The following is a 144,179-nucleotide window of genomic DNA, read 5'->3' as shown; positions in this document are numbered from 1 at the left end:
TAATCAAAGAACAGATGTATGAACTCTCAGCGGTGGAAACAGGCCACGGAATCGAGATTTTACCTTAAAAAGCGAATTAAGTAACAGACGACTAAATTAAAACGGCACTGTTGAAAAGGAAGGTGAAAGGGCACTCGGTCTAGCCTTGAAAGCATCTACACCAATGCTAGCGAGTAGCTAGTAGCTAGAACTGGTGTAGACTACTATCTCACTATGTTATTGTGTGTTTACAGTTGGTTAAATGACAGTGTTTGCATGAATGCTTTGCTAAATGGTAAGCAGTTGGCAGCGGTCAGTGTGTTGTTTAAGGCCAAAGAGTGACTTGAAGGTGTCATTGTAAATCAGGGTTAATTGAGATCAAAGGAGGTCACCCACATGCATGGAGCGAGTTGTTGTGTCTTCTATGGTGTTCATTTTACTGATTAAATCCTGTTCTAATGCATACTGGTGCTTATAAGAGGAGAAGCTTTGCCTACATATAATGTAGCCATTGAGTAACGTTACCATTCACTGTGTGTATCATATTAGCTACCAGTCTGGGTTTGGGGAGTCCCCTCAGACCTGGTTGATAGGGGCCTCATGTCCTATAAGGTGTGCACTGCAGGGATGTAGAAAGACTACATTTATACCTTGCTGCAATATTGAATAATTCCTATTTGTTGCTATAATACGATTGGAAATGTATAACGCTAGATATTTTAGGTGTGTGGGCAGACATTACCGCCTACCTGCATTGATGAGTAGAGCCGTATATACTGTAGTAGTATTTGACTGTGCTCAGTATGGCCATGATCTTTTCAGATCTCACTAATTTGGCCTTCGGGCAAATTACGTGTAAGTCAGACCTTTTCCAGCTTGTTGTATTTCTGCCATAAGAGGCTTTTCAGTGTCAATTATACCTTTATTAAAACCCCATTAAAGGTCAATGCTGACAACTATTGGAGGAACATGGTGTTTAGACTTGTCTGTCTGAGACTAGATGACTCACACTGTATACAGATGAAGGAAAAGAGGCTGTGGAAAGCCAACAAAACATCTGTAGTGGAGACAATAGTGTCTCTTTTAGTTAAGTCTGAAATACTAAAAGCAGTGAAATTGATCATATAATAACAATCACATACTTTGGAGGAGTTATGCTGTTATTATTTGAGGCAGGCTTCTCATGCTACATCTCACTCTTGCTATTGTACTTACAGTAGAAAACATTGACATGTGCCATTGGAAATGCATTGTTTGCTGCTCCAGCCCCCTCATCTCTAATTATAAAATGCCAAACTTCATTCTGTCTGGTTCTCTTTCTTGTAGGTCGACAGCTAGTCTGTTCATGCTTCATAGCACTTCCCCCTCTCAAGCTATTTCTCCCTTAGCATAACCTAATATTGACTGGAATAGGAAATTCAAAGTTGCTGTAAACATTCAAATGTCTGGCAAGCCCACTTCCAATTTCACAGATACAGGCCTGGGAGTTATTATCGAAAAAAACAAACCGCAATCTTGATGCACATTAAAGAGAAAAAGACAATACTGTTTTGCTTTCTGTGCAAGGTCTTCCAATCTTTTACCACCAAAGAGGCAATATTTTATGGCGAGAGCTAAATCAAACAATCTCGTTGATTTGTTTTTTCTCAATAACACACCATTTTACAGGTTAATTTGCTGCCTCTGCAGAGAGTTTGTTGAAAATGATGGCAATAATTGGCATTTAAGGAGCCAATGTTTACCTCTAAGGCTTATCTCAGCTGAGGTCAACCCCTTTCCTCGCTACAACTTGAGTGATTTCGTACTAGCAGGCCTTGGAAGGGTCAGAAAACCATGTCAATGTGTCTCTCCGTTTAATTCTATTAAGCGCAGGTTCAAGCTCCAAATTAAAATGCAAATTACCTCTGTAATAAAAGCGAGCGAGAGTACAGGCAGAGATAAGGTACATCCTTCCCTTTTATTGCCTGCGCTTATGAAGTACAAACCTCTTTTTAATGTAAAACTTAATTTAATTCTGAAGAACAAAGTCACTCAAAACGCATTGTCTCACAACAGGTTCTGTCCAGCTTGTGTCATGTTTGAAACAAAAAGGAGTGATGGCTTCAAAGCGTGTTTTGTGTCTTCTCTCATTTTTTTTCACTAGATTTAGTTTTTGAACTACTTGAACAGCTTCTATGCAATTGTTTTGTTGGAATTAGGTTTAACTGCGTCTTTCATTCAGATGACTATGTTGTTGTCATTTGGAGTTATAAAAAATATATAACTAAATCTATCTCATTCAAGGTTTTGAACAGCACATCGTTGCAGAGCGAAATGTAGTTTGTAGTCCCATTTTTTTGCATAAGAAAAGCACACAAAAAGGCAAAACTATATTATATGTGGAGGGTGAAGGACACATTTAGGAGACTCATGGCCTGAGGAAATATACTTCTTTGTTGGTATTGCAGCTGATACTTCTGTATCACTTGCCAGACGGCAGCAGGGTGAACAGAAAGTTGCTTAGGTGGGTATCTGAATATGTAATGTGACCTTAAACAACCAGCAGTAACCTGATGAACCTGAGTTTAGGCAACTCTCTTATAAATAACGACAATCAAACTGCTTCCTTGGCCTTCCCTGTTGCTTTTTGACAAAGATTAAACATAATGGTGCTAATATAAAAATGGATTAGCCAAAATTGTCAGTCTGTGTTTCAGTAAGTGGATGTAGTCTGTCTATTTGTGACCGTGTTTAGTTTAGAAATAGTGAGTAGTCTGCTGTCACTGTATTTGGTCTCCTCGGTTCCCTGCAGCTCTCTCAGTGAGAGCACTGTACCTTCTGGACACATGTTACCAAGTATGTGAGGTGAATGTCAGCATCAAGGAGATAACAGCATGACGTCTCGCTGGTCTGTTATCACTGCGCACCGCTCCAGAGCAGCACAGAGCAGAACAGCTGCAGGAGCAGAAGTCTTATCAATCCCAGAGTTGAGGTGAGAGAGCTGCGTGAGGATGAGGCTTGAAAACGTAGCATGAGCCCTTCAGGCTCCCCCCCCCCAGCGACACCCTCTGACTCCCCACACGCAGATAGTACGACTAATATTCTGCAGGCCCGACCTCTTGCATTACTATAAGGAAAAAAAGGAGGGAAAACAGTGTCATAAATCGAGCTCTTTAGTCATCCAAGGACGATTAGCATGGTGCCCTACGCCACAGAAGGTGATGCAGACTCTTTGACAGCTCAGTGCATACAAATTAGGGCTTTTACTGTGCTAGGTTGACAAACTGTACACTGCAATTATAGGTCACCTCAAATCCGTGGGCTGAAAATAATTAAAGTAATTTAAAAAACAGAAAAACATGCCCCGCATAAACAGAGAAGAACACTGTGAAAAGATGCAGAAAGCATTTCATGGACTGTGATGCAGACATGCATCAGTGTTTTGATACCATCACCTTGGTTATCTTACATATACAAGACAGCATTGTATATTATTCACAGTCACAGTAAGTTGTTAAATAAATCCAGTGTAGGTGCGCTGATACGAGCGGGGCATTTAAAATGAATATATTTTGTTTTATGAATGAACATGTGATAAAAGCCCATAGGCTATTCTTCACCTTTCCTCGTAGATACATTACTTTAGCTGAGCGGTAAACAATGCATAATAAATGGATACTGCTTGTACTCTGAAGTGTTTTAGCCTATATCAAGGCCTTGTGTACTTGCAGTTGTTGCACGTCACAAGCTATGTGAAATGACAGTGATGTATTTCTGCATTACTTGGTGCTGCAATGCCTTGCTCCTTTTCAGATAGGGCTGTGTGTACTGTGCACCAGTGAATTAGAAAATACCCACAGTGTCATTTTCTGGGAGGAAAAAATGCAAAGTACACACTTTAGAGTGATGATGATTTGTCTTCCATCAGATATTTTGCCTGGAGCAGAGATGAGGTGGGGGGGTGACAGAGGTCTGGAAACCTCTGACTCCACACCCCCAGATTTTTTTCTTCATTTTGAAACTTGTAGTCTTTGACCACGACAATATGCTGACTCACATGACTTTTCTTTTGCACAACCTGCTTTTTTCATATGCAGTTGTATTCTATCTGTAAGAATATCCTTTTTTAGAGGTTTGATTATTTCTTTTAATGGCCTTGCAATTATATTTAACAAATTAGCCAAATGCCACACAAGTGCTTACTGTAATATAGTAAAAGGCTTTGTCCTTTTAGCTTCATTAAAATAAGTGAAATACGTGACTTATTATCAGAAACTCAAATAGTTTTCTTCTAACATATAATCAAATCAAATTATGGGGGGGGGGGTATGATAACATATTTCCATATTTCATTATTTTAATGTTATGAATTGAGCTGTATAAAATGCTTGGTCTGAACTGAATCACCATTTTGTTTCTGAATGAGATCAAGCTCTCTTCTGCAGTGTTAACCTTGCCACCACATGACCTCCTGTTCATTTTTTTAGCATTCATCATGAAAGGCTTGGGGAAGTGCTTGCTCATGGGGTTCTGGTATTACATAAGTGACTGTGCAGACATTGGGGGCGAGCCAAAAATTAATCGGTACAATTAATTACAAGAGCCATATGGTCAGCAGTGTCTCAGTGCCATTTACAGTTAGACTGCTTGGGAGGTGCTGAGAGGCCTGCTGACATTTGCACAAAGTCCCTGAATCCAACAGGATCTCTCTCTCTCTCTCTCACACACACACACACACACACACACACACACACACACACACACACACACACACACACACACACACACACACACACACACACACACACACACACACACACACACACACACAATGCACAGTCACACACACACATACAAATATAGTGTTTTAATATCATGATAGGTCAGATACACTATATCTTTTAACTGCCAGTGTTACTATATGCCATTGTTTTTTTTCATTTTTTTTCAGTAAATATCCTCCAACACTCATTCATCATTCAGATGTGAAAGTCTATGATGTTGGATGCAATATTTAAAACAGTGCTGTGCACCTAGACAAGTCATTAGAGACCAGACCTCAAAAGAGGTCACATGATTGTTCCTCTCCTACATCTAGCCACAGCATTTGAGTATGTATGGGGAAAAAATGGAAATTGAAGTCAATAACACAAGAGAAGATTCAAGAGCTTACTTAATCAAAATGACAGGTGATCCTGCACCGTTAAAAACGACAAAGCAGAAGGATGGCACCAACACACTCCTCAGAAATTAGATGGATATTGTCCCACCTGCCAAGGGCTGTATAAGTCACGGCAGACACTGGTTACATGGTGAGTGCACTTCATGCACACAAGCTCTATTAATCATGCATACGTTGCCACGGGGAGTGTATGGAGTTTTAAGCTGAACTCAGTATCTTCGTGCTGATAAACACTTTGCTTGGCCAGAGGTGCAACATGTAGGAAATTCAGAATAAACATAGCCGCGGAGTTGTTCAAGTATCGAGCATGCATTTGCAAACACTTACTGAATGTGCTGTGCAGTGTTGCATAATGGGTAATCAGGGGTATTATGTCTGCGATGATGTTTTTTTCCAGAATCACACACATTTTATGATTAACAACTATGACCATTTTATTTACCAAGCAAGAGAGACTTTGAAATAATAACAAAAAATGATGTGTTACGGTTAAATGTGATATTGATTTTGTAGATTAAAATTTAATGATCTTAGCCATTTTATGGCTGAAGTACAAACATCCATAATGATAATCATAATAAATATACAGAAGGTGTCATCATTGTTTACATTTTATTTTATTTTTAACTGTGAGAAAGCCACTCTCTGAGTCGATACGTGACGACATCCTCGTGTTCAGTGTTGACACAGTTTGCTCTCATTCATCAGTTAGATATTGTGGAGCACTTAACATTGAAATGAATGTGGCTTATATTGTCTGTTAACATGAACTTTACATTTTCCCTGCTAAAATAGTTTTCGTATTCATGCCCATACTCTGTTGACTGTTGTTACCTTAGGATGAATGTTGCCCATTGTTTACAGCGACAGAGGCAGAGTGAAGGCGCTGAGGGAACGTGAATCATTGCGATATGAAATATGACATCCAGCAACCAGTTCTGACACACTGCCTCTCTGTGATGATGTTTTGCCATTGTATCTTTTGTGGTAAGCATGTTTTAATGAACCGTAACACTAACTTTATGTAAAGTCTAGCTGACACTGTAGCCTTTCATTTGTACATTTGATTTCAATCATTCAGGGGCTTTGTTAACGCACACAATACATGTGTGCCCATGTGTGCAAAAGATGAGTGAATGCTAGGAACACGTTTAATTAATCTATGTGAGATTTTAGACTGACATGTTAGACAGCATTCTCCACAACCATCATTCAAACAACTGATAGAAAAACTGTGAGGAAAACAGCATTTAATCTGCTCCAGTAGAGCTCCAGAAACCTATGAGAATCTATGACAAGGAGCAGTGAAGACACTTTATGTGCTTCGTATAGTACCAACTAGCTGCGATCAAACGCTTGAGGGAAGTTCACTGAAGGTGTTTTATATACCTGACCCCCTTGGTAGACGATCGAGGGAGGTTGCTCATTTGTCAAAGAGATCACACTGTCATCACGCTCTGGTCGTACTGGGCAGCTTCCAGGTGTGTGAGTGCTGAGTAACGGCTGCTGAGTGTGCTGGAAAATAAAATGCAACCCCCATCTCTGTCCAACATGTTTTACAAGAATCTGCAGTTTGTTCAGTGAGCATCCATTGCCAACATTTGCACTGATTGGCTAACATCAAGACAGCATGTACAAACTCAGGTAGGGTTGTAGTGTTCGGCGCCTAGTCTTTGATTGTCCAGCGCAAACAAGTATTTGGATTAATTGTTTGCTAGTTGTTGGTAATTGTGCTGCCCGTGTTGAACAATATTTGAATGGTCTGACCATCTGTATAGTCTCCAACATGGCGCCATTGGTAAAAAAGAGGTGTATCTGAGGTTGAAGTCATAAGCTTTCATTTTTAATTCATTATTATATATCTTACTAACACAAGGGAAGGAATAGTGTATTGCATATTTTCAGAACATTTTTGCACACATACATTTTTATTTATCTGCAGTGCGGTTAAATTAACTTCCAGTGATGCTCAATTTACCTATGATCATTTTTAGCAAAATGCAATACAATATTGTGAAGGGGACCTCCTGGCCCCACAGCTCACAAGGTTAAATAGAAACTGAACCCACGTTCTAGCCAGATCACTTCTCAGATGAACTAGTGGCTTATTATTAAACCAATTAACTAATTCCACACATCAAGTTAATTTACCATCAAAGATTAAATAAAAGAGGAAAAAATAAATCCCTGCAAAATATGGTCTCTGTGATTGCAGCACTGGTGTGCTGATCATAGTTACTACCAGCCCTTATATCTTATTCTAGCTAGCTGTGGAAATAGTCAAACCAGATGAGGACTTGTCAGACCAGATCCAAATATGCTTGATTTTCCGTGCAGTGATTGACAACAGCTCCTAATGCCCCAGGATATTCTGTCTTCCTACCGTTCCACAGAGATAGGATTGAATGACGGCTTTTCTCTCTCTTCAACAGCATTTTACTTATTAATCACATTGAGAGTATGAACCGTGAAATGAAAGCCATCCCGCTAAACTACTCCGGCCTTGACTAAATAAATGGTCCTCCAAGGGAAATAACTTTTCATGGGATTGGTTTGGTGGCAATATTCCGAGACTATGCAAAATACCCCAAATATGCTGTAAATCAAACGCTGATATAAACCACGAAGAGAATTAAACAAGCTGCTTCTTATGCACTGAGAAACTTTTGATTACTGGAGATATCTTGCAAAGTTACCAAACATAATCAAAATAAGCTTAAAGTATTACTCATGCTATGCACATTTAATTAATGATTTTTAAACTTGTTTTATACATATAATAAATAAAAATGTTTTATTACTGTTTAATACTGTTGGAAACAGCAAGGTCATAGAAGGTTACAAAAGCAGGCTTGTGAGAGGAGGATGTCGGTTCAAACCTGGACCCAAAAGCAGCTCTTGTCCCTCATTTACACCACTGAGCTGCCCTTGAGCAAGGCCCTTAGCCCTCAACTCCATTGGAGCTGCTTAGTGGCCAGCAGATCAGACTGGTTTTATTGGGCATCTTCTAGGTCTGAATGTGTGTAACTGTGTGAATGTGCTCAGGGCTTTCCTGAAATAGAAAGTCTACCTCTCAGTGAAACTTCACTTACACACTAAATAAAGGTAACAGTATCTTCACAAGGGGGAATTCATAATGTACGATGGGTATCAAAGCAGCTTGCCCAACTCCCTTTGAAAACCACATTTTTCTCTCCAATGTAAACACAGTAAGTCCTAATACTGAGCAGAGTTTGGCATCAGCTTTGCCATGCTATATGAAAATGAAGTCAGTTGCATCTTTGATTCATTTAAATGAGCTCAATGAACTGTGAAAAATGTTAATTTTCCTCACGGGAGCCTTTTGTGTTCCACATCCCTAAGGAGATGGCAAGAATACATTGCAAAAGTTGGACCAACTCGAACTTGGTTCAAATTCAAAAGTGATGCCACTCTCCGGGCACGGTAAAGCATTTCCTTATTTTAGGTTAGCTTCGCTTCAGTGATCTTTAATGGCTCCCTGGGTTCCAACATAAAGGCAGACATTGGGCACATGGTGAGGTTTGGACTCTAACAACAATAGAGAAATAAATACTCTTCCATTTAACAAAGACAGCACTTGTGTAAACTATTTACACATACATAGTACCTATTTGTCCTGCCCCTTGAAGGCTGGAATGAGGTTGGAAGGAGATATATGTTTCTAAAACATTACTTTTCTACTTAAAAACCTGAGGAATAAACAGTAGCAGAGTAAGTTAGCACATCATTAACTAGTGTCAGTGTTATATGCTACGATAGCTACTGAAGGTATACCGTATGTATACACATGCTGCTTTTGCTTTTACTGATTGTAACAGTGAATAAAGACCTACCTAGCTTTACATTACATTACATTACATTACAGTCATTTAGCAGACGCTTTTATCCAAAGCGACTTACAGGAAGTGTATTCAACATAGGTATTCAAGAGAACTACTAGTCACCAGAAGTCATAAGTGATCTCCTTTCTTAAACAAGCATCTAAGAGCATAAACCAGAGCAAAAGTATAGTGCAGAAGCAAATTACTACGAAAACAATAATTGCAACAGACTAATCCGAATATAGTAAGTGCTACAAACTACTATGAATAGGATAAGTGCAGTAAACAAATACAAATTCAATAAGTGCAGCGAACTGATACGAATACAGTAAGTGCAACAACTAATACGAGTGCAATAAGTGCTACGAGGAAGGCTCAGGGTAGTACTTCTTGAAGAGGTGAGTTTTCAGCCTGCGCCTAAAGATGGGCAGCGACTCTGCTTACAGGAACAGTGTTGCTCCTTAATCAATTTGTCTTCTGTCTCGATCACCAGATGATGCAGTGGTTCACTTTTACACTGATCTGTAGGCTTTATCATCCTGAATATATTCTTCAAAGCCATATTATAGACCCTTCTGTCTGTTTCTATCTGAAATCACTCTTTTGGTTTACTGTAAATGCATTTAATTATGTTGATACAGGGAGTGCAGTTAGTGACAGTGTGGGCTCCAGGTAGCTCTGACAGCTTGACGGAGTAGCGGGGGGCTTAACAAAGGATCAATTGGGGTGCTATATCTGAAGCTAAAAAAAGCCCTAGCCGTGAAGTATGTCACAATGTGTTGTGCATGTAAGTTTATCTAACTGTACATTAAGCTTCATAAACACCAAACAATCACTGTTAGTTTAATAATGTTACAGGCCCATAGTATAGGGCTTTATTCGCGTTTTCCTCCCACTCTATAATTGTATGCAACATGGCGCAGAGTTTTACAGAGGATCAAAGACTTATCTCCTGACATGAGATACAAAGTGCCATAGTCACCCCCTGGTATTCGTGGACATTGTTATTCGCAAATTGTTTAAGCTGTGATTATAAACTATGCAAGTTCACGATCAACTCTGACATCTATAATTATCATTATATAATCCATCAAAGAAAGTGTGACTCTTCTAAGACCTTTCATCATTTAGTTCAAAGAAATCATGTCAGCCATATTTATACGTCTTCCACTTTATCTGATGGCTCCGTTCTTAAGAAGCTTTAAAGCTATGTAAAACTCACTTGAGTGATAATGACTGCTTCTCACTTCTGGTTCTTTTCTCATCACAGTCCCCTGTCGAAACTGTTGTTTAAGACAAATAACACTCCTCCCTTTTACAAGGACAGTGAAGTAGTTAAAGCTGCAAAGTGCAACAAATTGAGTTTAGGTTAAACACAAGCTTTTTTTTTTTACTGATATATATGGGTGAGCATTGTGTTAGTTACAGTGATTGATGATCCCCATTTCTGAGCTCATATAAAAGCCACTATAAATATGAAATGAGTTTGATAACAGTTACCAGGTACACCCAAGACATGCTACTCTCTGTTTTGGTCACTTTAAAATCCCTTTAAGAGTCTCACTAATTAAAGTCATTGACAAAAAGAAGGGACATAGATAAAATAGGAGCTATTTGGTGTTGTGAAGTATTTTTCTATACTACCCCCTGATCAAGCGGGGGACTGAATAAATATGCTTCCTACTCGGCATTGCATGTCCCACTTGCACACATGACACACACTGATGCAGACCATTGCCGCAGAAAGAAATAGAGAGACAACATCATTTCTGTATTTGAAGATAATCAAACCTGACCAGACCCGAGACCAGATCCAAACCCTTTGATACTGTGTCGTGATACTGTCTCAGGATACGTCAGACTCAGGTAGGGAACCAAAACTCTCTTTATTGCAAGTGTTGTGACGATTGAATAAAAGGTCAGGAAGTTTGGCCATGTATGTCAAAGGCCACAGAGAGTTTCCAAGTATAGTTATATGGTGCTCTCAAATTCTAGCGCAAGTAGATCTGTAGTAGAACTACATAGGCATTTTAGTTTTTTACTCTGACATGTCCATAAAGATAAGATTTATGGTACTCATCTGTGTAAAATATGGCCTTATGAATGACTTTTGAAAAAATCCCATGTTTGAAATGCTCTCAGACTACTGTAGACTTTCAAATTCATATCCGAATACCTCATTTAGCATGAAACAATTTCGTTATGGCTCTTAAATTTTGAACTGAGAGTATGGCATAACGTGGCACATTATATCATACTTTTCCATTTATAATGATTTTAATTCTCTATGACTTACAGGCTGCCCTGCAGGCTTAAAATCTTCATGAGGACAATATGATTATAATGCTTGTTGTCTTACATTCTGAACTCTATAACGTGGCCAAAATGAATCTTTTCACCAACAATTCTGAAAACAAAACTGTGCATCAGTGCTTTTCATTGCACCAAAACAGCTGGAAATAATTGTAAGTCATTAATTTTTTTGAGGACAGTTTCCTTTAATGGAAAAAAGACAAATGACCTTCCCCCGTCTGTCAGAATATTAATTGATATTTATACCTTTAGGTTACTTTGACTGCAGCAGTCCTGATGAATGTACATCAGAAAGCAATTCAGGAGGCCGTTATAAAAAGTCTCAGGTTTTTGCTCTCTCAGACTCCTGTCGCTGCAGATGAGAGCGGATCCATGCGGTGCGGTCTTTGACAAAGCAGGGCATTGATGAAGGAAACAGCAGGGGCCACACACTCTGCGTCCCATCTCCATGGTGCAACATATTAAACTCTCATTTACTGACAAAAGACATTCAGCCCTGCTGTTAGTCACACTAGTGCTACAACAAGTAGTGGCAGAATGAGAGATGGCCTCTCTTTGTCTTAATCACCGTTCAACATATCTGTTCTCTACTTTAAGCCGTTTTAGTGGCTTGAAACCTCAAATATTAGATACTTCAAAGACACAGCATATTTCAAAATTCTTACTTAACATATACTACAATTTGAGTTGTTGTGATACTGATATAAGCATGGGAAATGCCTTCTTTACAATCTTACATCCTGGATTGGGTATCTGTGAGTACTTGAGTCTATACACTGATCCAATAGAAAGTAATCATATAATTCAACAGCTCATTTAAGCTACACAGGTACAAACATTGCACATGTCACTGGCTACTTGATCTGTGTGCCTGCATGGTACTGACATGGTACAAACTAGTACTACACACATGGTTAAACAATATTGTGCATCCTTCTTTTCCCTGATGGTGCTGCATTGTGAACAACAAATCAGTGTTGAAATTGGCAGGAGGAGAGCTAGGTAATGTTAGCTGCTGTGTACAACTGAGCTAACAGCTGACATTAACAGAGGTTGCACTGAGTTACATTATGATGCATTCAGGCACTTATCAATAAAAATTGTATTGTGCAGAAGGTAAATTATAACTATCATGACGTGTTCAAATGCTATATTGAAAAATGTAGTTTTTTGCAAGAAACTTAAATATATATATATATGTATATATTGGAGAGGGACATATTTAACTTCCTACCACTAGTTCTAAGTAGCTTATAATACATAATTAAAACCACTAATGACAAGTTATTTCTTTTTATCAAAGTAAATATTTAGGTAAAAAATACCATCATGTTTTTCCAATGTATTTTAATTGTATGTTTTTATTCAAACAACCAGTATAGATGTCAATAACAAAGTAAAAGGTTTAAACTGACTCTTACTACAATAACCAGTAGGAAGGTACAGTTTATGCTGCTGAGCTCTGTGATTTTGTTTTTGCATGTTTCACATCCAGGAAATGTAAATTTGCTCCACACATTTTGGTTCCTATGTTGATAGAGTTGCTATTTTCCATATCAAACAGGAATTATAGGGAGAATCCTTTTAACAGAGCAGTCTAAATTCTTACAGTACTGTAAGTGGTTTAAAAGCTGTGGACGGGGATAAAAAAGTGACTGGCTGTTTAATGGCTGGATTTTGACACAGAAACACCCTAATCTGCTGTTACTTCTGCTGTAAACAGAAGTGTTCAAGACAGCTTTGTCAAAGGAAGCACCATCATTTTATAGTGCCGCTTCCATCACTGATAAAAATGCTGTCTGGTATTATCCAAAAAATGGATTTTTTCAGTGTGAAAATATTTCAACGGCAGAGGTTGCTTGTATATTCTGGCAAATTCAAAGCTCTGTTTTGTTATTATCTCTGAAAGGGCCATGTCTTTTTTTTGTCAAAAACCACAAACCATTTTCACTCCACATTTTACCAAATTCAAAACACATACTGTGGATGGTGTGCCTGTCAAAAAGCTCTGCCTTCAGAGGAGAGCTCCTGCTGTATTGTTGCATATTTGAACACAGAGTGAATGTGCAATGTAAGAACAAGAAAAAAAAGAAACTGGAACACGATGTAGGGGAGGTCTGATTCTTAAATCTTTAGAAAAATACATGTGCCATTATTAACAATGAATAGAGTTTCACAAGATAATATGAATGCAAGTTTCTGGTTTGTGTTGTGTATATAATTCTCTGTTCATTGATTTAGCCATACAATTACTTTAGCATATTGAATACTATAAATCACACTGTGCTTTTCCAACTATTTTCTAACTAGTTTCACTCCCACAAGGGCACATGATTTTTATATTACATACATTCGTCTGGTGGAGGAGGGATGCAGTAGAGGAGAAGTAAAGGTCCTCATTATTTCAGCAGAATGGACCCTGTCTGTGTTATAATAACTATGTATTATAATAGTGGATTATTATTACCGATGCATTAATGTGTGAGCAGCATTTACATTACATCGGGTTAAGGTATAGCTCCTTTTAATCACTTTATATTCTGTTTGGTAGTTTACTCAATCGCAGTTAATCATACTTAATTAACTATAAAGATAATTTAAGCCATAAAGGTAAAGTTTTATTTTGCATCACTGGAAGTTATTCAGTGTCTCCGCTGATACAACTAGGGCTTTAGTCCATATTTGTACCCAGTTGTAGATTTAAAATTGTGTTTGATAAAATGCTTCAATAGTCAATTTTTATTGAGGAAAAAAAGAGGTCAGTGTCGGTGAACAAGAAACCGCAGTGGCACATGTCACAAGTACGTCTCCCAGGAAAAGTCTTGTATGGAGGAAATTGGTTTCCTTATTGATTATGATGTCCCTTTTGTTAGGTAATTGCTGAAGTAGCAAACACTAAAAGCTGTTGCCACACTTGCCACAAACAGGTGTAGTTTAGCTAATGAAATCATATCAGAAAACATCGCCTGGTAAAAACCAACACCATCTAGGCATCAGCCTAACATTACATTAATTGATTGTTTGATAATTGATCCGATATTTGCTCCTGACTATTCTACCCCGGGACCACTCCCAATGCTCCCACAAGCGGGAACATTTTGACTGCGTATTAATGTAATGTTACAGCAGCTCATCACTTTCTGTGTGTGTGAGTTGGCATAGAGGGGAATTTATCCGGATAATAGAGCTTAGTGGTTCTTTCCATGAAGGCAAAAAGGGATGAAAGTGATTGATCTACCTTTTATCTTTTCCGCGTTGGCCCGACATCTTTGCCTAACTTTATTTATGGTAAGTAGGTAGAGAGACCGGCAGGGGAGCCTTCGTTGCAAACTGTGTTTTTGAACAACTGTTAACCAATATCAGACTGCTAAACGGTGGAGATGTCTAAGGGTTCATTTCATTTATAATCTTTCCTCCTCCTCAGATCTAGCTGCTTCATGTATCTAATGATATAAAGTTTATTGCTTTTGGGAAAAATGTTATACTCTAGAAGCACAGTAACCATTTAGCAGTGGCACTGCAATGCTGTTGAAATGCATATAGGGGAAACTCTCAATATACCTCTAATGAAATGTTGACAAAACTATGAGTATTGCATTCAGCAGCTTTATCAAATTATGCTTCCACTGAATCGCAATAAAGCTGTCATAGCTTCCTTTTTCTTAAATAATGACAGCACATATAATCAAGCCCTATATATATAATAACATTAAATCTGTTAAAACAATATCCACAACACACCCATAGGCTCCCATATGTCCAGCTTGTAACCAGCATATGCTGAGCTGTTGGAAGACAAACTGCCTTACTACTTTAATCAAACCACCAGTGTTACAATTCTCCCAAGGTCCATAAACTCCAGCAAACTTTTTACTTTCCTTGGGAAATCTATCTTTCAACCTACTATATATATATATATATATATATATATATATATATATATATATATATATATATATATATATATGCTGAGACAAGCAGCATGCAAATAGATTGTATAGAAAATTGTTCGGTTGTATGGACTCTGAGATAAAAAATTGCAGTGTAAATGTGCACATTTTAAAAAGATAAAAACTAAAGAAACAAAAAAATGCAACAACAAAAACAAAATGCTGCTTCTTCTGTTGTTTGTTTGGACCACTCATATACACCACAGAGGAGACTGTGATCATTCAATCTTATCTCTCCACATGCAGGCTTGAGTCGGCAAGGTCTCTAATTTTGCCGAATAGTGCAGCAGCAGTATTTTAAGGCCGCCTTGATTCAACTGGGTGAAATGTTTTTCTTACGACATGACCAGAAACTTTTGCAGAAACATTTGTTTCTTCAAGATAAACAGACACAATAGTCAAGTTCAACAATAACTGGCACCGTTTCTTTACTATGCCAAATCACTACTCCTGCCTAATCAGGACGGAGGAATAAAAAAATGTAAATGAAAAAAATTGAGACAAAGGAGGACAAAGCTGTAAGAAAGTGAAGACAATTTTAACACACATTTCTCAGCTAGCGATAATGTAAAGGTTAGCCCTCGGGTTGAAAAAGCAAAAGCTGTGCTGTACACAAACTGTCCCTTTCCTCACTCAGTCACATTATGTTTATGTAACATAGCGCATTACAAAACAGAGTAGTAGAAAATAGTGATGAGGCTGTCTTTATTGCCAAATATTAAATGTGATTTCAACATTTCCTTGACTCAAAGCCCAGTGTAATCTGTATTGCGGGCTGGAATGGCTCTCTGCTATTGCCTTGTCTTTAGTCATTCACCTTGTTCACAGCAGCTTTGGGTGACAAACCCGAACAGAGCATAACACACTGAGGAGTATTGCGGGGAAGAGGGATCAGTGCCCAGGGAATGAATGCTGTTCGCTCCAGACACGCTCATGTCAATGAACTGTGTTATCTTAAAGACACCCAGGCCCAACTGGACACAGTTTAAACGGTGTGAAACCTCAGGGGGAAGTCGGCCTCGATGGTGAGTGTGCCACACTGCCAATCGTCATTCACAGGTTCATGTAAAATGCATAGACATGGATCGTTTTCATGGAATGAGCCCTAACTTAGATTACCCAATTCATTAAATGAACATGCCTGGCAATATGTGACCAGACAATTCATTTTGACCTGTTTGCCAAATAATTGATGAGGCTCGGTGAGTTAACATCTTTCATTAAGGTTAGGATCGGGGTTACAAAACTAAAGTGTTCATGGGGTCCATGCAGGGAGGAGGTCTGGGTGGATGGGTGGGTCAACAGAACATCAGGCTTTCCAACCTCCTAGCAACATTGTTGTTTTGTTGTTGTTTTTATTTTTTTAAAGCATGACCCCATAATCTTAACCACGTCTTTGTTTTTGTAACCATGAGGACTAAGGTCTGCTAACCTTCAAGTAGGGCTGTAGCAATAACCGCAAAAATAGAATATCAAGCTATTGACAAGTCAACCGCAGGAGAACAACCGCTATGTTCACAATGTTTTTAAATTCTTTGCAATTGCCGCGTATTCACACCATGCTACAAACGGTGGCAGCGGGATGAGGCGTTTAGAGTCTATTCTTCACTGAGCTTTGGACTTTGTTGTTTTTTTTTCTGGTCCATGAGAGTTGAAACAAGCTTTGGGTAAACTGCTGCATTCATCACTGTCACTTTTTACCCAGCCGTCAAATCACAATGTCGGAGGAGCGGGGCAAATAGCACAATGACCTCCAATCACATTCTACATGTAGTGCCAAACAACAGCAAAAATGGAGGAGAAAACATTTTTGTTTTTCCTTTCTCCCTACGTGTTTTAGCCTTCCCTTCATCCAGAAGAAGTACTCTTCCTTGTGCCAACATCATAGCAACCAGACGCAACCAAAGAGTCTCCGCGGGAAAAAAACAACGTTGCATCTCATTGCGCCTCTGCGTTCAGCATTACAAGTATCAGTTACTTTTAATACCGTCTTTTCTGTCATTTGAAAAGCTACCTAAAGACAGCCTAAGAATAAAGCTTATTTATATAGCAGTCAAATCAAGATAAATGAACTTATTTGCAATAAAAATAAAAAGTGGCAATAATACTGCATATCGGGCAATCGAGCCAATCATTATCACAGCAGGATACATTTCTTCACCACTACCACCTCCATACTTATTTTGATGCAAACAACGACAAATCAACGTTCCCTAAATCTATCCTTAACCTTAAACATATGTTTATTTGTCAGTGGTTTGGACGGGTAAAGGGAAATTACATGTTTTGTTATTTGACTTGGAGGAACATAATGCCACGAGTTTTCACCTTGTTTCAATATCGTATTTATCAACATTTGTAGCCCTGTTTGCTTCACACTTCCATATTTAATTATTCTTGTTGTACTGAGAGAAATTACCTTATTTCATTTTTGAGAATGCTTATAATGTGACACTTTTTTCCTGCCATTATGCAAACACAGTGTGTATTTTTCACTTTTGGGATCCAACTTTGTGCATTATATTATTAGATGGGATTACATTTATTTCTTAGCTTTGGGCGACAACATTTGTCTCTTTTTAAATAAGCACAAAGCCACCACAGTGGTAATTTAAAACATGACTTGGGAGTTCATTTAAAAAGACTACAATTTGAGTTTTTTTGTACACCTACTGATCTAATCACCTTGAATCTGCTTATATAGAATCATATACCATTTCAGTGCACAGCTGTGGGTTGGCTTGTATCATACAGTTTGTGTTGAGGTAATTATTTGGAATAACAAAGGTGTTGCATTGGGGCCCATGTAGAAATAAATCATTTTATAGTACATTAGTGTTTTGACTCCGCCTTGAGAGCTCAGTGAAAATCCCATTACCAATTATTGTTGCTGCCTGACAGGTTACCACATGAGAGTAAAGCTTTTATTATAATGCAGGTTCATTTTTTAGACTAAACATTCTGTAGCAACAACTAGAGGCAGTGGCAACTATTTATACAAATGATATTACATATTAGCTTTGTCGAAGCAAGAACCACGTAAACAACAGCAACATTTCAGCAACAAATAGAAACCTATTTGTGACACTGTGTTGGTTGGATTTGTTGCTGTAGAGCTTATGTAGCCTCTCAACCACTGGAAGCTCTGAAGTAGCTTTTAGTGTAAAGGGGCAAATAAAACACACAGTATTGTTCTCAAGTACATGTTTGAGGTACTTCACTTGACTATTTCCACTTCCTGTACTTTAACTTCTACTCTTTTACATTTTAGAGGAAAAAGACGTACTTTTTACATCTCTCTATTTATAACTATAGCTTGAACAGCTTAACAAATAAAGTAGTTCAAATGATCAGCTACAACATTAAAATGCTGCTTTCATGTTATTGCGTCAACAATAACAATTACTTACTTAACTATTGATTAACCAACCAATTATTTCCTCAGTGAATCATTTAGTCTATAAAACATTAGAAAACAAAATATTAGTAAACATATAAACAATGTAAACAATATCCTAGAACACAAGTTGACTTCATCAGATGCCTTGCTCTGTCCGACCAACAGTGCAAAACTAAAAAAAATATTAAATTGAATATAATGTATGACAGAGAAAATACCTACACATCAAACAAGGGAAAACTGAGACACAGTTTGTTAGTCTGACTATGATGTAGGCCTTAGAGGCCCTTTCAGAGTTGTCTCTGCAAAGTTTCATGCAGGTCCAGGTTCATCTCTGGAAAGACTTTAGAAAGTCTGTGACTGTCACCTGTACAGCTATTCTGCTCTACCTTTTTTAGATTTCATCTAGATAGACAGATGTTCCATGGTAAGCTGTTTATTTATAGCAAAGAGAAAAAAATAAGAGCTTAGTCAGGACTCAGAAGCAAAAGCATAGAGGAAAATATCCACATATTTAACTGTCCTTGCCTACAAAGGTAGATCACAGACTTTTTATATATATATATGTCTGTATGGCCTAGGTTGGCATCAGTGACAGTGATTCATTTCTTCCCAGACAGGTAGGAAACCCCATTGATTCAGAGATTCCCAAATGACATCTGTGATTCTGTGAAATATAGCAAAAGGTTCACAACAACACTTTGGTAACTAGAGCTGTGAATCTTCACTGACCTCATGGTTCAATGCGATTATGATTCACCTGTCAACAATTTGAAGGCACAATGACTCATTATGCATTTCAATTTGTTACATCCTAAATGTTCTATATTACGGCACACTTTTTCATCAATTATTCCATGCAGTCAGATTAATCTGAACATCCTTTTTATTTAGAAGGTACTTTCAAAAATCAAACCACAACAGTCTAATATAGAGGCTGCATCTTTTCAATACCAGTATCTGTGTGAGCCGCCTCAGTTCATAAACAGAATGAAAGACCTCACAGTATAATCAAAATGTATTCTTGTAGAAGTTTGTGATCCAGTTATAACCTTGATAATCTTCATATACACATTTCTATTACAATATTACATTGCTGTGCCACTTTCTTTCACAGCTTAATAGCACCTGTGTTTTGCTGTGTCTTTATTTAACAAAGTGCATTGATGCAGATTTGATCCCTTTTCACAGCAGACTTTTATTACTCGTCATAGAAGCACAGATGTCACTAATAACTTATAACGGTGTCCCAGTAAGCCTTTACAGTAACACAGCATGCACAATACCAGGACCCTGGAACTGAAGCAGCTGAATTGAATTCGGCCATTATTCATTTTGTGATAGACAATTGTGCTTCTCCTCCTGTGACATCCCAAATGTCTTCCATAGAAATGATCTCTATGCGGATGCAGGGCATTCATTAGTTTTGTATTTGTCGCATTGTAACTTTAGAAATCTCAGTAAAAAATGTACTGATCATTGATCACTGAAATTTGCTATGCAATCATAGTACATATTACATATATCTGTCTGAAAGGGACCTTTTTTTAAAGAGAGGGGCTGTCACATCTCAGTAGAGTCTGTACTCCTCTTTGACAGCAGTGATCTGCTGAAGTGCTTCGCAGCAGAGTGGGAATACACAGGAAACCCATCTCCTGATGAAGTGGAAAACTTATTGTGTACGGGAAGATAAATATTAAAAAGCTGAGGAAGTAAAAACTACACACCAGGAGAAGATACTTGTTTATTTCTCCAGAAAAGTTTCTGACACACATAAACATGAACATGTCTTTCCTGATCACAGCTACCATTCACTGAGCCCGCAGGCTTCCCGCTGTCACTCGACAACATCGGAAGGCTAAGCTGAGCAACGACTGTCTGCATTTCAGTTTCAGGATGTTTTCCACAGACAGGTGCCCACTCTGAAGTTGCAACAGCAGCCTCGATGGTGCTCAGGGCCACCACATGGGCAGATTACATAATGTCTTAATACCGTACAAGCAGACAGATGAAGTTAAGATAAGGATAACGCCTGCAGTGCATGCAGTAATATTATGTTAAACATATGTGATTCTTGTCAGTCAGCAACTGAATTTAATGAATTGTAAAATGACAGACAATTTCATATTTACTATTGTCTCTGCAAAGTTTCATGCAGGTCCAGGTTCATCTCTGGAAAGACTTTAGAAAGTCTGTGACTGAGAGTCACCTGTACAGCTATTCTGCTCTACCTTTTTTAGATTTCATCTAGATAGACCGATGTTCCATGGTAAGCTGTTTATTTATAGCAAAGAGAAAAAAATAAGAGCTTAGTCAGGACTCAGAAGCAAAAGCATAGAGGAAAATATCCACATATTTAACTGTCCTTGCCTACAAAGGTAGATCACAGACTACAAAGGTAGATCACACATATTTAACTGTATATATATATATATATATATATATATATGTCTGTATGGCCTAGGTTGACATCATTGACAGTGATTCATATTTACTATAGGTGGCTGCATGTCAGGGCCACTGCTAAAAGCATCCGATTCTTTATTTCCATTCACTGAGTGCTGCTGCAGAAAAGGGTTTTTGTTCGTATCCGACCACCAGCTTTTTTGCCTGGAAACACACACAAAGCACACACACGCAACTACACATTACCTCTACTCCTGTGCTCTAAAAAATCAACCCCCAGCAGTTTACAAGGTGACAAATGAATACTGTCACTTGGCTAAACTCCTACTTGCACTTTTATTACAGTTATGTACCATTGTTCACTGTTTTGTTTTGGTTTTTTGTGTGTCTGTGTGTTTGTGTGTGTGTGAAATGCTCAAAATATCACACTGCAATTTTTCTTTCACATCTGAAACCCTAACCTTCCTTCCAAAGTCTCACACACACACCAAACAAGCAAGATAAAAATACAAACTTTGCCTTTAGCTACATGAAGAATGGGTGTATTTTTGAATGACAGAAGGAACAATGGCACCTAAATGTGAACACCACTAGAACAGAATACATTTGACTAGATAGAGGGGTGGTTGAACAAACCTGTAACCCTGTGTCCTTCACGCCACCCAGCTTTGCACTTCTATCTAAGGGGCCATTAGAGTAGTCGCTGAGAGAGCGAGTGTCACTCTGCATTAGTCCACCGGTCTCGTCCGTCCGTTCCATTCTGTCTGATAGGACACAGTCTTATATCATAACCCGCTGTGGCAAATCTAAAAATCACATAGGCTGCACCGAGCATTATCACCGCTGCACTGATCCTAATCACGCTAATGCATTCTTTTATGCAAAAGGCAAGGACATAATGTCTCGGTGAAAGCATCAACATGACGTCCGTACCTGAGGATCCTGGTATATCACTATATCTGCAGCCGGTCAGTGTTGCTCATGTCCCAGACAGCAACATGAGTCCACGGTGCGGAAATCATAGTTTATCTTAAATTGAGCAGAAGTTGAGAGGTCTGACCAAGAAAGAAACAACATGAAAATATTTGCTGTAGTAATTCTGCATTTATGTCGGTGGCTTGCAGGTCATGATTATTGGGAGGGTTATTTGTGTCTGTGTAGAGAACACTAGGGCACATTGTTACATGTGATGAGATCCTTTTTCATTTTGTCGGGAACTAATGTCTAATATGAGAGCAATCAGCTGAACACACCTCTTGAACCTGTCACTTCACTGCATTATGGGGGCGTCTTTTATCAGTGATGTGATTATTATGTAAGATCCTACCGCTCCGATTAGATCCTCTGGAGCTGGAGGAGTGATGTGCAGTATCTGGAAGCCTGGGACTTTGTGCTACTGGTGTTTAAGAAGACTATCAGGGTATCTGCATCAGGAGTGGGAGACAAAGAGATTCTTATCTTCTAGGATTCTGAATTGAATTGATTAAAAAAGGGTTGTTTTTTTTCTGCAAAAGAGCAGATCTTGCATTCGAATATAAAAAATAATATTCTATTGTGTAAAAAAAAAGCAGCAATAGTGTGGCTGTCTGCTCGCTTGCAATGGATGCACTACATGAGAATGTTTAATGACACGGTAGAAAGAAAAGAAAACATCATCCAAACGTTTTACTTTTACTACCACCACATGCACAATGCTTCATGTGGGGAAATTTAAGCTCGACTGGCCAGCTTTGCCCAGTTACAGTTAATAAGTTAAGAACGGACACGTAGTGTTTCAGGGAGGGCTTCAGTTAGTTTTGGAACCCTAAACTTAAGTCATTGTCAATTCTTGAGTTGTAAAAAACAACACCTATTGATTTGGTTTTCTAGTATGACAGTTAGTAATAGCTGTGGCTAATATAACAGTATTTCCTCCCTCTACTGCTGTATCTTCAACCTGACTTGTGGCCTCTGCTTCCTCTAAAGAGCCTGTAAATGATGATCCAATATTTGCGAGACACAGTAATTACCTGAGATTTTTCCTCTTTGAGGAGAAATTATTTGATTAGCTTGACCTTTTCAGGGAGCTTAACCTTTTAAAATGTCAGGTGAAAAGGTTTTAAAATAAGTGTGCCACATTCTCAGAAAATTCCTGTTTTTAGGGGCTCGTGATGACCTATAGAAGAGCGGCAAAAAAGAAAATCTGACGATGATGAATCTTACAGCTCAGAGCAATTTGTTATAGTTCAGATATGTTTCTGGAAACTCCCTTACAAAGCAGAACTCCCACTGAGGCGGGCTGAGCTGTGTGTGGGAACCTGTCCGGACTTCTTAAGAACTTAGGGGATGGATCATATTAGGTTTGTGTTCACTAGGGTGTTTTATATCTACATAACATTAAAGAAAAAAATGTGTTTGCTAGATGGGCAACAGTGGATGAAGTATAACTATTCCCCTCTGTGACAGGGCCATTTGTCTGCTCTGGGGCAGATCAATCCAGCTCCATCTTCTCTGGATTTCCTTCTGCCTTTGTTTTCACCACTCTAGATGTCTTTAGTAATAATCAGCTTTCATGCCAAATAAATGAGCTGTTTTATTGTCGGTGTTGCCGCGGCTCCAGCGCTGGTCAAAGTAAATGGAAGCTGATTAAGGTTATTTTGCAAAGGACGTACGCACATGCAGAGTGAAACGTGGCCGAGCAATAAAGTCTTCTGTCAGAGTGAATTGGATCACATTGGATGACACATCTGGTGCACTTTACCTCTAGAAGAAGAAAAAAAGACAGGAAATATGTTAAATTTTAATGACTCTAAGAGGAATGTGGTGTTCAGGAGAAGTGACGTTAGAAATGCGATAAACTGCAGGATGTCAAAGAAATGTCCCAGACACAGGATTTTAAAAATACAACTGAAATCCTGCCAAAAGAAATCTTATTTTAGCACAATAAGTGTTGCGATTATGATTTCAGTTTTATTATTGTAATCTTTATTTACAGTTCAATATTGTAAGTAGATGATTTTTGTAGCAACAAATAAACCACAGCATGCAGAGTAGTAGACCATGACAGCTCTGTGGTGATCGTCTGAACTGCAAGCAGCATCCTTAATCTTTATTAACACTTGAAGTGACAAAACTGCTTCTAGAATAACCCCATCCAGCTGTCCGGTGTACACTGTATGTTCCAGACATACAGATGAGCATCTGCGTCTCCTGGCATCAGTAAATAATGCACTCCTGTGCATCTGCAGCACGACTCGATATATAATTCACAAAACGTAGGCAGTGAGGCAACCCTTATGCCATTCACACTACACTGCTTAAACTCACCGCAATATGTTGCTGCTGACTTTTATTTGCTCCTTAAAACGCATTGTGCCCAGTTAGTTTTTTGGGTTTTGTCAATAGGACCATTATTATCAGCTCTACCGCTCAACTAGATTACCCATGGCTGATATATCTTTACATAAAATCTTAATACAGAGAGTACTGTAAAACATTTAAGGGTAACGTTGATATAGAGACTAATGCACATTGTTGATGTTTTATAGCTATTTTTTCTGTTTTGATTGTCACTGTCTAGTCTCTTTCTTTCTTTCACACTATTATATCTCCTACTCACTTCTGATGAAAACTTCTCTGAGATGGCTCCTTTGCTACTATATTTTACAGAGTCACCCACACATGCAGCGAAGGCGTCAAAGGTCTGCAGGTGATGTTTATAGGCCGGCGGTGGCCTTGCAGATATTCTAATATCACAATAGTAATAGTTGTCTTCTGAACTGCACAAGCACGTGGCGTCTCAGCCGTTGACAGCCCGCTACATGAGAATATGCAAATGTGCGTCAAAAGGGGGGAAATTTTCCATTAAGCTTCATATTCCAAGGTGAGGTTTCCAGGGTGATTTGTATTTGAAAAACGCTTCTTTCTCATTCACGTGTAGACGAGCCGCCTGGTCTCGGCCTTGTCAAGCACTCGTCACTATCATACATGAGAAATGCTGCAGTTGAGACTTGCTGTTTTAGTAGGCGGGCAAAATAGAAAAAGTGGCTTCATTTCAACTTTCACTGCTAAACTGTTGTGTTGAGAGCATTGCATTAGCTAGATTACAGTTTTATCTGTCAAATGAATGCGCAGAAATAGCTGACATAACATTATGTTACAAAATCCAATTTCGTATTGATTGACAGTGGGAGATTCACCCAGCCCACGTTACGGCTTCCTGCACTATTAGAGCGTATTGCGGTGTTATTTGCATTTGGAAAAGAGGGGCCATTTGCTGGGAGTAATTAGTTAAGCTCCTCTGACTTTGGAAATTTAATTGCAGGTACAGTAGAACCGGCTTACAATGGGATAACTGAAGCATTACGGTCTGTGAGGGACTAACAAACAGAAGGAGCCTCCCTCCTGACAAACGGCACTGGAACACACATTAAGACAAATACACACAAAAAAAACACACCAGCTCTGGTACACACATACCATTAAAAAAAAAGAAGAAGCACACATCGTCTCCTGACCTCTTGGTTCTTTGATCCATTAATAAAATGCAATATTCATACTCCCAGCTACTGAATGTTTCATTACAGAGATCTGGAGTGCATTATTAAGAAGTATGGCACAGACTATCTACAGAATGTTTATCATTTATCATCTGCTGTTAGCTTAGTGTGTTGCTCCGCCGAAATGCTTGACCTTGAATGCTGCTTTCATCCATCCCTGTATGTTGGAAATCAAAGCATAAGGGACCATCATTAGGTCCATATCATGCTCCGAATGCCTGAAACCCCTCTGTCTGTTATATAAAGATAAATATTTTCTTTGTTTTCTCTAATATGCCTATGGTTATCATAATTCGACGCTCTTTATGAACGTGTACATTTAGTGTTGCTCATCATGTTTGCTGTTCAGCAGCCTACACAAAACCTTATGTAAGAGTGTTGTTAAATCCCCTCAAACTGCAGTGTTTACTCACAGAGAATATCTATCATTCATTATTATATGTAAGATTGATTTATGAGCTGGTTTATCTTTACACCCTTAATAGCTGGAACATAAATCACAGGACCAGTGCTGTTAGACTGACAAGGTGGACACTGTTAATTATTTAAAAGGATCACTGACTATTAATGGTATTTTTTCCTCACCTTTCCCATTATCTGTAGCAACCAGTTTGTTTTCCTCTCAATTAGGCACGCTGGCAGTGAGCAACACCCATCTCCTATTACTGGGATATGGCAACAGAGGCCATGGGGGAAGGGAAATAACAGGCTGCTGTTGTTGTTATCACTGCTGCTACCACTGCTGCGGCTGCTGAGGGATTGTTTTAAGCATTTTCTTGGCTGCATTTCATTTCTTTCTTCTTGCCACCATAACTCGCCTCTGCTATTAAACCTCTGTCACTCCCTTTTGGAGGTCTAAAGTGATGGGGTCACTGAAACCAAACCAAGTCAGAGCGCAGTGTGGTGCGCTTGTTTTCTTATACCTCTTAGATGTGCAGGTGATATGAATGCTAAAGAAAAGAAAAAAACAAGCCTTGGATATAATGAATGCATCTGAAAACCAGCCAGCAGCTTTAGCTAAAGCTTTTAGAGGTAGCTCAGGAAAGTGGGACAAGATTCAGTTCTTATCCTATTTCATATATATTGATCTATCTATCTATCTATCTATCTATCTATCTATCTATCTATCTATCTATCTATCTATCTATCTATCTATCTATCTATCTATCTATCTATCTATCTATCTATCTATCTATCTATCTATCTATCTATCTATCTATCTATCTATCTATCTATCTACCTTAGTCAGTGTTGAAATAATTATCATTTTTTGGTCCCATTTTTTTCGTTGACAATGGCAACTTTATTTTTAATTTTCCAATGCCATTTTTATATTTTCTTGTTAAAGGTGCTATACGCAAAATTGGGAGCATCTTTATTGTCTCCACACAGCTTGCCACATGGCTCTCAACATGGCGAAAGCTGAGCTGGCCTCTAATAGAGCTAACAGTGCAAACAACAACAACAACAACAACAACAACAACAACAAGAAGTCCTGTCAGAGAGTGAGGCGGCCGAGAGCTAGCCAGTGGGGCACGAGAGGCCGGCCCGGCTTTGTCAACAAAGAACAGAAATGCTAGGATAAGACAGGGCACTTAAACATTTCCCCCAAACTCTCTTGCAAAACTATTTCTAGGTTCTGGGTTATTGGTTAAGCTGCCTCCTGCCGATGGTTGCCTGCCCTGCACTGCCAAACTAAAAAAGCACTGCTGGCTTGGATAACCCAAAAATGCCCCGTGGTTGGGTTTGTGCACATGTGCGTGAACATTTACATCGAGTACATATTTGGGTGTTAACTGTAGGATAACCCATTCTGCGTGCAGACGGCCTGTTCCACGTAGCTTAAAACCCTCATGCGGTGAAGATGTCTTCCTGCCACGCTGCGCTCACTGCTGCGGCCGCACCGATCTGACTGTGCGACGCCAGAGGCAAGAGAATGAAATGTGTCAGCCTGTGCAGCTGATAACGCCGCCTCTGTCACACTCAGGCCAAAGAGTGTTTGCTGGGGAGCCAAAGCGCATGATGGGTTTGCGATGCAGCACGCAGTGTGATCCAAATAGGGGAACTGGGGTAGAGCACTTTCTCCTCATCCCTCCGAACTATGTCACGTCATTTATCCTGTGCCACACGATGCGTTTCCATTTTCCTCGTGTGCCGTTCACAGCGTTTCCTCCCAGGCGTCTTTTCCATCGGAGTGTTCTGCCACTTGACATACTCCGAGTTTTATCCCAGTGGATATTTTTATTTTTTTAACTTTCATTACCCAAATGTGATTTCCCCATTGTACAATGTTTGCACAGAATGTTTTTATTCACCTAGATTTGTTGTTTCTTTACATCTGTGTGACAGTGACACAATGGCAAGTGCTTCATATCTCCTTAGGCCATTGCTTTCCCGGAGTCTCTTTCATGGGGAAGAGGCACTGACGGAATAAAGAAGAGCTCCTTGAGAGCAGAGTCTCTTATCAGCCTCCAACATCTGGCCAAGACTGATAGGCTCTCGGAATAGCTCTCCAAATATCATTGAGTTTGAGCTGCATAATGCTTGTTTAACTGCATCCTTCCTACAATACTAATTTACCCCCTTTCAATATGTGTCTTTCACCAGAGGAACCCATTTCTATGATTACTGAATTTAGTTTCTCAGCAGGGAGGGAGTAATGTGAGACGCTGCACTAAATGGTAGGAAAGAGAAAATTTGAAAGTTGAGCCGAGTCGTACGTGTGTACAAAGGAACTGAAACATAACGTGACGAGTCCTGATCACACAGAAAAATATTGAGTTTTTCAAGATGTTAAGTGTTTAAATGTTTGACATGAGAAGCAATTTTCTTTGATATGCCCAATTTTATCTGCAGGAAAATTAGCCATGTTAAATCCAAGTCATCACTCTAGATTTTGAATGCTCTGAGGTAATCTGCAGCTGATTTAAGAATGTATCCCAACACCTGGCTCTGTATCTGAGCCTTTGAGCAGATGTGTGATAAGTTTGGGATGGACAAGTCAATTATGCTCATATTTTATCTTGGTCAAGATGTTGTTATTCCTACACAACACGTTTTCTTTTGATCATAACATTTTAAAGCCTAATATAAACTTTAGATAAAAAGGTGAAGTGATTAACAGCCTTCATGTCTAATCTATGGTCACTTTACTGTGACTGTGATAGGAGCTTAATAGTGTTATCTACTGGTGTTTGTTTTTTTATTTATGGGTTTTCTTTTTGGCATTTCTCCCTATTTGTAAAGGGTAAATCCCCACGCAGTGCAGAACCCGCTGTGGTTACTACCACCCACTGCTCTCCCAGGGAGGGTGTAGACGGCCATGTGCTCCCTCCGATGCACATGGGGCCACCAGGTGTTTCTTTTAACCTTACAGCGAGGAGCTTCTCCAGGAGGGTGCAGCACATGCAGAGGTTCAAAGCATCTCCTGCAGATCTTAATCCAACTGCGCACAGCCTTCCCGACCAACCAGTAGGCGTCACCAATGCGGCTACAAGGAACGCTGCCAATCGGGTTTTATGGAGCTGGAAAGACTGGAGCCACGGATTAAAGCTGGAGGCAGCAGCGGTGGATGGAAGAGTGATTTCACTCTGCAGTTCCTGGTTGCCCACCAATGTATGTACCAATCGGAATTGTTTGATTGGTACTCTAGCACGGAAATGTACTTTCTCTGTATTTAATGAAGTCAAAGATTTTAAAGGAACCACTCTACTTTTTTTGTGATTCCTTTCAAATGAGAAATCACTGTATAGCTCTTTGACTCATCACCTGAACAAGATAGTTGTGTTTTGCTTGCTGCTTGATTCAATAACATGAGCTCCCAAGATGAATCTGAGATCACAAGATGATTCAATGAATGAGTCAAAAATATGTCTGTTACACAAAACTATGTTTATTTCGTACAATATTTCTCCAATTTTTGTTTATTTTCTTGAGAAATACTGGACATTTTTACCTCCTGAGGCCAATAATGATTCTTATTTTCATGTATTTACCTTTATTTGACAGTCACATAGAGAGATACTGGAAACATGAGGATGTTGCAGTCATGTGCTATGTGTTGTAACCATTAGGCCACTGAGGACACAGTAGAACATACATTCACGTGAACAACAATAATCTCTAATGTTAGGCAACAATTAAACATTGCTTCATTTAAAAGAGTCAACGCCACACCATTACTTTATCTGTTCAACAGAAAGGACCGACCAGTTTAATTTGCAACTGTAAAATGTCCCAACCAGTACAGAGACTGTGGTCTCAAATCTCAATTATCAACTTCTATATTGGCCTTAGATACCCAGTCACAAGCCATAAAGTTTGGGAATCACTGTCATTTTGATGAGTATAGCTGATTACTCACTGTTTGTGTTAAATCATTAATTTCGTGATCACAAGAAAACGCAAGCTTGTTATGTCAAGTTGACCGCATAATTATCCAGTAATCATGAGCAAATCAACCCTAAAAATAATCACACCCACGGCCCCTGGACTCCCATGGAGACAATTTCATTTTTAATAAACGTTAGAGTTTCTAACTTATTTGCTCGTGCATCCGCAAAGAGGCAAAGATGAAGATTTCACTCTGTTGTGTTTGGAAGAGAAGGCAGGGAGCAGATGAATAATTCTTGCTGGTGAGCCTTGCAGTGCTCAGAGCTATAGCCCGTGAATCATCATCATCATCATCATCATTGTATTGAGATAAAAGGCAACATCTTTTCATCTATCTTTCAGTCTTTTTCACTTTGCCTGCTCGGGTAACACTCCTGTGAGAGTTATTTCAAATCCAGAAAGGCATATCATGAAATTATTTGTTTTCATATAGATCATATCTGCAAATTTCTCCCAGAAATTGAATTCCTGCAGAGGTTGAGCTTCGAGGATAATGCGGCATGGCCAAAATGTTCTAATTGCAAATACGGCGGCGCAATCATCACCATTTAATTTCAATTATATCGAGGCCTTATCTCAAATGCTCTGGATCCCCTTGTAGCGAATGTTTTTTCTTTATGCGTTTTGTTTGAAATGCTGCATGATTAACCAGATTCACACTGAGCAACCAGCATGCACTGCAAATTATCATTAAATGGCTCCTTTGGAATGAAGTATATTAATTGTTCTACACAACGTTTGAACCAGCCAACATCACAGGTGGCCTCTTATTAATAACATAAAACAACTGTCAACATTTCAGACCAGGGTGTGATGTGGTGACAGCCTGTGGGAGGGTGCAGTGGGTCCCAGTTTGACATTGGTCATTATGACTTCAGCCACTGAGACTCTGACACTGAGGCTGTGGGGACCAGAGAATCAATGGGATGCCATCTCAGATTCATCCCCAGTGGACCAAGATCAATGTTGCCCCCCCCCCCCCCCCACACACACACACCAGATCATACATATCATTACTTTGAAACACATGATGCCAGTTACACAAATCATCATCCCGATCTCTGAGATCTTAAAACACCGAGGTTTTTTTTTTTTTCTTTTCCATTAAACACAACACACGTGGATATACGCCCCCTGTATTTGTCATTGACCCATAATCCGATGCAATTTTTTTTTTAGCAGAGGTGAATTTCTCCTTGGGTTCCGGCTGCTGCACACTTATTTGACATGCTTAAAACATGGCACAGCCCGGCATACGTTAAAAGGCACTCGGTGCACTGCAGTATCAATAGCAGGAGCCTCAGCCATTTCCAATGCAATTAAAAACTCAATTTTCAAAGCGCTTTGCCGAGGGTGATAAATGGGCCAGTAATCCCTTAATTGTTCTCTCTCAGGCAGAATCACGGGAATGATAGATGTTCCATTAGAGACAGAGTTAAACTTGAAGTAAATAAAATAAGACTTAGAGATATTGGTTTGTTTATTACGGTCAAACCCCCCACAGGAGGCCGAATGCGTTTCCGGTGAGGTTAAATAACTGAACACAATGAGCCGGGATGTTTTCAGGACCACGGACAGTTCCCCCCCCCACGTCCACTCTGTGTCTGCGTGTGTTAGTCCGGCATCATGTGTGTTGAACTTATCCACTTAACGTCAGTTATTGATTGTTATTCACCTCTTTCCAACCTTAAACATAGCATTGCTTCACTGCTCGCAGAATGAACGGGGGGGGGGGACAACACGGACACAAACTTTCTCTCTGTGGGTCAAATAACCCGCAGCTCTCGTTGTTCTGCTCTCTGGAGACGGGACGGGCTGCCCGGGTCCATTGGCCGCCTGAGGTTTGCAGTGTCTCTGTTGACTCGACCAGCAGAAAGGCTAATGTCGACAAGTGCCAAGCTTATTCCCAAACCTACGTAATCCAGCCGGATGAAGCTTTTATTTTTTAATTTTTTTATTTTTTAATTTAACGTCAGATCAAGTTTGACTAACATCGGCCCCAGCCGCGACGGGTCCAATCGGAGTTCAGATCAGCTCCGTCTTCCCCCCACCACCACCACCACCACCAGCCCACCCCTCCTCCTCCTCCTCTCTCCCTCCCTCTCTCTCTCTCTCTCTCTCTCTCTCTCTCTCTCTCTCTCTCTTTCCCTCTCTCTGCCTCTCTTAGTTGCAAAAAAACCTGCTCTGCAGCTGGGCTGCACCTCAACGAACCTAATTGGTGCACTGTGAGCGACCATCATCTATCCAGTGGATTTCCATCGCGCCCGGCTCCATCCAGAACATATGAATCTGCTCGGACAGACGCTTCTGAGGAGTTGAACAGATCGTTCGGAGAAAAAAAAAATGGCACAGCGAGTGGTTTTGTTTCTACTGTGGCTCTGTGACAGGTCGTTTGCGGGATTTCCCAATCAGATAAATATCGGTAAGTGTCTCTCTCTCTCTCTGTGTGTGTGTGTGTGTGTGTGTGTGTGTGTGTGTGTGTGTGTGTGTGTGTGTGTGTGTGTGTGTGTGTGTTCAAATAGGAGGCTGCATACATGTGGTTTGTGTGGACAAAAGGTTGCAGTGTTAATAACGGGAGAGATGTGCACGGAGCGCGGAGCTCTGCGCAGTGATAGAGACTAACTTGATGTTACGTATGCTGCGATCTTAAAACCGCTGATTCTGTAAAAAAAAAACAAAAAAAACTGCTGATTAAAGCCTGCTATAGTTGTGTATCTATGTCATTGTAAGCGTTATATTCATAAGAAGGAGGACGGGAGACGAGCAGTGAAGAGTTGCAGACAGGCGCACTGGTCAACACACATGGTAGTTATTGTACCAGATAGCAGCCAGCCTTCTCTGAGTTCCTCCTCACTGGATGAAATGAGCTCTAACACTGACACGGCTCTTAGAAAGGCACACATGATTCTGATGTGTTTCTGTCTCTCTGTCATCTCTTTAAGGGGGACTGTTCATGCGCTCCACGGTGCAGGAGCACAGCGCCTTCAGGTTCGCTGTCCAACTCTACAACACCAACCAAAACACCACTGAGAAGCCTTTCCACCTCAACTACAATGTCGACAACCTCGAGTCGTCCAACAGCTTTTCAGTCACCCATGCGTGTAAGTGTGCTTCTATTTCAGTCATGTCCAGATCCCCCCCCTCACACACACACACACTTATGTCCACAGCGGAGCGAGCAGAATCATTTATGTCAAACTCATCCATATGGAGCCTTTATGGGCTACATCTCAATCCAGGAGAGGCAGCCAAGTTCGTCTCACTTCACTCTCTCTCTCATAAAGTCCCAGTGGGAATTTACAAATACAGATTTGTCTAATGTACACAGTGTTCTTCTCATATTTGTCCTACGCTTTCTTGGCTTTTATTTTTTTTTACCACAAAATGGTAATATACTTTCTTTTTTATTTCTTTTTTTAAGGAATGTATATTTACTTTTAGACATAGTAACATGTTACAGTCGGGAGCTGTGGTTTGGAGCCACATTCACAGCCTTTGTGCCTGTCTTTGTACAGAAGTTACATATTATATATATTACATATTACATATACATGAATTACACATTGTAAAATAAGTTCCTTCGGCATATACATGCTGGCCTTGAGAATGCAGCCAATGACACACACCATTTGTCAAGGACTCAGTGCTGGAGGATTTGTGTGGTATATGGTAAAGTTGGATTTTAATTTCATAACTTGACAAGTGTTTCATAAATATCCTTATTTTTCATCACATAAATGATCCACTATTCATAAGGAAAGGATATAAACTGGGAAAGGATCTATTATATACAACACATGTTTTTTTTTTTTCCTCTCAATGGGTGCTATTATGTGGTTATGGTCCAGCCCATGATGCAACTTGTGCAGTGGCGGTTTCCAACAAATCACCCTTTTCTTTCCACACCCCCAATGGCTGCAGTTTCCCGAAATCAGCAGAAACAAATTGGACATAAAGGGGAAGAGATAGAGCCGAGAAAGCCATTTTGCGATGTCATTTTAAATGGTAGGTTCAGTTTGACCCTGAAGAAACGCGGCTCTGTCTGACCGAGTCCCTGCAACCCGTGTGTGGCACGGTCATAATGGCCCCTCTGACTCTCCATGTGCCAGAGCATCTCCTCCTGCGCCGTCCTCTGACTTCCCCCTGTGTTACAGAGCATCTCCCCCAGCATTGCAGAGTCAGCTCATTAGCACCCAGCCCTCATAGCACCTCACCATGCTGTCATTGGGCGAAAGGGGGGGGGAGAAAAAATCCATAGCTCCCCAACCAATGCCAGCAAATGAGTTGGGCTCAGACCTGCAGAGGAGGTGGGTCTGAGCAGCGAGGGAGATAAAGCAGAGCGTCATATCACAGGCAGCAGAGAGCTGCGAGGGGCCTAACGAAGGCATCCATAAGAAACAATAAGCAAATGAGAGTGAATAAATAATAGATAGTGCCGTGCAATTTCACGCATGTTGAAGAGGAAGGGAAGCATAGTGGAAAAAGGCTTGATATCAGAATCTAATTAAATTCAGGGGCAGACAGAGCTTTAGTGAGAGGAAGGGGCTCCTGTGGGAACCGTGGCCCCGTTTCTAGTTTCTTGCTGCCACGTCTTAGCGTCTCCATCAAGAGCTCTGTCTCAGGACTGCCTTGAACTTCCAATACAAGAAAACTATGAGCTTTTTTTATGACGCAAAGTAACCAATGCTGAAAGGAAATGTATCGCTCAGTGTTGCTAAAATTGGAGAGTGATTGTCAAATGTCATTATAATGTTTTAGTGAGGGCATCTATTTTGCTTTGATGTGCATATGAATAATCTGCGCTGCTTGAAATTTCTCTTTAGTGTTGAATGTTCAGTCTGGTAACATTATAAAGGAAGACGTTTTTATTATTAACAAACTAAAGCCCCTCTACTTATTGTAATTGTAAAATAATCAACAAACTCAAGCAAAGACAGCTCTTTAAACAGTCTGATATGCAGTTTTCTTTCCAATCTGATTTGTGTAATGTGTGATCAGAGACTTCTTTCAAGGTAGTGCCCCGAGACTCTTGTCAAGCTGAGCTCGCAAACCGCAGACAGCTCCTGCTGAGCTCACAACAGTCCATGAGCACCTCAGATTGTCTCTACCAATGTAGTGAACAAAATAGATATGACGGTTATTAGAAATCACTTATCTGCTGACTTCCAGCTCTTTGAGGCTTTGCCTCTGGTGAGTTCTGAATTTCAAATTGGTCAGCGCCGTTGTTTGTTCTGCAAGCTGTCACAATTAGTTTAGTGGACATTCAAATTTACTTTGTCATCAATAACCTCCTGTGGTTGACTCAGACCTTTGTCAGCAGTAGCACACAGCTACTTTATGATCTAGCAATCTGAACCAAGTTCTTTTTTTTTTTTTTTTTTTTTTTTACCAAAGTGGCATGGATGGAGGTTTTGGGGAATAAATCTATTTTGAGGCAAGCTTCATTGCTTTGATCAAGAGGAGTTGTGGCTGCCTAAGGCCTTGCAGAGTGGTTGAAATGACAGCATTTGTTTCGTCTTGTCCGGACTCTTTTCCTGAAGCTGATGCTCTGCTTTAGTGTGCATTCTCTCCTTACTCCGGGAATGGATTCTGCCACAGCCCTGTTCTCTGACTCATCATGTAGATCACTCCTCTTGATGTGCCGAACATCCTTTAAAAGTAATAAAACTGAGGCAGAGGTACAAGAGGACAGGCATACAGGGATTCAAATGAAACCGGCTGGACTTTATTTTTCTTTTTAGAAACAAAATATGGAAAAACCTTAGGTGTGATGAAGGCACAGTCTCGTGTCAGAACCGCTTCCTTTCAAGTCAGTTTAAAACATTATGCCATTAATTGAATTATTGGCCGGCAGCAAGACAATGTGTGGCTTCAGTAATCCTCAAGGCTCGGCTTTGTACCGCAGAGCATGGTGTGTGCTTTGGTGGCAACACTGTTGTTGCTTTGAAGTGACATCAGAAATTGTGAAATGTGTAATTACCAGTGCCGGGTCCATAATAGCTGTGGAAACCAGGAGTCAGGTACGCTCGTAGAGAAGACAGGAGTAGTTCAAAGCAAAGGGTACCAGTTTGAAGAAAGCAGAGTCGACAGCATTAATGTTCCTGATGGTCACGGCTAGCCAACTTAATGACACCGCCATCCTTTTCTCTCCTGTTTACCCTTCTTCTTCTTCTTCTTCTTCTTCTTCTTCTTCTTCTTCTTCTTCTTCTTCTTCTTCTTCTTCTTCTTCTTCTTCTTCTTCTTCTTCTTCTTCTTCTTCTTCTTCTCCTCTTTACCTGAGGCGAAGAAAACATCAAGCCCCCTCCTCCGCCTCTCCTCTCCACACTATTTATTAGATTATTCGCCTTGATTCCTGTTAAAGGCAAATTTTGCAATGCTTGGCTTTTGAATCTCATCTCCCCATTCCTCATTCCTCATTCTGTCATTAAGCTAATGGTCTGTGTCCCCTCTGCCAGCCTTTTTACATGTACCTACCCCTCTTTTATCGAGTCCTCCAGGTCCTTAAACCCTGGCAGTAGCAGATGCTTCTTTGGCAGCACAGTTCAGCCACCGTCTCCCACCGCTGTTAGCTACTGTAGGCGAAACCGCTTTGCTGAAAAGAGCATGGAGAAGATAGTCAATGTGATTTGTGTTTGTCATTACTTAAGACGGGAAAGAGGAGGGACAAGAAGGGAAACAGAGTGACTCTAAGGTGTGATGCATTTTATTGTAATTAGAGACTGCAGCTAAAGGAATGGTATGGCATTTTGGGAGATACGCATAATCGCTTTCTTACCAAGAGGTAGATTTCATAAACTGATACCAGTCTCATGTCGGCATGGTAAATATAAAGCTGGAACCAGCATCCTGTTAGCCTAGCTTAGCATAAAGACTGGGAACAGGGAGAAACAGCTAGCCTGTTAGCTAGAAAGGTGACAGAATCTGCCAACACAGCTAAGGCTCACTAATTAACATGCTTTATATCATTTCTTTAATCCATACAAAAAACAGAAGTGTCATTTTTTTTCCCCAAACAACTCAACCAATCGAGACATCAGGAAGTTAGTGGTCCCAGTCAAGAACTAGTCCAGTGTATAACCCCCAGTACAGCAGCAAATTGTTGTTTTTACACTTTGGTTTTTCGATTAAATTAATAAATGATAGCATGTTAAATAAAGACCTTTTAGAGGTGCTGGTAGGTGTATTAGAGCCAGGCTAGTGGTTTCCCCCTGTTTCCAGTCTTTATGCTAAGCTAAACTTACCTGCTGCTGGTTGTAGCTTCATACTTACCTTACCTACAGAAAAAAGATAGAGGTATCAATCTTCTCTTCTATCTCTTGGCAAGAAAGCAGACAAGTGTATTGCCTAAAATGTCGAAATATTCCTAAAACATTGCTTCAAGTTAATAGCAGTGGACTTACCGACTTATCTTTGGGAGACGTTCATGCTGCCTTATAATCAGTGTGAAGCAGTGTGCAGAAATATGAATGATCAAACCTGTGTTTCTCACAAATTCCACGTGATGCAGGATGATCAATGGTGAAAATCTGTGAGCAATATCAGGACAGTATCAGGATCAGTGAGTGTGTGGAGCCCATTGGATTTAATTTAACACTCAGGAATACAACTCCAGCAGATGTTTGGATTTGGATTTGGGATATCAACATCATTGATGAGGATTATCATAAACTCTCAACAGTGCACAAGCCTATTTTTTTCTTTTTGTCTAGACAGCACTCATTCTTAGAAGCATCTTCTTTCCTGACCTTTACGCCTACCCAGAGACTGCTAGCTCGGCACATGTGGCCCAGAAACACCAACAGCCTCTTTACACCGGCGGCCCCGCACTATGACTGAGCACATGTGGCAAATGGCATATGTTGTGAAGCACAAACGTGAGGGCCCTTACCAAATCTTCGCGTGTATTGTTCTGTGTATAGCTTTTGGGGCTGTTGTTGTTGTTGTCGGTGGTTGCGGTGGTGTGTGATTGGACGGTAAACAAAGCGACAGGCAGGCATATTTTTTTGCAGCGCATGGCCTGACAGATACAGGCTCTGGTCGACAGAAGCTCCTCAGGTGATTGTAGTAGTTCTACACTTCTTGTCCTTGCAGGCTGTAACTCAGCTTGAGAGGTGTGACCGGGCAAACATGGCAAGGGAAGCTGGGAAAGAAACGAGGGAGTGGGAGGATAGAGAAAAAGACTGCAGTAGGAGAAAGCAAAAGGGGGGAAAAAAAGAATTTGAATAAAGGATGTTTTAGATGTTGCTTTTATAGAGAGTATGTGTGTGTGCACAAGTGTATGACTGTGTGTGTGTGTGTGTGTGTGTGTGTGTGTGTGTGTGTGTGTGTGTGTGTGTGAGTGTGAGTAAGAGAGGGAGAAAGAGAGAGAGTTCTCCAGGCTATGGGGGGTTGAGCCGGGACATGCCATCACAGTCCAGCTGTGTTGGAGGCACAGATGGAGGTTTGTTTATGGCCGCATAGGCATGTGCATATGCATGTGTGTGTGTGCGCACATATGCACAGAGCCACGCACACAGACACTGTAGGCGGATGCAGAGTCACACATGCGTGGACAGACGAATCTCTTCTCCCTCTTCACATTTCTTACTGAGTTGAATTCAGTATTTTGTACCGAAGCTCCCGTGACACACTTCATCATTCATCCAAAATAAAGGTCAGTTTAAAAATATTGCCGGTCCCCCCCCCCCAAGTCTCTTTGTGCAAACACAATTTTTAGGAAATACTGTTTTTTGAAAGGCTAGGATTTGTGTGAAATGCGAAGACTAGACGAGCATATTTGATAAGCACCATGACTGTGCAAAAGCCTCTAAGAGAAACACGAGTCACCGTAGTGTAATGTAATGATTTGATATGGAGGCCAGCAGGCCAGGCGGTCTCTGCGGGAGCTGGATCTGGGGCCTCGGTCAGATGAGTGGTACAGTAACGGCCCCTGGATGAGGTTACATGCTCTGGGAAGAGCAATGCCTCTGAGAGGGGAGCGGGACGTCAGCAGAAAGTGGTGACAGACAGTGTAGCTCTGATTAAAGAAAAAAGAAAAAAGGATGAGGCAGAGAAGGGTGGAGTTCCTGCCAGATGCAGTCACGTGTTATAATCTGTCTGTTAGAGTTATTATCATTATTTTTTTAAGGAACATTATGACTAAATATTAAAATATAATTTTACTTGTTATCAGTGCTACAGCAGTTGCTTCTACATCAGAGAAAAATACTTCATGTCCTGCTGAAACTTAGCACTGATAAAGTACCAGTGATTTATCCTTAATTTTCTTGAAGTCTTGCTGGCTTAATTACAAACACTGGTCCTTTTTGTTGTGGAAAAGCTTTTTTTTCATACAGCAAACACATAAAAGGCTGGAAGAACTCCAAAGGCCAAATCTCTGAAATGGAACATTATTTTGACCTAATTTTCTGGCCATGAGATGCCCTCCTCTGTATTTTTTTTATATATTTATTTATTTATTCTAAAGTCAGGCTGAAGCCATAATGAGATTCAGTCTAGAAAACATAGAACACACTCCGAGGCAGATTCAACACAATGAATTTTTAATCAGAATATCAAAAGATCCTCTTAAACCCAACCTGAGGAGAAGTGTTGCTGTCGGAGTGCTATTTGTCTTGGAATCAATGACGCTGGCAGATGTTGTTTGATAAAACAACAGCTTTCCTCCCTCGCTGCTGTGGTAGCTTCAAATCTCCATATATCTTTCACAAACACTGAGCTAAAGCAAGCTATGGAATATAAAAAAGGAATCTGGTGTAGGGACGAGATTTTCTGATTTGGAAGCTGAGTAAATCACATCACAGATGTACATTGGTAGATATCTCCAGCCCTGACAGTAATCAATCTTTTGTTTTGTGTTCAGACCTACTTTGGGAAAGTTGCGTTTTTTGGATATCTTATTGATATCCTTTATCTATTTGCTTAATTTCCACGGGTGAATGTGATTAATTGCGAGCGAGAAGAGGAATTAAGGTGAAATGATTATAAATGATCTGTCATGGCACCATAAAAACAATATCATCACCCTGCAGCCTGTGGTTATTTCAAACAAACAGCCAACACAGGGTTTAAGTACATAGTGCTGTATTCACATGGCAACTGATGCTTTTGATGTATAATACATGAATACTACAGTAGTTCTAGGACTTCCAGAAAGGCTTTACATGTATCAGGGATGTTACATGATTGCTCGTAAAGCTTTAACACTTCAATAGATTTGGTTGACAATAACATTTCCAGAACTATAAAAACAATTCACGCCACAGCAGAGCCATAAAAACCTGGATGTACCATTAACCAACCGACCGACCAAGAATGTATAAGAATAATTTGCGCACCGCTGACCCATATGTGAGCTTTATGAAGACTTGGACCATGCCCCCCCCTTTTTTTCCTGAGAGCAGACATGATGCAACATGACAGCCCATCTATGCTCCGCACATCTGTTCACCACTGTTCAAATAATAGGGTGGTTTCTGAACTATAAGTCAACAATGACAGGCGAAGTCTGTGTTCCCTTATTGAAGATGATATCATCGCTGCGTTGTGATGAACAGGAGGAGCTGACCGACCACACAAAGAGCGAACGATAAACACACACCATGAAGGGCCGGCGGAGACACACTCAGTCCTAGTGGCGTATTAGACACATTCGCTGCCGTGCACTGTGTGAGGAAAAAACTGTATCTTTTTAGTAAAAAATCCTGCATATGTGGTGCACTTTAAGTCAAATGAACAGGGGCAAGCTGCCATTGTGAACTATTCATCTCAGGTGCATCAGGGATATGTCTGCCAGCAACTCGGCTCCATGTGATGGCTGCTTTTCCATTTTGTTTTCTCAATGAGCAAAACCTCTCAAGGAGAGTGGAGCACGTCGTTCGTGGCAAAGATTATTATTCATTTGAAAATGTCATTAACCCTTATGCGCCAGATGTGAAAAAGGCAGGGATGGAGTAAAAAAGAAGAAAAAAGGAAGAGAAAAAAAACTTGTCTCCTGTAAAGATCTCTCACATTGCAGTCAGCATTTTTGTTTTTGCATTTACTCCCCCTCTCTGTCTTTCCCCTTTCTATATTCCTCCTTTTATATGTATTTAATCTCTCCCACAAAGCCCATTACAGTGATGTTCCCCACAGCCGTTGCAGTCACACTCAGCCAGCTATTGGCCATTCACTAGACTCCCCTACAATATCCGTAATCACTGAATCAGTAATCCCCTACTTGAGCTGGAATAGCACATCCGCATCGTGCCTCATCGGAAGTTTGCTGCATTGGCCTGGCTTCACTGGGTCCAAAAGAAACTCTGAAGTCGTGTTCAATAGGAGATGCTGACTGCATTGTCCTATCCAAGGTCAGACAGCTTATGAAAGAAAATAGTTTTGAGCCTTTTATTATGTCGGAGGAGCTCAGAGAAAAGCATTAATTGGCACCTATGTGCTGTCTAATCTTGTCTGTCCACTTGGACTGCATTATCAGCTGTTTATTGTTTGGTTCCCTTCTGTGTGTGTGTGTGTGTGTGTGTGTGTGTGTGTGTGTGTGTGTGTGTGTGTGTGTGTGTGTGTGTGTGTGTGTGTGTGTGTGTGTGTGTGTGTGTGTGTGTGTGTGGCGTAGCATGATTTCGGTGCTAAAGACAGTCAAAAAAAAAGTCAGGACATTGGGGCGTTGTTGTGATGAATACCAAACATCAACAGGGAGCGTCACGATGTACTCCCCCAACTAGTAAATATTGGATCACAGTGCGACGGGGCTTCCAGCATTCCAGCTCTCCTCCGTCTGCCGACTGAGCAGATTGATCCGCACGTTTCTGGCCTGCTTCAGAAGAGGCAGTCGCTAGCAGAGCCCTGCCAAAGCTGCATGTCTGTGCAGGAAACAAGGGGGCTCCATCATAACTGATTGCTTGTGACAGTTCACAGTCGCCGGGCCACTGGAGCATCATAACCTTGTGAAACTAGTGTATGGGCACTCTAGCATACAGGCTGAAGGAGAGGAGGAAGAAAAGGAGGATATTAGCATATTCCTCGCAGTGATACAGAGATGCAAATAAGACACGGCGTGCCATGAATAGCCTCTGTGGTTAATATTAAACAGGTCTTATGCAATGACAGACATAATAATGCAGACCAACACATCTGGAAACAAGTGAGGTTTATAGACCATTACTGCAACTGTGATTGCAGTTGCAGAATGAAGACCCGAGCAATGTCAGAGGAGGAACTGTTGATGTGTTGGAATAAACTACTGATGACACCGAGGCAGAAATATCTCCTGGCGCGCCTGAGGAGCCAACCCCGAGCCACTCAAATCATTTTAGCTGTGTTGTCACCATAACAAGCGCCAATGCATTTGAGATTGCTCACTGATTCACATTGAACGCACGAGTTTAATTGAATCTGCATGAATGCCGTAAAGAGCAAAATGAGAGTCAAATGGCCGTGAGTAATAGGCGTGGAACTATTTGGTTGTCGTCGGCAACAAAGCTCCGAGGTGATTTGACTCATCCACCCACTCGGTCATCAAGGAGGTGGAAGCTATCTCTTTTTTTCCAACTTAGATCAAGAAGACGTTTTAGTAGGTGTGTGCAAGAAAAACATTTGATTGTGACGCAGTGGGGTTGTCTTAATCAACACACGTCTTACCGCGGGTTTTACCTGTCTTTAGTGCTCACTATCCCCATTAGTGAGAATTAAGCGAACATGATGTGCTCGCTCAACCATGACCCTCCTCTGTTTCTCCCTCCAATGGTTAATTCTGAGAGAGTGCTGTTGTGTGGCTCTTGCCATTTCACACATGGCTACGTAAAACCTGTGGGCGGTTGCTCCCAGGCCACTGTCCGTGTTTGTGTGTCCATGCATGACCGTGTGATGAAATATTGAAGCGCTCTATCATCGACCATTGGGTAGCCGCCGGCGAGATTCCTGTCACTTAATTTTATTTTTCCTCCCGTCTTTATCTTCGGCAGCGTGGATTTATTTTTCTACGCCGCGGCGGCGTGCAGATCAGGCAGGCAAACCTCATCTGGACCCGTGACAGAGCTAATCCATCGCAGCTGCAGAATGAAAAGGCCGTTTGGAGTGAATCCGTTCCAAACGGCCTCAATGGAAAGCTTCTCTCAGATGCTGCTGCCCTTTGCAGCCTTGACAGTGCTCGAATATGATGAAAAAGGACTTGGGAGAGTTCAGTGGCTTAGCTATGTTTATGAGAGGAGGGAATAGTGGAGGAGAGAGGCCCAGTGCTGTAGATGGAGAGATGAAGTGACCAACCACTGTGTTTGTGTATGCCTGTGTGTGATGTGAACTGGATTGTAAGTACATAGCACAGCAGCTCATCCCTCATCTCTCCGACTACCTGGCTTTTATAGTGAGCCGAAGCAAGCTGGATGTCCAGAATAATCTGTCAGGGGTTTAACTACACCTCTGTATGAGCTGCACGCATGCAATAGCAGACCCACAAGGTATGTGAGGTGGACAGTGGCCAGAAGTAGCAAGATGTCCAGTTTGAAATTAATTTACTAGAAAGGAGCGTACAATATGTGTGAAAAAGCCCCTTGCTCTGTCTAGTGGAAATGGGCAGCAAGACTGAATAACATACCTTTCTTAAGTATGCCAAGGTGACAGGGCACAGAGAAGTCTCATCTTGTTTTCTTCTCAACACTTTGTGTATTGTTTTTTCCTCCTGTACAAGTCCCATTCCTGAGCTGTAAGGGGATAGACTTTGGGTCTTTTATGCATAAAGAAGCTTAAATTTGGAAATTACTCTCAAGTGGCTGAAGTTTGTGAAACATCAGTGAACATTTCACTCCCAATTTCAGGGGTTTGTCTCAGAGTTAAGCTTTTTAGCCCTAGGACTCCCTGTAACTGAATGAAATATTTAGGTGTAATGAAGAGGAGTTTCCCTTTTGTGCGTAGTAGCCATGTTATGGGGGAAGAATGGGATTGGCACAAGATGCAGGTTTAATTTATGAAAAAAAACTTGTATAACACCATCTTTAAGTGTCAGTGAACCCTCTCACTTTCCACCAGAGGTTCCGAGCCTCCTCCTGCCTCCACCCAAATACAATGGACATAAATTAATGATTATTATAGTATGAATAACGCAGAAAACATGCTCTTAAAGGGAAACAACTGTTACATTTTTAGTTTTGGACTTCACTTTTGGAAAGCTATTGGCTTGTTTACAACTCTATGATTGTCTGACACAAAAGCAACCATAACCCATTGAACCAAAGGCCCAGAGCTACAAAAACATAAAAACTGAGTTGTGATCAGCCGTAGTTTCCTCCCCAAAAAGGACTATTTCTTTGGATGTTCCACTGAAGACAGTTTAAAGTGAAGCCTGTGGATTATCCTGAGTAATCAACACATTGTAAATATGGGATTTTAGTGCGACCGTTAAATGAAAAATCATTATTTTATGGCAACTTCATCACTCAAGCCTAGAAGTTAATTTACTTTGAAGTATTTTGCTTCTGATCAGTCTGCCACGCAGATCCCATCCATTTCAGTGTACATCTTAATCATGCTGTCATGAGACTGATACTGTTAAACCTGGGACTAATTCTGTCTTAACTACATAGCATTATACAGTGATCATATCAGACAAGATATCATACAGGCACCAAATTAGACTGTTTTTTTTGTTATTATTGCAGTTAGTGCCCAGCACATGTCCAGACAATCTAAGGTCCACGGAGAATCCATCTTTTTATCTAATAAGAAAAAAACATCTTGTTCTCTTCTCTCTCTAAGCGGCTATTTAAAATGGCTCCAAATCCCCTAGCTGAGAATCTTTATTGCTTTTTGTGGGGAAAATTTGCTTTAGAAAAGTAAGGTGAGGAAGGCATATTCAAGGGTTTCTATCCCAGGGCCCTGTCACATATAGGATTGCATCTCACTCACTGTCATCCACTCTGTTTTCCATCTCTCGCTCTCTCTCTTTACCCACCACCTCCAGCATTATCATTCAGGGACATGGCGTCATCTCAGCAAGGGCACTAATAAGATGAAAAGTGGTGCTGGACTCCAAATACTTAACCAAGCCTGGATTGAGGCTGAGAATGAGAGGGAATTCTTTAGGTGAAGTCTTCAAGGTTAAACAACTGGTCCCATACCCCGTCCTCGTTGACTTATTCTATTATTCTTCAAAGAAAGGCGAAGAGCTGGGAGAGACCGGTTCCTGGAGAGGTAATAAACAAGCTCTACAGTGCAAACGGCTCGGCTCGGCTCGTTTCATCGACATAGGATACGAAATGTGACATGTAATTTGATTAGCGACACCGGGGGCAAAGGCTTAGTTTACATGTGCAGGAAGTGGAACTCGTGAGAGTGGCAGATTGTCATCCCCCTCTCGGTGGCCCTGTGCGGCACACTCTTAGCATTGCATGTGTATACAATCCACACATGAGACACACGGATCAGAAATCCCCCTAAAGGATATGAACAACCAGTCAGGAAGCATTACACTCAGATGGTTTGCACCCTAACTGGAATATAGACATTTTTAAGACTCCTCGCCGCCCCGTCTTGCAGATTAGGAAAAGAGAAAATGACAAACAGAAACTAGTTTAGCAAGCAAGACTGCAGAATAGATAGAGTTGATGTAGGGCAGGGAAACAATCCAGCCTTTTGACAGTGATGGAAAAAGATATGCCCCTGCCAGACATCCACAAAGTTTACTCTGCTTGTTTTATTTTTTTTGGTCTCAATCATCCAAAATAAGAACCACAGAGGATATAAGCTGCCAGTTATTTCTCCTGCTGTGTGTACAATTTGATTCAAAACAAGTCAGTCGGGTCTATACCTGAAATATCACCACAAATCTCCACCCAGGCGAGCCGAGCTCTGCTGTAGTCATGTCCAATCATTTAGAGGCGTCGTCTTAAACTATTCCTCTAATCTCTTTGATATGGCTGAGAGTGTCCTCCGTGTGTCCTCCTTTTTTCTTGAAGGCATCTGTCATGGAGTCCAAAAGTGAACTGTTTCCTGTGATTCAGCAAAGCTAATCTCCCCTGTTTGTTGTGAAGGCAGAGCCCCTGACCACTTCTGACAGCAACAGTTTGAATGTTTGCTGTGTCGGTTCCGACACGTTGAACTCTCTCAACGCCGCCCCGTGCGCCCTACCTCCTCTAACTCGACTCACTCCAAGCACGGAGACGCTGATTAGACACGTCGGGGCGCCTTCAGAGGTGCATCCACGATCCCCGTGTTCCTCCTCACTTCATGCTCCATCCTCTTCCCTTCCCTTTCCCCTTCCTCCATATTCATCTGCGAAGAAGAGCACGCTTTAGGCCCGCAGCGCTGATCGGGAGGATTAGTGGTGTGTGAGGGACTTTGTCACCAGCTTTCTTGGAAATCCAATTACAGAATATCATAAGCCTTACATGTTTCATACTCTGCTGAATCCTCCCTAAAAAAAATGCACTCAGACACACTCAAAGGGGTCAGCGTTCAGCAGCTGCCCTGGCCGTGTGCTGTGGGGACATCTTCCTGAAGGTGAGAGGAGTGATCATCTTTGAAAGGATAAGACAAGTCCTCTAGCACTCCTCTCGCCTCTGCATTGCAGCAAATGGTGGACTGCAAGAGCCTGTCAGAGAAGGGGATTGTTATTTGTTCAACAAGATGGCCAGGGATGCCGGAGAACGGCTCTCGAGGTGAAGCGAGGGCCAAGGGTTTAGGTCTGTTTTCTGCTCGCATTGACGGTCCTTAATTGCGTGAGTCGGGGAAATAAAATGCAGCGGACGAGGGCCGAGTGAGACTTCTGCATGTACACATGGAGTCCACATTTGAAATGCATTGAAGGGAGGTTTACAGTCGCATGTAGGTCTGTTTGACCCGCAGAGTGCTTTCAGCCCTGTGTATGTGCTCGTTGTTCAAACAAAAGCATGAGGGTAAGACCTTGAAGATGAAAATATCTGTCAGGAGGAGATGGAGTTGAGAGTCATTGACTCACTTGAGGATTGCTCACCAGCCACTCTCAGAAATACAGGACTATATCATCAAGATGGCAGGTGGAGAGGAGATGGAGCTGTCGGTCATAGGGCTGTGGAGAAAAACAAGAGAGGGAAGTGGAAATCTGGTGAACTACAGTGATGGGGAAGTACATGCTTGTAGGCCACACATGACATCAGTGACTCCGGATCAGTTTCTCGTCTTCAAGGCATTATATGCATAGTTATTTGCAGCAGTAGAACCTTCGACGTGTCAAGGCTTTGAATGGAGGCCAGCAATAATACTTTAAATGTTTAACCATGTTCATAGTAAGCAATAAAATCACTTTATATGATACTCATGTCTATAATGCATAATAAACCTACTTGCAATGCGTTATAATCTTCTCATTGCACTGTATAATACTAGTTATATGCACTCATAAATAACCATAATGCTTATAACAACAATCACAACGCATGATGAAGCATTTTATGATGACTTATAAGGTCAAGTCTCATAATACTTCATAATTGCTGGTCACTCACTGTAATGCTTATAGCTATAATGACAGAATAACATCTCATAATTCATATGTGATATCTCAGTCTTTCTTGCTTACAGAGCAGAAGTCCGCTCACATCTCATTAGGACTGACTGGGGTTTCAGGTTGTATATGAGCCTTCCAGGCGCAGCATTGTATGGGAAACATTTTTTTCCCCTATGGATGCCTTTTCGGCCCAATTCTTGAGGCTTCAAAGAGAAAGTAAATCATGCAAACCAGAGTTTGAATTTTACGCTTTGACACAGATTTCCATAATGTCCTTCTCAGTTGGATTCACCACTCTGCAATAAGCTAAGAGAGGAGAGAGGAAAAAAACCCAAATGGACATTTTAATTTATTCTTTCATACAAAGTTTCCATTAATTCCTTCTCAGAAGATATTCGACTAGTTACCTGGTAACCATACAGCTCTGTGAACATGTTTTCTTTGGGAATATACTATGATCAGTTTAACACAAACCAAAGTAAATCATCACTGTGCCATGCTAATAAATACTTAACTAATATAGTCTTACTCAGTGGATACAATTTGGGTTTGCTTGTTCTCAGAAATGACTCCTGTCATATTTTACTACTACTCTTCATGTGTTATTCTAAACATAAGAGCAGCACTGGTGCCAAACAATGACTTACCCTTGTTTTTGACTTACCCTTGTTTTTGACAGTTCCATATATATATATATATATATATATATATATATATATATATATATATATATTTTAAATAAGCTTGTTATTTCTCACAGTGCATTTGGATCAAAATTGTAACTGTGAGCAAAAAAACTTGACAAATCTCTCACATACGACTGCCATGTTGGAATAAGATCATGTTTCTTCTAATAGCTGACCTGCTCTCCTTGTATCCAGGCAGTGGAGAAACAGAACATTTATATGGGTCTCCTTTGTGTAAAGTCCGCCAGCATTACAGGCAGCACCCTCTTTCATAGAGACACACTAATTTGAGCCATTAAAAGTTACTGGCCAGTAACCTTTTTTGTGACTTTTACTAATGTTTCTAGCAGAGAAGGATGTGTCACACTGCAGTTGTATACACCAGATAGATACAATAAAACGTACACATCCATTTGTTGTTATTTAATCTATGCATGCTCTATTGCGGCTTTACATAACCACAGCATAATACACACCGCATTTTTATATGAGTTTATTCAGTTACCAAATTCAAATGTTAAAATAATAGCTAGAAAATATGAGAGGAGGAAAATTGTCTGCAGGAGCAGAGGAAGCTAGAAACCTGCCCTCAATATGTGGAGAAGCTTGTCTCTTACTGGGTGAGCTCCATGCTGACCAGCCCAAGTGACAGAGAATTCCCCAGGTCGAACTCCTCACCCCCTATCATCCATCATGCACTCAGACAGACACACATTAATGAAAACTCATACACAGTTGCACCTCTGAACTCACCAGTGGATTGCTTGTACAGCAGCTGAGGTTGTTAGCAGAGTGGCTTCTTAAACTGGCACAGGACAGGAGAGCACCTACATCCCCATTTATTGTCCTCTTCCCTGGATTGTGCTTGCGCATCTCAGGCCTCTTTCTTGGCCCACTACTGCCACCAGGGATCAGTGTGAAACCACTTGCAAGACTGTGTACTCGAGTGCAAATGTGCACTACTAGTTGTCAAAAATTGATGAAAGAGTGCAGTCAATGAGGAAAATATTTTGTTTCTTATCCTACTACATTTAGTGCTATGACACAGCTTTTACAATAAGTTGTAAAGAAGCTGACCATAAACCACATCTTCCCTGGTTTAAGTCCAGCTGGAGACCTTTGTAGCTCTCTCTCTCCTGTCATACTACAACTATCTGATTAAGGCATAATATGCTCCAAAAATTACATTTTAATGAGGATATTTGCAAATATCAATATATACTGTATCAAAATATGACAGATTTAGGCAAAAATTCACCAACAAAATTGTGAAATTGGTGTATTGCAATGAAATATGTTCCACTGTTTACATCCGAAAATCATGTTACACTGTATGTGTATTATGTAAAACAACACCCAGTTCAATTACAATCTGTATGAAACCTGATTTGTTTTAACTATAACATGATTTCATTGAACATGGATTAACAATAATAAGAAAATACACAGTGGCCCTGCTCTAATGTCAAACACTGGATACATTTACTGTAAGTAGTAAAAGCGTGTTATCGTCTGCTCTCTTTCCACAATGTGTGTGTTGCTGTCGTTCAACCCAGCAGGTGATTTAAAGTGGATGTTGATGGAGCGGGACTAGTAACAGCTTCCTTTTAACGTCTCACGGCACCATTGCAGTTGAGTCGTTCTTGAATCTAGGTCTGCCATTTGAGTTAACAGTTTAAAGCGCTTCACATCTCTATATGACAAGAGCTGATGCAATCCCCCCGGGGCACGTATGAGCTATCTCCCCATGACAGCATCCCTTCTTCAGAGCAGGACAGGCTGGTCCTGTTGTAGGCTGGTGAAACTGGGAAGGGGGAGGGAAGGAGAGAGGGAGTGAGGGGGGAGAAGGAGACCAAGACTCTGGAAAAATGGAGGACAGATGGGACTGAGAGGAGAAAACAACTGAGCCAAAAAGAGAATGTGGGTTTTTGCGGGAAAAAAAGACAAGGAAAATGGCTAAAGAGATACAATTATCGTTGACATTTACTGTTCGCAGCCCCTTTCCCAAGGCTGTGCAAAGCTCTGGCTCATGGGCTGCGAAAGAGCATGGGATCCCAAATACTTTGAGTGCATGAAAAGGTTTTTTATTTTTTTATTTTATGAATTAGCTCAGCATGCCCACAGGAAACCACATATCCCTCTGAACTAGCATTCCAGGCCAGCCATCTCAAGTGATGCATCAGAAATGTAACATCCCCATAGCACCGCCGAGTGTCCTGATTATAGAAGGGAATGAGGGCGGCACACTGTGTGTGTTTGACCAGTGAACTGGAGATGGGATGCATGGTCCCCTGCAGCAGGAAGGGGGAGGAGGAGGAGGAGGAGGCACGGTTAGCTGCAGAGGAAGAAAAAAAAAGGGAATGAATCGGAGGAGAGGGAAAAGAGAAGGAGCAGATGAGAGAGAATTTTCGTTGTGTTGTTTACCACTCAGTCCCCAAGCAAGCTCCTCTAATGGCTCTGTGTAGATGCACATGGCTGTCTGAGGACCTGTGAGTAAAATTAGCATCATTGAAATTCAAGGTGACGCTCTTAGAAGCATTGAATTATATGAACTGATGTGTTATTTTGTCAGAGTTGGAGACACGTTCATTCGCCTTATTTCCACCTACAGGACATTTATTTCACTTTTATTTAATTACTGAGAGAGATGACGAACGATGCATTTCTCCACAGAAGCTCTCTCTCTCCCGGCTCTACTGTGAGCTTTTTTTCTTCTTTTTTTTAACCAAAGTCCATCACCAATCTCTGCTCGGCTGATGGAGCGGGGCTATATTATGTGGGAAACAATGTGAGAGGGGAAAGAGAGAGTCACTCAGGTGGAGAGAGATACTGCCACGCTTGAAGAGGATGTATGCTTTAGGGGATGACCAGATGGCTGAGGCAAAGGGAGAGGTCAAATAGAGTGGTGAGGAGAGTGGAGAGAGACAGTGAGGCGTTGAAGAAAGAGGGGTGAGGGGGATCAGTATTGCATGGACACACATCTCTGGGAGAGTGAGTGAAGTGTATCAATACATACATACACAGCTCTTTTTTAACTTTCCATACAGTCTGTGGACTCTTTCTAAAAACAGTTTAAATTCCGAGTTTGGCTCAGAAATAAAGCAACCAGCCCTTTTGTGTTAAAATCAGAGCATTTATTTTTCTTTCATCAACTTATTCTTGGTGTAATTCATTCTCCTTTTCACTGCAATGAAACATTTAATTCCTCCAGGTCAATACATTTCTACTGATTGCTTTTTTTTCTTTTTGCTTTATCCTATTCATAAACTTCCCAGAGTACATAGTCTGTTCATTTGTTCTGCTGTCTTGTTATTCACCCTTGACTGAAATAATTAGAAATTACTTAAATATAAATGAGTAAGAAATATACATGCGCCACAAATTATCGAGGCAGCAAATTGGTCCAGCTTGTTACTTAAATGTAGATCAATTAGAAAGTTACAATGTGACGCAGAAGTATTTGATTTAAAAGACAGAATGGAAAAAAAAGTCTAGCTCGTAGCTGTTGGTGATAAGAGCCAACACTACTTTTGTTTTTCTCCACCAGCTCTGGGTGAAACAGCAAATTGTTTTCTGTTATTTTCCCACAGCAGTTTGTGAAAGTGATGGCTGTGGCCTGCCAAATGAAGGGTCATTTTTACCGATGAGGGGGGAGACATTTGCTTAATCAATCACGATGGATAGCGCTGTTTGCTCTCACCTGAAGGTTCCTGGTGCTCAGATTTACTATCACGTACATGCTACAGTATATAAACCCCTTATGAAAGCCACGGCGTCTCAACATGTGGCCTCTGACCATGGAAATGTGCCAGTAGTGATTAACAGTGAGAAAACGAGGGTTCTTGCACGCCGCAGCTTACGGCTCTCCATTGAAAATAAATTACGCTGCCTCCATCGATTGTATGTAGCGCAACACTCACTGTGGTTGGGTCTATTTACAGCAATGCATGCACGTGGATGTGAATGCCAGTCCTGTAGAGCCACAGATGATCGTGAGGACAAACTCTGCAGAAGTTGGAGGTGCCGTTGGTGTACGGTTATGTGTCAAGATACCTTGTTTTCTCAGCGACAGAGCTGCAGGATGCTGGCAGATCTGGTGCAGTGAGACCGGCTAGTGTTTGCCCCCAAAACAGAACAGGTCATCCTCAGTCTAGAACATCCTCGTAAAGCTCACCGCCATGGGAGAACATACCTGAAGCTCAAATCACTCTAGATGATATAGCTCACAGGATCCCTGCAACACGCCAACCTTTCCACTACAATTAGGTGGCGACCCCGAAAAAACGGCGCAGCATCAAGACGCTGTACATCTAACGGGGCCACGGTGGGAGGGATACGGGGACAGATCTGCTTCCTGTAACTCGGGCTCGCTCTAAGCTCAACCTAATAAGCAGAGGACAGCTGAGCAGAAAGAAAGAGGCTGCCAGACCCGGTCCCCTAGGATAGGTTGTATGTCAGAACTGGCCCAAATTAAGAGAGAGTGCAGAGAAAACTGGGGCCACAACGAGGACTGCAGCTCCCACTGCCTCCCATTCAGTGCGGGAGATTGCACCAGTCACCCTGCAGCACTTGCCCACAATACCGCTGTCCATCTGTTGATTCACTTATCAAGAAGCAGTGTTGTGTGTGTGCGTGTTTGAATGGCTGCATCCTGGCGTGCGTGTGGGCTTGCTTCTGTGTGTGTTTGTGTGTTGCATAGAATGGATGCCTATACCATGGGGGAGGTGTCTGTAACAGGACTGATAGGGAGGGAATAGAATTAAAGAGGATGAGGCAAATCCCACCAGTGACCAGATCTCTCATTCACACAACAATTGTGCTTAATAGCCAAAATACGTGAGCGCTGCCATGTTGTCCTCTTGGGTGTCTGAAAGGTTTGCATATACTGAATTAATGTTTTTAACGAAGACTTATAAAAGAAAAAAAAAAGGTTATTGTGTGCATGCATGTGTGGTTTCATCTCCCGCTTGATTAGGATGGCGGCCCAGAGTGTCATGACGGTGATAAACTGTTTCCAGTTCAGCATGGATAGCCTTGATGAGTGCTAGAACTCGTCATTCAGAGCAGTATTTAAACAAGAGCCCATAAGCTACGTCTGATGCATCGCGTCCTTAACAATTGAATGAATGCCCGTCAGCCAATTGGAAACAAATATTTAACACTGCCATTACATAAGATTGGATAGCGCCTGCCTTCCCTCCTGTCATCTAACCGTCGTGCTGGAATATTCAAAGTGTTTACGGATGTTAAGAATACTTGATTACCCAGCGGGAGCACTTGAGAGTCAATCAGAATAAGTGAGCAGCCATTCATGATGGGGTGGGAAAGCGGAACGCACCTGTAGCTCTGAATGTTAGTTTACACATTAATGGCTTCTGACTGACTGGAAGACGATTTTACGCCGTCCCACTAGAGCGCATGGTGAATACACAAACAAATGGAAACGTTTTTGCCTCTCGAGAAAATAAAAAAACAATAAAAAAAAAGATAGAAAAACATTCTTGTATTAGTGAGATGTTTATCCCCGAAGTGGTTGTTATAGATTTGTTCAAGTGAAAACATTAAAATGATGGTGTAACTGTTTATTTTCCTCCACCTTTGGTCGCCTCGGATACTCATTTTCAGTCTGTAGCTTGCCGACACGGTTGTTTTCTTCCTTTAAAAGTGGGATCAATCTCGTCTTAAAATGTGATCTCTATTTGTATACCTTGTAACTATGCGATGCCACCGCTCAACAGACGTCGTGGGTTCAAGGTCACGGAATGTGATACTGTATTCACTTTTCACTGGAGGCAGAGCTCTTTCGTAGGAGGCAACAGAAGCGGTGACAGGCAGCTCACAGATGCTGCAAATGCTGCAGTGAGTCGTTCCCTGTGGATGAGAGGGAACAGAGCGATCACTGGCGGGAGCTCCTGGTGGGAGCCCGAGACCTTCGGTGAAACCAAGTTACTTTTTCTATCCATTGGTTGCCACTTTCCTACCAAAACAAACAAACATACACTGTACCTGCTTTGCATTTACAACTGGGGATTTTTTTGCTGACATCCGGTCACAGTGCAGTTCTCTATTACCAGTTCTGCTCACCTTCTGATAAAATGCATGCTGTCTCGTTGTGCAATGTGTAGAAACATGCATGTCTCATATTCAGATAGATTATCCATATGCGGATAATTACGTTAATACCAGGTGTAAATTGGATTTTATACTGTGAACACTAGCATTGGGTTTCTTTTAGGGCTGCAGCACAAAATTATTTTCATTATTGGTGACTCAAATTGATTATTTTCTCAATTTAACGGGCACTCCAGTGATTTGGTGATAATACAAAGTAGTACTAAGTAGAGGGACTCAAAAAGGTAATGGTCGAAGTCAAAGCAGCAGAGGCAGAGATATCTTCACTGACTGACACCAACTCTGGATCTTACATTTCCCACAATGCAACTTGTTAATGTCTTTCATTACCCTTCCTACCTGGTAAATACCTACATCTTTCAAACTCCTCAACCCCAATTTGTAACACAGGATTTCTCCCCATAGTCCATAACCAAATCCAGATAACCCTGATGACATCATTAGGATTATTTTAAAGGCTGAGTACTCCTAATGACAATGACCATTAATTTAAATCAGAAACTCTCTGATCAAAGAATAATAGAAGATCAATAAGTAAGTAAATTAATTGGCAACTATTTTGTTTTAGTGATCTTGTAAAGTTATTTTTTATTTCAATTTAATACATCATCTTGGGCTGTGAGTATTTAAATATATTTCACTATTTTCTTCCTCTTTGTAAACAAAATAATGAATGCATTAATCGAGGACATTATTGTCAGAATAATCAATAATGGCAATAATAAAGACCACCTGTCCAGAAATAATATTTTACTGACACTATATACTTATATACTGTTGTGATTATAAACAGAATTCGTGTTATTATTCATATTTTTACTGGACTTTGTCAAATGTCCTGGAGGTTGTTTAGAGTGACATATACCCTTAATTGGCCTTTAGTGGTGGATCAAACAACCCAATCGATCTTTTGCGGCCTAAAGTGATGAGGCACACATTTGTGAATGTGCATATTCTGCTGAATGATGTCCTAACTCGTGTGTCTTCTTGTCCTCTGCTGGCCCCCCTGCAGTTTGCTCCCAGTTCTCCCGCGGAGTGTACGCCATCTTTGGATTCTACGACAAGAAGTCCATGAACACCTTGACTTCGTTCTGCGGCGCCCTGCACACCTCCTTCGTCACGCCCAGTTACCCCACCGACAACGAGGTGCAGTTTGTCATCCAGATGCGCCCCGCCCTCCGCGGCGCCGTCCTCAGCCTGCTCTCCCACTACAAGTGGCAGAAGTTCGTCTACCTCTACGACACCGACCGAGGTAAGTGACAGCGTGGGCCTTGAGTCAGGGCTTCCAGCTTGAATTACAGCGTTGAACCACAGGAAATGATACCGAGGCTCAGAATAGCAGCTGCACACCGGGGTTAGCAGGGGATAGATTTCCCTTGTAATACTTCATGAAAGCCCTGTAAATGCTTGAACTGTTAACACTGCACTATTTTATACATTAGCTTGGTTTCATGCAAATGTGAAAAATACTGCATTCGCTAGCAGCTCTTAACTCTTGTAATAACACATTCCACTTTAAGAAACGACACATCTTAAGAGCCATAACCTTTGAATTTTTAACAGTTGGCTGGTTGGTTTCAGTTAATCTTCTGTTTAATCATGTTGTTGATATTCTCTTTTCTTTCCTCTGAAATGAGGTATGTCACAGCTGCTACTAAAATGTTTTCTACAGAAGTCAGAGTCTCTGGCTGCCTGTGGGGGCTGCTCATTGTTTTGCGTCAATGAGGTTTTTTTGTGCAGTTCCCAGATTGCTTTGCCTAGTTGACAATAGACACTGGTTTAACGCAGTGTCTCTAGACCTGTAAACATGGCAAAGTGTTCATTTCTGGGTGTTCTAATGTCGAACGGGAAAATGGGCTCATTATCTCCCAATGGAATAATGATCCCCTCCTCCCACAAAAACTTCAATTTGCTCAAGCAGCACCTGTGCAGGAGGGACGGATATATATTCAGGAATTGACAGACAAAGCCACAATATGTCCTCCTCTTTGCGAGGGTGCCAAAAAAAGGGTGGTTGTGTATTCCTCCTGCACTGCACATAGCAGTTTGGATGCCTGTGTTTATTTGCTCATTATAGAAAGGTCCAGATATGCTCCAAGCTATCCGCTCTCTTCATGGTTGGGTTTTTTCCTGGCCCAGCCTCACGCCCCCTCCTCTTCCTGTCTTGCTTTGAGGCAGAATGTGAAGTGTGCTTTTGCGCACAATCCTCTCTGTCTTTGGGTCTCCGGGCCTGCAGGGTCCAGAGCTGAGGGCCTTAATCCTCCGCACAGCCTGCAGATAATATGTGGTTAATTAGGGTCACTCCGACTAGAACACTCATCGGATCTTCCCCTGCGGATGCTAGCAACCCACACGTCCTTCAGCAGAGCCGATACCGCCCAGCTACCGCCGCCCATCCCTCTGCTTCTCCTCTTCTGTCTGGCAAGTGAGACAGTCTGGGGCAGGGTTGGATACATAGCGGAGGTGGGGGAAAAGAGGCTGAAATACAAAAACAGAAGAGGTGTTGGAGAGAGAAGGAGTGATGACAAATAGCAATATACTTTGGAGAGAAAGTAGAGGGACAGAGGGCAACAGTGGCAGGGAAAGTGAGAAGAAGGAGGAAACCAAACACGGATACAATCCAGCAATTAAGGCAACAGCAGGTTCGTGTGATTTACAGGCTGTTACCTGTGTACAGACTATTCCCTGTGTAGTGTACGTACTCGTGCTGAGGCCCATGCCAAGCCACTTTTACCTCTGTCCCCGCTGCCAGTGGTGTAAGACGATCCCTTATTAGTCGGAGGACATTGGCCCCAGGAGGGGATTAAAGTCGTTTATTGATGCACTCCATCCAGCACTTTGGGGGGCTTTGACACTTGGCTCATCAAGCAGACAGATGTGTCAGGGAGCCTCTACCTTCGCTTATCAGGTAGTGCAGCTCCCCAGGCAATATGGACACTGACTGCTGGCTAAACCAGGAGGAGTGACAAGGGAAAATAGACTTTAAGGGTGTTTTTATTCTTTTTTTTTTACCCGCTGGCTCTGAGGCAAAAGTAAAATTGTCAGACAACTGCTTTCGTCTGTATCATTGTCTGGATTATTTGAGTTATTTCTTTATTTTTGTGGTTCCCAACTTTTTTTTTGTCTGATGTAGCTTGACAAGTACCCCTTCATCGACCACATCCGTCATGTGCCACATGCGTTGTCTATTAAAGTGTATGTTAAGTTACACCACAAAATCATTTATACTGTTGCAAAATTGAATTGTTAATGTCGGTTTTAGCCATTTATCTATGATCTTTAGCTAATTATTTCAGATATTTATCAATCCATTTTAGCTAATTATTTCAGATATTTATCCATTACTTTTATTTACTTATTTGAGTTATTTACCAATTCATTTTAGGCTTACTGTTCACTCACTGTTGACTCAAATATTTAGCCATAACTTTTAGCAAATGATTCAAATAATATTGATGCCTTTTAACTAACGATTTCAAATCCTTATAAGTTCAATTTGGCTTATTATTTAAACTGTTCATCAATTAATAACTAACTACTATGATCTTTCTGTATGTTTGATTGCTACACTCTCAACACGTAATTACTGACTCATGATGGTGGGTGCAGTTAGCTAACAGTAGCTGGTAGGTTACTGGTTATTGTGAACATACATTTGCTAAAAATCAGCATCAAACTACTTTATATTTAGTTTAATGCTAGGATTTTTTATTTCCTCCTTAAAACAAATATACGAATATGTATTTTAGATCAACTCAGAATTTCTTTTGTTTTTAAAATGAGCTACTCCGCAATTTTTCCATGTACTCTCTTACAATTACAGAAGTATACCCTGGGGTACAAGTATCTGGTCGGGTGTGACTGATGTCTTTAATGCCTCGTACGCGCTCAGTAATGCTGCTTTGGGTCACTAAATTAGGAGTTAATGAAAGATCATTGTGTTATTGCATTGTCTCGAAAAAGAGGTTTGACACGTTGACAAACACCATTAAGTAATCTCTGACCTTAAATGTGCCCTAAATAATCTTTACACAAGTAAACATAGCAAGCTCATTTAACAATACGACCTTATAAGGTGACAGATTTCTAATTTTGCGAGATAAACTCTGCTCATGATGTGCGACACAAAGCACAAGTACAGGATTATAATTTTAAGAGCTTTTTTGCCTTTTCAATTTGTGTTTGATAAAAACATTGATCATCCATAATAGTGGAAGCAAGTTTTCAATTATTCTCCCAAACTATTCTATTCAGGAGAGAAAACGCAGCGCATTCACTATCTGAGTTCCACCAAGAGATTTTATTCAGTCAATAGAAAAGATTAATTACAGCCACACTATTCATTTGGCTCTTATATTAGGCTGGCAAAAAAAAAATGCTTTTAGTCCTTAGTGTAGTGCTTTCAGTCAGAGAGTGATGGTCCATATGCTTCAGGCTCAGATGCATTGGAGGGAAATGAAGGTAAATTTGTACCCTAAATGCCATTATGAGACAGCTGTATGAAAGCAGATGTTATGATGAAGGAACTGCACTAGAAGCAAATGGAGCTTCCGCAGGCAGTGATATTAATGATTGGCTCCTCTTCTTTTATACAATGTAATAGATTGACTGGGAACTGTGTGTGTGTGTGTGTGTGTGTGTGTGTGTGTGTGTGTGTGTGTGTGTGTGTGTGTGTGTGTGTGTGTGTGTGTGTGTGTGTGTGTGTGTGTGTGTTTTTAACACATCTATGGGTAGACCGAGATGAAAGGTCCAAACAGATATTACCGTTGGTTCTTTTGAATCACTCCCAAACATCACATACGGCTCACCGGGAAGAACTGACAATTCCTGCAGCACTGCTTCAACCTAATACTGTGTTTTTCCCAATTCTTAGCTCTCCTAGAATGAATATTTTGCTTATTCTGTCCTTCCAGTTTGCATCAGCAGACAAATGTCCCCTTAAAAAATCTCGAGTTGTATAGGGTGAAGGTAGATGGACCTTGCCCTTTCTGTTCTGGCGGTCAGGTATGGGCAGATAATTGCCAGGTCTGTGCAGCAGAGACAGATGATTACAGGCTTTATTGTCTCTCCCAGGCACAATCAACCCTGATTCAGCAATCTCACCTCTACTTGATTTATGAGTCACTCTCTCTCTCTCTCTCTCTCTCTCTCTCTCTCTCTCTCTCTCTCTCCTTTTCTCTACACTGTGTCATTTGCTTTTAGCTTTATCTTATTTCCCTTCTTCTTGAGAGTCTTGTGAGAGTCAGCTAGCTGTGACTGTGGTAGAACAATAGTCAAAACCTTTCCCTCCTTAAATGCTGCAAAGTGGTCAAGAAAGAGACAAATTATGAAACAAACCACAAGTGCACAGTGTCATGTTTAAAATGAACAAAGTGGCAGATTTAACACTGGAAATTCATACAATTTTTTTTAAAAACAGTTCAAACAGAGGTAGACAAAAGCGTGCTTCTCATTTCTACCCGTCATTTGTCGGATGAAATGCTACTGTCTCTGTCAGTTTTTATCTGCTAAAGTTTATTAGAACGCTTTTTTAAGCTGACCTCTTCTTTCTTCAAATGACAATCCTGTTAGCTACATACATGATATTGTGCTCAAAGACTGAGGCTGCAGCTAAAATGTCCCAGTGTAAATCCAGTTAGTAGCAAAAGTATAGGATAGGATAAATCAGGGTTAGACATCCCTCAAGGTTGGAAGACAAGGCGTGACAATGAAAACTGAGTCTACCTGTCAATAGGGGGGAACCATCATAGTTTGAAGCATAGGGCCACTGACCACGCTGCCGTATTTGACGACATGGGAGCGAGAAGGTTTTGTTGGGACAGATACTATAAATTATTTACTTGTTTGCTCTTTTGGTTTTGGTTCCGGAAAGGCTATCAAAGGACATTGTATTGTTACAAATCTTAAGCTTGTCAAGCCTGCTGTGCCTAGTTACCGTTGCTAAGCCATGATTGGACCATCGCTGCATGGGGGAGGGGTTAAGAAAAAGGATCAATTGTATTATTGTCCCTCCCTCATGGCTGCTGTTTCACTCTGATCCATCAGCGTCTACATCGCTCCCCTGCCCTCTCTGTGTTATTTTTATTTTTTTTCTTGAGAAAATCCTGTTCACCTTCAACTGAGCAGCTAGACAAAAAAATAAAACAATGTGAATGAAGATGTAAGTATGAGTGATGGAGTCATCTGACGGTGGGAAAGCTCTTATACTTTCCATTGACATTTAATGAATACCAATTTGCAGTGCTATTTGGTGCTAAGACCTGGAGCTGCCACCTCTTTATATCCATGATGATGTTTTGAGACACAGGATTTCAGCCCGTCTCACAATATCCGTCGCCACACTAAGGCGTTGATGACATATGAATAACAATGGCGGGCCTCATGTCGTCGTTTTCCATTATTTCCTCTCCAATCGATATTCTGAATGTGATATAGTTAGGAAGAAAGCGATCCAACACAATGCCGCTGCACTCAAAGGCACAGAGCTATTTACTTTTATCATTTAACTGCTGACAGTTGAAATAGCTTTCGATGTCAAAGCCTCATTATAGCACCAGGAAGTCAAATGTTCTTAGAACAAAAACCTGCCAGGTGGAAGCTGTATTCCAGCATTCAGTCCAAAATATCTGCAGGGCACTTCTTCATTCTCTCTGTCAATATTTCCAGTGACCCCCAGCTGCTGAGGAGTCAATTCAGCAAACTTAACTTGAACAATAAGTCACATAAAAGTATTGATCATTAGAGGCTGCTGCAGTATTTGTAAACACAAAGGGAACAGCTTATTATGAAACATGCAAATATGTGCAAATTCTGACCTACACTATATTACATTACAGTCATTTAGTAGACGCTTTTATCCAAAGCGACTTACAATCAGTAGTATATTACATATCATTCACCCATTCACACACTGATGACAGGCTACCATGCAAGGTGCCACCATCAGACTCTAACTAACATTCATGCAACATCCAGTCCACACCGATGGCAAGCCTTCAGGACCAACTTGGGGTTAAGTGTCTTGCCCAAGGACACATCGACTGCTGAAGCCGGGTATCGAACCACTGACCTTCTGATTGGAGAACTACCTTGCTCTCCAGTACGCCACAGCCGCCCTATATGGTCTACAAAGTGTGTGCATGCATTTATACAGTATTTATCCAAGTCACTTGTCCGTCACATTTATTTTTAAAGGTCTTAAAAATGTCAATACTGAATTAAAATGTTGCTTCTTATAGCAAAACACAAGCAAGACATAACAGTGCAGGAAGAAGTTGAACTACACCAAATCTGTCCTCAAGTGAAATATAATTACTTTCTTAAAAAAAAAGTTTGCCCAGACAACAGTCTTAACCTAAACCTAAAGTCAACAAGCCAATATGGGTTTCTCTCAGTGGAAGTACTGATATGATTCTGTGGTTTTTAAACAAAAATTGAGTCATGCAAATTATAATTATAATTATATTCTTTTTACAGTCAAATGTGTGTTTACGTTACTTCCACAGGATGTTGATTAACTGGATAACCAAATCAGACCGATAGTAAGAGGCCGAATAACGTAGATGTAGGTAGGCCTTTTGTTTACATAAAAAAACCAACATAACTTAAATTATCCGTTATTGATACTGATAGATTGATTTTGGTATTTTTGACTTCTTAAAGGGACAAATGATTTGCAATCATTAATAATTTCCAGTACGCAATATCAAGGAAAAAGCCACTCGGTGTGTAAAATAAAAAAGGATAATTTTAAAGCCCTATTTTGTATTAAGAGTCAGAAGACTTTGACTGCAGCATGTGACAAAGATGAGTGGAATCAGTGTGACACTGTCAGCTGACATGCAAACACTGCTGACATGCTGCTTGTGTGATGTGGCTTGTTTCTTTTCAGCATGCTCAGAGCTATAGTTACTGTAGACTTTATTACTATTATACAAGGTGAATAGGAATCCCCCAATACAGTCCAGACCTACTCATTCAAGAATGTTAAATGTATTTATTTTTACTAATTTTAGTAAAAAAATTGCTCTCTTTAGCTTGTAATGTCCATCTCAACCTATTGGTTAAACCCTTTTAATACAGGCGCTGATGACGTGCATCTTGTCTCTGTTGTAATTTTCATGCTAAATAGCATTGGTGATTGCAGACACGAGCTGTTTAATAAACCAGATTGAAGAAAGATGTGGATCATGGTACTGCAGTCCTTGAAGCATGAGTTTAGGGTACATTTCTTAAATTATGTATAAGTGGATGAGAATTCTGAACATGTGATTGCCTCCGTAATGGCTGCTAATGTCAGCGGATTGGTGATCATTATCACATGATTATTTGCAAACATGCAAAAACGCAAAAACAAATCAGAATAATGATGTTCTAGTTGCATCAATCAGGACCACTTGGCTATGAATGAAACCCTCATAACTCACCACAGACCCTGTTGATCAGCTGTTAAACAGGGAGACCTGATAACTCTGGCCTGGCACAATTGGCAGAGCGATGCGCCAACAGGGCCAAGAGGCTTGTGGATGGGAGGCTTGGATGACCGCACATAGTTAGCCTCGTTTCTTCTAGTCCCTGCCAAGCTACTGTAGATAGGAAGACACAAGGACAGATATGAGGGAGGGGGGCTGAGGGGGGGCAATCAGGCAGATACACTGTAACCAAAGCAAACCTTGCACCCTATTCTTCTGCAATCCCTCTAATTGGCTATCCAGAGACAGTTGCCTTTGTTCCCCTAAAAGAGTCAAATAATTAATGTCTCCCGCTGCTCTCCTGGATGCCTTTGATGGCGAACCAAAATCTAGTCAGTCCTTTAATTTGATTGTAGTCGCTTGGCATTGCTCTTACTGTTGTAAACAACATAACAAATCAAGCAATGCGCTAGGCAACCAAAAAGGAAAGTCCAAACTCCAGTGATTAAACACAGGAAGACAGGCATGAAATGGCTACTCCTTTTCTTTTTACATAATCAGTTCACAAGGTGTGGTGACATCTTTTCATGTGCGGTGCCATTAGTTTGCAAAGCACTATTTTTTTTCTGTGACTGCAAACCATCAGTTGCCTTTTTTCCCTTTCAATTTGTTATACAAGTCATTTTTATGCCACTCTGACACATTTCACACAAATAATGTCTAGTCGAGTGCAATGTTGTCACCCACAATTGTTGATTATGCTTTTCACTCACAATGCAGGATAACAAGTGTGAATGCCAGCTCCCTACTGCAACCATGTCTATATCATAGTGCACAGCTTGTTTCCTTGGCTTTGTGGTCTCATCACAGCCACTATAATATCACATCAGCTGCACCCAGCTGAGACTTAACGCACACACACACACGCCTCTTGTGCTTTAGTGGCCCTCTCCTTCACGCCGGCTTCATAACAGCTAAATTATGCATGCATCAGGAGGATAAATCAGCTTGGACATGCTGACAAGAAAGGGCACATCAGAGAAGCAATAAAATGCACAGGAAAAATAATACTAAAGAAATATGGATGAAGCTATGCATCACCGGCATTTTTTTCCTCTCCTTTTATTTTGCACACATAAACAGGTATCAGTGCCAAAGTGACATCAAAATATACAGATAGTCACACCTGCAGTGGCAACCTCTGTAATTCAGTAACCCCTTTAAAAAACTGCGGGTCAAAAGAAGAGATTCGAGAGTCGTCGTCTGTCACAATAGGCACACAATAAACCTCTATGCTCTCTCTGGGTCCCTTTTAACTGAACCTGGAATAAAGCCATTTTACCACCAATCCACTACTAGCTTCAGCAGCCATGAAATTACTACTGGGAGCTTCTTCTTTTTTTTTTTTCATTATAAAAAAATGTCCTGGCCTTTGCTTTATGCAGCCATAGTAGAGGTGGATTACTTTGATGTTACACTATGATACAGAGCCAATTTGTTTGTAGAAACGACTCTTTTTATTTAAGGTAAGTCTTTTTTTTTTTTCATTTGTCCTTGATTATCAGCTGATCAGCCAAAGCTGCCCAGAGAGTTTTGTGCAGCACTTGATCAATCCCTGACACACACACAGACACACACACACACACACACACACACACACACACACACACACACACACACACACACACACACACACACACACACACGTCTCTATGTCGTGTGTTAGCGCACATGCTGCTCATCAGTGTTTATGTGCTGTTACGTCTCAATATGCCGTGTGAGCGAGAGAGAGAGACCAGGGAACAAAGACTCGGAGAGATGGAGAAGCTCCGTGGGTGGATTTTCATGGTGGAAAGCGTTTCTCTCCTCCCTCCTGCATGTATGCACTTCTAAAGATACAGACATCCCGCTGCGTCTGTTTGATTTGACATGTGCTGTCTTTTTGATTAGGACAACACATGGCAGCGAAACTGTTTTTGGTTATAGGCCTACTGTAAACGCCACATCAAAGCCTTGGCTACACACTTTCGGGCTACTTTGGCATTCGCGTCACGGCGATTGCTACGTTTCCGCCATGGAGGTAAAGCCTCCTTCTCCCGCAGGCAGGGAAAAGCGGGGGAACTCATACTGTAGCTCCGGCTGTAATGTTTCTCTCCTCCACAAAATAACATAAGTTAAATTGACCTGTTTTTGCAATTACCATGTCTTTACAGCTGCTCAGAGATGCTCATCTCAGTCTTGATCAACCATCAGACGTTGATTGCCTGTTTGTTGCTTCTGTATATCATTTTCTGGACAAGCCAAGAGCACGGGTCATATAATCCCCGCAAACCACAGACTATTTTATTTAAAATGTTGGGCCTGTGCCAGATGCCTAATGAGAGGAAATATAAAGCCACCTTCCTCTCCCAGTCCCAGATTTTGATCTCCACTGCACAAACACTGGAGGGATCCTCAGAGCCCTGTGAGCATACTTAGCCCAGAGGCAAACACTCACCAGGCCCTAAATACTGTAAGTATTTATTTTGGCTCCCTCAAAAGACAATAGAGACGAAGCAGCTGTGGGAATATTTTGTAAATTAGAGCATTATGTAGCAATGTAGTTAATGAAGAGTGAGAGCTTGACAGCTGAAGAATTTAAGGTAGACATTTGTTGCGTGCTCACAACACAAGGGGGTGAACAAAGCTGTCAACTGTTATTTTATGACCTACCTACTTATGGTCATATACCAAGTTCGAAGACCAATGAGTTTTCTAGGATATTTTGTATTATTGACACATTTCATCCAGTTAAATCCAAGATTGTAGTGTATTTATCCAGTGTCAGAGAAGGTGACTCCTGGTATGTGGACACAAAGAAGGTATGGATTTGCCTGTAAGAGTTAAGCCCCCACTGTAGTGGAAGCGAATGGAATTTCTCCTGGGATATTTCAGAGACTTATAGAAAAAAATTGCCAAACCACCCCCCAAATAAATTCTACATGGCTCTGTACCACTACATAAGTCATATACTAGGGCTGTGTATTGGCAATAATCTGACAATATGATACCTATCATGTTACGATTTAATATATTGCGAAACCAAGCCAAACTCAATTATGAGCCAAAGCCATTATCTTTGTGGTTTCAATTCAGTTGTTTCTGATGCCCTCTGAGACCCTGGACAATGCTCAGCAGGCCGTTTCACCCAGCCACAGACCCTCATTAACCAGTGGATTGGCAAGTTAGAGGGGAGAGCAGCCCAGTTACTATTGGCTAAACAAGCACCGCCTCTTTTTCATGTCTGAGTTTTGGACTTTGATCCTTCAGAAATGAGTTCAGATTGGGGGTTTTCACACTCGATACTGTCAGAGGGTAGAGTCAGTTGCTTGTGGTTCCCCTTCTTTATTGTGTAGTGCAGTGTATCGACGGCGACTTATTTACTTACATTTCATAATTTGATAAGATTAGTAGATAAGATTTTGGATAGACGTGGATTAGTGTAATACTAGGAATGACAAAGTGCGATAGTGCCGTGTAATGTGGCCAAGCAGTGTAGTTGTGGCTCTGAAGCTCTGAATGCCGAGCTGAATGCTGAGAGGAATTTGCAATATGTTTTCTCTGATTTGCCTAGTTAGCCTGGATCAGCTGCGAGATATGAGAGGGGAGTGTGAGTGAGGTAGAGAGAGAGAGAGAGATGGAGGCCTGTGACACTCTGCACCGTACCCTAATGAGAGGCAGAGAACCAAAAGAGCTGGGCAATGAGATTAGATGCAACTCAATTCAATTACCGCTGAGCCGCCACGGGTGACGCTTCAGAACTCATCCTGTTAAGATCCGGTTCACAGACGAGGAAGCGGACTGCAGCTCTCACTCGGCTGCTGTATGCTACACTGCCACAACATCTCATTCGCAACAGCTCTGATTTATAAGCACACGGGGCGTCGTTAGGCTCCGTCGGGATTTGCTCGCAGACGCTGCAATGTTCTGATATAGATTTAAAGCAGAATGCTGAAATAATTGAGTTTTCACTCATCGCAGCCGTTTATACACTGCTCCACCAACCACAGAGTTGTTTCCAGTGTGTATTTGAGATTAAAGAGAAAGTTAATACCCTGTTCAAGCTTGAACACTCCACATATTATACAAAATGCATTTAGACCCAGACAAACACCCCAAAACAGTAGCATATTCCTACTATGCAAAGGCTCAACCTGCCCAACTCTGCTTCTGATTGGCTAACCCTGATAATCCTACTCTAACCCTTATCAATGACATTCCTCAAGCCTAAACATAACCATTGATAAGCAACAAAAGCAATGAAGGCAACGAGTACTAGCTAATCAGAGGCAGAGTAAGGTGGGTCATGTCATCGCCATACCAGGATTTGTAATTTAGCCAGCGTTGTCCTCGCCGTAACACCACAACCACCATATATATATCAACTCTGCCTTAAGCCTGTTAGACGGAGGCTGGAATTATACGGTAAAGATACATTTAGACATGGCCTCGGACTGAAGCAGGAAAACTTGTTATGGGTAAGTATAGGTCACGAGGCTCCAAAGGGAAACAAAAATACACATTCACATTAAACTCATAGCCTTTACAAGTGTGAAAGAAACTCTCAATGTATCCAAATGACCTCTGTGCATGTCCGCCTACAGTACATGTATCCCGGGCATATTCCAGCCTTTATAAATGAAAGCAATACTATTTTGGTTTCGGTGCACCTTCAGTCCAGCAGCCTCAACTTAGGCCTGCATCCTCTCAGTGTTGGCCAATAGACACACTGATGCACTATGCTTGGAAATGGGGAAGTCTTTATTTTCTTGTGCAATATATACACCGCTAGACTATAAACTGCAGCATTGCTCTCATGCATCGTTTAAAGTCTATGAGGTGGTAAATAGTGCCTTGTACATTTGGTTTTGGTTTACGGGGCAGCATTTGGTTTTCTCTGGAAAAAATGCAAATACTTTTGCAATGAACAATATAGACTGGGATGAATGTCAATTGACAGAATATCAAAGTAAGTGTGCATATAACTTACAGAATTTTTTATTTTTTTGATTTAGTGTTGTACTGCAATATATAACACCTTTTAACTTAATCAGAATCACTAAAGTTTTGTTTGTAACATTCAAACAATATGTGTAGTGAATAGACCCCTGCCTGTGGTAAACATGATGGCATGTTTTTGTGGTCGGAGTATAGGTGGAGGCCGAATAATTCTCTGAGCACGCTAGTTAACACTGGCTAGCAAGTTGTATAAGCTTGGTTTTTTTATGATGGCTAAAGAAAATATGAGTTTCACTCAATATGTACAGTCCCTTACTCTCCGGGACCGCAAGTGTTACTTGAGGAAGTTAACAACAAATGCTCCTGCTTGCACTCCTGCCGGTGGATTAGTCTCCTAGTGACGAGGAGTGAGGCAGAGGAACCAGATACCCAGTGCCGCCGCTGGCCACCAGCCAAATTGTAACAACTTAATAGTTCATCCTCGCTCTCTTGTCACAGCGCAGGAATTCACATTGCTATCGGAGTGTTTTCTGTAACCAGTGTAAGGATTATGCATATGAACAGACACACATACAGTTTAACATGAATAGCATGTCCTGTGTATTTTAAGCTTACATACCAAAAATGTTAACATATTATGCTTGCATCAGCGAACATTACACCATGTTTAAATTCTCCCTGTCTCGATGATATGATTAGCTCTGAGCAGCATGATCAGCAGAAACTGCTGCACGCTGCTGCGACATCTGTACAGCCGGGATTTATCGCCAGTGATAAGGGAAATCTTGTTGTTGTCTTCCATAATTTATGTAGTTGACTGTTTTGCATTTTTGGATGAAACATAGCTGTGGGGCTCCTGAAGGCAAAGAGGTGAATACGATTTATAGTTTTCCTTCATGTTAGAAATAAATACCTCAGCAAAAGCATCTATGATGATGAATCCATTGATTAGCTGAAGCTGAAATAGACTCTGGTCAGACAAAGGTGACTGGCAGTTATGCAGAGAATAACAAACTGATTTATTTTTTACTTGATGGTGAAGATGAAAAATGAGCTGTCAGTCTCGCTGCTGCTGTCACAATAAGTTGCACTCAAAGATTTTGTTCAAATTCGGTTTTGAAGTCCAAATCACTAAACTTTTCCGCTGACTGTCGAAAAAAACAGGAGCAAAAGTAATCCATTTCTGTACAGACTATCTACCACTACCAGATTCCATCTCTTAATTTCCATACAAATGTAAAACTAGGCAGGCATGGAATCTTCTGTGAATCTTAAATTAATCCAATTGTTTCAACACAGTTCGAGGTTTACTTGAGACGGGAGAAGGGGAGCTCCGCACAAATCAGCAATTTCAAAATAAAAGACCTCTGTGATTGTAATCTGATTGACAGGACACATAAGAGTTAGCATAATTTATGTTTTCCCTGCACCTCAGAAATGAAAATTGGAAATGCACAGATTTTATGTAGACAGAACTCTACAAATCCTCAAATACATGAAGCCCAAATCCCTTGAGCATTCCCCTGTAGGCATTTGTATTTTCTTTTGATGTGTTATTGCCTCTTTCAAGCTGCACAGAAATCAGTGATTGGACTGATACTTGCAGCCCTCAAACAAATACTCACCCTATCATTTTAACCCACATGCATGTCATGTCATACACCCAACATGATTACAGTGTGTTAAATGGTTCATTGGCATTTTTTACCTTTACCAGACGTATTCTTGTCAGTTTCCAAACCATAAGAGACCATTTTGACCCAGTTAATCTGCATGACATCTATTAATGTAAAAGGCTTTTATTGCTGGGAAGACTGCCATGCTATCCAGCTGGCTTGTGGTTGCTGAGGTTCTGAGCATATGCCTGAGGAAAATGAATAATGCATCCATGTTATTCAAACCTTCGCTCTGTAACTTTTGCTTTAGGTAGGGGAGATGTGAGAAGGTATGCTACATGAGAGGCTGCCGCTGCTGTGCTCATGTAAAAATGATGATACCTGAGAAAATCCTTAGATGTTTTCTCTTCACTTTAACATTTCCTTCTTTTTCCTAGAAAAAATTGTGGCTTTTGTCCAGGTAAAAATAAAAATTACATTTGACGATTTTATGCCTTCAGGATGCACTACCTTCATATTCTTATCGTCCTGTGGGGTTTCACGTCAGATGTACAAGTGTTGATACTTTTAACCAGCTCTGCGACCCAGAAGCTACATGTGTGCCTTTACGTGCCCTCAACATGCAAACACAACATCATCTGAACACAGTGTTGTGCTACAAAGTACATTCATGCACTATAGGCTGACCTCCTTGGAGATGTGACCTGATAACCTGGTTGCAAGATAACCTCGAGGTCTGACAGGCTGATGTGTTCCAGGCGGTATGCTGTTGCTCCTCTAGACTGATGACACAGTGCGTCAGCCTCCGCTGCTTGCTGTGCCGCACGCAAAAAGATCATCTGACGGAGCTGTGGCCGCGTGCTGCCGAGGCGGCCGCACACCAGGGCTGCAGACACACACTGCACAGCACTCTCAGAGCATTTAAGAGTCAAGAATAAAAGGCTGCTCGACCGTTATGGAATGGAAAAGAAGGGAAATGCAAAAGCAGAGAAATGAAGAGAGTCTGAAAGTGGTTTTCTTATATAGCTGTTATTGTGTCTTTGGTCTCTCTGCTGGCTTTGTTGACTGTCTGCAGCCGGTTCATAGAGATAAGGTTGTTTCGGAGGAATGGCACACGTTAAAAAAATATATGACAAACGTTTACTTTGCACACTGCTGTTCAGACTGTGTAAGGCAATTTGCATGATACCCATCACACATGACATTAATAGTAATCGTTGTAAGATCTGTAAAGACTGAATGCGTGCCCAAATTTGCTGTTGCTGCAAGTTTTTCGCCGCTTCTCTACACATGACGGATGATGGAAAATGAATATAGAGATGGAACAGAAGCTTATTGTACATACAGTTTGCAGTTGCATTGTCCATGGCTTAATGAAATACCAGCAGTATGCTTGATTTCCATTAGTAACCTTCATGTTCATTTTCACCTCTTCAATGGTGGAGAAGAGTTGAACCATTTTTTTTTTTTTTTTACTTGTGCCATGTGCAATCAATCCCACCAGAAATAGAATTCATTATTCATTTTGTGGTATATGATTTGACCATAGTGTTCTGTTAAATGAAAATATTTCACATGTGAATTAATCATTACCAGGGCTCATTCTCCATTCTTCTGGTAGCATAATGATCTCTCTAACACTGGCCCGGATGAATCTTTCATTGTCTTTATCTTTAAATGAGTTGGCTCAATACTCCAGGGAGACACAGGCCAGGATGTGTTTCACCACATTGTCAAAGTTAACATGTGGCTGAGCTAAGTGCCGTGATTAAATTGATGCCAAGCGCAATAACATCACCCGCTGATCTTCTAATAATATTGCGATACAATTCCTGTCGCTCTACTTCATAACGATATTGCCTTTTCAGTATGCAAAGGTAAATTCACGATGGCTTCCACATTTGCACACAAAGACGAGACTCTAGACAATATTTTCCGGGGCCTGCAGACTTTGGAATGCTATTTTAGATTGTAATGAGATGGCCTTTAACCTTTGGATTCAAGCAAAAGCCTCTCTAGAATAAATTAGCAGCCTTCCCATTCTTGCATAACTGTAACCGTGTGCCTCTTTTGTGTCTAATCCTCTGGGTCTCTCTCTTTGTCTCTCTCTCTCTCTCTCTCTCTAGGTTTCTCTATACTGCAGGCCATAATGGAAGCAGCAGTAGCTAACAACTGGCAGGTGACCGCCCGCTCTGTTAGCGGCACAACAGATGCAGCAGAGTTCAAGCGCATCATTGAGGAGATGGACAGGCGGCAGGAGAAGCGCTTTGTGATTGACTGCGAGGTGGACAGGATCAACACCATATTAGAACAGGTGAGCCTCAAACTCACTGCACATGTGGTAACAGCTGTAGATTCAATAACCAAACACCTACACTGGCCACCTAGCCCCAGTTTTGCTTCCTGCTTTAGTCACATAATGACCAAGCACATTTAAAGTAACAAATGTTAAAGAGCTACTCCAACAAATTTTTCATGTTAATTTAATAGTCATGGTGATCTTGAGTTAGACATCATTTTATAACAAAAACTGGATGCATTTTAAAGAGGACCTGTTTTCATAAAAAGAAGAAGTGCTAAAGCCCAACACCAACAATCAGCACGCTAACAAGGTTAGCGACCAGCTGGTGAACATATTATTCCCTCAGGAGATGGTGGAGATAAAAAAAAAGATAGAAAGTAAATATTGGACTCAGGTCGACTGAAATGTGGCTCCAAATAAATGCTAATGTTGGACCATGACTACTCTATGTCACTGTCTGCATATCAACTTTTTAATTACCTCAAGTGGCCAAAAATATCAGTATATTGCATATTTTTCTCATGCTAGTCATCTTACTTAAAACGAGATGCTGGAGTGGCTCTGTTGTTTGTGAAATCATCCAGTCCATGATAGGCCTTTTTCACAGCAGACATTTTGACTTGTCATAGTAAGAAACCCTGCAGGTGAAACTGACAATATCACTTACTGCTATGTTCCATCCAAATGTTTGGAAGTGACAATGAGCCAGCATGACAATTCAAGGAGCCTGAAATCAAAGCAGCTAAATTAATAAATTCCAATAAAAATTGAGCATAACAAAAGAAACGTGGAATGAACTGTTCACGTTTTTATTAATAAATAAAAAAGGCCTATTCAGTATTTTAGATCTAAGATCTAAGACCCACTAAGTCTGACTAAGATCATTTTTTTTCTGCTGCTTGTTTTGCATGTGAGTTTTAATAGCTGATATGTGATTTCCTTGAGTATGTGTAACCTCATACAGGCTGTGTTAAGTTGAATGTCAGGCACAGCAGTAGGTGTGAAGAGCTGCGTTTGGTTTCAAAGAGCTGCATCTGGTGCTGTTTGGTTGCTACGTTGGAGGCCGGCTTGTTTGAAAATCAGTGTGTGTTGTTGAAGCTTGAAGCTGCCCCAGAGCCTGAGGTTGAGAGGTCCGAACGGCGATTTGCAGAGACCACTGGATGAGGCATCATTTTTAATCCTCCTCTAACAACCCCCAAACCCCTCCTTTCCTCTATCACGTCCGTTGCCTGAGGAGGAAATGAAAGGTCCACCAGTCCTTGTAGTAGGGGAAACACAATTACCATGAATAGATGAGTGGCTATTATGCCATGCATCTCCTCTGTTCGGCCGACCCGCTCCACCCTACACTCCTCTGCCTGCTGCCGCCTGCTTACAAGGCAATCAGCTCCCGCTTTGGATTCTGCTCGTTAACATTCATTTAGATATTGGCTTCTGTCTGCCTCACAATACCCCCTCAACCAGCGTTCGTTTCCCTTTTTTTTTTTTTTTTATGAATCTAATTTGATCCCAGAGTCATAGTTTAAATCAGAATGGCTTTGAGTATTAATTTGCTGTGTCTAATTTAATTCTTGTGCTGCACATTTCCTTCCTTTACTATTCAGGCACTTATACTGGAATCTATTTCCTTTTTGTGTTAAGACTATGCATCAGAAAAGCTGAGAATATTCATTACAAATCACATGTTAGGCTTATTAATGGTTGTGTCTGTAATTGCTCCCCCCCGCCCCTTCCTGCAATCAATAATAATAAGGATGCAGAGTAATAATCTGTTTGATGTTCTTCTGTTTCTGTCTCCTTCCAATTAATGAATTATTGGGGTTTTTTCTTAGAGGGAGCTCTTACCCTTCCTCCACCTCCAAGTATCACCATCAAATATTTTTCTCCCCTAACTTTGTTTTAGCACAGAAGGGGAAAATAGAGCTTTTACAACAGCTAACCTTCAAAACAGCAGTGTGCTCAAATGTGCCTCTTGTTTCGGTGACAACCTCAGCGTGCAATTTTTTTTTGTTCCTGGAGCTAATTGAAATAATCAGGCTAGCTCTGCCAATATGGATGAGTCACAAGCATTCAGGGAAGCTGCTGGACTTCACTCTGCAGCCGTCCCCCATTGGGCCATACCATTATACACTGAAACAGGGAAGGACTGTCCCCCATGAGGGCAATCACACCAAAAAACGGCACCCACTGTCAGCTATGTGGAAACCCGCTGCTTCTACCTGCTGCTGCAGTTCTATTAGCCAATGATTGATGGATAGAGTTTCATCTCTGGACAAGAGTGAGAGTTTGAACAAAACCGGTGTGCCGAGGCCAGTGTCTGCACGTGTGTTGCTTCAATCCGTCAAGGTCACTGCTGTTGAGGGAGGATCATGAGGCAGGACAGATCCAGCCAGCTGATTGCTGGGGGAAATGGGAATCAGCTCAGTGGCTTAGTTTTATGATTTCAGTCAGAGTAATCCCAGCACAGAATGAGCGTCTTTATACCAGGCAATGAAGTTCATGGTGTATAGAATAGGCAAGTGTGAGAGCTTCCACAATTTGGTTAATTGTTGCACACAAAGAAAACAATCTGTGTTGTTCTTCATTAGAACCACTTTTGATCCTGTGGCTGTTAATGCTATGATCCTACTGGGTCTTTGTTGCTCTACTACAATAGTTCACTCCACTGTTGTTCCTCAATATTAAAAGGGACATCCACTGTTACTATATTTACTCAATTACTGTACTCAAGTACAATAAGCTTTGAGTATGCAGCTATTGACTGATTATAGGTTATTTTTTGTATATTAACAATAAAACTACCCAAAAGAAATGAAGCAGTTAAATGTAGCTCCACCTCAACAAGCTATGGCATTATAATGCTGCTCACACTTTAAGTATAATTTGTCTTTGCCTATATTAATCAGTATATTATTATATACATTGCATGAACAGTACACTGTAGTACTTATATCTAAGTAAAGCATCAGAGTATTTACTCTATCAATCATTGTATTCCAACCAGGGGTTCAATTAACAATTATTTTCAAGATTTGTCCGCCGATTGTTAATGGCATAAATTGACAAAATGTCAGTTTCAGAAACCCCAGGTGGCGTCTTGAAATGTTATATTTGGTCTGAACAGTCCAAAGCCCAAAGATATTAAATTAAATGTATAAAAAGAAAAGCAGCAAATCCCTTCTTTCAAAGGCCCTTAAAGTGTATTTGCTATATACTAATAAATAATGACTTTAACTTTAATTGATGCTTAGCTATGTAGTCATGAATTTAATGTTATGAAGAAATTAATTTTCTGGGGCTTTAAAGGTGCTTAATTTGATATATCAAAATCATTAATGTAGCAGCAAACAACTATTAGCTATGTAAAGATATGGTGGAGTGATAACTACCTAGTTAGAAAATGACTACCACACTATCCCTCGCTCTCTGTGTTGTTAAATGAGCTTCTCTGTGATTTAGTGCCATAGCTGGACAGCTGCGTGTATCTTTTTTTTAACACTTTATTTTTGTTGCTTTTTCCATCATAGGTAGATCACATACATACAAAAGGGTAGAAAAAACAAACAAAACAAAAACAAAAGGGCTCCGGATTGCTCTGTTCCTTCAGAAGCATTATAAGTCTTGATATATATTCAGGGTTTTTTATCCTGTCTTATCGTTGAGATGTAAACATTGTCCATTTCTCCCAGTTCTCGTGACATCGCTCCTCTTGGGATCTTATCCTGTGAGTTAACAGTTCCATATCATATATTTCCTTCACAATTAACAGCCAACCATCTTGTGATGGTGGTTCTTCCTTGTACCATCTCTTCGTGATAGCCTTCTTACAAGCTGCTAACAAGATTTTCAGCAGATACCTAGCTGCGTGTATCTTATAGTGCATGTGAGTGTGCCCCGCTGGCTAGCTCAGCCCTCTGGCTGCTCTGCGCTCTTTTCATATGACGGCATCCCCGTCGTCGTGGAAGCGTAGTGCCAATCCTCCGGTTCTTCCCCAGGTTAACGATGTTAACTCTTTTTAGAACTGTTGCTGTTGTTTGCACTGTTCACAATGTTCATTATCGTTAGTGGCTAACCGCCTTCGTCATGTTCAGCACCCTGTGGAGGAATTCCCTCAATCATAGATATGATCATGGATGTTCCCAATTTAGAATTTAGCCCCTTTAAGAAGCCGGTACCAGCAAATATTTTGCCTTTTTACTTCCTGGAAACTGGTTTTTCATTGTCAGAAGTGTTGACTTATGTTGACTAATCAATACATTGACTAATGGTTTCAGCTGTAGTTACAACCTGTACTTAGGTGTTGGAAAGCAATTCCTTTAAATTGTCAAGGCTCATCATACAGTTACCACACATACACACTGGATGTACCTCATCTTCAGTCGTGAGCGCACTCAGCTGAATGTCACTTTTATTAGCTTCATTTATCACTTGACATGATGTAGAAACGCGGTAAAGAAAGTATTTGCATACTGCTGCATCAGGTGCAGTTTTGTTTGCTCCTATAAGAGCAGAGTGAGTCTCCCAGCAAATTTGTTTTTGGATGCTGAGGAGAATGCTACACCCGGGCTATTATCATTTTATGCAATAACAACCGCTCAGGATTTATCGCTCATAGGACTTTTCCATCAATATACTGCACTGCAGATAAATTAACCCAACGGCTCCCATTTTTTCCCTTTCGACAAAGACGGTGGAGCCTCTGCCTGCTCTGCTCGCTGAATCATATCCAAGAAACGTGCTTCAATGAACCATCTAGGTTTATGATATTATATGCTGAGAAAAGGCATTAAAAAGGTGCAGAATAAACAAGAACTGTGATTGAATATAAGACAATCATCTTTGTATTACTACCACTCTTCGTAATGATGATTTTTCAGAGCGAGTATGTATATGCCGGTCTCTTGAGAGCCTGCATGTGTGTTTGACTGTACATGTGCTCATGCCTAATCTGATCCATCTATGATATTGCACATATAGCATCATATCTGCCTTTATGCTCCTTCCTGGCCCCCTCTTTCCTCCAGGGATTGCTGTGCTGGAGTCTGCTCTGAGGCAACAACCTGCTCATCACTAGTGTAAAGAGAGGCATGCAAAAAAAAAAGAAATAAGAACGTCGTCTGGGACAGGCCCAGGGCACGCAAGCTGTTCAAAGACAGACAGGCAGTGAGCCCTCTGCCAGAAGCAAAGCTGCATTTTCATGCAGGGTAAAAAAAAATACAATAAGAAGTGAAAAGGATTCACAGAATGAGAAAAAAAAAGAGCGGTACATTTGGGGATTTGTTAGGACAACATTCTGCCGCCTGTAGAAGCATGAAGGGTGGCCACATTGCCTCCCCATGGAGAATTGGAGATCCTCCATGTAACTCTCTCTGCTCATGAATGAAGGACTGGAAGGAAAATCCAGTTTGGATCTTTTTTTATGGAATTTTTTTGTGTGTTATATCAAATTCAAGAAAGGGAAATAAATCTGACCACGGGAGATAAGGAGTCGTGGGAGAGGGAGAGAATGCACGATAGATTGCCAGCAGCTGATAGAAAAATGTCAGCAACAAAAGGAAGACGCTCAATCAGGGTTGTGGATGACACAATGAAAAAGGGGAGCAATATCAACGTTCTGTAAAGCAGGGGAGGAAATTTGTGTACTCATGTAACACATTGGCAAACACAGATGTAACTAGAGGTATAACAAAGTGAAATAAAATCTGAATGAATGTACTGTAAACATTGAACCCTCACAGACATTCAAACCTCCCTGATTACTGTTTTCTGGTAACACTTCCTGGCATGTCTCTCACTTTGCTCTAAAAGACAGAGGAGGAAAGAGGCAAGAAAGTGAGCTAATGTCTCTACTGATATGAAAGGTGCTCTTGATCTCAACATCTGCTTATTGTCCCCGGGATACTGAGAGAAGGGCTGACAGAAATACAGCCAAACACCCCCCTTCTCCATGTAAAGCCGGGGATATGCAGTGTTTTTAAATCCCTAGCACCAACCTTGGCTGTTGAGGGCCATTTACGCACTGCGATTATAGAATTAAAGTGGATTATAGTGTTATCATTAAACAGAATGTGACCTGCTGACTCCACAACTGAATGAGAAGCTGAGACCGGTGTGCTTTGACTCTGACAATTTGCGTGTGTAGTTATAACTGTGTTAAGAACGCAGTCTTATAATAGTACAGTCTGTAAACCAGAGAACCTTTTTTTTTTTTTTTTATTATCAATCATGCTAAATTACCCTGAGCATTTTCAGTGAAAACAGAGAAGGACATCTTGCCATTTCCGAGCCAGGTTTTGCCACACAAACATGAGGGCGTCCCAGCTCCAGTGTCAGTAATTCCATCCTCCCAAGCTATCACGGCTCACATTGTTAGGTATCTCAGAGCAATGATAGACATAATCATCTGAATATGAGTCAGGTGTTTCTAAAATGTTCTGCATTTGGTCAAAGTCCAACCCTTTATGCCCCTGCTATCTTCAGCCCCATATAACGCGGCTGCCAAGAAAAGCATCTCAGCCTCAGCTGCCACTGGCTATTAATTAGAGAGTGCTCCACCAAGAGCACTTCTACCAAGAGCCTTGAAGCAGAACTGGAGACTGAAGAAGACGAAAGTCCTTTTGTGTCAAAGCATATAACTCTAATTCACCCTTCTGCCCATCGTGAATTATGTGTGAAGTGGACCACTTTGATATCTTTGCAGCCACAAATGATATGCAGCAGTCAAGGCAGCTTGTCATTAACACTCTGATTAATAATGCAAATATAATTTACAGTGATATTTAAGGTTTGAGCCAGAAACATAAAATGTTCCTTCACTACGACCTCGACCCTGCGTCCAGTTATTCCCCAGAAAATCAAGAACGGGATCAACTCGCAATATTTTAACATTTGTTAATTAAGCTGTAGCAAGATTAGTTTAGTGAGTTAGACTTGAAGTTGGTTTGTAAGAGAGAAACCAGTCATGTGATTAAGTGACACGATAATATATTATTTTGATCAGTTGTTTTTGCCATCCAACTACTTAAAATGAATATTATGTGGTTAAAAAGCAACTTTTCTCAATTCAATCAATTTAGATTTTTCTAAGATTGCGCATCCCAAATAAAGGCATCAACCAATTGAGTTGTGGTGAACAGGTTGAATTATGGCCAAGCATGAAACAACAACACGGAGGCTCTGTAGTCCAATCCAAGACGGCAAACTTTCTAACTCCTTTCAACCTAGATAAAGATCCACGTTTTCTGTTCTTTATTTTCAAAATAAATGCCCTAGACATATAATTATTTCAGAGGATTACTTAGAAATTCCATGCCGTTTTGTGGTCAAGTGTATAAATGCCTTCATTTATATGATATCTGATATCTTCAGATTTAATCGTCAGACGTGACTTCACCAGCAGTTTGTTATTATTTCCATCAGTAGACAATGACATAGCAGTCACCACTTATTATTCCACTTTTGAATGTAATTATTCTAATAATGAAAAAGTTATTTACTAAGTGTGTGCCACAATAAAGATCTGACTTTCTAGATACAGATAATTTCTTTGAAGTTGACTTCAAGCAAAATACTGATAAAATATTTGTTGTTGCGGAACAAAGATTCATATCTGATAACCCTATTTCCTAAGAAATGCCTTGTGGTCAGTATATAAAAATTGTTCAATGTGTATGTCTTATATCATTTATTTGTAGCACTCACAGGAAGTATAGTTTTCAGAGTGTGTTTATTGTCCCCTATGGATGAGCAATGATCCCCTACAACATTTGGCCGTTGATTCCTTCTAGACAATCATGGCTTAAACACTGATTATCTTTATAATTATAACCTGTCAATTAATGCCGAAATGACCATTTGACTTAATCAACTTAATCAAAGAAAAATGCTTTGATCAGCTTCTCCAATGTGAGGACTGTTTTCTTCTGTTTTATAACATTGTAGATGTTAAGTTGGAGGTATAGAGTGTTGGTTGGACAAAACAAGGTTTTCAACACATCATCTCAGGCTTTCAAAAAACTGTGAAGGTCGTTGATTTTTGTTGATATTTTATATATATTAGTTGGTTAATTGAAAAAATAATCAACCAGTTAATTGAAATATTCCGTACCACTTTGACAGGGAGTCTGGTCTTTGAGTTGTCATCGGTCTGGAAGAGGCTAAAATTAATTTCATCATTATTTGCTCATTTTGCCTATGCCTCAGTGAATGGTATGATATCTACAAACTCAAGGGAACCTATCATTTTCGGTCTGCTTCTTACTGTGTTTTGGCCAACTCTGCAGTGGAAAGGTCAGACTTGGAGGAAAACGGTCTGGGGTTTTATTAAGACTGTGTAGCTGTAGTTTTACATTTAGGGCTCTATCTCTCTCTGGCGGTGCCGAGGCAGGCCGAGTCTGGATGAGGGTGAAGTCAAGGTCATCCTGGTTGTCTGTCCCCATCAGGCTTTAAAGAAAACTCTAGTCTGCAAAATGCGGGATCTCTTTCAGCAGCAGAACAAAAGGTGGCGGAGCCAGTTAGCAGATCGATGAGAAAACGGGTACACTGTATGAAAAAAGAGGAATGTCATTATTGGGGCGCACTGAACACATTTCTTCTCATCAGTGTCACTGGGAAACAAAATAATTGGTTAGGAGGCTTGTGTTTGTATGTATGTGCTCTAAAGGCGATTTACAGCAATAGAAATCGATTCAAGGCGAATGGGAGACAAAAAAAAAGAGGTCGATAAAAATCCAAGGTGTGCAGCATTTTTTGAAAGACAATGCAAAGTCACCCGAGTCTGTGCTTTTGGTAACTATCTGTTTAAAGCTGAAGCCATTGAGCAAAGTCAGTGTTTAACATTTTGGAAAAAAATTCCTCCTCTGTTCCTAAGTGAGGTGCGAAGATGAATATCTATCTCATCTGATTAGCCTAGCTTAGCATAAAGACAAAAGGCAGGGGGAAACTAGCTAGAATTGTGTAACAAAAACAACATCTGCCAACACCTCTAAAGCTCATTTATTGATGCATTGTATGTTATTGGTGTAATCCATTCACAAACAATGTTGGGACATGTTTATTTTTCTAACTTCGCTAGCTGTTTCTCCCGAAGTCTCAATGCTAAACAACGTCTTTGTAGCTCATATCCTACCAATCACATCTGGCCGTCAGACTGCATTTCACATTTTCTTAAATGACACCACATGTCAATAAGTGAGCTTTAGCTGTTGGTAGTTGTCTATGAACAGAACCCGCTGCTCCCCAGTGTTTCCAGTCTTTAAATTAGGAAATTAGGCTAAGCTTATCAGGTCTGGACTCCAGCTCTGTAGACGTGAGATAAACACTAGTGTTCGCATCTCACTCTAGAAAGAAAAGCAAACAAGTCTATTTCCCAAAAGCTGTTGCCTCCGAATTAAATTTAACAGCATGGACTGTCGCTCCTCTGTTTGCATAAGTAAGCTTATTTACTTATGTCTTATCTGAGTAAATATTGTCTCAGATAAAAGTGTGTTATTGCTCAAATAATATTGGACTTAAAAGGAAATTCAAGAGATTCGCTATCTTATCACACCATTAAAAGATAGTTATCACCGTCTAGATGTAGCGGAGGGATTTAGGGACAGGGTAATCAGTGGAGCATCACGTAAAGTAACAGTGAAATCTGTCCGTCTCAACTGGAGCCGGGTCTTGCCGTCTGCCTAATTAAAGAGGCTGAGGGGAGAGGTTGGTGTGATCTGGCCGGAGGTTCTTTGTATCTCTGTGTCATCAGTGTCTCGCTGTGCTTCATCCCAAGGTTGTGGCTTGTAGCTGTTGCCAGGCTGGCTTTGAGCTGCAGGCAGCAGGTGGGGGGGCGAGACCTTTTCTCTGCCCAGCTCCAGGGCAAGTGTGAGGAGGCTTACGGCCTGAGTCAAGGTTAGCGGCACACGGCGAAGGAGTGTGGAGCTGAGGGTTTTGTCCAAGAAAAAACACAGCATGGGCTAAAAGTCCGAAAGTAAGACTTGTGAAGAATTACAGTGGGAACCATCTCGCTCTGATATCGCTGCAGTAGAAGTGTTGCTTTCTTTTCACAGAGCTGTCTGTCATTATCTCATTAGACGCAGATTGATGGTTTCTAAAAGCCAACCCCGGCTTTTTCTACATTATAATCAGCTCATTTTCCCCCTTGTTTCTATTTCTCTTTTCTGGATTTGTTCTCCTCTGTCTGACATCCTGTGGTGTTGGAGCTTTAAAGCCCCTAATGATGGGGAGGCTGTCATAGAATGCTGACCCGCCCAAGCAGCTTGATAGCATGAGTGAAAGGCTTTGTGTGTTTGTGCTCCCTCGTGTGCCGTTCTTTGTGAAAAACACCACCAATTTCCCTTCATGTTTTGTGAGCAAACCTTCAGCAAACCTTCCCAATGAAGAGGGAGAAAAGTGGTTTAGTTTATTGGGGAGGGTGGTCAGTCCAAGCAAGGATGATTGTTTGGCGCTACTGTATACAGTACTAGTACACCCAGGTCAGTTTAAGTTCACCGTAGCTAAAATTAAAAGCTGTAATTGTAGTTGAAACGGGTGAAACCTAAAACGTCCTTCAAAGATTCTTATTTCTTTTTCTCGGATGTGAAGATATAGGATTGCATTTCATCATTCAGCGGGAAATGTGGTAAACGATCCGCTGTAACAAATATCCAACGGCCCCAGCCTAACACGCACGCACACAAACAGATGATAAATCTGACAGTTTGTTTTCGGGACAGAGCCAGAACATGTGCAAACATGCTGATTTTGCTGTAAACTTGTGTCGCTGTGTTTGTAGAACGCGGATGAAAACGGAGACATGGTTGACAGGTTTCTGCATGGCAGCCACTCAGAAGTCCATCCACAGCAGACTGCAAACTCATAAATAGCAGACCTCGTGAGGCCCAGTTGAAAACCCTGTCCGGCATGTAATGAGAAAAAAAAAAAAAAAAAGGACAATTTAGAGTCTCACTATTTGATTTATCTGTAGGTAGAGGAACAAAAGAGAAGCAGAAAATCTGGAATAAAAGGCAGCATATGGTTGGTTCTACCGTGATGGAATGGCTTAGAACACCACTTACTATTTTCAGACAGGCTGCGTGGGTTGAAACATGCTGTTATGCTCTGAAAGGTGTGATATTTTGAAAGCAGAGCGAGATCCACATCTTATGTCTCGCTGTAAATTCCTTTGAAATGTTTTTTTTCCTATTTCTACCTTCTGTCCAACAGTTGCTGAGGACTTGTATCTGCACCTTGAATGACTTCAAAGTGAGCAGAATATTTCAGGGTGTTTCCACATTGTCTCTCTCTCTTTATCAGCCCCTCCTTAATTATCACTTCCTCTCTCTCTCTTGTTATTCCACAATCGATTCTGCTTTGTTTCAACTTCAGTGGCGTCCTGCATGCTCGCAGGGCTCTGCTGCATTTACAGAGATTGTTGTGGCCATTTATACAAGCCGTGACTCTTAGCTCTCATCTCATGGGTGGTTTACTGTATCAATGTTTTTCCTTCCATAGGTTGTGACCCTGGGGAAGAACAGCCGTGGTTACCACTACATTCTGGCCAATCTTGTGAGTAATAACCGAGCCGCTCCCCCTGGGAGGGAGTGGAACCAGCTTTTTTGCTGCATGTGAGGGGACTCAGCCATGAGCACAAATGTCCATGTGCAATAAGTGGATTAAAGGCTTTTGTATTAAATCAGGGGAAAAAAACACAATAAATAACAATACATTGTTCTTTTTTTCTCTCTATTGTATATATAGGGCTTGTTTTGTTTGTTGCCATGTCTAATCAATCAAAATCTGGCAGTCTGACTGCACTGCATATTGACCTAAATTAATATATTAATATTTAAGTAAAGTTGAATGTCCTGAGCAATAAATAAACAGCATTTAACCTTTTTAACCATCTTTGGAGGGCAGCCATGTTTTCCTCCCACTCTAGGGAGGGAAATGTTCATTTAGCCTTGATATTAGCATGAGACTTTTTTAAAGTGAAGGCCGGCCCCGCTCTCACTTGCTGATCCCCTGCTGCTATTTCCCTGACTTTAGAAGATGTGGTTATGCAGCAGTTGAACACCTGTCCATGGACACAATAACACCATGCTGCACTTAATAAAAAGCAATTTGACCATAAAAAGAAGTAACTCCATGTCATAGCTCTAGGTCGAAGAAGGTAAATTTACAGGCTGCTTGAGCAGCGGAGGTTTTTGAAATGCATTAAAAAATGTTTCTTTTTTGTTTCCTTTTTTTCGTCATGGCAAAGAGTGTTGAATAAAAGTAGGCCAGCTGGTTCAAGTAAAATATTCTGTCTTCTGACACAAACTCTACTGGCAGGTTTTTGTAAATAAATTCAGGTTAGCCTACACCACAACTTGTAAAGATGTTGGTATAAAGGCAAACACGTTGCTCTCTCAGCAACTACAGAGAGTTTATAATAAAACGCACCTGGCACGCTGCCAGAATAGCTGCTAATATGTTGTGATGCTTCACCCTTATGTTAAACCTTAAAAGAAAAATATGTGACACAAGTCCCCTCCTCCCCTGTTTCCCCTTTTTCCCCTTTATCTCATCTCAGGGATTTACTAATGTGAGCTTGGACAAAGTCTTTGCGGGTGGAGCCAACATTTCAGGGTTTCAGATCGTCAACCCTGAGAACCCGATTGTGCAGCAGTTTATGCAGCGCTGGGAGCGGCTGGATGAAAGAGAATTCCCAGAAGCCCGAAACACTCCTCTGAAGGTACTTCGCTTGCAAGGCCTTTCATTGCGCATGCAGAATACAACAATCATCGCTTCTGAAGTGCTCTCTATCGGTTCTTCCTCCTCCTCTCATCCTCTGTTTGCCTTTGTCATTCTGTCTGCCTCCCACCCCCGGCCTCCTCCTCTTTGCTCTGCATCCCTCCCAGCAATCAATATATTGATAGGCGGTGCAAGGCAAGGTTATATCGCAGCCTCAATTTACATCTAATTAAACAATGATCAAGGAAGAAATGGATTTTGAATGGCATTTAATTAGATTTTGTCATGGTGCAGTGGTCAACAAACAAGTGGCTCAGATCGTCAGTGGTGAAAAGGTCAGGCGAAGTTGGAGGGGAAGTACGTGGGAGATAAAATCACACATTAATGCTCTGTTTACTTTCTGACTCTGCACTAAAAGTTTTGGAAGAGGTCCTAACTGTCTGACAAGTCTTGGGTTTTCTAATCACATCTGTCTAATCAAGCTATTTTTATCATGAGCAAGGCTTCAGAGCTTGCACCCACCCCACCCACACTGACCTGAACGAAGGGAGATATGGAGGGGCCCAAAGCAACTCATGGACTGCCCCAATTTTCACTGGGATTCATTTAACTGCAAGCAAAACATTATGCAAACAAAATCATTTGAAAATTTGAAAAATTGGTAAATAACAGTTCCAACCAAAGTGGGTTTAAACTATTCTTTTTACTCTTAGAAAACATATAACACTGTCGTTACACAGTATAAAGTATATATATAACGCTAATCCTTCCTTGTCTTCTTCCTCTCACTATGTGTTCCTGTCTCACAGTCTGCGCTGCGTTCTCTTTTGATTTTGTACAGTACACTTCAGCTCTGACCCATGATGCCATCCTGGTGATAGCAGAGGCCTTCAGGTACCTGCGGCGTCAACGCGTGGACGTCTCTCGTCGGGGCAGCGCCGGAGACTGCCTGGCCAATCCCGCTGTACCTTGGAGCCAAGGCATCGACATCGAGAGAGCTCTCAAAACGGTAGGGGCTCGGAAGAGAAACAGAGATAGGAGGAAAAGAGAGAGGGAGAGAGAGAGAGAGAGAGTGGCAAGAAGATAACTAAAGAAGAGGCTAGAAGAAGTGAAGCAGAGATGGAGAGTGAGAGTGTGATAAAGATGGAAAGTGACAGAGAGAAGGGAAGACAGCGCAGAGCTGTTCTCCTCCCTCTGCCCCCAGATATCTCTGCACAGAGCTCACTCAAATGCAGGCGCTCATTACCATAAAACTACATCTTTTATTAAAGCGTATCCAGTTCATCATTTGATTAACAGACTGCACGCTCTCCAGTAGCTCCATGGACACAAGCACCTTAATGCCAGCTTGATATGCATAGTGATGGCTATTACACATTCCCTTTTGTCTGTCTGTCTGTCTGTCTGTCTGTCTGTCTGTCTGTCTGTCTGTCTGTCTGTCTGTCTGTCTGTCTGTCTGTCTGTCTGTCCCTCGTGGCAGGTCGTAGTGCACGGTATGACTGGGAACATCCAGTTTGACAACTACGGCCGCAGGACCAACTACACCATTGATGTTTATGAGATGAAAACAGGTGGGCCGAGGAAGGTGAGTCGGAGCGATGACCTCTATCAGCTCTCATCCATCAACCGTCAGATTCAGACCTGATCAAAAAACCCTTTAGCAAACACGCTGCTAACAGCTGGCACACATCGTGGTTTGGCTCATTACTTGAATTTGGCCAGTTTTTTAAATGGTTTATTGATCACCTGTGCTGCAGAGCTAAAGTCAGTGAATGTTGGCCATGTGTCAAAACATTGCCCTAAACTATTTTGAGAGAACTGATTGAGTATGATTGAGTGAAAGAAGACAAAAAAAATGAATCAAACAAGCCTCTACCTCCGTTCATTAAAATGCTGAAGGCTTTTCCAGTCATGTGGGACCAGCAGGCCTGACAGGACAGTGCAGAGTAATCCTAATTGGCTTCCTCTACCTCTGTTAGGTAGCAGCTCTGATGAGCTATCCCAAGCGTCACACGCCACACAAATCACACACAGCCCACGATCCGATAGCTCAAACTGCCCTATCAAAAGAATGATAGAAAACTATTTCGCTGCTGTGTGATAACGCAGATATATGATTTTTGGTCCCTCTCTTGACAGTAATTACCATTCAGATAACCAATTACTATAAAGGGATCCAAGAATTCCTCTGGCTACTCTTCAAAATGCTAATTCCCAGCGGTACATTCACATTATAAGTGGTACCACATGATGACCTCTGGTTTTATTTCATAACCTCGCTGAGTTTCAAGCGACAGCTGTGAATTTCTCGTTAGCTGGATAAGTGCGGGCTCAGTCTGATAATGCCGCCTGCCTCCCGGGCCTCCCAAAGCGCCGCACACTTCAGTTAGCATCGCACAGCCAAACAGAGAGGATGGAAGAAGTGGTGTGTAACGAAGGAGGTCGGGGGGGAGAGAGAGTGAGGGAGTGAGGGAAGATGAGGCAAGTGGGGCAGCAGTTTGTCAGGACCTGCAGCCCCAGTCACCCCACTGACAGTTAGAGGATGAAGCTTCTTAACTGCGACTGTCACGAGTGATGTATGGCCTGATATCTGTCCAAGCTGCTCAGGGTGAGATCAGGACTCTACGTCTGGAGCAGCACTCCATGGCACAGCTCACCCACGGTCTCCCCCCTTTCCCCCCAGAGCACGGTTCTCAAATATCACTGTCGTACAAGAGCGGGGGAATAAACATTTAGAGCTTTCTCCAGTCTTGCAAGTGCACTAACTACATCCATAACTGTAACCTCAGTTTGGAGCTGACGTTTGAGAAGTCTGCTGCTTTCTAGCGCCTCCACTTGGTGTTTAAAAAACTCTGCACTGCTGTACACCTGTCTGGCCTGAACATTTAAAGATCTGAGGCACACACAAAAAAAAAAGAAAAAGAAAATGCGGACCAGATGTGACGAGGAAAGTCCCAGCCAGCAACAGTTAGAATATTGGCAGCGGCATATGCAACACGTTTCATCGTGAGCCAGAGCAGCCATTATTTCAGATGGGCAAACAAACAGTTGACATTGGTTTGACTTAAGCATCTGTACAGCAGAGTACAGAGAAACTGCAACGGCAGACTGTGCAGAAGAAACTGTGGAGCCACTGGAATATTATGCTAAATTATTAAACGTGTATGCAGTTCACAGGCCTGAATATCAATTATTTACCATAAAACCTGGGAAGCTGAAGGGGGGATTGAAGTTGTCTGCCGTATGCTCATTTAGCTCAGTTCCTACATATTTGGCTATCCGAACGGATGTAGATCATAAATACCAAAAGTATATTTTCACAATATCTTTGATCATGACACTGACTGCATGTTGAATGTAGAAATATCAGCTCTTTTTCTGCCGTTTTAGCATTCTGCTCATTCGTTGTTGTTTTGGTCCAAACTTTATGGCAGCAGGCCTCTGTGAAACGCAGTGTTGTTTTAACGAGCCCCGCATCGCGACAGTTCCCATCAATACTCAGACGTGTCCCTGCTACATATTACACATCCTCAGCGTGCTGGAATGCATCACTAACCACTGCTTTCTCTTTGCAGATTGGGTACTGGAACGAGTACGCGCGATTTGTAAATATTATGGACCCGCAGGTCTCCAACGACTCCTCAGTGGAAAACCGAACGATTGTGGTCACTACTATTATGGTACACTTTCCATGCAGTTTTAAATGTTTCACGTATTCTGCCACTCAAGGTCATGGTGTTGATGCCAATGAGTGATACATTCTGTCCTGGGCGGGTAGAACCACATCTTTTTTGTGTTGCTTTCCATCCACTCACTACATGTTGAAACAGTCGGTCCGTCACGGGTGGAGTGTTTCAACTGTATCCGTGTGGGTGTCAAAGCATTTTGATTTTCCATACTTCAGTGGCCTGTCGTAGCAGTGACATCACAATAATGGTATAAATGATAATGGTTGACTCCATCAATTACAAAAAAAGCATACAAACGCATACGTAAGTAAACCTGTCTGTCCTCATCAAGTAAATGTTCAATGACACTTGGGATAGACTGGCCGAAGAATGACTAGAGGATGAAACTGCAATGGTTTCTCGAGCTGGGCAAAGCAAAATAAACAGTATTGGAGGAGGGATAAGCAGGTGTGGTATTTTTTTTATCGCCTCTCCAATCTATTTTGTATTGCTCCTACATGTGTTCTGTGTTGAAGTATAACTTCCAGGCAGTCATTCTGGAGGAATTGTTTTCTGGGAATTTTCCCAGACCAAAGATAAACAAACAACATAATTTAGACGTATTTATTTTCAACTAAATGTTTCAGGCTCATTGGATAGATGAATAGCCATTGAAAAATGCAGTTATATTATAATAACCTGATGTAATACATCATTCGCTGCAAACAAACATTTTAAAGAAAGAGTGTTTTCGTTATTGATGCACACTTATCATCATCTGTATTCCGAGGCGTAAGCCGACGTCACTCTGTAGGAAACATTTAAGATCTCGAGATGAGAAATACAGTCAGGAGTTAACATGTGTCAACTCGGGGGGAACACTCAATAGATCCAAGGTGAGGGGATACGTTCAGCACAGAACAAACAAACCATTGCTCTCCTACTTGCACTCTAATTGTGTGTGGCTGTAATGACAATGCCTGCTCTCCTGAGCAGTCCTATTGTTTGGTAATGAGGATGTGCCCAGTAAGAGAAAAGACGAGCTGCACCAACGTTTTGAAAAAGGAGAGGGAAACTAGCACGATCCTGCTCTCCTGATGTAATTATTTTATTTATGAAGTATTTCTTTTTGCATTTTTCTGGAAAGCAAATAACGGCTCTTTTTTAAAATCTTTTTTTGGAATGAAACAGCCTTTTACTGCGCATTGGTGCAATGTGCTTGAATATGTTGAGATACTATGGGCACTCTGATCCCTCTCCTGTCACTGGCATTTACTTATGAAACCCATCCCCATTCCCATCCCCACCCACCTCTGAGCTGACCCACACCTTGCCTACCAATGACTCCCAGCCCTATTAAAACTCATTCTGGCCTTCTGTCTTCTCCTACAATAAATGAAAAATAAAATAAAAAACTTCTATTCCCTTAACCCTCCTTTATTATGCCACAGAGCTGCACCCTTAGGCTCAAAATGGGTTGGGTGCATTGGGCTTGGTGTCTGCTGGCTGCCACGGCTTGATGAAAGCAGTGTGACCACAAGATCATGCTGCTGTTATCACAGTATAGTTGTGCATTCGCGGGGCATCATCTATAAATGCATGACTGCATGGATGTGGTTATAGCAGCTTATGATATTTTGAATCTCTGTGTGTGAGTGTGTGTGTGTGTGTGTGTGTGTGTGTGTGTGTGTGTGTGTGTGTGTGTGTGTGTGTGTGTGTGTGTGTGTGTGTGTGTGCGCACGTGGACATACGAGTGCATGTATGCATTATTTCTGTTGAACTGAATGTGTGCCAGGGCATGGGAGTGAATAAACCAGCGTGTGTTTGAATCAACAGGAAGCTCCTTATGTGATGTACAAGAAAAATTATATGCATCTGGATGGGAATGACAGATATGAAGGCTACTGCGTCGATTTAGCATCTGAGATTGCCAAACATGTTGGAATTAAGTACAAACTGTCTATAGTAATGGATGGGAAGTACGGAGCCCGAGACCCCGAGACCAAGACGTGGAACGGGATGGTGGGTGAACTGGTCTATGGGGTGAGTACTGGGAGCCTTCGATTTCGCTGATTACATGACAGTTTGCAAGGAACTTCAACATGAGAGGAGATCTCATTTTTCTGTCTTAAGGTTATCACCAACCCATTGTGAACTCATCAGCTCTTGCCCAGTTCAAAGTCTAAGGCTGTCTCAGGACGCTCAGCTGTGAGTGCATTTGTCAAACGCAGCCTCAAGCATTGGGGGAGTTGGTGATCATCTTGAGACGGAGAAAATGAAATCATTTCTCAGGGCTGTTCACTGCAATTAATCCCTCTTGCTTATCTTAGAAAGCTCTCTCCCTTACAGTCACAAACAGAGGTAGGTACATGAAAACAATGAGTCCATATGGCAAACACACTGTAATCACTTTGATGAATGAAAGATTGTATGCCTTTGAAGTGATTGTGTAATTATGTTCAATGTTTGATGTGTATGATGAATATGCCACGTTGTAAATTCACAGCTGAGAAAATGTGCTTGAGAATCAACAGCTAAATGGTGGTTTGCGGTTTGAGACAACAAGATCCATATGTGCCGCCCTCCATAAAGGTTGAACCTCTCACATTAGGGAAGGGTCACGAGGTGTTTTACATCTGACAGAGCGCCCGGGTTCTCGCAACACCTCAGGCATTCCAAAATCATGCCCCTCCTTTTTTCTCGCCTTACTCCGAGGCCACTGTAGTTGAACAGGGGCCAAATGCAAAATGCATGAGGGGTGAGGATTCCTCATCTGTTCAATTTCCCAACTATCAGCCTGAGAGATTGCTTGGTTTGATGTGCTATCGCCACCAAATTATCTTTCAAATGGGAAAAGTCCACTCCCTGCAGCTGGAGGGCGAAAAGAAAATATCCCACTCGCGTCGCTGTCAAGTCTTTCCAGGCCTGTCATTTTAAAGCAGGTGGGCCGGCACTAATAGTTTTGTACATTTTGACCTTTTGACCAGTAAATTAATTTGATTTTAGTTGTCTTTTAAAGGTTAGGCCTGAGGCTGCTCTTTATTGCTTTGTTTCCCTCAACATTGATGGAGTGCTGTTTACGCCTGCACCAGGATTAAATGGTTATAGCCCCTTCACAATGCTGTGTTGACAGGGTAAAGAAAAACAGCCATGTTTATTGAGTCTATTTGTGGTGCCCCTAGTTTGACCTTGTAAGAAACCTGTTCTGCCTCGCGCTGTTTCAATCCAAAAGGTTTTCTCAATTTCGAACATAGAAAGACAATACAGCACAATACAAAGAATTGTCCTGCCTTTGAAGAGGAGCGGTTATTTAATTAATCGCATACACGCTAGCTGCCGTAACACTGTCTAATGTGATTAATTATTTCCCTCTTTTTTTTCCCGCTTTTACAAAGAAACCCATAGTGATTTCTTAGGAGGCAGCACCTCCTCCGTGGATGTGCTTTGATAACATAATGTGATTGAAGCAGCAGAGCAAAGGAGGGGAGATAAAGAGAAACAGCTTGGAAAAGTAAAAAAATAAATAAAGCTGTGTTTGGGGAATCCAGCCTACTGAATGGCATGTCATGAAGTTAACACAGCCAAGGCTTTCTGATTTCTTTTTTCTTTTTTTTGTAGACAGCAACCTCTTGAATACTGAATATTCTGCTGTTTAGATTGCACCCATTACACTTGTTCTGAAGACATCACTACTTATTTAATATGCAATTTTATTGTAAACAGTACAATAATTAAACAGCAAGTCTAATCGCAAGATGTAGTATAAAATTGTTTGTTTTACTGCACAATTTAAAAGTTTCCCCCTCAGTGTCTCCTTGGGTCCTGATTACGGAGACATTTGGTCAAACGTGACTCAAACACCCATCTGCCTCGGCGGATTCTTTCCAAGCAAATATTCAGGCAAAAATCTGATTAATATTACAGTTTACATATTCTCAGATTTATTCTCAGATTTATTAGCTGACATCCCAGGTCATAACCCTGTGCAAATGCCACTCTGCTAATCTCTGTGTGTGTGTGTGTGTGTGTGTGTGTGTGTGTGTGTGTGTGTGTGTGTGTGTGTGTGTGTGTGTGTGTGTGTGTGTGTGTGTGTGTGTGTGTGTGTGTGTGTGTGTGTTTTTTTTCCAGCCTGGCATCAATTTTCACAGCCGGTGGCTTATTTCATATAATTGTGTGTACAATGTGCTAATGACATTGTTTTATTCTTCTTCTCCAGATCCAGCTCATTCATAACACATACATTTTAAATGTGACACGTTTCTGTATGCAGGTCTTGACTAATGCTTGCTGTGCATGTCCCTGTTTCCAGAGAGCAGATATAGCCGTTGCACCTCTCACCATAACTTTGGTTCGAGAGGAGGTGATAGACTTTTCCAAGCCCTTTATGAGCTTGGGCATCTCCATTATGATAAAGAAGCCACAAAAGTCCAAGCCTGGCGTTTTCTCCTTCCTGGACCCGCTGGCCTATGAGATCTGGATGTGTATAGTGTTTGCCTATATTGGGGTGAGCGTGGTCCTGTTCCTGGTCAGTCGGTTCAGTCCTTATGAGTGGAACTTGGAGGAACAGGACGAGACCAAAGACCCCACCACGCCCCCCGATCCTCCCAATGACTTTGGCATCTTCAACTCCCTCTGGTTCTCACTGGGAGCCTTCATGCAGCAGGGCTGTGACATCTCACCCAGGTGGGTCGGATTCACAGTAAACACAAAGAGTGGAGAGCAGAGAGCAGTAGAAACAAAAAAATACCTGAAATTCTAGCTGCAAGTGATGAGATGGGTTCTCAATCGGTACATAGAGTCACTCAAGCGTCTTCGTTTACAGTCCTCTTCCTTTAGGTGTTCATTATTTGAAGCTAAGCTCATTTTCACATTTATTGCAGCTATAATATTTAGGATTGAGTTTGCCAGTTTGTATACTGAAATTATCATCACCAAAATGGTTTCATCAATACTTTCTTTAGGCGATGAAATTAACTTTGACCCTGATAGTTTCACAGCCAATTAAAGACTCGGTCTAGAGTACATTTTAAAACAGCGTGTGCTACTTTCCTTGGAAATATGCTGGTTTTTTGTGCTGATGCAGCACCAGGTTGATTTGCAAGGAAATTCTGATTAGCGGTGCAATTAGGTACATTAAATGAAAGTGTTAGCACCTTGGCTTGGTTGATTGGCACAACATGTCCCTGTGTAATTACATTCTTTGTCTCCCCTCCTGAAGGTCTCTGTCGGGCCGTATCGTCGGTGGTGTGTGGTGGTTCTTCACCCTCATCATCATCTCCTCCTACACAGCCAACCTGGCTGCCTTCTTGACAGTGGAGAGGATGGTCTCTCCTATAGAAAGTGCCGAAGATTTAGCCAAGCAGACAGAGATAGCATATGGCACTCTTGACTCAGGCTCAACAAAAGAGTTTTTTAGGGTGAGTAAGTACGAGAGAACTGTTTCGCACACACAGCACCTTATTCATCGGCCAGTGGTTTGTTTGCTTCCGGGTCAAATATCCAAAGACATAAACATTTTGCACTCAGGCATGTTGTGTCATAAATATGACTTTGTGTAATGTCCTTTACAAACTCCTCCTCGCAGCTTTCCCATTTTGTACCTTTAGTGCAGCACTTTTGACCCGCACAAGATTGCTCCAAATGAGGCATGTTGACAGAGAAGCAATTCTTGAACTCTTATGACATGAACGAGAAATTTATGCGGCAGAACTGCAGTGTGCAACCTTGAGGCACCGGGCTGTCAGCAGAAAGTGTGATAACAACGTGGAAGACTCAGAGGTGATAAAAACAGGAGGCTAATCAAAGCATCCACATCAGGCTCAAACTCAGAAGGGTCAGCTCATGAAATATAATTACCTAGCTGGCCATGGCTGGCAAATTGGACCTGATGAAGAAGAGCCCTGTAGGTCAAACAGAGCAGTCTGAAAGACGCTTCAGATGGAGTAAGCAATATGTCCGTCTGCATGAGGGACTGGCCTGGCAATTAAGTTATAATTTAAGTAAAATCTGAAGCGGAAGTATATTAAGCTCTGAAAGGCAACCACATGCTCACTGTGCAGGAGTTAAACGGCGCTGCATATCTTTAAGGCGATCAACCTTCTGCTGTGAAAATCCGTAGACTTCTGAGCTAGCGGCGAAGCCGCGACAGCAGTCCAGTCCTTTGCATTTGCAGAGCACTAAGTTGAAAAAGAATTAATGGAACAGCACTCTGCCTGTGATGACGAAAAGGCAATATGACAGTCTTTTATCCTAGGCTCCCTCATTACTCATCAGCAGGAGAGAAACGATTCATATGTTTCACAGCTGCAGACTGTTGGCAGAAAGAGCAATTCATTTGTATTACCCCTGGGTTGAATTGCTCAGAACAACGAACAGCAAAGTCAAATTTTTGTAGGGTGTTTTTTTGGGCAAAGAAGGACAAGATGGCTTTTGCAGAGTTTGATTTTTAAAAGAGGTTTGTTTCTTATGAGCTGGTTTTCAAGAGGCTGTAGAGTGGGAAGATAATACTGTGTATTCTGGAAAACATGGCACAGGACATGCATGACAGCAGCACTCAACAACACCTCACAAAGCCTGTCATCAATTTTCCCTTTATCAGAGATGCTGCACAGGTGTATATACAGTGTATGACTTTTTTTGTCACAGACATGATGGATGCCAATTACAGATTAGGTTTCCAGCCTGACAATGGAGCCGCCGCAGGTCTGCTTGTAGAACAGTTTGAGAGGTGGTCGAGGAGTCACGTTTTTTACTCTATTCTGCATAATGAGTGTCCTAGTCCACATCCTCAAGTTTTCAAATAGGAAATGACATGTGTGAACTGCTACTCCGAGGGACTTTTAATTATAGCTGTAGAGGGCTGACAAGGAAAGAAAACATACTGATTAATAGGAGTTCCATTTCAGATCTGGTTCTCAGGAAATACATTCAGGCTTAATTAGACCAACACGGCATCAGCCAGCTGGATATTTCAAATCAAGTCCAATGTTTCAAACACAACATATGTCATCATCTCTGAACCCTCCCCGCATCCCCAACCCCCAGCTTAAATTTTTTATGATTTCACCTGGTTTATGTTATAAAACTGCCTGACAGGTAGTACAAACCAAAAAACAAATTTATTTTTCTAGTTTCTTTGTTAGCATAAAGCAAAAAATAAGATGCTGTAACGTGAATGTGGCTTGTAATAATACGATTATTATAACCTTCTAACTCTTATTATGATGGTTCATTTTTTTAAAATCAGTCAAACTATCTCATTCTGTAGTTTTGAGATCCTCTGTTCTTTTAGCTCCTGAAACATAGACAGCTTGGACATACAGCTCATCGTCCCACAGTGACAATATTCACCGTGCGTGTCTTCATTTGGTGGTGGGAACCAGGGGAAGCTGCAGAGGAATTTTCAAAGAGAGAGGTGTTAGAGTAGAGCCCAGTAAAAAAAAAGCCCCTGATTCTGCTGCTCACAACCAACTAGGACAGATGGTCTGGGAATCCGTCGACGTGCCCAGTGGAAGCCTGAATGGCTCTAGGCGCTTGGCAGAGCGGCTCTACCCCGCACTTGGCTCCTCTTCCCCAGACTGCCCTGCTTGTTTGGGCACCCTCTTCTCCTCTGTCTCCAGCCTGTCTGTTGCTTTACCTTGAGACAATGCCGGATAGCTTCGAGCTTTGTGCTGCTCTTCCTCAACATAGCAGCTGTCATGCGCCGCTGCACCACTGTGATTTGTTTCATCATTTTAATTCCTTTCATGGATCTTTTCATGCAGTCAGATGAATATTTGTGTTTTGGATGATGATGATAAAATACTGACTTGTACCAACAAGGCCATGTTTATCCTCTTGATGAGGGTTTTCTCCCATCACAAGGTTGCATTTTGAATTGTTTGAAGGAGAAGCTGGATCGTAATGGGGGCTGGGATGATAAAATGGGCTGACGTGGCTGTTTAATTACGTGTAAAGACCAGGGCGAGACCATCAAAGACAACCCCACTGCTGTCCCATCATGCACCTCATTTAACAGCGTAACAATGAAAGAATGATAATTGCACTGAGAAATGAGACGAGGGCATTGTTTTCTGTTCCCCTCAAAAGATTATACATCACCCAGAGCCTCACCAGCAAACATCATGCATCTCACTGATCTGCAGGTGTACTGGAGATGGGAACAACAGCTTGAGTGCAGTCGCCAATGCATTTTACTAAGCATGAAAATCAATTTCACGTCTCAGCTACTGTGGCACAGACACTATAGCTGCTGCATGGTCCAATACAATGTTTAATAAGTTGTTTTTTTTATTCAGAGAGGACCTGCATTTGGCCAGAGTTGCATGAAGAGGAGCCGGCTAGGAGATTTACTCAAGAAATCCTAAGGTTGCCCCGCAATCACATGCAGCGCAATTCCCAGAGCTCTTGTCACTTTGTGTTTCAATACAGTGCAAAGTGAAGGGGCGGCTGCGGTAAAGATTAGAGCCTGTTTGCATAAAAGAGAGAGCTGACAACAGTGATGATAGACTAGTGCGAGATAGGCGTAACCTCTGAGGAAATGCGCTGTCCTCAGCGGGCCTTTTTCGAAACCTTAGATGAGAAGCAACAGCAGGCGCGAGAAGAGCTATAGGAGTCGAGCAACAAGCATCAAAGACGAGCAATTGGTATTCAGGGCGTAGCGTGTGGCACTTCAATGACAAAGTACACCCCCAGAGCCTCAACTTTAATTTCTGCATACTTGAGATACAGGTAGTCCTAGCATTCAGCATATTGGGGGGGATGGGTGATGTCCACAAACTGAAAGGTGAAGGAAGTAAAGCAGGAGGAAATGTAGTTGTGGGTGTTTGGCGATGGCATTTAGATGCCACACAAGCAGTGGAGCATATGTGGGAGTGGCCATAATGAAAAAGCCTGCAACGCCAAAGGAAGAATAAAAGCAGGCTCCAGTTCGAAGGGTAGTGGACGGAGGTCTGGAATTGCTGCATAACTGAGAATCAATACAGATTAAGTGGTTGTTTAGAATGGAAAGGGCAATGGCTTTGACTTTGGACTTTAATCACTTGTCTCAGACACTTTAATCACATTTTTGGGGATTTATGGAAAGACAAAACCTCTAATCTAGATTTACTAATGATCTTTCAAAAAATACAGAAAAGCAAATCTCACTTGTCTTTCTATCTTCCTTTTGGCCTTCGGTATATAATGGAAGACTTAAAAGGCTTTAATATTTCTGTCCAATAAGCATTCTTTTCTCTACACTGTGAAGAAATACCTACAAGGTAGCCTGTTTTAGAAAAAGAGAGTAATACTTGTATCTTCTAAGGCAATGATAGGCAAATAGTGGCATGTGGGCCAAAATCTAGCACTGCAACAAAAATAATTGGTTTGAACATTTAAGGACAAGGCTCAAGTAAATATCAATAAATATAACCTTGTAATATAAATTCTAAGTAATATGAATAATGCAATCCACTTCATTTTAAACGAGTACTTTTTAATTCAAAAGCTATTTTCATTAAAAAAAAGAAATCGAACAACTGACACTACCTGTCCAGCAACAAAGGGCTGGCTGGTGAACATTGCGTTTAGCAACTTAATAGTCAGATATTTCACTCAGGATTTGGTGGGGACAAAAATAAATCTAAAAGGGTGACTATTGGACTTACATTCATTAGGTGGCTAGAAACGTAACACTAATCTAAATGTTACTCCACATCAGCCAGATGTGTAAATTGGCTGGTGGCTGTTTGCGAACATTTTCCAAATGTAAGCGTAAAAGTTTATAAATTTTGGTTTTACAGCTTGTTTCTGATGCCCCCCCCCCAAAAAAATATATATAACAAAAATATTTCAGGTATCTCGCCCTATGAAACTATGTTATACTTAATACTACTCCCCAGAAGAATAACCCATCAGTTATCCTCTCGCTTCCCTCTAACCTTGTCTTGCTAAAGGCAAGTCCTGTTCTCTTTATTCCTCATTTTAGGTCACCAGGCTGGAATAACAGCCCCGAGTTTGTCTTTATGACTATTGTGAGACAGCAGGAAACTCACTGCTTGAGACAGATTTGCAGGAGGAACGCCTACGCAGATGATGTAACTGTGTCGCCTAGGTAGGAGGGTTGGCTGAGATCGACTATTTAGGTATTTCATTATGAAGAGAGTAACATTATGATTGCTTTGCTATAATTTGAAGACATTTTAAGGTTCTCTTTACGACATTCAGATTCAGATTAATATAGCAGCAAGCCACTATTTGCTATGTAAAGATAGTGGAGTAATGTCTACAACTACTACGCTCTACACTGCTCTCATACGGCAGTAAAATATGACAACCAACTGCGGCGTCACACCCGGCCTCTGGTTACGCCACGGGTTAACACTGTTAGTTCTGTCAGCACTGTGTGTTGCAGCTGTTTTGCGCTGTTTGCGCTGTGAGCACTATTAACTGCCATGTTGAGAGCCGTTAAGAGGCAATAGAAATACTTTCAATTTCAAATTTACCACTATTAAAGTAAGGCTGTTTGTAAATTACCCAACATAGACTTGTGATTCTTTTTGCTTGATACAATAGCTATTAAAAAGTGACCACTCCCTTTTAATTCTGTGGAAGCTCATTTAGGATACAGCAGCATGCTCTAACAGCGCAATTATATGGTGTGAAGAAGAGCCACGTGTATAAAGCTGTATTTATGGGCGACAATAATTGCTCAACAAATTGTCTGTTCATTGATGATGGACCTTTGCAGTCATTATTCCCTAATTGAATTTTGTGAGTGTGAATGATTACATTTAAAAACAGAAGAGAGTAGATTTTTAATGCATTGTATTCATGTGTGTTCTGTATGTGTGTGTGTGTGTGTGTGTGTTTCTGTCAGTATGCATGTTTGAGCAGTCAATAATCAAATATCCCTCTTTCCCTCCTGGGCTTTCTCACTGTATCTTGTTTTGTCTCTTTCTCTATCAGAATCTGCTTTAAGCATCTCAGCGGTGGCTTTAGTTGCGGTGGAATCGGCCTATTTAGGTTTTGGTCGCACTTCGTCCCCGCTCTGATATTGATGAATTGACTTCATAAAGCACTGAGGCAGCACACTCTGTCGTCAGTAATCAATGCCCACTTCCATTCTTTTCTCTTCATTTGAGGAGGCGTCTGCAGCTTTCCCACTGCAGAGCAGATGAGCCCGGGTCTTTGGGGAAATGCCCTCTAAACTAGTGTCCTTTCCATGAAGTCTGACACATGCAAATTGAACAAATTTAACAAGATTGTCAACAAAAACATCACATCTCACTCTGACCGCCCCCCATCCGTTGCATTAAAACAGAATGGCCAACTTCAAGGCTTTTTCATCTGAGCAGAGGACATTCATCATGCAGCTCTATGACAGATGCCTACAAACAAATTGTATACGATTACATAAAGCCACTAAAGCACTTTAGTTAGGTCAAGGTTAATACTTTTGTTTATTAATAGAAATGCATTAGAGATGGATATGCACTTGTTAAGGGCAGTTTTACCAATTGCGGCAGTGATGATTCCACAGATCAGTAGTATCAGTATCCAGTAGGAGTTATCTAACTACCTTATCTTCAACTCTCAATAATAGGGCTTTACAATACATGATTTGTGCTGTTTTGTTCTAGCATTCCTAGTAAACAAAATTTTCTGTACATTTTTAGAGCTAACAATGATTGACATTTTGAATAACTTGTATATTATTTTCTTCACTTAAGCACATTTAGTCTATAAAGTTTAAGTTTAGCCACGCTAGCTACCTAAAAATGCCAGTGGCGTTACTATGAAGCGCAGGTCCATTCAGGTCCATTTTTATACTTTTGTCAAGTACTCTGGTTTATGAAGAAACATCTGCAAGACAAATGGCATTCTAAGGCGATACAAATGTCACATTAGACTTGCTAAACATCAGCATGTTAAGCATTGCCCCTTGTGAGCATGTTAGTGTACTGATGCTAGCATTTAGCTCCGAGCACTTCCGTTCTTCATAGAGCTGCTAGCGTGGCTGTGGACTGTTAATGATTATTTTTCTGTCAGTCAACTAATGAATTCATTGACTAATCATTTTACATTTCAGTACCGCTAAACTGATGACTTTGATGGCCTTGTGAGGTAAAAAAAACAAAAAACACACGAGGGAAGAATTTTCAGCAGATGCTGGCGTATCAACAGCTTGTCCATATTCCTTACACAAACACTTTGGTTGACAGTAGATCTTTTGATTCAGCCGGTTCTTGAAAACAGTTCAACCCCCTTTCGTCTTCCCTGGCCTTTACTTAAAAGAAAGTATTTTTTTTATGTGGGATCCAGTCTGCAGTACACACAGTGCCACTCGGGAACTGGCTCATCGCTGCTTGGACCAGGATCTGTTCAAAGTGTGAAATGCCTATGCCAAAATAAATCCAGCGGCATTGAATAATTTAATTGATGCTTATTATAGATAGCGTTCAACTCCCACAGATTTTACAGGCTCGCTAAGCCTGACCCCAGGCGCTGGGAAAAGGCTCATCTGTGTCACTTTGTGATGGGTTGCCTTGCGTCTGCATTACCCGCTTTCTTGCTCACTTCTCTTACTTCACATGAGTCACAGTTGGGATGTTACATTAAGGACAGTGTTGTTGAAATGAATGACTGTAATAAGTTCTACAAGTTAAATTAAGACTATCAACCAAAGGCTCAAATTCACAAAGAGATTGGTCCAAAACTTTTGGTAGTTTCCATATAAATCATCATTATCCACATTATCCATAATTGAAGATATTTCTGCATAACCAAGTCCACAAATGCCAGTATTTCTTCAATAACACAATTTGCATGACATTATGTGCTGCACAGGTGATGTGTGGTCCTCATTCACACTCGGTGAATCTGGGCCTCAAGCTACAACAATATATTTGAGGAGTACATCTATGCTGATGAGGAGAAATGGATTTTGTACATTTTTGTACCTCATGATCTTGTAAAAGTCCACCAGCTATATTTTCTGGAAGTATTTAAAGATATCACTCTGCTTCTTTTCCAAGATGTCTATAGATACTTCATGACGCCAGTTTAAATGAAGTGATCATTAAGCACAAAAATCTTACAAAATCCATTTGAATGCCTATGATTCTGTTTGTAATTTTCTAAACTACTTCTCCTTTCTCCTTCTCTGCACAGCGATCCAAAATTGCAGTGTATGAGAAGATGTGGTCATACATGAAATCCGCTGAGCCCTCAGTGTTTGTTAAGACCACACCCGATGGCGTAGCCCGGGTACGAAAGTCAAAGGGCAAGTTCGCCTTTCTCCTCGAGTCCACCATGAACGAGTACATCGAGCAGCGGAAGCCCTGCGACACCATGAAAGTGGGCGGAAACCTTGACTCCAAAGGATACGGTGTGGCGACGCCCAAAGGCTCAGCATTAGGGTGGGTGGAATATTATAACAATATCCTCCATGTTGTTATAGTATTCCACCTACCCTGATGTCCCCCTGTTGTCATTCTCTTCTCTTCCCCTTCTTGTTTATTTATGGACACAGAGGTAACGGTAGTATGCCTTTCAATGCACTTGGATACAAAGGTTAAATGATAAGCAATGTTTACTTTTTATATTTTATATATGTGATAAGAGTTGCTAATTTCCAGTAGAAGAACCAAGCCCAGATAAGGTTAAAGCTAACGATCATTTCATATATATGTCTCTCTTTCTGTGGCTTTTCTCTCTCCTTCGATCTCTCCCTCTGTCCCGTGTGCTGTCCTACCTGACTGTTGTGTTGTCACTTTTAATTTAACAGTTCAATGGTTTTTCAATTTAGCCTTTAAAAGCTGCGCTGTCACTTGTGACGAATGTTAATTGCATGATGTTTGTTGTTGTTACTTTTCTTCTCAATGACAAGTGTCCCCATCCCGCACACTTCAGTTCTAAACTACGTAACCCTTCATGCCACCTTTTCCAAGATTTAACACTGTCTTAACCTTATATGAGCCTTTTTCTTATCTCTCCACATATCTTAAATTCTTGAACAATTTGTCCTTTCCTAGACCATTCTGATTAACCGATTCTGTGCATAAGCCCCTTGCTTTGACGGTGGTAGTCTCACTACCATTACCTATCATTATGATGCTTAGTACAATTATTACTTTGCATTAGATTTCTCACGGACCTGTGCATTTTCTTACAAGTTATGTTTTATCGTTTCAAGAAATGCTGTTAACCTGGCAGTTTTAAAACTGAATGAGCAAGGCCTCTTGGACAAATTGAAAAACAAATGGTGGTACGACAAGGGAGAGTGCGGCAGCGGGGGAGGTGACTCCAAGGTCAGCCTCGATGTCACCACAATCGGGTACCATAGTGCAGAGTAATCGGCAAGGCTGTTACGATAACTCAACCAAAACCAAACCAACTGTCCGCCCCCAATTCAACCTGCTGCTGTCCCACGGTAGATTACCAAATTAACTGTTAGCCTGACCAGACGCTTTAACAGCTCAGATCAACTAAGGAGCCTTTGCATAGCTGACATAAAAAGTGATATTTGTGGTTATTGAGTCTGTAGTGTGCATAGAAAGAGAATTAAAAAAGCAGTTTTCTTTGAGATGAATGGACATTTTGAAAAAAAGGGAGATTGTTAGATGAATGTGGCTGCCCTGCAGTTGTGAAAGGTTGAGCTTTATTTATTCACCCTTACACATGTGTAGGGTAGAACACCTAGTTGCAGATGATATTAGGGCTTTGTCTAGGTAGCTTTGACAGTTTGAGTAAAACCAGTTGATGAATTCATGTGATTCAAGAAGACGTCTTTAAGTTTGCCAGTGATTCAATATTTTAAATTGAAAAAGGCCAAAACGTCCAGCCTTCCCTCCTGAAGGTGAAGTTTGCTAAAATACACGGCTTTGTAGTACGTCATCGCACAGCTGCTTCACATCCACGACACTGGCCCAGAACCTGTGAGCTCGAAAACCTCAAAATGGCTGCCCATCTGAGGCCGACAGGGAAGCAAGGGGAACAGCTGCGTCTTGAGGGGACTAAGCATTACAGGCAAACGTGAGAATTCTAATTAAACAAAATACAAATGATTTCTGTTTAATGAGTCACCTGATAAACCACCTGTGGTTTGGTTCCACTACATGCAGTTCCTACCCCCAACCCTTTAACAACACAGCTGTGACCCTTTTGACCACCTGATCTCTCCCTCTTCTTCTATGGTTAAATGATGAATGATTTTTTTTATTTCCATTGTGGAAGCTAATGGTGCAAATTGTGAAGACCCACTCTGCCAAGAAGACATTATGTTACTTAGATCATGTGCCATGAAGAATTGTGCTATTTTCTCTAGATCACATATAAGGCAGCAGCATTCTATTCTTTACACTGCAGGTCAATTTAGGAACAAATGAAGCTGTCGGCACAAATGTGATGATATAGATCAGGTAATTGGTGAGATTGCAGACAAGCTGCAAAGGTCCCGTGGACTGCAGACTCTGTCATTACAGCCTTAATGCCATTTGTCATGGATTGGCCAAGCCCACAATGAACGGTTAAGCTGCATTACATTACATTACATTACATTACAGTCATTTAGCAGACGCTTTTATCCAAAGCGACTTACAGGAAGTGTATTCAACATAGGTATTCAAGAGAACTACTAGTCACCAGAAGTCATAAGTGCATCTCCTTTCTTAAACAAGCATCTCAAAGCATAAGCCAGAGCAAAAGTATAGTGCAGAGGCAAGATACTACGAAAACAATAATTGCAACAGACTAATCCGAATATAGTAAGTGCTACAAACTACTACGAATAGGATAAGTGCAGTAAACAAATACAAATTCAATAATAATAGCTGCAGCCAGTCATTTTTAAAATAGCATGACCACAAGAGGCTGCATGACGCATAGATCAAATAATGTCAAACAAAAAGCCTGTGGTTGATTTCTGAGAGGGATATTTTGTTTAAATGTCACATTTTCCAATGTTTGCATTGCTAACATTGCTGTGTTCTGTAGTCACTGAGCTCAGGAGGCCTCCCTGTGCTACTGATGCTCAGGAGCCATTTGAAAAGCATCTGTCTCTTGTGCTGCCATCGATCTTTGATCATGCACAGGTATGTACTGTCTGTTTCCTGGCTTGTTGTGGCTCCCCAGGACTCAGTAGAAAAGGCCCTATTAGGTAGAATAAAGCTGCCCGGAGCACTCCGCTCCAAACAGGGTGTCGCTTGGCCCCATCCCACTCACAGCTCCATGTTCCAACAGATATCAGGAGATGCACATAATCATGCACACAGCTGTATGCACGCCCTCACACACACGCACACACACACACACACACACACACACACACACACACACACACACACACACACACACACATACAGTTAGCAGAGCTCTGTCTTGCCCTCAGGCACAACACAGTGCAGCCTAGATTGAGTTTCAGACACAGAGCATGTTACAGGGTAATTGCATTGTTAATCAATGTCTCTCTGAGCCGAGACAATGGTCTGGTCTTCACAGTCCGTTTCTCCAGATTGGCTTTGAGGGATATACAGTGGTGTAATCTTCTCTCAGTGCATTATGCATTGCATAAGTCCCCTTAGGGGACATTGTTCCCAGGGAGCGGTCAGGTCACTCATTTCTCAACGAACTATTTTTCTTAGCTTTTCTCTTTAACACAGGGAGATTGACGAGAACCACAAATCATTCACTGTAATGGTATCACTACAAAATGTTTTTTTTGCAAAAGTAATTTAGTGCTTTAAACTATTATGATAATTTATGGTTACATGCAGTAGTCGGACGTCTTATAGATATCAAACGGCACGAAAACAGCTGTGTCAGACATTAGATTATGCAGCTACAGGCAAATATGAGAGGAATTATTCCACTGATACTTTTGAGCTTAGTCCTGCAGCTCCGTGCCGTTTGGTTGGGACACACTCATCTGACACTAATCTGGCGTAATTGGGAGATAAAGTTTTTCTTAGCGATATTTCCGGATAGAACACGTAGGAATTAATTAAGCTTTCACTTTTGGGCATAGTTGCTTGGATATGAAATTGGTTGTAATACCTTCAGAATTGATTGTTGTCGTGCTGGTGCTATTAGCCATCGTAGGATTAAGCTGATATTGTGGAAGAAGAAGGGTAGCGTCCATCACTTAGATTTCTCTGTCTGTTAAGACAAAGCTCCTGTTTGACTGAACTTGTTAAATGCTGTTCAGAAAGCCCCTGTGATCCATTACCCGTCCCCAAACAAATTAACCCCAGTCATTTTTGGTATTCATAGACTTGCAGATCGTACTTCCAGTACCTGCTCGTCGCCCTGTTAACAGCGTCTGCCGATTACTCAAAGCGATATGGGCAGGTCCTGGCTTTAGACTAGGGGTTATAAAGGTAATAGGTAGAATGCCTGCTCTCTGTGATGATGTCATAGCCAGGAGCCCTGCTTTATCGCTTTGTAAAGTATGTAGTAGTTTAAAGTTGAATAACATAAAATAACATAATATAATGTTATTTATGTTATTTCCCACGTGAAGAACTCCTGTAAACCTTGCAGTATTGAAACTCAGTGAACAAGGCATCTTAGACAAGCTGAAAAACAAATGGTGGTACGATAAGGGTGAATGTGGAACCAAGGACTCTGGAAGTAAGGTCAGTCGCTGCAGGTCTTTTGTACTGATTCCAAATTGCATTTTGACGTACTGTTCATATGCAAGACAAGACTTTTCTCAGACATCTATATAATACATTTTTGTTTATTTGCTACACATAATTATTTTTTCCTTTTTTTAGTACTTTTTCAGCCACAAACTGTCACACAGTTCACATGTGGCTTCAACACAAGGCGCTCTTTCCCCAAATTGATTTTTTTTCTTTTTATTGCAACAGAAAAGAGACATTTTTTGATGTAATATAAAATGCAGAAACTCTCTTTTTGTGAGAACTGTAAGGATAATAATGTGGGGGAAACTGCCAAAGTGCCTTTTTAGATACACGATTTCAATTGAATCACATCAGTTGTTGATAAATGCTATTTTTGCTCATTTCCACTCTTGACATTCATGATACGTTGACCATTATGCTGCTGTTCCTATTTACCAAACTGTTAATGAAAATTTGATTTATTTGTGTTGTTACTAGTTTGCATCGAGATGTGTCTATTAGATTCTCTGGCCTCCTGTGGTGTGATGAACAAGCAAAGCCTCTTATTGTGATGAGTTACTCAAATTCAACTTCTCTAGGCGGCGAGAGCCCCGCGGGGTGTCCTCTTAATCTTGTGGTTGCTCGGAGTTGAGGTTAGAGGCTCTGTTTGCACATGGCAAGAAGTCTGGGAATGTAATAAACTCACTATTTAACCCTCTGAGATACAGTCGAAGCCTCAGATCACAAGTTAGGGTTCGTAGTTAGCTTTATGATATTACCATGCTCATAGGGTTAAACTGCAAATAGTAAAACTCTAATGAACAAATTTTTTATGAATATGTTTGGTAGTTAAGCAGCAGCAAAATGGTTGGATCTTTAGTGTTTTCTTTTTTTAACTTTAATAGAAGTTCTCATTCATCTATTATGAATTTGACTGTACTGTATGACAATGTTGCCATGAGAGTTATACGTACATGTCGCCAAGAGGATAAAATAAAATAAAAATTAAAAAAAGATAGGGATTTTCAGAGCTGTCGACCTATGCGATACTGACCAGCTTCCTTACATGGTCAAGATCAGAAGCCATTTTACATACATGTAGTGGAGGGAAGGGAAAACTCTACATTCACCAGCAGAAAGAGCATTATGAGTTGGCTTCTTTCTCCTTAGTGGAGAATGGTTTTACTATGGCTGTCTTAAGTTCCTTCCAACTTTGTGACAACCATAGGAAAATCAGTTCAGTCCGAAATTCTAGCCTTAGCACCCCATTACATCTTTAAATTTGTGGTTGCTTGTAGCTGTTAGTGTCCATAATCTGCCATACAAGTAAGATAGAGTATGATGATGTACTAGAGCAGTTTAAGTCAAGGCTATGTGAGGCTCAGTTTAAAGGATGCAGGCTGTGTATTGTTCTGCTGCCCTTGCAAAACTCTTAACTGTGTTCTTCACTTTCCCCCAGGACAAGACAAGTGCTCTCAGCCTAAGCAATGTGGCTGGTGTCTTCTATATTCTGGTCGGAGGGCTGGGGCTGGCCATGATGGTGGCTCTGATAGAGTTCTGTTATAAATCACGGCAAGAAACCAAACGGCTGAAATTGGCCAAGAATGCCCAGAATTTTAAGCCGGCTCCCCCGACCAACACCCAGAACTTTGCCACATACAGAGAAGGCTACAACGTGTACGGAACCGAGAGTGTTAAGATCTAGAGGTACGATGCCTCCGCTTACTGTCCGCAGCGTCCCCCAGGCGCTGTGGCAGATGAATCATTTAGCTTCCCGTCCTACCAGTGAGTGAGCAATCTTTTGCATGTGTTGCTGTGGGGCTGCTGGTTGTGAAATTGTTTACGGATGTCATGTTGGGCACAACAGAACACACATGCCCACTCAAATACAAAACCCCGAGATATTGTTTCTGCCTTGCGACGTATAGCTGCATGGGTAGTGCCTCAGGCTACATGAAGGTTTCAAAACACAACCGTGGCGATTTACCAGATACACAGTGCAAATTCATGGAACTGTTGAGTTATTCTGCGTTGCGTGCATTTAACAAGTTAATATGTGTTTTATTCTGTGACTTCATTTGGATCTTTAAAGGGTCAGTTCTCCCAAATGACCCAAAAAAACCCATTCTCACTTAACTCTAATTGTATCTTGACATACAGATATATTTAGTTTTACCTGCACAAGTGCTGACATTTCCTCTATCTCAATACAGTAGAAGTGAACGGAATTCAAGTTGTGGTGCTCACAGTAATAAAGAAAATGTGTTTTTGTGGCCACTTGGGGGCAGCGTAACAAGCTGTAAATACATAATTTACATATAATTACTTTATAAAGTTTATATGGCCAAGTTGTTAGTAAAAAGTTGACACCTTCAGTGGCCGCAGGTAACATTGGCATAACCCAAATAATCAGACTGTTTTGGTGTCCATCAACTCCTGAGGGAAATTTCTGCCTCTTAAGCTGCTAAATGCGCACCTATGTTCACCAGCTAGTTGCTAATTTTATTTTTAATGTTATTTTGTGCTGGGCAGGCAGTATACAGTCATTTATTAAAGCTTAAAAATAACTGGCTACTAAATCTGAAAACATTTAGGAGAGCAGTAAGAGTGAATCAAAACTGTAAAGCTGCAAGACAGCAAACCAAAACAGTGAGCTAAAAGAGGCTAAAATGCTCCATAGTGATGAAGGGAACTGAAGAGTTGGGTGATATTTCTCTGTGAGTTTGCCACTATGAATGACCCCTTTCACATTACTTGTAGTTACATAAAGTAACCCATTTTTTATATAAACATGTTGATTAGCTATTGCAGCTTTGTAAGGTTCAGCAGTTTCCTTTTTAAGAAACAAACCTGTTCCTCTGAATAAACCACAGAGCACACTGTGAACTGCTTTCATAAGGACTATTTCTTCTGTAGAAACTTATTAGGTAGTTCCACTGAAAGCTCACTAGAGGTAAGAGGGAATGAAAACAATATCTCTATACGGCAGTTCTACGGCACTGAACTAAACAAAGGGGACCCTGAGGAGTACGCTGTTAAATAAATTGTTAGTTTTGTTTTTGATTGGATCGATCGCATATGTGTTCTGTTGCTTCTACTGAAACGCCAAGTGTGATACGTCTGTTTACAGATGCACAGCTGTACAACAGAGCAACAGAATTTAAAAGCCCGGGAAACATATTGAGATTAGTTACATGAGAGACTTCTGTATTTGTTCATTTTTGTCTGTGCTCTTCTCACTGGTTTCAAGTGGGCGGCACTCGACTGAAAAAAAAAAAAAGGCCACATACGTCAAATTTGCTAACAGTTGTTGGGTTGTTTGCTTATGTTGCCGGTGCTGTCAATCAAATCTGATCAAACCACCAACACAGTTCTGGTGAAGCAGCGCTGAGTTTTTCAGTTTTAAACTCTGAGAAAAACATTGAATTTGAAATCATGTTTTCAGGGGCTTTTAAAAAATTTAAGTAATTGTTATGTCGCTTGGATGACAAGTAATACTTCAACTAAAATCAAACAAAATCAACACATTCACTTATTTCTTTAAATGCATTTTGAAGTTGAAATGTTGAAGTTGACATTTTCCATTCACAGTCATATGCAGATATAACTTTTATTTCTTACCAATCAATATATACCTCAACTCTTCCCATGTTTGCTTGTGCTCCGTATGTCCACACAGGTTTAGGAAACATTTCCATTGTCCCTTACAACTGTGACTGAACATCTATAAGAAAAGGACAGGATCACGAGGATTGAGCTCCAAGCCAAATCCTCTTGGGCGGACACGGCACGATAATCTGCAATGACGACACGACTGGACTGGACTGGTCACGGGAGGAGCCGCTGCGGTTCCCCCCTCCCCCCCTCTCAGTGCCTTATGGAACTCCGAGTCCAATCAATGCAACTCATTCACAATGATATTGCTTTTTGCTTGAAACTCATACAAAACAGAAGAATGGTGCAGTGATTGAAATATATAGATCTATATATATATATATATATATATATATATAAAATACATTTGACATGTTACAATGAATGAGAGAACTAAAGCCATCCTTTGCAACCCTAAGCACACTTTGAAGTGCCAGAATGACGACGAATCTTATATGACAAGTGTCTAATTGGTTTCTTGTAATCAATACGATCAGATTACTCTTCATCCTTCTGCTGCCAGATTTTCACTGGTTATATGTGTTCAAATCATTTTATTAGATCTATTCAGTGCACTGTAAGACACTGGTAAGTAGACTATAGCTTTTATACTGCTGTGAGTCACTTATAGTGACCTTGTACTCGTTTTAAAAGACAGATCGATCTTATGGAGCGAGATGCCATTCAGCCCAAAACAATTACACGTGTGTTGTTTGTACTCTAAACTCTGGTGCTGCTGCCACAGTCTTCTGAACGTTTAATGGGACTCATGAAGATGAGATAATGATCTGGTTTGGCTTTTACGCACTAGAGAACCAGGTCATAATTCGCACTTCCAATACTGCCAAGAGTGGGTTTTGTATGACAAATAGTGTGTAAAGCAAAGTATTCAAGCTTGAGTAAATAAGAAAAATTATGTTTGCGATCTCCAGTTTGTAAAATATCAAAGGAGCAATGACTCTCTGAGGTTTGTCTCTTTTCAAACAGTCTTTCCCTGAAGTCTAGAGTCATTCAAGTCTTCTGTACATGAAAGTAAAACCAAACAAAAAGGGTAATTCAATTGTAGATTAACTGCAATCCAATTAAAGGATAACAGTAATGGCTTTTAAACTGTAGTATTTTGGATTACCTTACCATTTTCTTTAACAATTGCACATTTTACAACAAGCTGTGGTCTGCTTTTAATTTGATTTCATTTAATGAGCATTACAGTGTTTGGTGACTTCACTTAGTAAATTAAATTGAAAAATATATGAATACAACGGAAAATAGATTTATACAAGGTTATACCAGGGAGAGCCCTGAAGCTTAGCACATTTCCATATTGCTGTAATCATTTCCTTTCTTTCAAAAAAGACTGTGATTCCATAGGATTTAGGAAGATAGTTATCTAATCACCTGAAACTATGGGCAGATAGTTTTATATATATATATATATATAAAAAAAAAAAGAAACTGATAATGTGAAAAAAAATAAAGAACGAGCTGAGAAAAACGTGTACATTTAGATAAATGAGAAATATTTATATTACATGATGAAAGACTGGTTTTCCCTTTTTGGTTGTTTTTTTCTAAGAAATTGCATGTGAATTCAGTGATGCTTGAAGAGCTCTGCTACTCACAAACCGACCTTGGGTCAACCTCCAGCCCTGGTTATTCTTTTGTGAATCAGTTTCACCTCTTTTTCTTTTTTGTATACGCCTCACCTTTCTGCAACAAAAAAAAACACATTAAATCGCCGGGCGTAGTAGTGGGTACAAAAGAGCAAGAGATGCATGCTTAATTTGCTGAACCTCGTTAGTGAGGGCGCTGTACAGAGAATTTTAATACATTTTGTAAATAAAATGTACAGAAAGGATTCGGTGTCTTTGTGTGATATCATTTCATAACACTATCTAATAAAAACACTGCTGAGGATTTTTGAGGCCTGCTGCGGGGCTCTGGTTCATCACACAGCATAGTTTAGCTCCGGTATGGCGGAGTATTGGTAGCCCCCTACAGACAGATATACAAAGTAATAGGTCCAATATTGAGCCATTAGTCTGTGGAAGTGTGTGTGCATGTTTCCGATCAATACTAAGCACCATCTGCTTCACTCCCGCTCCCCTGCCTTGCATCAGCTGATTGAGGGCTCCATTGACAGCTTCATCTGGCATGTGATCTTTCTCTCTCTCTCTCTATATAAGATGTGACACAATCAATAATGTATTATCATAACCACCAACATACTGTACACGGATGCTGTGTCGCTTACAATTCCGGCAAGTCAGAAGCTTAAAAAACTATATTTTAGGGAGGACGTATTCCTCAGGATTTGCTTAAGTAGATACAGCAAAGGGGACAGTTAATCATTTAAACCCTGCTTATTCCCACAGTGTAAATTCTCACATATAGGCTGACAGTAAATGAGCACAATGCTCAATAGATTGCCCAGACGGTCTGTGTCATTTTACTGGTCTCTGGGTCTGCATTGTGTGGTTAAATGAATTCCTCCTTCCAGAGATCCAGCCTGCCACAGCTCAAATAACAAATCCAACAAACATGGCAAAGGACCAGTGTTTTGTTTTTTCCTCTTTCATTTTTTGGATGCAGACACTATGATTTAGGATTTATTCACTGCACCAGTCCTATAGAACAGACTCGGTCTGTATGAAATGCTACTGTACGATCCAAACAACCCATTTCTGACAAAGCATGAAAGGATATTGCTTTTTTGTTCTTCCTTTGCTTCACTGCCTTTCCTTTTGTGCCATTTTTTTTTTCTTTGTTATGCCTGGACTGCTTTCAAACAGGAACAAGACAACGTGGGGGGAGTGGTGCGCGAGGATGGCACTGCACTGCAGTACATGATGCTCGTGAGACTATTCCCTGGAATTAGTTTACTCACCTATAAGAGGGTGACACAGTAGCAGTGTTTGTCCTGCAAGAATGGGAGATAAAAAGAGGCACCCAGCAATTAGGAAGAATCCTTTCATTGAGAGAGTGACACAAGGAAAGGATCTGTTAATCTAATCACAGGAGCAGCAGGAGAGCTCACTTCCTTCCACCAGAGGACAACTAATCATCCAACATGCATGTGTCGAACTGTGCGACTGTAGACGGGCTCGTCGTGCTCGCTGTCTCTTCGGGCCTGTGGCTGTGAGAGCTAATCTGATCTAACATGGGCTCTGTCAGTAAGGGGAGGATGGTTATATATATATGTGTGTGTGTGTGTGTGTGTGTGTGTGTGTGTGTGTGTGTGTGTGTGTGTGTGTGTGTGTGTGTGTGTGTGTGTGTGTGTGTGTGTGTGTGTGTGTGTGTGTGAGAAGAAGGGAAAGAATGTGTGCGTGAGAGAGAAAGAAAGAAAACTCAAAAAGGCTGAAGGAGGACATGTCATGGGGAGGATACTTTGATTACCGCCTCAGAAGAAGAAGAAAAAAGAAGCTTTCTGGTTCACCAGCTCCCTCACTTTGCAGCGTACTGCAGTCTTTCACCGTATCGCTCTCTCTCACTCTCTCTCTCTCTCCAAGGACACAATGAATAAATCAGATTCCAACTCAGTTGTTCCATTTTCCTCTTTTCTCCACTTTAGCTCCTCAGCTATCTTCGAGTGCACCTGGAGAGACCTGCACTTGACATTCAAGCTCCGTTGACATTGATCAGCTCCCCAAACATGTACCCTATCGTGTAAAATGATACTTCAAAGAAATCTAAAGCGAGGAATCTCTGTCTGTCCATGTGTGTACATGGGCTTGTCCTTTGTATATCTGGAGAACCGTTCACTCAATCTACTTCACACTTGGGGAGGGGGGGGACAAAAGGAAGTGGAGGGTTGAAGTTGGTGTAATGAGTCCAGATGGTGGCACTGTCACAACTGAATTTCATTTTGGCCTGTGACTTTTTAACTTTTTAACTTTTTAAGTCAAGACAACAAAAGTCCAGTCAAGACAAATCTACCACATAGGCGCTCTACCTCGTGATTAGCATGAATAAGCGATAACTATATATATGAACCGGGGCCCAACATTTACTATTTTAACATCATAATCCTAACATGAAAGATGTACATTTGCCATCTTTTGTCAGCATATCTCCGATTTATGCAAAACCCCAGTTCTTCAGACGGTGACTAATGCAGGTATGACTCAGAAACCGTGCAGATAGCGAGAGGATATCCTGTTACTGTTTGACAAAACCTGAACGGGCAAGACTCATGATTCGACTTTGAACACAGCTTGATTGCTGGCGATGGATATGCCAGATCTGGCATCTGCAGAGACAGCTGTCCTTGTGGGAGTTTGGTGCACCAGAGATTCAGGGTCTAAAGTTAATAGAGAATGAAGGCTGCGATACACAAAACAGATTGTTCTGACACCAAAAACACAAGAGAGGTCGAATGAGAATGGCAAGGGCCGCTCAAAGCTTATAGGCAGACTACATTAGTGGCAGCTCAGAACATAAAAGGCACCTTGTCCAACAACACCTGAACATTACTTGTAATTAAAAACTATTGTTTTGCATGTGGACTTCTTCATGGCTGTCTCTGTCATCCTTGAATACTAAAAACATTACCATTAACGATCACTAAAGAAGTTAGTCTACTAATCATTTCAAGATAAATAAAGAGAAGATGTTATGGAGTAGAAGAAGTGACATGAATAGGAAAGACTCATGTACAGTATAAGTACCTCAAATTTGCACTTAGTATTTGAGTAAATGTTCTTTACATTCACTTCAACCAGGGTTAGGAACTTCTTCAATGTTTAGTGTTTAGCAGTGTTTAGCAGTGGATTAAAGATGCTTCACTTCTTGCTCTATAACATATTGTAAGAGTTGTCTTCACTTCCCCTCCAGCTGCCTCAGTGATACCCCCAAGGTCATCATTTCCTACATTTCTCTTATTTCCATCCCAAAAAAAGTGGAATTTGCGCTCAAGGAGGCTTTATAGAACATGTTGAACCTGTTGCTCAAAACACAAAATATCTTGTGGCTGCATTACATTATTGATTGTGGAGTCTCTGTGGAGAAGATGGTATGTCCTCCTCTGCAGCAATGATTTCTCTCAGCATTAGTGTAGAAAGCCTTTGCTCTTTGATTCTGAGGGACAAACAGTAAATCCTGACGGTTAAACATTGCTGTCTGATTGAAGGATGTTGGTGCTGTGCTGTGAAGTCATCGTTTTACATTACAGTTTTCTCTTATCCATAACACAAAATAATAATAATAATAAAAAAACATTAGTAACACCCTTTTTTATAGTATCCACACTACGTGTTTTAGAGACCACTATAATGCAATTTAAAGTCTATAGAAGGACATTTTGGAGTTTTTATGATATTATTTGTTTTCAAACTTCTTCCCTTTCTTATACTTACAATTGCTCCTCAGCGGGACTTCTTTAAATCACCAGGTTGGTATTTCGATCCTCCTCTCCTCATGTCCACATGTCTTAGTGTCCTTGAGTGAGATACTGAACCACAAGTTGCTCCCTGGGTGATTCACAGTAGCCCACTGTTCCTAAAATGACGGTTCAAATGCAGAGGTCACATTTCATGTGCCTGACGATTAAATAAAGTTTAAGAAGCATCTGTAATGTTTTAGACTATTTAAAAGTATTCATGATAAAAAATGATCTACTTAAGATCCAATTAGGTTTATGACTTCTTGAATATTCAGCCACCTCCATGTTTTATTTTGTATACATTAAACTAACAAGACATAGCATGTAAAAAAGGGCTTTTGAGTTCCCAGTTTTTGTCCTAATGTAACTGAAGTAAATGTGTTAAAATAGAAATGAATAAAGTTTTAAACAATTGAACTACTGAATTACGTTTTACCGTAATGCTTTTATTTCTGTTATGAGACAATACAGTTATGATCAATTTGTCAAATATTTAGTTTCACCCATTCCCATACCTCACTAGAATTAACCGGAAGTTTTGCAGTGCAGTTTGCCAGCGCGAGGGGAAGTCAAGTCGGCGATGCCGCGAGGGAGTCATCCCGAGTTGCCATGTTGAGCTAGAAGTTCTCAAGAAAGATGAGCTTCAAAAGAGTTGACAAACTTTAGCAACTAAGCAGTTGAAGTCGAGCAGTTATTAGATGACAGTGAAATGGTTTCCTGCAGAAGCCTGGACGCACCGGAAAACGTGGCCCCTGAAACAGCTGGATGAACCATCTGCATTGAGGTAGGATCATGCCAGTCACCTGGATTGGTACCAGCTCAAACATATAATACACTTATAGTGAACTCTGACTCAACAGACTCTGACAGATCTGATCAACATCTGAAATGAATTTTAAGTTTACTTTGACAGATTTTCCCTGCGGTCATATGACACTGACTTGAAACTGTGAACAAATCCCATATAAGGACAAATACGTATTATGACTTAAGATCATCCCCAAACCAAGCACTTAGCCGTTGCCATGTGAGTGTGGGGCTAACTACAACTAAACACTAAATAAGACCTCTTTAAGCAACCAAAATGTTATAATTAAATGCATGAACTGAAACACACTGTGAGAGAATTAAAGTTGTTGGATGAAAATACGGAGAGCTCCCAGACAGGATAACGCTGTGGTAGCGACCTGTCAATCACAAGGTAGCCACGCCCTAAAGCATAACCTGTCTATTTGACTCAAAAAACTTCATTTATTAAATGAACATTATACTGTTTTGAAGAAGTCTTAAAAAGTAGTGATTGAGACCATAAACAAATGTTTAAAATGTTTACTGAGGGAATGAATCAAGTAAGAAGTAGGTTCATTTTCTGATAGACTTCTATACAACCAGACTTCATTTTGCAACCAGAGGAGTCGCCCCCTGCTGGCCAGTAGAGAGAATGCACGTTTAAGGCACTGCCACATTGGCTTCAACCCGGAAGTTGTCGGCTGATTACACTAAGCTAAGCTAACCAGATGCTGGCTGTAGCCTTATATTCAATGGAAGGGTATGAGAGTGTAATCAATTTTGTCATCAAACTCAAAACTATTATTTTAACATTTACAACATACTTAGAGGGATTATTTTGCTGATTCATCTGAATTGTTAAACTGTCACCAAATAAAGCACCTTTGAGATGGGATGAAAAAAAAAGACATTCACAACATGGATCTGCAGGTTCTGCATAACAGTCAGAAGTCAGCGTGGACCAACATCCCTGTGGAGCATCTCTAGCATCTTGCTGAACCAACGCTTTGATGATTTCAGCTGCTCTGAATGTAAAATGAAGTACTTGCAAATTCTTAGTGAGCCATTGAGTGTATTCAACTGATTTATGGCAACTTTGATTATTCATGTAAGTAGTTATGTGCTTTCACTTCACTAACATGTGGAAGACAGAGGACTGGGCTGAAGCAACTGAAGCAGTGTTGGATCAAAAAGAAATGAACAAAAAGTAGCAGGGGTTGAAATCCTGCAGAGCTTCATTAATACGCCCCATTAGAAGTGACAAGTAGCTCAGTGTGACTTCACATCTGGACATTGCACTTCATCATTATAGCTCAGGGCAGCAGGCTTTTATAGGGAATACAGCTGAATGCAAACATTTCCCCCCTTTGAAATACAATTAATGTTTACCCAAATATATTGCACAGTTCAGACTACATTTATGAATTGAAGTGATCATCAGTCATCAGCTGCCACCACGCTGTGAGTTGTTTTGTTTTTCACTAAAGGAAAATTGCTTTGGTAACCGTCTGTTTGGGTTGTGACGGTCACTGGACTTCAGCTTTGGCTTTTAACAGTCTAATGTGTAATTCAAACATCATAACATCATAATATTTTCTATGCTGTTATAATTGCTCTCCGCCATAACAAAGGGGGATATGAGTCAGCTGTGGTCCATCCCCAAAGAAACCACTGATTGGCTTTTGATGAGAGTTCAATTGTACGCTGTTACTCAACTGCAGTTATTTCTAAATCGCGCTATTTGTCCTGAAGAGGGGGGCAATGTGAAATGTTTACTCTACTAAACTGTGGCGAATCATGTGTTCTCACATATTAAATAAACACATAAGCCCATAGAAAGGTCACTACATAATTTGTTGACTCATCCGTGAGTCATATGAAATAATGTCTGAGACTGATCTGGGCCATGTTTCCCGAAAGCATCTTGAAGCTAAGATGATTGCGTCACATGACATACAATCAAAGATGATCTGAGCCTTGAAGGAATAGTTTGACATTTTGGAAGATAAGCTTATTTTCTTTCTTGCCGAGAGTTAAACCCCTTTTACAAAGAGCAAGATTTTTAGGGCAAATAATTCACAATATTTAAAAACATATTTATTCACTCCAAAATTGATTTTCTCCTGTTTTTGTCTTCAATAAGGCATGTTCAGCCAATCCAGGGAGGTTACCCATGGCAACAGCTACTACATGGCAACGTAACCATCTTATTGACGTTTAAAAGAAGCTTGCGCTCTTGCATAAAATCTCACTCAGAATATAAGAACATGTTTTATTTTACGGTGAACGGATGATTAAGAGTCCACGAAGGTGCACAGGTGCTAGCACTAGTGCATATGTAGCCTCTACTTGTACTGTAGTTATATACATAGATCAGCCGGCCCTGTGAAGGAAAGTACTTAACTATCTACATAATTCAAAACTAGAACAGTTGTGGGTTTGCCAGTGGCGAGGTCTCTGTGGTTTTATGAATGTAAACTAAATCAGTTAGCCCATAAAGATGGAGCCTTTCCACAGTAGATCAGGGCATTTCTCTCTCTCTCGTCCAGTAGCACACTTACTTTTCACAATAGGCGCAGTTCATTTAAGAGAGTCTCTTCTCAAATGCAGGGCTTTCAACTCTGAGAGATTTTTTAAATCAATATCATAAACTTTAGACAGATTTTTTTTATTGCAAAATCTTGTTGACATAACAGGCAGACCTGTCTTTTATAGGAATTGAGGTAAATGTGAGCATACTACACAACCGGGGGAATTTGTTTTCAGTACAGTGTGTTACTCTCTGCATCACAAATACATAAATGGACAACAGTAGACAATCCTGGCATGTCAGTGTTATGTGAGGAGGGAGGAGTTCAGGGTCCTCATGGCTAAGGGAAAAAAGATGCTTGTGGAGCGTTTAGTCTTAGTGGACCGGAGCACCTCCCTGAGGGAAGGAGCTGTGAGAGGTGATGAAGAGGATGTGAGGGGTTAAATATGATCTTCTTTGCTGGCTTTACATTTCTGTTAGAATGTAAAAAAACCAAAAACAGTCCGCTGTAGTTTATTCAATGTTTGACTTTAACGAGACGTTGTTGCTTGATCCAGTTTTTTCAAGCTTTTTAAGAAAGAACAGTTGTTGTTCATCTTTTAAAGTGATGTGTTCAGTGTTAATGTGAATAACTGAGAAAAAAATGGATTCAAGTAGAGGTCAAGCCCGTTATAATAATAATAATAATAATGGGGTGACATTGAATTATTATTTATCAGCATCACAACAAGATGTTGTGGTAAAGCAGTAAAGCTCGCCTCTTGCTTGATTTAATGCCTTTTAAATTAGATCAAATTAGATAGCATTATAAAGAATGATATGCTTTTTTATAATTTACAGTGTATTACTGGAAACCTTTTGATATTAAGATCAATTTTGAATATGGTACCTGAAGGAGAAAGTAAGTTACTCTTGTAGTATTTTCGAGTAGTTTGTAAGAACTCAAGTTCACATACTTGCAGTTAGATAATACTGTATAGACTCCTCTTCTCAGCATTAGATCTGGCCAGTCTGTTAGAAGCTCAGTGTTTCGAAAGCAAAATGTTCTGTCAGTACCTTGACAGTGCATGACGTCCCGTCTTTGTTTTAAAATACCAGACTTCCACTACAACACCTGCAACAAAGTCGAACAAGGTGCAGGCCTAGACATTACTTGAATATCAAGGATGAGCAGAGTCAGAGAAGTAATTCACTTATTCGTTCACTGAGGCATCAGAAAACCAGAGTGCGACTGTGAATGTGAGAGTTAGAGGAAAGGATGTAGGTTTAATGTTTCTTTACATAATTGACAGTAGTTACAAGATAATAGCAGTGCTTTTGAAATTTGACAAGCCCTTGAGCAAATAAATAAGATGTACCGTCTGAAGGTGAGGATGTAATAAACAAAACCTGAATGATGCAAACAGAAAAGGATGTGCCCAACTCATTACTGTCAGAAAATAAAGTGTGTGTGTGTGTACAGCAGATGAGCAACATAGTCCGTTTCTTTGAACAGAAAGTGATGTTCTGTCACAGCCGCTCCGCTGGAACCTAATTAGAGCTCTAAAGGCAGAGCGGCTCTTTCTTGTCAGCCAGGTATGTGTGGATGTAGCTCAACACACCTTTGAGCAATCATCAAAAGTTAAATCAAAGCTCCAATTTAAATTGCTTTTCTTCGCTCCCTTTTAATGACACACACTAGGTTACAGTAGATGAGATGCAAAGTGCAAATGCCATCTGTGCTTTGTGTTTCGCATACAAAACAGTCACTAATGAATCTCATTGCAAGCACATGCATGAAAAAGAGGATCTATATCAAAGAATGTCTACATACATGAGTTTAAAAAGTCTGTTTTGCAACCATTATACAAATATACTGGCTTAGCAAGGCTGACAGCAGTCTTTTAATGATATTTTGCTTATTGCTAAAAGGCCTTCGGTTTTGAACAGTAAATTAATGAGCTGCTACTTCATTCTCACATTTGTAGCAAGTGAAGGGTGTCAAGGGGCTTTTAACCCTTACTCTAATAGAAGCTTTACAGTTCCTTATTTCAAAAGCGTCAGAGGTCATGGTAGCAGTGTTCACCAGGAAAGGTGCAGACTTGACTTTCTCTCAGCCTCAGAATTGGTTCATACTGTATATATATCATGTTGCTAAAACAGGAACATGATGTTGTTCTATAGAATGTTTACATCCTGATGTTTATGTATTCCCATGTTGTGCCAAAAACAAAAAAAACACATCCATTACTCTGGAAAATATCATTCCACATCATCTCCAAGGTGAAATCCCTGCCAACATCATGGGAAACCCTCTAAAGGTGGTCGGTGTGTGTGTGTGTTGTGTGTGTGTGTGGTGTGTGTGTGTGTGTGTGTGTGTGTGTGTGTGTGTGTGTGTGTGTGTGTGTGTGTGTGTGTGTGTGTGTGTGTGTGTGTGTGTGTGTGTGTGTGTGTGTGTGTGTGTGTGGTGAAGGGTGGGGGGGGGGGATGTTATGATGGAAACACTGCCCCAGCTAGATTCAGAGGAATTGCCGTTTTCAAGTAGAGTCATCAGCATATTTTCAAATTCAATGTCATTTCCCTCATTGACCATAACAGCAAAAACACTTCATCTGCTCTGCTGCTTGACGGGCGCTATTCAACAGGGACCGGCTGAATAGAAGCGCCGAGCCTGCAAGATGGCCTCGTCCAATCACGGTGTGCGGACAGGCGTACCAGCCCGAGAAAGAGAGAGCCAGAGCAGCGGGAGAGATACTGTTGTTCAGAAATTGCATTACAGGAATATGTGATATTACAATAGTAATAGGTCTGGCTGGTGTATTCTCCCTAAATGTCAGAGAGGCATTCTTGGTTACCTCATGCAAAGTTAAAGTGTAAAGAGTTTAGAAAATATGAGGATTTAGCTGCATAAGGTAAAATGTCACCCAGCTCACCTCACATACTATAGAGTTGCAATCTTTTTGTTTTTCCTTAACACAAAGCCTTTTCTGCACTCAGAAGGTAATGAAGAAAGAGAAGAAAATCTTCAAAGAAACAATCCTTTAGGAAAAATGTTTTACAGTGGCAAATTTATGGGATTTTTCAATTGTGTGCGCATAACACCCATGTCTTATATGGAAGGCTCTATTTGAGCCATCTCCCACAGCAATAGCTCAATTTAATAGAACAGTAACGGGATACTAGCCTAGAACACTGTTCAATTTGATTACGCAGTTCATGGGGACTGCGGACTTTGATAACGGATTGATTTATTTCGCAGGGAGCTTGAAATAATAATCCTCTGCTAAACCTTCATGGCCTCCAGGCTCAAACTTTTAATAACGTTATGAGAGAGATGAGAATGGTGCATCACTCCAGGCCTGGTGCGGCTCTGCTCAGCCGTCCTGTACAATAGGTTCTTCCCGTAGCCGTTGGTGCCTCTGCATGATGGGTTGTTTGTTTTTGTTTGTTGGAAGGCGTCTAAGCCATCCAGGATTTTGCCCTTGGGTTTATCTTAAAAGTCATATGTGCACTTAAATAGGCTGTGCAATGAATAATAGCGGTTTACAAAGACAGCACTTATTTGTAAAGGCTACACAGTCCCTGTAATAGTTGTGGAGTTGATTAAAAACCAGAAGAGAACATTGGGGGTTTAAGGCTTCACTGGCTGCAACCAAATGCAAAATTAAGAAAGGCTGGAATGAGGGCACATAAGGGAGATTGTGATATAAACAGGCTGAAACTGCCGTGAACTGCCACTGGGGGCTCATAAAAACTGAATGGAGACTGTGCTTTGTGTGAATTATTTAAATCCGTAGAGAAAAAACCATACAGATGCTGCATTCTAAATGGACGTGTGGACATGAACATAATTGCTGACATGACAGGCAACCTGAAACTATGTAAAAGATCAGTAGTAACCCAGTCAAGATTTGGTGGTTTAAAGGTGAAAAGACATTTAGGTTAAATCTGGGTACTATATTTTAGAAGACTGACAATTAAAACTGAATTTAAATAGTTAAGATTATATTTAAACATGCTGTTAGGATATGCTTCACATCAACATCAATAGTCATCAAAAGGAATGTTTCAACATTTGGGTAATTTGCCTTCTTGCTGAGATTTCGATGAGCAGATTGATACCACAGACATGAAGTCGGTATGATAAATATGAAGCTACAGGCAGTAGCTGGTTAGCCTAGCTTAGCATACTAAAAAAACTGAATGATTTATTCATGTTGATGTTGTTGGAACAACAATGTAAACCAGATAATTAAGCTGAGCAGTGGTTGTGTTAGACTCTCTCATTGTCCGTCATCTTGTTCGACAGGGTTGTAAAAATGTCGTCATAATCTATTATTACTCGTTATTTTAATTGTAATTAAAATGTTAATAATAAGACATAAGATAAAGCCACATTTAAAGGCGGAGGCTGTGATGCTAATCCTATACACTTTTGGCAAATTCAGCAGAGGACTGAAACAGGGGCACGCATGGCGGGGGCAGCGCTCGCTGTACTGTATATTTGTGTGCTTGTGTTTTTATGAATTATTGATATACATTACAAGCTTATAGATAATGCATTTATAAGGACATGGTGAGAAAAAGATTTACAGGGATACGGCACCAACCTTGCAGTTATTTTCCCGCCAACACGCGCAAAGCAGATAAAGCATGGTTTTTCTGTATTTGAACTTGCAGCCACAATGGAGACTGGATTTACTACAATCTCTGAACGTAAGATTTCCAAATCCTTCCTGCGCCTGCTACACCAGGATGAAATCCTGCAGCATGCGCTCCTTTTTGTACCAGTAGCCTAGCTGCATTAGCACTGCTCTATATACTATGTACTATTGATGCGCTCCGAGGACAAATGTTTCTGTATACTCGGTTAACGCGACCTCTGGAACTGACAGATGCTAACGCTCAGTACAACTGAGATGAACTGCATAAGGTGGTAATTCTCTGTGGGTTTGTCATTACAAGTGACCCCTTTCTTGTTACAGATATATATTTTATCCATTGTTCATATAAAAATATTGATTATAGCCACTCTAAGGAAATTAACTCACATATGATTTGAGACTGTCAATTGAAATATCATGTATCTCAATTCAATAGTAATCAGTGTGCTGATGTTTCCATTGGACCGGTAAGCTATGAGATACTGTATGCCCATACTACCGCCCACATATCATATCAATAGGTCGGGGGATGAGATAGGTGTCTGGCCTTATACCCGCTATCATCAGACCAAGATGTTATTATTTCACCAGCCGGCGCCCATTTCCCACGACCACAAAAGCTCATTACGATTGATAACTGATAGCATCGCTTAATCATGACTGGACAAAGGCCACGGCCATCCAAACAAGTCCCCCGATTGAATTAATGGTATTCATTAAGCCCCAATGAGAGCCTTTACAGATGTCGCGACCTTATCATGCCACTTCATCTTCCTGGAGATTGACTGAGGTAAAATACAAGCTCCGGGAGGGAAAGGAGGTGGGAGAAAGGAAGAAAAAGAGAGATTGAGATTAGGGGAAGATGAGAGAATGAGCCCCCAGAGAAAAGGGAAAGGGAGGTGTGTGAAGTATAAGAGGTGTTCACTTTAATGGCAGGTGGATTGACACATTTCCACTGGGGGAAAGGTTCCAGTACAGATAGTCCCAGAGCAGATTACCATCAACGTCACAGTGACTTGAGCATGCTTGGACTAATGGCCCTCCAATGCCATATTTCATCAAAAATCTCCTGGAACATATGTGAACACCATTAGACATTGCTCATCAATAGGACTAACCTGAGGCAAAAGATCCACTCAGGGACCATGGACCTTGAGTTAGAGGAAATCATCCAGCTGCATCCAGCACTAGCATGAATGTGCCTGCCTGTAAAATATGAATCATTTACAGCCGTGCCCCGACTGCTTGCTAACACGCTGCTGTGCTCTTGGACTCCCCCAAGCAACCCTGAACCAGCAGCTCAGGAATACACAATGACTTTGACCCCTGAGGTCCATGCAGAGAAGTGATGTTATGTAGTTAAGGCAGCATTGCCCACCGTTCACCACATTGGTGGGTCTGGGTGTAAGGTCGGGCCGACTTCACTCTTCTTCTTGTGATGGCTCTTTGGACTTGGTTTAGGCTCTGCTGGTTAGGGCAGATGCACGGCAAGTTCAATGGTGGTATTTTCACAAATGTGCTTTTTGACTCCAGGAAATGGAGCTTTTGAGAGCTCAAGGCACAACCAAATATATGTAGCTCTTTGACAATTTACTCCAAGGCGAGTTTGTTTTTACATAAAAATGAGCATCCTAATACTGTGATAGACAAAATATTTATATTTCTACAAACTGATATTTGTACTATAGAAAGTCTTTAACAAATGTACAGTTTCTTATGTATTTGACCTTACAGTCGTGAACTGCATTTCCCATGTGTTCTTGCTTGGCACAGCACAGACTCTGGAGAGTGGGCTGCATTATAATCTCTGAGATCACCTTTTGTTCTGTTGAAGGTGCAGCCACTCAAAGCTTCACTCAATCAACAGCCCCTTTCAGACATGGAACACCTAACATGGCTGCATCTTGTCTTTGTTAAGCTATTCCTAAATGACCTATGTGGCAAGAAGCAGTGCATATTTGTATTGTGTTGCGAAATCAAAGAAAACGGTGTAAGCTTAAGAGGCCACAAGGCCAAGTATTTTGGATGGCATGCTCAATAACTTCATGGAACTACATTCAGTTCACACTTGCCATGATCCGACCTGGTGTGATTGTTGTTGAGTTTTATGTTAAAGTGATGTGCAGGATTTTAGTCAGACTTGTTAAACTGTTCTAACATTTACATAACGTGGTGAATATCTGAAAGAGGCTATTAAATTGTGTCTCTGAATTGAAAGTTTACAGACCATTTTTTTCCTGCAATACTTGAATTTTTGAAATATTATGACCCAGCCTCACAACCCTTCGCTAAGTCCTGCCCTTCAAACGCAGACTGGCCACTCATAGCTTAGCATCGGCCAGCTCTGACCAGGGTTTGTCAACTACCCGGCTTTGCTCCATGAAGTCTCATGCAATCATTTCAGATTTTACAAATTCTTTGGCTTTTTTACGGAATAAAAGTTTGTCATGTTGTTTAATAGTGATACTTTTTACCCGGAGAGGTTAAAAGGAGCTATACGTTTCTAAATCATTACATTTCTATGCAAAAACCTGGGGGGTTAACATAAGCAGAGTATGCTTGCACTTCTATGCTACAATAGCTACTGGAGGTATACTGAGTGTATACACATGCTGCTTTTGTTTTTTAATGATTGTAACAGTGAATAAAGACCTACCAGGCTTTACAGGAACAGTGTTGCTCCTTAATTTCATTGTCTTCTGTCTCGATCACCAGGTGAAGTGGTGGAACTTTTACACTTTATTTTATTTTTATTTATTTGTTTATTTTGCAGGGACAATGCACACCAATCAACAGTCAAACTGTAAGTGAGCCAGAGTTAGCCAGAGAGGCTAGTTTTCATCTGCTGTCCCTGGCCAGATGTTTGAAGGCAGCCTAAAGTGACAAAATTTCAAATAAAAATAGAATTAAAATGTAGGCTTTAGCTTCTATCTTGATCTTTTTAACAGTTTTCTCTGCTGAATCAGTTTGACACTCTGGATATTTCCTTCAAACACATATTGTAGACCATTCCATCTGCTTCTCTCTGAAATCGTTTTTTCGTTTTTTAAAAAGAAAATTGACCATATTTATTTAGGGAGTGCAGGAAGTGACAGACATTTATGGAGGTTGTTAAGATAGAGAAGGCATTGTATCTGATACACAGCATTAAAATGTGAGGCAGGAGGGCTAGTGGTGGTGTAAACAATCAGCATCATCTTCTATTGGCTCTAAAAACCACTAGAACAGTCCACAAACACCCACAAAAACATGCTACCATCACCAGCCACTGCAGAGTGTGTCTCACAAGCGAGGTTAAATTGGAGACATCTGTACTTGCATTGTTGCACATTGCGCCCATGCTGCGCCTTTACACTGGATATACTGGGTTAATTCAAATGAGTGTGATGCACTTTACGCCGCACATTTAAGGAACCTCCAGCTGCTGTGTGGCACCCTCTGTTAAAACAGTGTAACCCCGCTGCTGGCTTTGTTTGAACAGTTATTCTTTGAAGTGAATAAATTCCTTTTTTATTATGCTCTTGATGTACAGAATCTCACACATGAGAACAGTGTGTGACAAACAAGCACGTGACTATTGAGTTATAAAGCATGTTTGTGTGTACACATACAATTTAGGCACTTAAAATCCAGATTTAAAGTTCGGGGACAAATTGCCCAACTGCTGTACACTATAGTCATTCGTCATTGTCAGCAGTCAAGTCTGTGAACAAATGCCCCCCCCCTCGTGAAACATATTGTTGACTAATGCATGTGTGGTAAACACACAATTTCTTTCATTTAGTCACAGCTCAGTCTGTAATTACACAGAGGGATAGCTATCAGAGTAGCACTCATTGTATAAAGCGTTAGTGGGTCATCTGCAGTGAGACAGGGAGGGAGGGAGGGACAAAGTCCTGTATAAACCTTTCAGGGTATCAGATTTTCAAGCAGCAGCGGGGAGTACGCAGGGGGAAATGAAAGTGTGCGAGCCCTGTGAGGGCTGCTGAATGTGTTTGTAATTATCGACCAAGCGGTCAGAATGTTGTCATTAATAAACAAACATGCTTGGAAAAAGTCAGTCATCTGTGGGTGCAATTTTGTGGCATTTTATAGTCTAATCCCTTTTCCGTGCACATGAAAGTTAATGAGTGAACCTACCGCTTCTTAAGAGGCTCTGAAGTTCACGGGTCAAGCTACTTTATTTTTTCCCCTCTCCCTTTTTCTCTCGCCTTTTTTTTCCGCCCTCCTCTACAGTGACTGAGTAAGACAGCCGCGAATCATCTGTGAGCCTATTAATTAGTCCAATCACTGGCAAACAGGCCTGTGTTATCACTGCAGCATGACAGTCTTTCAGGGCTGAAATTAAACCATGCACACTACTGTTCCAGTGCCAAGGGGAGTAGAGATTTAGCTCCGCTGGCGCCGCGCATGGATAAATCACCACCACTAAGCAGCCTGTAGCACTGTCATGGCAAAAAAGGGAGAGGGCAAATAAAATGTGCTGCTGTTTATGACAAAAAAAGAGCATTATATATGATGACAAACTAGTGATGAGCACTTTGCTTCAAAGAGAAATTGCTCGGCAGCTTCAAATAGAGGGAAGGTCTGTCAGAATAAAAGAAGATAGACAAAAGAAAGGGAAAAAAAGACTGAAGAACGTGTAACTGAGAAGAACAGAGATGCCAAAAAGACTTCAGCAAGCCAAGGTCTCCTTTTATTGAAAGAGAAAGATGAATAGCAAGAAATGTCAGAATTAAGTGACAGAGAGAATGACAAGGAACGGGAAAAGGCAGTGATTGGAAGTGTGTGTCATGGTGTGTGTGTGTGTGTATAGTAGGTATGTTAGTGTATCAGTGTCTATGTGCACAGCTGTGTGCATGCCCAAATGTTTGTGGCCTAGACTTTGGGTTGTGGGAGTACCACCAAACTGTGTTTCCCAGCTTAGGACCTGTTTACTCCCCTAAAAATGCAGATGTTGGTAATAAATCCCGCGTTGGCTCATTTATTTGGGGGGACTGCACCTTGCTTTATTAAACCCATCTATCACTCACAGGTCCTGAATCAATGAGATGCAGAGGAAAGCAGTGTCAGCACAGAGGCACGCAGGGAGAATACCAGCAGCCTGTACAAGTCAGAGGAGTATTGAAGCTGGAATAGATCAAAGCATCCGTCACACATTGTGACTGCGTGGTGACAGAGGTCAGTTTCTAAAACAAAAATATGCTCATGCCCTCCACATGGTTGATGAGAAATATAGTTTAAATATTGCAGATGTAAATTAAGACCTAAATTCAGCCAGGTAATTAATTTCACTCAATCTGCATTTAGCATTAAGATATGCAGCGTTATCCCGTATGGGGCTCATCGAGGGGAACCAGGGGTGAACTGCTTCAAACCGAGCCCATCTGGAGACTACCTCCCTGGGATTCACTCTCCTGTGGTAGAGAGGGCCACATCAACCTCATTTCCACAGCTGCCACATTCACCGCCCAGCCTGCCAGGCACTTGTTAAATAAGTCTGTCTCAGCCTGCGGACTCGAGCAAAAGGAATATGGAAGAGATCTGGAGCTCAGCAGAGGGAGATGAGAGAGTGGGGAGAGAAGAAAGTTGGAGAGCAGAGTGAGAGTGGGAGGGGAGAGTTGGGCGGGAGGAAAAATATGGTTTGCGGTGAGAGGCGAGAGAAAGAGTCGCTATGAAGAGGGACATCAAAGGCTCAAGATTGTTTTGTACTTTTTTTAGTGTTGCTGCTAATCCGCTAACGGGGAGACGCAGCCTCCTCTTCAGCTGGAGGGAACACCACCTGAGAGGCAGAGTTTCCTCAAAGATGTTAGGAAAGCCTCCCTCCATCATCCATCATGAGCTGGGACTGAGCTGTCCATCGCTATAGTCAACGGTCAGTAATCTGTCGGTGAGTTATGAGTCTGTCCACCCGAGTCTGCTTGTTTATTCATCCAGAGTATGGACTGAAACAAAGAGGCGCACACTTTCACCTGAGGTGGAAACTTGAGACTACACACTCAAGTCAGACTTAAATATGCATTTATGAATATGATTTATTATTGCTCAATTTGGGGCAGCACAAAAAGCTGTAAACACCATTTTACCCCATCTGAAGTTGATATGATGAACATGTAAGCAAACAGTTCCACATCCAACAGCCAGAGCAGCATCAGTATTCATTTGGAGTCGTGTGTCTGGTCAACTGAATGTAAATCCAATATTCACTCTCTTTTTAATCTCTTGTTTCGACTTCTACAAGCTCCACTATGTTTACCAGCTAGTCACTTTGTCGCTTTTTTGCCGTAGCACAGTTAAGTTTAAAATTTGTCTATAAAAGGATTTCAGGGTGGTGCATGAGTCAAAAAACACAAGCCCTTCACCCTGTGACGGCTGTGTGTGTCCCGTGTGAACCAATTACTTGTGGTAACCTAACCAAGTTATTGCAATCTTTGTGTCATTTTAAGCCAAACCATGATCTTTTAACTAAACCTAACCAAGAGATTTTGTATTTGTATTTTTTATGGATTCGTTTAATTTAAAACCTTAACCACCTGTTTCAAACTGTTTAAAACTGCCACTGTGATCTGGGAGAAAATCCATTTCCCTGGAACCGTAATTGAGAATGCATTTTATTAATTTTGTAAGAGACCAAAACAAAGCATTGGTCCAAAACCTTTTAATATCTCTATAGAGGTGAGGGGAACTTTAAAACTTTTTGTTGGCTCTGTAGGTTCAGCACTACAATTAACCGTTTCACAAAACATGTACTGTTTGAGCCGTGGTTAATATGAAATTATTGATATGTGCAGCTTGAAGTCACAAACTGAGTCCTTGACTGTTGTAAGACATACTGTCTATAAAATATGGACTTGGCTTGAGACAACAAAGACATTCAGACCTGACCTTATGCTTGTGAACAATTTTGAGGTACTAATTATTAATTATGTGTTTTGTACTATCAAAACATATATGTACACAACAATCAGTTAAAAATATGCTGCATTGTTATTTAATGAACTATGAAAATGCATAAACTTAAAATATAACTCCTCCTTGATGAGCTAGAATAATCTAATTCTGCATCATTAACAATCTAATTCTCCTCTGTGCTGCATAATGAGTACTTTACTTTTAATAGTTAAGTGAAATTCTGCAGCTAACACTGTGCTTAAATATATGAACATCCACAACTGCAAACAGAGTCATGTGGTTGTTAGTATAAGACAGCAACTGTGGAGAAAACTTGGTAGGAGGAGTAAACAGACAAGTTCATCATCATCTATCAGCGCCAACAGGAAAACTCGAGGGCATGTTGCAACAGCCACACACACTGAGGCCGTCTGGGAGGCCTTGTCTGTGTTTATCGAAGGGTCAACACCCTTGTGAGATGAGCTCACTGGAAGGTCAGTGCACACATCACTCCTGTTACTCTCATATAACCATCAATCACCGCCCTAATTCCAGTCTATTGCTGGCAAGTCAGGCAATTACGACAGCCTAATTGCAGGTAATGTCAGTGAAAGCCCAAAGTCAAACAGAGGCATGCAACAAACTGAATACTGAATGTGGACTCAACGTGCTTTACAACATGGTTCCTAATGGCTTTGTACAAGCGTTTGGTAAATATTCAAACAAACAAGCCACTCTTATCTTATACTTCCATGTTAAACACTTATTCAGTTGAGTTCCGACACATTCGAGAATGGCCCAGTGAGAGAAGCAGTGGAGTGCCTAAAACAAACATTTTGAGAACGGAGACAAAAGCTCTGATTTCAGAATTTTGAGGACTGCTATTGGGTGGTACGGTCTTAAGGTGCCATGACGCTCATGCATAAATCATGCAATCATCATCAATGCATATTCAGCGAGGCTGCATCGCTCTGCGTCTCTATGGGAGATTAGAGGGAGCCCGGACTGTGACAAAACCCAGTTGATTGTAATGAGCTTTTTTGTGGCTTCCTGCGCTGACAAAACAAGCCTAAATTAATCATGATACTACCCTCCTACTGCGGCAAGGAAGCCTTAAGCTTCCATCGGCAGTCCCAGTTGTAAATTGGACCCTGAGACTGAAATTTTCTTTGATGCAAAGTGAATTAGGGCTCCAAACCGCTTTAATTTAAGTCATTCACAGCAAATCGGTGAAAGAATATGTTTTCAATAATTGGCTTGCCTTTATGAAACATGACTCAAATGGTTGCAGTTTGTTTGTTGCACCATCTGCAGTGAAAGGCGTTCGATAAGTGAGAGGGATGAGGGAATAAACAGAAGCAAAAATACACGCTAAAACCTACAGCTGGTATCATCATGTGTGTGTGTGTGTGTGTGTGTGTGTGTGTGTGTGTGTGTGTGTGTGTGTGTGTGTGTGTGTGTGTGTGTGTGTGTGTGTGTGTGTGTGTGAGAGAGAGATTTGTTATTTTTAGATTCTTTTGCAGCCTGCATTGACTTTCCATCTCTTTCTGACAACTTAAGCTCCATTCATTACCTCAGCATAATAGTGGATTTTTAGCTAATCACCAAAGTAAAGTATTGTAAATCTAACTTCTCGGGTAGAACTCATCATCTGTTGGTCACTTTGAAAACTTGTTTGGCACATAATGTTTCGTTAGTTTGCTGTTCGTTAGCCCCATCCCCCTTAGTTACTGTTGCTATGCTTGTCAAGCTTTCAGTTCTCAGAAAACACAACAGGCAGTTAACAGTTATAATGGCGGCAGATTTACCACTCAAAATTCTCAGTAATTTTTGAAACAATGGCTACTTGATTTCGGACGGAGGTAGACAAAAACAGCCTTCCCATTGATTTTTGCCAGCTGACATAAAACTGCTGCCATCAGACATTATTAGCTGTGGCTAGCTAGCTAATTAAGCTAAAGTTAGCTCCATGAGTTTGTTGAAAACATTGTCTCTGACTAGCTTTCCAATGTTTCTTGCTGACTTCCCCTGAGTTCTGTAGATGCAGAGTATCGCTCTTGCTACAAGTTGCATGCACACTGCGTCTACATGTGGAGAAATCCAAAGACTGACGGACCTGCCCTGCCTACACATGGTTGCTTAACTATAACTGGCATGACAATCACTGCTCATGGGAGTGGGTTTTAGTGGATGGTCAATTCTCCAACATTTTGATTTGACGCCAGTGTTGCCCAGCTGTGGGACAGCAGAATCTCATCCAAAGTTAGCACTGACTGCCTTTCAGCCTGCCAATAATAGCATTCAAATGCAAACACAACTGAAAACCCTTGACAGCGTTTTAATTGCACTATTAAATCACTTCCTAATTGTACTGCAGGCAGTGAGAACTGATAGTCCAAAATGAAAAATGCCGGCAGCTGTTTTAAATTTGTAAAATGTGATATTTCTGTGAGAACACCATCAGATAGGCAATGACATTACCTTATCAGCTTATTCACCAGCTGGAGGTGCTCTCCTGGTCAGGGATGATGACACTGTGGGGGTTATGATTAGACAGGAAGCCGAGGACACGTCTCGTCAGACTCTTTAGTCACACTGAGAAGAGACGCTCACTTCCTCTCTGTCTAACTGATACTTGCCTCATGATTCCATTACCTGGAGTGCCAGAGGGCCTGTGGGACAGGAGCCATCTACACAGGAAGCCAAGAAGCAAGTGAAGGCAAGGATTGGATGAAGGCAGGTGCTCAGTGGACGAATGGAACATGAATACATCAAAAATATTTGAATGTCTACTTCTGTGGCAAACAGATTGCCTGGGTTGGGTGGATTTCATTCCAGCCACATGCCTCCAGGACTTACTGGGTCTTCTCATTTTAAGGCTCATCTTCCCATTTTTGCATGTTCAACATTTTGTGATAATAGAGAAACTGGGTCAAACTAGCACTCTCTCATTCCAGTCACATAATTTCAATGGAGGGAGAACTTTTGGGCATTTGCATTGGGGTGATGGAAAGAAGGGAGCAAGTTTTTAATTCAGCGAGTGAACTTTGGTGACTGCTCTTTTCCAGCAGGATGTGGTAGGATTTAGTGTTTGACCACTTACACAACCGCTATGGGAATAGAAATAGTTGTAAGGATTACTTCTGCCTCAAGATCCATTGCCTTAAGGACAGGTTATCTAATCCAAAATCTCTCGATGGCAACAAAATTTGGCTGTGCTCAGTACAGAACAAAATAAGAGAAATATACACATTCTGCTGGTTCGATATGAGAATAGGGATGCCCCAAAGTAATTTTCCTAGAATGACCCACACTGTAGCACATGAATAATGTACAAAAGCCATAAGACGGCAAACTTTAATGGGTTTACCTTGCCTAATACAAACTATCCCAAGAGATGGCACATTACAAAAAATCATATGGAAACAGCAGCTACCTAAGCAATATGAGCCATAATAAACTTGCTGACTGCAGTTTATATGACTCCCATCTCAGCATACAGTTTAAGTGCTACTGAAAGGCACTGAACTGTAAACTATACAAGCTGAAGTGTCAAGGCACTCGGTAGCCATGTTAATCAATGCAGAATCGTACTTTGAAGAAGGTTTTAACAAAGATTTCCCAGAGAGGGGGAGCGGGAGTAGGGAAACTGAGTGGATGTGTCAAAGAAGGCGTAGGAGTGAGAATGAAAGAGGAGAGGAGGGGTGGGGGGGGGGGGGGGGGAGACAGTGAAAACTTGGACTGAGACATTCTTAGTGGGTGAAAACTATAGGCAGCTATTTGGACGGCATCCAGACACCTGGAGCTGTTATCAGGTTGCGGTGAGTGGGGCATTCAGAGGGTTGTGAATGGGAAGCCGGAGCTCAGCACTAACAGGCATTTCAAGGCTCTTTCCCTCTGATGACGGTGGCGTTTTAAAGCAGGTCAAGATGACAGGGCAGCAGCCGGGACCCCTCTGATCGCTCCTCTTCAAGGAAATCTGACAGAAGGAGGGGACGACTGGACTCATTAAACCGCTACCGCAGCTCCTGGAGCCACATTACACACACCAGGGGAACGGAACAGTTTGTTCCAGCCAGTGATACATTTGCAAGCGTGCGCATCAAGTATAAACCATACAGAGATGTAAACACCTTCAGTAAATAGCTGTGCAAACAAACATGGACATTCTTTCCAGCGTTCGACATAAACCAATAATCATGGCGCTTTACCACAAAACGTGACTCAGGCCATCAAATATCCCCTGTATAAGAATTAGACTGCGTTTCTCAGTGAGATAAGCCGTCTAAATATTGGTAAAATAAAAAAACGAAATCCAAATCCCACGAACCTTTGCCAAGCAACATAACATTTCACAAACATCCAAATACATTTGCGGCTTTTAGTTAAACATTCTACGAAAACACAAACCAGCTACTGAACTATTTGTTTACTAAACCTACTCAAGTCCTTACAGAAGAACCACAAACACAAAAGGCGGAACGGCAACTAAAATTTAGGACTGATTAGAAGCAGGAGTTAAAGTTGCTAGAACATGGCACATCTAAGGACGTGCTGCACCGCAGTGGCCTGCCAGTTTCCTCAACTTCACTATTCGCAATGCTCATTTCTGAGAGGGAGGGAAGGAGCGAGAGAGAGAGCTTGTATGAGGCAGCGGCATGACTGAGAAAACAAGTTGTGAAAATAATTATGTCTGCATTCTGTTAATGTCTTTTCATTTACTAAAGTGTCACAGTTAAATAAGGCTGTGTTAAATTAGATTGCCTTTTCTGAATTGTTTTTACATAAGTAAGTAAAAGACCAAAAATCAAAATTTAGTGTTTAAAACATGAACGGCTTTCTCTGGTAATTCTCTCTGGTGTGCAAAGATTAATTCTGGTTGAGAATCTCATCCAAAGTGAGATTTTCAACAGGGAAAAATAATTTAGGCATTTTATTTAAGTAAAAGTAGTCATACCAGAATGTAAAAATACTTACAATTAAATTTAACTAAGTACAGAAGTACTCACAGCTAAACATACTTCAATTATGCAGAATCACCCCTTTTCAGTGTGATAATATTGTGAATAATAATACTAATAATTATTCATGACCATGAAGAATGCAAAAAAAAAACAACGCAGTATGGCCACTAATGTTGATGAATGTGTGCAAATATGAAGTCTTTAGCCCAGCAGTGATTCCAGCTAAAAGGGATCAGGCACAATGAAAGCCTGGCAGTCATTCATCTTTAGCTGATGTTCTGGCTGAGCACAGCTGGAGGGGAAAGCAGGAGGAAGAGGAGAAGTAGGAAGATTTTTTTTTACACTGAACATTTGTCCTTGGTTCTGTCAGTCAGTGCTGATCCAGCCTTTTTGTTTCCGAGCTCATTCCTCTTCTATCCCTCTGAAATGCTAATATGGCAACTTAGTGCGCTACCGTCAGCCTTTCTCAGCCTCACATCTTTATATCTTCTGGATGAGATCACTCTCTCTCTCTTGTTCTGTCCCAATGTCTCCTCTTCTGCACAAAAGCAGAGTTCGGTTCCAGCTTTTTTAAAATACCTCCGAACTCAGGAGAAGGTCAGCGGTCATGTAAATTTTGCATCCTCCAAGAAAAAACAACAGCCACATACTGTTAAACACTGCTCCTCGTCACATTTCGCCAACGCAGTGACCTTTCTTTGTACCGTTCTGAAAAGAACCAATTTCAGGCACCTTCATCCGCTCTGCGTGTGGATGAAAGCTATAATTTCAGCTGTTTCTCAAAACTTCCTTTGACAGTTCTTTCAGTGGTACCTGAAGCCCTGGGGTGCTCACCAGAATATGAGAGACACTAAAGCCTTCATAGTCTCAACACATGGTGCTGAATTCCTCCTGATGCAGATGCACATATCTTTCACATCCTCCTGACAGACAAATCAAACTGTGTCAGACATCCAAGAAAAATGAATGTGGTTACAAATAAAAAGTAAAAAAAAAAAAACTATGTATGAGTCAAAACCAATATGCACAAGGAGTGGCAGAATGAAAGATCTGATGGGGCCGCTATCTAAACCGTAGATCTGACTGGCCGAGGAACTCTCAAAATTACACTTCACATTATGATTACAGTGTGCCACGTCTGCACTCTATCCGATCTGCTCTTTGGTTGGCTGAGTCCTTTCCCGGTATCTATTCTAATAAGCTGGAGAGTTAATCGAGAGCATAGACCAACACAGCTCCCCCCAACCCCCCCTGGGAGCAGCCAGGCAGTGCTGCTGACTGTGGCGCTGACAGCCAGAGAGCATTAAGCACAGGGGTGCTGCCGCCCAGTGCAGGCGCTCAGTGAACCATGACGGTGTCATTTCTTTTAATAGGGCTTCTTTCTTTCTCTTTCCCTCTTTTTCTCTCTCATAGTCGGTTTCCTTCTCTCTTTTCTTCTTCTTCAGCTATACTTTCTTTCTCCTCTTTTGTATACTGCCTGTCGTGAACGCTTCCCAGCCTCCAATAGACATCCTCTTTTGCTAGCTCCCACTTCCCTTTCTTTCTCTTTAATGCCGGCCCTCCTCTTGCCTGTTTAGAATGCAAGACGTGGGGATGCGGTTGTTGCCGAGAACCCCAACGGCGTGTGGGGAACTCTAATTGGTTTGCTTAACCTTCAGAGCACAATGAGCAGGCTGTAATGAAGGCTCATGATTCATGGCCAGGTAATAAAGCTGAAGAGGGCCGTTTACCCAACACAACACACACACACACATACCTCAAGACGCTCTGAGTAATACACAGCTGCATATGGGATTTAACACAACATCAGGAGTGTGTTGTCAGACCGGCGTATGGTCCCTAATAAAGCCCTAAGCTATTCTACGGAGAGGCTATTGAAAGGCATTCCTTCTTGGCAAGTGATTTTCATCAAAAAGAAAAAGCAACCAACATGGCAACCAGGTGTGGGTAATGTGAACGCTGGATGCCAGAAGGGAAAATTATCAGGCCATGTGACAGCTGATGACATAAGGTAAAGGTTTTCAGGGTCGGCGGCTCTGCTTGTGACAGACCAAAGCTAACACAGGTTGCTCACAGGTTGTGGGCGGCACACTCTTTCCATATGTACAGTAAATGTCTTGTCTCGCGGCTGAAAGCCAAGCTAAATTGAATGCGGTATGTTCCCACAAAAGGCCTTTCAGAGGAGACGGCATTTAGATCGTGCACCCTGATAAGACACAATAGACACAATAGACGAGAGCTAAAGGAAACTTGTTAGCACCACAGGGCAAAGCTTCCCGGAAAGCTGAATTAGTGTGTGTGTGTGTGTGTGTGTGTGTGTGTGTGTGTGTGTGTGTGTGTGTGTGTGTGTGTGTGTGTGTGTGTGTGTGTGTGTGTGTGTGTGTGTGTGTGTGTCTGTGTGTTTGTGTTGTGCATGTTTGATGAGGTTTTTTAATGAACTGGCGGACTCCTGGTGGATATTGCTGTGTCAGGGTAGTCTGTCTTTTAAGGGCCGCTGAATAAGTTATGATATTTGAAGAGATAATGAGATGGAGGGAAGGAGATAGAGGGTGTGAAGGAGCTGAGATCATCAGCAGAAAAGTCTTACCACAAAGTGACAGCTGGAGGTTTGAGGCACTTTCCGAGGTCAAACTGAGATGTTTTTAGTGTTAAATTTCACAGTTTGTTACAGGCTTTAAAAGGCAATGGTAGGGAATTTATTAGGGCTTCTGGATTCCTTTTCTCGTTGCCTTCTCCATATAATGTTCACATATTTACATCTGACCTAACCCCTAAAGAACTTGAGCATAAAACACATGACAAAGACTTCATGACACCAAGGCCCACTTTTGTAAGCTAATGACATTAAAACAGTCTGACTGCTGTGCTTTCAGCTGAGCATCAAGGCTACATTTAAAATCTCCCCTTCAAGCCTGCCTTTCTGCAGACACACTGCAAATCAGAGGAGCGCTGATGCTCTAGTGCACAGATATGCTGTGTCATATAGGTGCAATGAATTATGGTCATTGTAGTGTAACAGGCTTTCAGGGCTCGGCAGCATTAAATCTTGATAGTTTGAAAACCACATCATTGAGAACCTCGTGGCTTCATGTATCACAGCGCCTGCAATAAATCCAAGACAAAGGTTTACGTATTGGATTGTTAATTTAGCTGGTAATACAACCTGTGATGCATACAGGTTTCTATAAATAACCATGCCTTTGCTGGGTCAGATTTAATAGACTACCTGTTTTCACCATTCAATGCCTGTAAAGAAGAATAAAGAAGTAGCCTTAAGTGCATAGTGTGAGTTGATAGTTTCTTTGTAAACACTCGAAAACATCTTTGGACAATCGACATAAAGGTGAGATTTATGCTCTATTTTATTATTGGGTTTTAAGTGGCTGTTATTCGGTTTTACAAGACACAAGACCTCAAGGGTGCAGAGTAACTGGTTGGTTTGGAAAACGTGTGTGTGGTTAACTTCCCCATCTTTAACCAAGAGCACTGCACCGCCGCTTCCCTAAGCATTTCTATGGAAACCATCCAGGACTCTTCCCATGCAGTGGATTAGTTGGATGAGACAGCCCCAGACAGTGCTGGGTGGATCTGTGCTTGCTATTTTGAACTTATTTTGAACCACAAAAGTCACAGGGAGTTGTAGCTGGCCAGTTCTCATGTATAGCCAACACATTCTCACCCCAATGCGTCAAATAACGCCGCTTGGTCAGTGGTACTAAGCTTCAAACTACAATGCTCTACGTAACCCTCTATCTTCATGTATCTCTACAAAGCTTTAACTAGTTGTTTGTGTAAAACCAATGCACAACCATGTGAAAAACACACTGAGCTGAACGTAAATAGGTAAGAGGGTGTGTGGCTGTTTGTGTCAAACTGCATATTCAGAATGTACAAAGGATGCCCCTAAAACCTGATTAATATCAGCATATCCCACATGGATTTATCGGAATAGGGCTAAATTAAGAATATATACAAACCAAATATGCTGTTTACATAACCCATATCTCACACATTGTTATTTGTAATTATAGTGGGATACTATTGTCATGAAATGGCGTGTAAATATACGCTTGTTAAATGCATAGTGTCTTTTTAAAATAAACGTATGAATTCATAGGAAGTTTAGATTTGCACAACAAAACCACTTAGTAAGATTTAGAAAAAGAGTGGGTTGGTGTTAACTTGACTGATTAACGGCTCACGTGACTAGCGAGTGACATGACAAAATGTCAACTTGTAGTTTCGCACTGGACATTAACAGCTGTCTTCAGAATGAAAGTCCTTGTTTGGTTGACCCTTTCACCTGACCTGTGTGGACTATTTTGCATTTTACATCCGTGGCTCTGCCTGTATTGCTAGATGTTGATGCGACAGCAAAAAGCACTGATCAAGGTGTGTTATTTGATGCGTTGGGAGTGAGAACGGGTTGGTATGGCCTAACCAACATGTGGGCTGGAGAGGAAAACAGCATCATTCTGTCCACTGTCACAACAAGGCTGAAATGTATTTCATCATTCAAACAAAGTACCAGAGAGAACCTTATAATACTAAAGTCAAAGGTTATTTAAGGACCTCTTTGCATTTTAAAGACAACACACGTCATGACAGTAGGCAATATAATATCCAGGCCTTGAACTTGCCTCTTTCTTGGAGATGCTCTTGTCTGTGTTTTTTTGATTAATGGAATGAGTTCACAATGATGAAAACCTGTTAAAAAAGGTTAATTACCCATGTCTTGCTCACCAACAGTTTTATTTCTGGGCCTTAAACCTCATGCGGGCCCACAATGCCATGTTGTCATACTGATAGCATGCACCTTGCTTCTTCACAGAATTTATCACCGACCGTAAATAATGTGTTTGCTGGCTTTTGTTGAACCCCAGGCTCCATTCTTGTCCACCACATTTCTTCCCAGACTCTGCAATTATGAGTTTCTTGCATACAAACAACATGAGGAGAGACCAGTTGAGCGGCCGGTGGTTTTTAATTGTAACCCGGTGCTTCTGAGGTAACTGGGGATTTTCCACTAAAAGAATATTCTAATTTTAGCCACGCTAGTGGTGCGGTGTGGTCCGTCCATCACTTTGGGCCAGACTACAATATATCAACAACTATTCTATGGATTGCCTCAAATTTCTGTACATGTGTTCATTGTTCCCAGAAGATAAATACTACTGATGTCGGTGATCCCCTGACTTTCCTTCTCGCACAACCAGCAGGTTGACATTTATGGTTTTGAGTTAAATGTCTCGACAACTACGGGCTGGACTGCCATGAAACTCAACACACACTAAGACATTGATTACACCCTCAGGACAATCTTGGATCCCATCTGCTCTTTGTCTGCTGATGGTATTCCTTGCGGTAAAAAGGCCTATATTTCTGGGGTTCTGGTGTAGCCAGCGGGTATCCTTGCTAAGACTTCCTCGGATTGTTTCAAGAGTAGCAAGTTTACAAGCTAATTTTAAACCAATAAAAAGCTAAAGCATCATCAGACGATAGTTGGTGGGTTCCCAGATTGCATTTTAGCCAATGTGTTTTCTACCTCTTTTGCTCTCCACCTGCATTCAACCAAAGACTTCTCGCATGTGATTAGTCATAACTTCTAAGACTACAAACAGAAACAAGAACGCTTCAAAAGCCAAATTGTTTTCCCGTTTACGTCAGATTTCAGTATGAATGTAGAATCTGTTTATAGAGATTACCTTCAGGATGAGTTTTAATAACTTCCTGACTTTCTTTTGGGTGGTTTATGACCAAATGCCTGCACAACAGATTACATTAAATTCAGCCTCAACTGCAGTTTGTCTTTAGTGCTGATTAGCAAATGTTGTAACTAGCATGCACCCACAATTATAACTGATGAAATATTTAACACTTAAATAATAAGACCTCAATTGTTAAAAACTAAATGATAAATGTATTTTATGTGGATGTGGTTGATAATGTTGCCAAATATAAACATAATATGGAAAACTTTGTATAACATAAGCCCTGCACAGAGGGATTTCGCTCTGTGAGAACCTGTTAATGTAATTTAAGACTCAAGCACTCACAGGATTTCTTTCCCACCCAAAGCAAGTAACAAAAAAAACTTGGAGGTGAACACAGCCCCTGCACAAGATATTTGAGCAGGAAAAGCTGGACTTACCCGTGTTGGATCTATCCCCTCCATTGTCCCTCTGGTACAGTAGCTATGAACCATCACAGGTGAGCCGGGCTTGTAAACCTGAGAGTGCTGTGTGTAGTTTACATTCCGTAACACGATGTCTGGGTATCGAAGTACACATTTTTCAAATAGTTGTCTCTTGCTGCCTTTTAAAGTCACTAAAGTGTGAAGGTGCCTGGTGCGGCAGCCTTGATACTGGTCTTTGTGTTGAGAGTGTGAGACTCAAAATACCTGAAAATTCACGCTTTAAATGAATTCATGAGTTCATTCTGGCTGTTTGAAGCTGTGCCACATCTGCCTGGGCAATTTGATATGTTGTTCTCAGGGTGTGCTGCAAACCGCTCCTTTGTAAGTTGTTTTTATTCTCTCTAGTGAACACAACAGCAATTACTTTCAGTGGTTGGCCTTTTCACACCTTCCATTCTCAATTTTTTAGCCTGTCAATTTAGCAGTTTGGAGTGGATCGTTGTGTTTAACTACAGACATTTCCCAGTGTGAGTGCTCGGGTCATTCATCATGTAGAGTACAGGTGAACTCACCCCATGAGGGGAAATAAATACGAACACTGACCCGAGCAAACGGATATTTTTCTTCCCAACAATGACTTTGCTGGGAAGTTGAGAATGAGAGTAAGAATCGAGGTAGACAGAAAAAAAAAAAGATTTGTGACAAAGTGCACGGTTGGCAGTATATGAAATGGACTGAGGTCACCGGGTCCTGGATAGGAAATGGAAAACCCTGGCATATGAGAGGGTTAGATTATCATGGCATGATATCGTTGAGTAAAATCAAGGAGGTGACACTGCAAAATTATTCCTCCCATTCCAGGAAAAAAAAGCAAGTAAAACACAAAAGACAGAGAGAAATAAACAACCGGAGCAGCACAGAGAGAGAGGATGATGGGTCGATTACCTCTGGGTTCACCCCAGGTGTGCCTCTTGATCATGCTGTTGGTCTAGTTTAGAGGTTTTGATATGGGTAGTGACTGTTTATTGAAGCTGGCACAGGTTGTGGTCCCGGAGATGGCGGCCTCGCATGAGCCACAGAAACGAGCAACATAGAAAACATCCAGGGAACAGGGAGGCCGTGAACAATCATCCTGGCACATATAAAGGCTCATATAAACATGTATCTCACTCATATTTCACCTCTTTATTGGACTCAGCTTCATACCGTAGCACATCCGAAGTATACAAATGTCTGTAAGAAGATAGTCTAATCTATCTCTCCATCACTGTACCTGCTCCGGGTTACTGAGCAATTTGATGCCTAAAAACCCAAATGTAAGCATTCCTCCGATGATGGAGCTGGCAGCACAGCATGACAAATCTGAGTATGGCTCAAAGTATTCTTATTCATATCTTATGAATGCTTTTCGCTGACATACTTTCCACTGTCACTTTCTAAATTTAAACACAATAGAGCCAGCAAGACTTCCTTTGTATAGAATTTGTTCGCTTTTTTTGAATTAACCTTTTTTACTATTTTCTAGCGTCAGAGTTAGCTGAATACTTAACTTTGGCTCATATGATTATTCATATTTAAGGTGGCTATATTCAATACTTCAGATGTGAAAGGGTCGCTCGTGATGATGAATTCACATATAATTATCTCAGAATCTTCCCTCAACTCTCTAAAGTCTTTCAGCCTCACTCAGCACGTTTTGGGTTTTCTGTCCAGCTTCTTGCCTGTTTTAGTTCACTCTCAAAGCTCACGCAGTGATGCTTTCTGCTACAGCCAGCAGTGAAAAAAGCTTTTCTAAACACACTGAACGCTTGAGCACCAAACAGCGAATGCAAAGTTGACAACTAGCTGGTGAACATAGTGGAGCATTTAGCAGCTAGATTGCCAAAAAATTACATCTGGCATTGGTGGAGACAAAAAACAGAGCTAAAAAGAGACTAAATATTGATGTTGCATTCATCCGAATACCAGAAACACGACTAAATAAATGATACGTTGCTCCATATCTGCTGAATGTTTGAATAAGCATGTGTGTACTAACAATTGCTAACAACTTAAACAACGTAGTTATTGCAGGATTAAATACTTAAAGCAGCAATAAGTGATTTTTCTGGCCACTTGGGGGCAGCACACCAAAATAAATCCTATAATCTTCAACTATATTAGCTTAGCATGAATAATGCATTTTAACCAATAAAAACATAAATTAATGCTTAATCAGTGAGGTGCTACTTTGGATTCTTTTGTGATCCATTCTGTAGTTGATCCATAGCATGTCTGTATTCCTCTGGGGTTTCATCGGCTCTTCACTTCGTGCCATGTGGGTATTCTGTATGCCTCTCAGTTCCCCTGCTTTTCATTAATAAATACAATTACAGTGCTGTGTATCTGCTGATGGTGCTGCAGTGAAACAGAGGAGGTTGCCCACAGAGGAGTACTGCTGAGCTTGAGGCAAGGCAAAAAATTACAGCCTGTACAGCAGAACATCACTGTTTAATAAATTGCCTTAAACAGTGAAAACTTGGCACAGGGAAAAATCATTATTTAGGGACAGGAACTTTCAAACTTCAAGAACTAAAAGAAAGTTCATATGTTACACTTTTTCTGTTTCACAAATGACTATGTGTAATGTGAAAGGATAACCAAACTCTGTGGTTCCCCTTAACCCTACAGAGCAGTTTAACAACTTTCAGCTCGTTGCATTTGTTGTAAGTCCAGAAGGTGCACTGTTTTCAGTCTAACTGATCTCATCATGGTCACTTCCAGCAGCAGCAGGAAGCTATTTTCAGAAAAAATAATAATCTAGAAAACAGTTTTGAGGCTGTAATGAGGGTTTGATAGACATACGCACATACATACATACGATGATATCAAAGCCTGGTCCGAAAGTGGTCCAGGACGGGAGCAAAGTCAACGTCGACCGCCAATTCCCCATAACGCACTTTGATAACAGTCGGAAAAAACGTGATGACGCAAGCAGTTTTAATTCACGCACCCACCCAACTACCTTCGTAGTCAGGTTGATTTACATTACTAATTCAGTTGGATGTGGATTTTATACATATACATATATATACATACATATGTATAAATGTATATATGTATGTATGTATGTATATATGCCTGTGTTTTCTTCCTGTATATACACTGTTCCTATTAAATAAAGAAAAAATGCCCCCCAAATATGATATTCAAACCAAAACAGCCAATGAATAAGTGCAACCCTAAAATGGTTATTGTTCACTAATGCCCCTGAGCAGGGTTGCCTTGAGAAAAACACACAAAACAACCCTTTCATGCTAAAAAGGCCAATAAACTGCACCAATTCTATGTGGAATAAGAAAACCAATTAAGTTTTCCCAAAGTGTTCCTATACAGAGTTCCACATAGCAGTCAGCCAATTGAAGGAAGCAGAGAGAGCGACGTGAGGGCACAAAAGCAGCGCAATGCAAAACGAAAGGCAGGGAGAGGACTCTCAGATCTTGATAAGGACTCTTCTTAAGACAGACAACCCCAGCAAGAGGGAATTCATCATTGTCTGGGGATATGGGAGACTTTGTCCAATTCAAAGGAGATGTATAGGTAGGAAATCAAATGCCACAGCTTATCAATTA

General features: G+C 41.1%; 1 protein-coding gene across 2 annotated transcripts; it reads left to right on the top strand.

Moving 5' to 3' along the window:
• The first annotated feature begins 32,324 nt into the window (after window positions 1-32,324).
• On the top strand, window positions 32,325-107,286 carry gria3b (glutamate receptor, ionotropic, AMPA 3b). Of its 2 annotated transcripts, none has more exons than XM_054597972.1 (15): window positions 32,325-32,403; window positions 32,924-33,082; window positions 55,282-55,521; window positions 71,421-71,608; window positions 83,087-83,140; window positions 84,147-84,308; window positions 85,149-85,316; window positions 85,788-85,892; window positions 87,883-87,987; window positions 89,812-90,018; window positions 92,285-92,658; window positions 93,194-93,392; window positions 101,128-101,375; window positions 105,476-105,590; window positions 107,041-107,286. In XM_054597972.1, exons 1-15 carry the CDS (start codon window positions 32,325-32,327, stop codon window positions 107,284-107,286), a joined length of 2,649 nt encoding a protein of 882 aa, XP_054453947.1. The 2 variants fall into 2 exon arrangements, with proteins under 2 accessions (XP_054453947.1, XP_054453948.1); XM_054597973.1 differs by lacking the exon at window positions 105,476-105,590 and adding an exon at window positions 102,152-102,266.
• The last annotated feature ends 36,893 nt before the right edge of the window (window positions 107,287-144,179 follow it).

Source organism: Anoplopoma fimbria, chromosome 4, assembly GCF_027596085.1.
Source record: "Anoplopoma fimbria isolate UVic2021 breed Golden Eagle Sablefish chromosome 4, Afim_UVic_2022, whole genome shotgun sequence".
Taxonomy (NCBI): Eukaryota; Metazoa; Chordata; class Actinopteri; order Perciformes; family Anoplopomatidae; genus Anoplopoma; species Anoplopoma fimbria.
This window is presented reverse-complemented; position numbering and strand designations above follow the sequence as displayed.

Coding starts and splice junctions, on each gene's coding strand:
- gria3b (XM_054597972.1), top strand. CDS start 32,325: ATGGCACAGCGAGTGGTTTTGTTTCTACTGTGGCTCTGTGACAGGTCG. Junction 85,893..87,882: donor AAACAGGTGGGCCGAGGAAG/GTGAGTCGGAGC, acceptor TTCTCTTTGCAG/ATTGGGTACTGGAACGAGTA. Junction 101,376..105,475: donor CCCAAAGGCTCAGCATTAGG/GTGGGTGGAATA, acceptor TCCCACGTGAAG/AACTCCTGTAAACCTTGCAG.